Source organism: Protopterus annectens, chromosome 8.part0 (genome assembly GCF_019279795.1).
Source record: "Protopterus annectens isolate FY-2018-M chromosome 8.part0, PAN1.0, whole genome shotgun sequence".
In the NCBI taxonomy this organism is placed as follows: Eukaryota; Metazoa; Chordata; order Ceratodontiformes; family Protopteridae; genus Protopterus; species Protopterus annectens.
In genome coordinates this window covers 636,097,676-636,241,854 of record NC_056741.1, presented here as the reverse complement: position 1 = coordinate 636,241,854, position 144,179 = coordinate 636,097,676, and positions in this window count along the sequence as shown.

Below are 144,179 nucleotides of genomic sequence, written 5' to 3'. Positions count from 1 at the left end.
CTTTAATTGAGTTTTTTAAAGATCAACAGTGAATTCTGTCTAACCAAACTGTAAGACACTGTATACAAATGTAATAAGACAGTCCTTAAAGTCATTTAGCTTTAAATATAATGATTTCTTATGAGGCTGACTAGCTAAAAGCAGTAAGCTATTTAAGCAATTAGGTAGTTTTAGAAAAGCTCACCTCAAATTTTTTGATTGTACTTCCATTGAAGGGTTTGTAACCAAGTGCACAGACATATCTGGATATTTTGCAGCAGTGTCTGGGTCTAGAATTTAGTTTCATAATGAAATAAAATAAAGTCTGGATAACCTAGATATTAGCCATTGTTTTTCTGTCTAAATTATGATTTTTTTTTTATCTTAAGCCTGATTCTGCAGTGAAAAGCACATCAGTAATTTGCGTTTATGGTAGTTCAAGTGCCCTGAAAAAACGGAATCATTTCCAGTTTATTATTTTTATTTTTATTACATGAAACATTTTCTAACATACTGCCTTTGCAAACTTTCTTTACTGCATAATGTGACTAATGCAGCTCTAGAGAAAAAGGAAAGATCTCTGTACTTCATGAGCTGAACACATCACTTATGAACAAACAAGTACAGCCTAGACAGTTTTCATAGTTATCTATGACCTGTTTTTTACCTACTAAATTTGACCACTTGGTAAATGCAACAGTTTTCATTTACTCACACTGATTCATTCATTTAATATCTCTGTGTCATAATTAATTCGTACTAAAGACAAGGTATGCACATACTGTTTAGTCAAAAACTACAGTTGTTATTATTTGCCATGCAGACCTCTTGAGTATTATAAATTTAGGGGTAATCCCTTATAACTGGAATTTGAGTGCTCACAGAATATATGCTTCCCAAAGTTCCTGTATTTAAATAACTATAAAGGCTTTAGGGCCTTACCTCTCAACCTCTTAGAGCAAGAAATCTGGATAAAATCATTAAAAAATGGGGGGATAAAGGCCTACAATTAAGGACAATTTTTAAATATTGCTCTTAGACACTTAGAAAGTTGAAAGAATAAAATATTTTGCATTTTGTATTAGCGTGGAATTTCTGAAGGGTATGAGGTCAGAAACTCAAATGTGAATCATTATTTTCTGAATTCAGTCCTCAAAAATTAGTCAATGATTTGCCAGAAAACTAAAATTTTATGAGGAACAGACAAAAAATATAAGGCAAAATTCTGGGTGTTCTGCGAATATCTGTACAGTTGAGTGTTATGTTTAGGGCTGCATATAACATTTCTTACTATATAATTACTGACAATATGTGATGATTAAAAACAGAAAACAGAACACAGGCCTCAGTTCTTCTCAAAATGAACTGTTCTGCTTCAGCTGCATTTCAGATGGGATAACCTAATTATTCACAAGAAGCCAAAGGTCTGTTTCAATGATTATTATACCTGTAGTAAAACAGTACCATAATCATAAATTCAAAACCATTCACTAGTCAATAAAATACTTAAATCCAAAAAGTGTAAAATATGACCAGAAATCTGAGCTGAGGTCCTGAAATACATCTGACGAGGAAAGTAAGAATTACACAGTTGAGGCTTGCAGGATGAAGGAACCATGCAAGCCATTAAAGACAATGATGAAGGTGTCTAAGATATATGTATATATATGTATATATATATATATATATATATATATATATATATATATATATATATATATTGTGCATGTTCCTGAATGTGTGTATATGCATATGTATACATCTGTAAATATAATTATATTAAAATATATTCCTACAGTTTGCCTGAACACAATCCATTGATGAATTTACCTTGAAAACATACATCACTGATGCATTCCTTCAGGGGATTGGACTGTTAGTGCGTACGTGCATGTGTGCACATGGACACACACACACATGCACACACACACACACACACACACACACACACACACACACACACACACACATATATATATATATATATATATATTTTTTTTTTTTTTTTCTGCAGCTTGCACAAATGCAATTCATTGATGTATTTTAAACTAAACAATATCCATCAGCAACATTCCTTTGGGGGGGGTGTGGAATATGTGAAGTAGAATGGAGGGTTTGTACCTCTCATTTACATTCCTACTAAATGGCATTCATGGTATTTTGCTGATATCAGGTGGTAATGACAGTGGGTAAAGGAAGTTCCCTTCTGTAGGAGTAAATATATTAATCTTTGTGAGGGAGTATGGATGCAGTGGGCCTTGTTCCTGGAAAAAATGCTTGTTTTGCCAGTTATGGTGTCTTTTATTTCAAACATTCAATAGTTTGAGTCTGACATACTGAATCTTAGTGGCAGTTTATATTATACAGTGTGTGTTGTGCACCCATATGTGTTTGTTGTTCCTTAATTATAAAAAAAACACATACATAATATAAAGATATCATGTGTGTGTGTGTGTGTGTGTGTGTGTGTGTGTTGCTGCAAAGGTTTGTGTGATGAAGAGAGGTATTAAAGTAAAAAACTGCGCAAAAGTTAATGAACATTACCTTTTCAATTTGTTTCTAATTCCTATGTAAGTATGGGATGAGAATGATGTATCTCATAACTCAATTAACAAATCTAAATGGAAACGGATAAAGATCTGATTCAGATCAAATGGACATAATTTCCTTTGTACTAGCAATCCCTATATTAAGTAGTAACAATGTTGAAAAAATGTATATACAGCTGATTTGCTTTGCTTGATTATTATTATTCAAAACAGCATTAAAAGCAAATGACAGAAATCCTTACTGTGACACTTCATTGCTAATAAATTCTTGTTTAAGATATACCATATACTGCAAGAGTTAAAACTTGTAACTTTTACAAGGAATAAAAGAAATGTTCTTATTTTTTTTTTTTTTTGTTCTGGCATTAAATTTCAACACATTTACAAGTAATCACATTCAGAGCTGTAACAATTTACTTTACACGTTCATACTTTATCTGCTATTCATTTTTTGAAAGTACTGTTAATTCACTTGAAGTTCTAGAAATAATAAACACCACCCTGGTTCTCCGAGAAAAAGCTTAAAGACTTTGTGAGAAATATACTAAGTCAAAAGAATGAAATAAATAAACAAAGATAGGGACAACATGAAACATGAACGGGCACTGATTTGCATAACCATACAGGTACATTGTTGGGTTGGGCCAGTTGCATACTTTCAAAAAAAAAAAAAAAAAAAAAAAATATATATATATATATATATATATATATATATATATATTTCAAAACATCAACTTTCTTATGGTCAAGACCATAAGATCAAAGTTTTGAAACTTCAAAATTTTAATTAAAAAAATAAAAACAAAAAAATCTTTTTTTAACATTTTTTGCAGGGAGGCAAGCCCCCCTGCACCCCTCACACCTCCTGCTAATTAAATATACCAATTCTCAGATAGCACTACAGTGAGGAAAATGGTAAATATACTGTTTGTGATGTATGGCAATCTCCATTTAAACAGTATGACGTTTCAAAACTTCAGTCTTATAGTCTCAACCATAAGAAAGTTGACCTTTTGAAAGTTCAAAAGTTAGAAGAAACTATATATATAAAACAGGGACAGATTTTAAATGTTGCTCTAATAAAGTTATAAAGTTGCTAGAATAACAGTATTTGTGTTCGTATGCATGTTGTAAAGGATATGAAGTCTGAAACCCAAATATATGCCATTATTTAGTGACTTCATTCCTCAGTGATTTGCCACAAAAAACACAAATTGTATGAGGAAGAGACCAAAAATATGGGGCAAAAAGCTGTACAGTTGAGAGGTATGCTTAAGCTCTCATTTCTCTCAGAAGTTTTATCAGTCTTAGAACTAATCATGCCTCATTAATCATTCAAAGAAAGTAGACTGACTGCTCACAAAAGAAGAAACTGCCATTCAGACATTAAAACAGAACTCACTATCAGCCCATTATAATTAAGTCGGTTACTGAGGTACTGGCTTGTACTAATTTTTTTTTAAAATTTGTATGAGGCTGCCATTCAGCCACATACCTCTCAAATAAGAAATCTGGGCAATCCTCGGCTAAAATAACGAGGGGACAAAGGCCCCAAAATAGAGTCAAGATTTTAAATATTGCTCTTAAAACTGAGAAAGTTGTAAGAATGTTTGGTTTTCTGTTAGCATGCATTTTTCTGAAGGATATTAAGTCCGAAACTCAGCATTTTATTATTTAGTGACTTCGGTCGTCAGTGATTTGCCAGAAAATCACAAATTTTACGAGGAACAGGCGAAAAATGTGAAACAAAAATCTGGACAGTTGGGAGGTATGCCACCAGTACATGCTGCAGCTTGTTCCATAATAGAAAATGTTAGACCGCATCTTTCATCTGTTCTTTTTTTAAACCTTGTATGACATTCATCATTCCTACCACACACACACACACACACACACACACACACACACACACACATATGCACGCACACACACCTTAACTGGACTTTAAAGCAAAAATGTACAATTCATAGCAGCTGTTGAACAAAAGTAATCCTGTCATATTTAAAGTGCTCATTGGTGGTGAAGTTTAAGGGTCAGCTATCACATTTAGACTGGGAAGAGAAAGGAAAATGAAACAGTTTTAAAAGGTGACAGTCTGATGGTTCGAGAGGGTTGGATTGATATAACTTAGTGAATCATTTTGGAGCTTCATGTCTATTTACATAATATAATATGTCATACAGAGTATTTATTAGATCATGCTCTGGAACTGAGTCAGCGTCGGGTTGCCACGTTTTGAAGAGCACATAATAATATTGTTTTAACTAGGAACAGTTACGATTTTACGGGACAAGCCATATCTCACGATTTTTGGCCTTTTATTTATTCATTTTTTGTCCGGATAAAATAGAGGTGCTTCAGATACAAAACTTATTTAACGCAATCATTAGCGTAATCTTTTCTGTCAGTTAACGGAGATGAGTAAATCTATGAACAGTTAAAGAAACGTTTCGTAATCTGAGGCTGAGGGTTTAATTCCCTCAGTCTCCATTTACCCACAGTGTTCTGGGGCAAACCGATTAGATTCATCGATGGTCTTCTGAACTACGTAGCTAGTCACTACTTATGGACGTTTTTATCGTAACATGTCACATTTGTCACATAATTGTTTTTGCAGGATGTCACTTTCTAAATAGAGACAGTCCTGCATAAAAAGGGATACCTGATAACCCTAAACCAGGTATTTATAAACATAAGGGTCTGAAGCAAAGAAACAAAAGAGATGGAATGGAAGAAGAGTGAAAAGGGGAAGGGGGTCCGTAGCTCTCATCCTCTTACCTGAAAAATCAGGAACAACTACAGAATAATCAGAGAATCTGTCTCACTTCGTTTTTATTTAATGTATATATTTTATTTATTAAAATGTACGCAGATATTAGTGCTATTAACCGAAGGCCACGTCAGTGTAGGAGAATGTGAAGTAACGTGCATTTTCAAGTAGAATAAGTCTATAATTCTAATTATTATCATTGCTTATTTAATGTAACCCATCGCCTTTTCTCCCCAAATCACCAGTTTTAAGAATGATTAAGAAAGACAAAACAAAATATTGAGCAAAGAGTTATGAGAGGGATGAAAGTTAGATATTAAATATGTCTGTATGTGTGATGTCAGCAGTTACTAAGAACCATACAAATGATTCAACACAGTAAAATAAACTTTAAAGGTAAATGTCTCAAGAGGTGATGTCGGTAAGTGTCGTCTCTTTATTATCTACTTTTAATTATGTGAGAGATTACAAAAATACAGACAGCTTTACCGATTCTTCGGGCATACAAGCGGGGAAGGACTTTGGAAGACACGGACGTTTACTCCCTGTCCGATTTGGTATTCTAATTTCTGCACATCGGAAAGCAGGTCCCTGTCTGTACAGTACCTTGGACAACACCAGGTAGTCGGACGTGTTTGTCCGTCGATTGCTTGCGGACTACGGATTATTTAACTTCAGCACAATAAACAACTTTTTATTCAGCTTAATTAGGTTACTAACCTTCGAGAGAGAGAGAAAAAAACATACCACCCAACTGTTCAGATTTCTGGAGAATAACCAAATTGTTGCTTCATGTTTTTGGTCTGTTCTTCATAAATTTGTGTCTTTCTCGCAAGACACTAAAGATTTCAGACACTTAATAGTGACCTATATTTGAGTTTCAGACTTCATATTATTCATAAAAATGCATGCCAAAATAAAACGTTATTGGTTATTCTAGGAGTTTTTTAAGTTTATAAGAGCAACATTTCAAATCTGTGCCTATTTTAGGCATTTGTTCCCCCATCATTTTAGGCTCTGTCCAGATTTCTTGCTCTAAGGGTTGGCAGGTGTAACCAAAATGCATACAGATAAAGTCTGCCAAACAAATTGTGTAAGTATAAATGCAATTAAAACACAGCAAAGATTAATACAAGTGCTAAAGGAAGCATTATTGTGTTGACAATGTTTTGCAACGTTTCTTGCAGGAGGTTCCGCACATCAGAAGAAAGAAAAAGGAAAAAACAAATGTATTTCACAAACCACTTACCGCTACTGGCTAACGTCAGAACATCAAGCCTTGAGTTGTTTAATAGAAAATCACAAAAAACAAGCCCGGTTTTATAGGTGTCCCACGATTTCAGAAACCGCAGAAGGCAGGTAAATGATTTATCAGCAAAGTTCACGTGGGGTTTCAGTTTTACTTCAAATACATCAAACGGAAACTTATATGCTCTCTCTATTTTTAATCACCATTTAAAGTTATCTGAAAAATAATATTTTTGATTGCACTTAAGTGGTGACAACGATATCACCGAGATAACAATAAACCGCGTACAGGAAAGGAAAACACTGAAACACGCAAGAAAAGCGGTAAAAGAATGCACTGAGGAAATGGGTTTCAAGTAGCTGGTTGCTTACAATCACTAAATGTCCCCCCCCCCCCCCCCATATCAGTACCGGGACATGGACGCAGCAGCTCCTGGGTACTTACTGGAATCATACAGAAACTTCAGTTCATAACATCCCATTCCTGTAACTACATATCCATTGCGGTCATAAGCTAAACTGCATTTCAGTTCATAGCTGCATCTGTTTATTTATTTATATATGTATTGCATTTGATTAGCGGGGTAGTCCACTGGGCCAGAAGAACCCATTTTCAGTGGAGGCCCGGGGAGAAAAGCTCCACATGTAACACATACAGACAAGAAATATGTTACAGTGATATAGGATATATAAAACAACAGCTATTTGTATATGTTATATTAATCGAAAATGATATTTAAAATACAATGATTCATAAAATATCCCTTAATGTTTGCAAGTAGGGACCTTGGATACTGACTCGTTAAAAGACTTTTACCTCAGATTTCTTAAGAGAAGCAGAAAGTTAGCATGATATGTCCTAATATGATTTACAAAAAGAATCCATACCGAAAGACACACACACACACACACACACACACACACACACACACACATATATATATATATATATATATATAGATAGATAGATAGATAGATAGATATGTATATATTGACATTTGATTAACAGCAAAGCCCGACTGGGTAGAAGCCCATTTTCAGGGGAGGCCCGTGGAGAAACACTCCCAACTATTACAAAACATTTTAAGAACAATCATTTTACAATAATTAAAAATAAAACAAAAACATCTGCAGTTTAAATAATTATAACAAATTAAACATAATATAAAAACATTAGTTCAAAATCAGTACAAGGTATATGACAATCATTTAATATATAGATAAATTGTAGACAATTTCTAGAGAAATGAAAGGTAAGTTACTCTAATAGAAATTGGAATTGGAATTGGAATATAAAGTTTGAGAAAAACAGGCTTATGGCATATTTAGAGAGAAAGTCAAGGTAGAGCGTTAGATAGCAGTAAGGAAGTAAGTGAAGAAGGGAGAGTAAGGAAGTATAACGAATGAAGACATACATGTTCACATTTAGGGATATAGTTTATCCTGGATTTGAACAAGAACGTAGCCACATTTTAGCTAGGAAGTATTTCAGATTAGTTTTGAAACATGGGTGGAAGGGTATATACCTGATGGGTACAGGTAAGGAGTTCCAAGCCTTAGCAACCTTGTATGACTAAAGGAATTTTCCAGTAGATTTGCTAGGTTTATAGACAGACGTTTTTTTGTCACACAAAGACAGCTATAACTTCACAGTTGTTACACTGATGTGTGCTGCATTTGAGGTTTAGGACATAGCTGTAGAAGTTCTTGTGGTTATCTTTAGGCTATGAGGCTATCTTGACCTTGTAATTGGCTTTGTTGGGCTTAATTACTCCTCTTAATTTCCTGTTTGTTTAATTAGTGAGGTTCTATCATTATGGGAGTTGCTCTTCATAATTTTAGCCATGACTTTTTTCCTTTAGTTATAGACCCTATTAAGGTCAGGAATCCCAAAGTGTGGCTAGTTTTTAGAGTTTGTTTTGAGCTTACTTCCAGTAGGTATAGCAGCCTCTTTACAGCCATTTACATGGTTGTACAGGGTCTGTGTGACCAATTCCTAGTAGTTTGCTATGAACTTGAGGTTGAACAGGACACTGAATTTTGATAAGTTTTTGCTTAATGTGATGTAGTTTGCTGTGGAATAACTCCTAACTGTAACAGGATTTGCTGGGGTTAAGAGGTGATTTTTATTATGAAAGAGGCAGCTTTGTCGCCCAAACTCACAGGGGGGAGGGAGTGCTCTCATATACTGGTGAGTACCAGGTCTAGTATGTTTGAACCTCTGGTGGGTGTGCACACTATCTGGTCAAGGTTATTTGTGTTAATAAAGTACAGGAATTGTTGTGCCTGCGAGTATGAGGCAGGGTATGTTTCCCAGTCTATAGAGAGGTAATTAAAGTCTGTCATGAATAGGGTATTTAGTTTAATGGTGAGTGTCGCCAGTAGGTCTAGGTATGAGCTATGGGATTCTAGGGACATAGAGGTTGACTTATAGCTTGCTAAGATATGTTATATGGTGATCTGCACATGAATAATTTCCAGGGCATCATCCTGTTTAACTAACCTAGAGTTTTGCTTGTTACTAATATAGACTGAGAGACCTCCACCTTTAGTTCCTGTCTGTGCAGCTGATGGTCTAAATGTGTGGAAGACATTGAATTCTTGCACTACTAGAGTACTTTTTACATATTTAAACTATGTCTTGGTAATGACACAGATGTCTAGATTCTCTAGACTGAGGAGAGCTTGTAGGGTGTGGAGCTTCTTGTTTAGGCTCCTAACACTGAGCAGTAACACCTTTAGGTATATTTTGGTTTTATTTGCTATTTTGATATGTTTGTCAATTTGCCATTGCCTAAAAAAGGCTCTAAGGGGATGTATAAAGTTTTAGCCAATATTCAGAAGCCTTGGAGAGACAGGTGCAGACCATCCTTTGCATAGCAACATGGTTTGTTAACCACGTCCTCCCATGCTGACAAATATTGAATTCACCTGGAAATATGCCACAAACTAAGACAATTAGTGCCATCGATCATCCTTTGTTCATACTATGGCATCATCTTTGGTGAAGGTCGAATGCTGCTCAATGTAAGGCACTTACCTACCTGAGAAACATATTCAGAGAGATCAACAATGTCTCTCATCATGTAGTCCAGGGAAGTATGTCTCAGGTCATTAATGCCTGCATGGATATGATTGAATCATACTGGTACCTGTTGTGTTGTGATCCAAGTGCATGTGTAGTTTGGCAGATCCTGTCTCCAGATAAGCAACTAACCATTATCTTCTCCTTGTTCAGTCTGGTGAGAGGGGCATCTGTGTGTTGTACAGTGCATGACAAAGCCCTGGCTTATGTGTTTGCTTGCCTTATGGGCTTTCCTTTTGGGGTTTCACTGGGTGTAGATGTATATGTGGTGTTTGATGTTGCTTTTGGTGGGTGCATTAGAGATTGCTGAGGATAGGCATTGCCATTTATGGGCTTAAGAGGTCTTTGAGGTTTGGGAAGATTGCTTTTTAGTGCCTTAACATAAGTTGGTCTATGTGTTTGAAGGGCACTATGTGTGGTGTTTGTAGAGTGTGTGTGTGTGTGTGTGTGTGTGTGTGTGTGAACATGAAACAATTGCTATATTTCTCAGGATGCCCATATATACCAAGTTGGCTATGGAGAAATTTGGAAATTGCATATCTTTATAATGCGGGTCTGCATTTCACTGGGGAATGGTAAGTTGTGGACTGGGTTATACAGAGGTCTCCTTGGGTGGTCTCTGGGGTTTGGTACTAAACTAGGTTAGATTGTGCTAAGATTTGATAGTAATACTGTTTAATATGCAAACTAGCTGGTCTAAGCTTGACTCCACTCGTTGGCTTTGTTTTAACCACACTAAATTACAGGTTTCAGTTCTAAGGGTATTTTTATAGATAAAATTTACTTTCTGGGCATTTGTGTTTGTACAGGGCACTGTTCAACTTCTTGATGTAAAAACACCAAGAAAAATTGCTTGCAACTGTAATGCTACAACAAAACAACTTAAACAAACTACTTTGACAAAGGGTGGGAAAGTACTTAGGTTAGACAACAGACAATAGCAATGAAAGAGTGGACGGTGGGACTTTGGAATTCAGATTACCATAAGTGGCAGAAGCCAGAGGCACTGCCTTTTAACACCAGAGCAAGAGAAGGCATGGGAAGAAATTTCAAACTGGAGCTCTAGTTAGAATGCTAGAAACTTTTAGCTTAATGTCTCAGTGGGGGATGGGGTAGACTCACAGAACAGGGGGAAAGGCAGTAGCAAGGCAAACAGAAAGGCACTGGATTTACATCTTAATGTAATAAGTAAGTATTTACACCTCTAACAACTGATGTCATTGTTTGCTAGCAGCAAAGCATTATTCATAAGCATGAGGCAGTTACTAAACTGCCTCAGGGTACCAAGAACAAGCAAGCTGACCACAGAAGGTGCTAGAGTAGACTGAAACCCATGATACAAGGACAGGAAAATGGCTCTGTAACATCAGGTTAAAAGATACAACCATTACAATAACTGCGGAGGCTGACCACTCATTTAGTAATGCTAGGCAATCTAGAGCTGCAGCCAATTAAGTAATCAAACTAGTGCTGACAACTATAACAAACAATCTGTATCAAAAATAGCACAAAACCAGTGACTCGAGCTAGTTAAACAATCAGTAATTCAGCTAGCATTAATAGCACAAAGACAGCTATAACTTCAATTAAATAGTCAGTGGAACTGACGCTACAACACAGGCTTCCAGTGAATAATCTAGTCAGATAGCCAAAAGAAATACAGCATAGGCATACACATAGCAACAGCATAGTGATGTGAAACATACATGGCAAACAGAGTAAACTAGGCAACAAATTCTGCAATAGTATGAACAATACATATCAATAGCAATACTTATAATAATAGAAATGTAAGGTAGCATGAAGCCACTTGGGGTGGTGCATGAACATTGTGTTATGGCAAAAAAAAAAAAAAAAGCCTGAATATATTTCCTGGGATTCAGAAACATCTACACATGTCAGGACTGCTACCATTGCTCCCCCATGATCAGATAGTACATCCAAATATAGCAGCATTTGCTTCATATGTATGCATGCTCCCAACATGTATCTTTGGCTGTCCCCCTGATGGCTGCAATGAGTGACATCTAAGAGACCACCTCTCCTGCATCTGGGGGTACTTCCCTGGCTGGGAGCACCACTGTTCTCTGGTGGCATCGCTAGAGGATAGAATTTTGTCACATACAGGGAGCTGGTGAAGGTGATGGGAGATATGTTAGACTGTTGGCTAAAAGCCTACATTAGCCACCTAGAAAGGTTGTTCTTGTGATTAGTGGAGCCACATCACTGCCTGCCACTGGCATACCCCACCTCAGGCAGGGCCCAGTGGGAAGGGAGGCCTGAGTGTTGTCTGACTTCTTCATGGTTATCATACAGGCAGTGCAAGACAGAAGGCTGTACCCACTCTAACCTTCACCTCAGCATTACCCTACCTTGTATGCCAGTGACCTCCTATATTTGTTGTCTAACTCACCCCATCACCAATGTCCTCCCTTTGTTTCTGCATCTCTGAATCCAGCTGTCTTCCCTTACTCTGAGTGTGTCAGCACCTCCTATCAGCTTTTGTCAATGTTACATATTTGTGCTTTGGCCCCTGCTACTGACCCTCAGCCTCTTACCATATTTTCATCTTCCCTTACATCCTTCTCCAGCTTTACTTCTTCCAAATAAATAAATGAATGGTTAAGTATCCCACAAAAGTTGTACCTTTCTTCCCTCTCCCCACTCCCATCTGTACCTTCCCTGTATCCCTTGTGGATTTTTCTCTGCTTGCTGTCCCTTCCTCTTATGTCCTATAGGGTCCACTTCAAAATACTAACTTTCAAAATACCTAAACTCAAAATACTGAGACCAAAATCTCTAAAGCTGAAAATACTGAAAACTCAAAATACTGAAAATGCACAGGATACCAATACTTATTATATTCCATCACAAGTACATACTGAAACAAATAAAACACAAACCATATTGCTCTTCTCCAAGTATAAGCAGGGGCAAGCCCCCCTGCACTCCCCTGTGGGGGGCTGCATCCCCCACACTCCCTGCTACTTAAATATATCAACTCCAAGATTGCACTTTAGTGTAGTGAAGTGCAATCTCGGAGTTGATATATTTAAGTAGCAGACTCCAAGATTGCACTTTAGTGTAGTGAAGTGCAATCTCGGAGCTGATATATTTAAGTAGCAGGGGGTGTGGGGGGCATAGCCCCACACATGGAGAGTGCAGGGGGGCTTACCCCCTGCCTATACTTGTAGAAGAGTAATATACTTCTCTATCTAGTTCTGCTGCAATATAGTTGTGTTGCTGTACTGTGTTTTTTTTTTTCGATATTTTGAGTTTCAGTATTTTGAGTTTTCAGTATTTTGAGCTTTAGATATTTTGGTTTCAGTATTTTGAGTTTAGGTATTTTGAAAGCCAGTATTTTGAAGTGGACCCATCCTATAGACTAATTTCCACCCAATTTTTATGGCAACAATAAATTTAATTATTGCAGTTGTCTCTTTAAATTTGCATACTTGTTTTCCCATATTCCCACATGTTAACCCATATGATCACACTGAAGCATGTGCTTAATGGTTGCTCATCATAGTTCCTTGTTACAATTCTAGTTTTAGTACAGAGTTTTCCTCTTTCTCCACAGGACCTGTTCCTAGCATTAGTGGGTTTGCTAATTAGCAGTGAACTAAGCAATATATTTTCCGTTTCTTAACTGATAATGTGCCTTTTGCTGCAGAGCTCTATAAGCTGTACTTGCATGAGACACTCTGGTCACTCTAGGCATGTTTATGAATCTCAGATTATGTTCTTAGTAGTGCATCATGGTGCAAGGGGAGGTGCTTAGTATCAAGGCAAAGTTTCTGGTGCTGAGTTTTTACAACACCTGTCAGCAATAGTTCAGCTGCACCAAGGTTGTACATTCACATAGCAGATCTAATAATACAGATGGTAAACTGACAAGCAGTATGCTAACAGGTCATAATTTGTAAGCTGGAACAAAGATGATCAGAAAGCCAGTAATCCACAGTAGGTCATAATTTGTAGAATGGCTTGCAGCATAAACTATAAGAAAATGCAATATATCCATCCCTATTTCCAAAACAAACATCCTGCATGTACTTGTGTATAACAGAGACTGAATGTGCATATCTTGGCAATAGTATTATATAAAGATACATAGATGAAGACAGATGCACGGGTTAGTAGGTATATTGCCAAACCATCTGACTTGAATATTTAAGCTGCTGCTATCGTAACAAAATAAGAGAAAGAGAGAGCTCTGGGTATTATTTTGAAAGTGTTTTTCTAATCATTGTGATGTTGATTGTTAGCTGACTTTTTAGCCTATCACATGGTTTATTTGATGTATATATTGTGGGTCTGTGTGTTTTAAACATTTCTAGAAAAAGTACAAGTGATTTTAAGGGATGAAGGCACTAAAATAAAATACCTTTTCAATGTTCAGGGACATTGCTCATCCATGTGCATTTTTTGGTTTTTAGTTTATTTGTGATACATTTGTGAAGTTTTAGTATTTACTTTTCTATATTGGTTACATAGTCATTGTTAACATGTTGTCACTGGAGTTGTTTACAGCATTGGGAGAAGTTGGTGACATAACATCACAACAGTTTGGAAATTTAAGTGTTGTTGAACCAATTGACTCGCTTGATAATAGATCTTAATGAAAAACAAGGAACAAAATCACAAGATGTGCTCAGAGATCTATCTTTGTAGGGAAGTTATACTTCCTCTGTATTCAAAACAGATGGTATGAACATCAGCAACACCCAGAAAGCCATGTTTCCATCTTTGGACAAATGGTTAGCAAGCCTGGAACTGTTGGGTGAGTTAACTAATTGTACTAAGACTTCTTGTGGCATGTTATTCTTCCATCAAAAGTCGTTATAAAATAAACTGCTCAAACATAAAAGTCTACAACTAGACGATTCATCCATACATTGTGGTATACTATTGGGAGAATAATTATGACCTTCATTTCAGTTTTACCAACATATAGGGTTTTATGCTAGATTTCTGGATTATATTTACAGAACCGTAGCAGGCTCCATACATCTCAACTGTACTGATTTTCACAGAATGTCCACATTTTTTCCTCACATCTTGGTCTATTTCTCATAAAATTTGTGGTTTACAGGCAAATCACTGAGGATTGCAGTCATTAAATAATGACACACATTTGAGTTTCAGACTTTAAATCCTTAATAAAATGCATGTCAACACAAAATCTGTTATTCTAGCAACTTGTATATAACAGCAATATTTAAAATAAATCTGCCCTTATTTTTGGGCCTTTGTCCACCATTATTTTAGGATTTGTACAGATTTCTTGTAGAAAGGGGTTGAAAGGTATGCCTAACTCATCTAGTGCCTGGTACCCCACCCCACCCAAAAAAGGCCCACTCCCCTAGTCTGGCACTATAAGCGAAATTCCCACCCCATCACAGTAAAAAAAAATATATATATGTATTCTAATTAACAGGTTACTACAGCTTTACTACACACAAATCACTGAAGCTCTGATATGCTGGGCCTGATAAAGAAATAAGAATGCAGGAACTACACTTCCCAATTATGCAGCATAACACCTTGTGCCTGCATTGACTGTCTCCTTCGCCCCAGCCTTGTTATGTTTCTGATATTTTCAACCTGTGGAACTGAAGAAATGATGAGTTAATGGTCCTACTCACTTATTTGGAATGAATTACTGTATTTTTTAAGGCTTACCAATGCAATAGATGACAAGACAATTCATTTTCTGGATGTCAGTGTTTATAAATATCTTATACAGAACTATAACAAATCTATAAATTATGGAAAACCTGTGATTTCAAATGCATACATTCATTATACCAGTTGCCATCCTTATGAGCAAAACGTTTCTATTGTAAAAGGTTAGTAGTTTGCTTGTCACTCAATATATTAGATCAATGACTATTTATTAAGGAAAGCCAGGAAATGATAACAAAGTATGGACGTACAGGTAACAGAAGCAAAGGAATACAGACCTATGCCGATTTGGGGAGATAAGGATTTCCAGCTAAATTTTAACAACTCTTATAAAACTGATAAAACACAATTGATTGTTATACCTTTTACAGCAGATTCTGACATTTTGGAAATAATGGATAGGAACTGGAATGTAGTCTTTGACTCAGAAACAAAGATGAAACTAATGAGCAAAGCACAGTTAATTTTCAGCAAAAATAAAAACTTAAAAGAGATCCTTGAAATAGATAAAGAAAGGACAGAAAGGAAGCATAATGCACACATGCAAAAATGTGATGTGTAAATGGAGTACTTTTATTAGTCCATATGAGGTAGTACATGCTTATCCCAGAACAATCTCTTGCGGTGGCAGATTTGAATGCAATAACAAGTAAGCTGTTTATCTTGCCACATGTCTGTCTTGTGTGGCTTTCTATGTAGGAAAAGACAGAAAGAAAACTAAAAAAAGTAATTCAGTAGCATATATATGATCTAAAAGGAAAGATAGTCATAAAACAGTTTATAAATCTACCAGGAATAAATGATAGAGTAGTAATAAGTGACGTCATACAGTTAATGTTTGCAAGGTTATGCGTCTTTATATGAATCTGGTTATGTGATGATATATTTGTATGTCAGCTATATTAATTATGTTAATGTCAAGATACAACAACAGAATGAGTGGTTATACTATTGAAATTAGAGCTTTTTTACCTGTTTCCCTTTGTCCACACTGCATCAGAATTTAATGTGTATTACTGATGTATTTTAAGCAAATTAGGATGTTATAATGCTAAGATCAGCTTATATGTTTTTGTTAATTTATTTCCTTTCTTTGAATTTTTATCAAGGAGCAGGAATACATGCAACAACAGGGAATAGGGAGCAGGTTGACCTAAACTGAGTTAAATATTTTATTTATTTTTTCCTCTCTGTGATCACAGGTAGTTTCTTTCAGTTTTAACTGACACTCAGAATGGTGCTATATTCCAGAGAATGTTAACAAGGTGATGCTTTTGCTTTCTTAACAATGCTTTTGATGTGCATAGTTTAATTTAATTCCAGAGATTTATAGAATATCTATTTAATTCACTCTGGACAAAACTACTAGATAAGTTGGAATCCTCACTATATTTGTTGACTAAAACCAATAATCACTCTTCTCTGTTCTCAGAGATTTATGGATTTGAAGAAATGTAAATAAAAAAACAAGTAATCTCCATGGTATCCCCGAAGTCTCAAAACAACCCACTAAACAAGTATAGTGGGTCCAAAAAAAAAACAGTGTAAGAAACTTCTGTGTGTGGAAGGTTTTCAGTATATATATATATATATATATATATATATATATATATATATATATATATATATATATATATATATATATATATATATATTATGAAAATAGAATATGATTTTTATAATTGATTTTTTTACATGCAAAGTGTATATGTATATATTTATATATATTTTTTGATTGCCAAATGGACTAAGGTTGATTTATTTCCAGCCATGTAGTATATTGTCTTGGATAAAATCACAGACTTAATAATCTACTTAATAATCTGGTTAAATAAGGGGTACCACATCATTATACATTTTATTTAAAGTACAGAATTCATTTTATGCTCAATTTCTGATAGACTTGGTTAGCTACAATCACCTGCATTAGAAGCTGAAGTTAAGTGCAAACTTGCAGTACTGTATTTTAGTCTTCTGTTAAGTGCAAACTTGCAGTTTTAAAAGTTCAAAAGTCTGATACCTAATTGTTTCACTGAATAGTGTGCTGTGTGTCTCTCTGCTGTAAGAGGGGGTGGTGGTCTTCTCACTTCCTTGTTATCTGATATTTAACTGTTAGCCTAGAGGGTTTCCTCTGTACTTTTAAGTGCTAGCCACAAAGTTTGAGAATTCATTTTATGCTCAATTTCTGAGAAACTTGGTTGGCTACAATCACCTGCATTAGAAGCTGAAGTTAAGTGCAAACTTGCAGTACTGTATTTTAGTCTTCTGTTAAGTGCAAACTTGCAGTTTTAAAAGTAATGTATTTTATTTTTTCTGATACCTAATTGTTTCACTGAATAGTGTACTGTGTGTCTCTCTGCAGTTAGTTCCCCACCCACTCTCCCTGCTCTTGTCTTGATGTTAGTGTTGGTGGCTCTGGAATTGCCCGCCCCTCCTGTAAATCTGTATTTGAACACTCCTCCTGGGGCCATCTCATTTGCTCACTTAACCGAGTACAGTGAGATCATATTCTGAGTACAGTGTTCACTCTACTTAATACAGAGAGAAGATTTGAGAAGGCCAACCCACTTAGGTTCTTTGTTCCTCTCTCCTTGCACTTTACTAACAAAAAACAATTGCACTTTATTCATCTGCTTTTACTGTATTTGTGTTTCCTCCTACTTTATTTTGCTTTTGTTTCTTCTTAAAAGTACTCAGTTTTATTTATTCTGCTGCATTTATTACTGCTTGGTAGCAACCTGATTAAATTATAACTGTTAAGTCTTTTGGTTTAAGCACTTGGGCTTCATACCAGTTGTTTTACATTAAGAAGGTTTGTGGTCTTCACTGTTGTGGCAGGACAGGTAACTTACATCCTTCTAAGCTGGGAATTGCTGATTGAAGGCTCAGTGTCTGCTATTCTACAAGTGTATTAGTTCTGGTTTAAGCACTTGGGCTTCAGACCAGTTATTCTACATTAAGAAGGTTTGTGGTCTGCATTCTTGTGGGATGAGAGGCTGGATTCTGCCCTTCTGAGCTGGGAATTTCTGGTCACAGGCTTATTGTGCCTGCTTATTTGAACTGTTTCTTTCTGAAATTGGTGCGCCTTGTTGCTGTAGATTAGACCAGATTCAGGTCTGCTGAATCTAGCTTTGTTCGTATAACTTGAACACTGATCCAGGCCATCTTTTTTTGGAGAAGGTTCCCCTGCACCCTAGTGGCAGGAATGTGCAGTTAGAACTTATCTGATTGAAGACTGCTGGAACAGGGCTCAGTTTTGAGCTTTTTTCTGTTACTTGGGTAACTTGTTTATATCAGTTTGTTCATTTTCTATTGATATATATATATATATATATATATATATATATATATATATATATATATATATATTTGCACTTTATTCATCTGCTTTTACTGTATTTGTGATTCTTCCTATTTTATTACTAGGGGCATTGACTACAACTCTGATCTGAGACATATAACAATAAGTATCCTTTTCTGTGCACTTCAAGTATTTTTTTGATTGTATCTACTTTATTTTCTGGAAAAAAAAAACAAAAAAAAATATACATGTTTCTCACCTTTCTAAGCTAGTATAGTCCAGTTTTCAGGTTAGTGCTGAATTCAGGGTTGTGTTACAAATCTCCGTGTTTGCCCATATCTTACATGGAAAGAAGGAAGTTTCTCTGTTCACCTGTGAGAGAGAGGAGCTTTGAACAGACTATCTGTCCCTGGAGGAGTGGTTTCAACCCAGAAATTAGTAGTTTATTGGCCTTTTTGGGCTAATTTCTATCTCTTTTATTTCCCTGCTATAAAAACCACATTTGCCTGGTTTTGCGCACCGGGCTGCGCCGGTTAACTAGGGTACAACTATTCCCAGCTCCATAAAGTCTCCTCTTCAAATTTTCCCTTGGAACTAGACAAACTTTCAACTTAAGCACTCAAGCCATTCATTTCTCAGCCCGGCACTTGCTCAAAACTCATAGCAAGCACTTATAAACCCTAGCACTAGACCCCCCTATATTGTACAGAAGGACAAGGCTCTCTATTTGACCTTACCAGCCTATAAGTAAAACAGTTCACTGTACCTATCCAGGCATGTCCAAAGGGCAGTTTCAGGTGTACTCTCCAGTCTAGCTGGTGAATCTGGGCATTTTGAGGCAATGTTACAATTGCCTCATGTACACAGACAACCCTCTCCTCCTACCACCAAACACTAATACATGCGAGAGATGCAATTATACAGCCAAATTGGAGGCTAAGCTCTCTCAACCCAAGACTGGATCAGACGGTCAGGAAGAGAAGCAAAATACTTGCATCACACCACCAGTCTCACACAGACCCATTAAACCAGCACCAGCAAAAAACACACATAAATACATGAAAACATACTCGGAGGCTCTAAATATAAATCTTCAAAAGCAACAGAAACCTCCAAAGCAGACATCCAAGCAACCTCCACCCCCCAATACAAACCATGAAACACATACTTCACAAAACCAGTGTGCCATGCAATCACAGCCCTTAAGGGAAAATAACATACCCAACATACTAGTAATAGGTGACTCTATAGTCAGGCACACTGACGTCCCATTCACTAGGCTGAATAAGGAGAAGGTTACTGTTAGCTGCCTGTCGGGTGACAGGATCCACCATGTAACACAAGCACTCAGGTCACTCCAGAACAAGTACAAATATGACTCTGTCATTGTCCATGTTGGTGTGAATGACCTGAGCCATACCTCCCTGGACTACATGAAAAGAGACATGGAAGAGCTCTCTGATCATGTAGCCCAGGCCGGTATGACCCTGACTCTGAATAGCATCTTTCCCTCACCAGGAATTATATCATGGTATAAAGAAAAAAATATCAATTTCAACAATTGGCTATGTTTCTGGTGTCATTCAAAGGGGATCCAGTGTCTGTCTGCCTGGGATGACATGCTCGACAAGCCACGCTGCTTCTCTAGAGATGGCTTGCACCTGTCACCCTTAGGCTTTCAAATACTGGCCAAGGCTCTTGCCTCCCCCATAGTACCTTTTTTATGCAAAGCTCAAAAGACAAACCCACTGCAGTAAATAGCACAAGTAACAAAAAACTGAGGTTAATGCTACTCAATGCCAGTAGTCTAAACCTCAAAATGCATGTACTCAAGGCACTCCTCAGTATGGAGAAAATCGATATATGTGTAGTAATAGAAACCTGGTTTAAGGCTCAAGAGAGCACCCCAGCACTACCAGGCTACAACTCATACCATACATTTTGGCCACAGAACCCAGACCGAAATACAAAAGGCAGGGGCATATCCATATTCATCAAGGATACCCCCACCTCCAGGTTAGTGGCACAGCACAATGCTTCAGACATCATCCACATGCAACTAACAAAGGGCAAAACTGCAATTCAAATTGTAGCTTGCTACAGATCACCCACCATGTCCCAGGACCCCCATTCCACATTTCTGGAAACACTGGGAAACATAAAGGTCCTACAAAACACCCTAATATTGGGTGATTTCAATTACCCAAACATTAACTGTGAGAACTACTCAAGTACTAACTCCCTTGCCCAACATTTCCTAGAATTTATAAGCTCAAATGCCCTGGATCAAATGGTCAACACTCCCACCAGAGGTGACAACATATTGGACCTGGTCATCACTAACATGGGCAACCGGTGTTCCACACCAGAGGTCAACCCCTCGCTGGTTAGATCTGACCATAAACAAATCACTCTGGATATCCACATTCTGTCCCCCACCCCCGGACAAGGAAACCACCATGAAAAACTTTTCAAAAGCAAACTTCACATTACTTAAGACCAAGGTGGAAAGTTTCAAAGCCCCCATGCTAAAGGATAATGCTGTCCAAGCTGCAAAATCCTTTATTTATGCATTCTACGGGCACCTACAAGAATGCATGGATCATGCTATCCCAAGCAAAACCAAGACTCACTCCTCAAAGAAAAGGAAACCAGTCTGGTGGACCCTTGCCATAAACAAGCTATACAATAGAAGGAGGAAACTTGTACAGAAAAGAGTAAAATCCCAAGAAGGGAAGACATCCCTGATCAGTATCAGCAAGAAACTACGATCCCTCATAAAATCATCCAAGGCGAGCTTCGATAGAAAAATTGCCAAGAACTCCAAAGATAACCACAAGGCATTCTTTAGCTATGTCAATAATCTAAGTGGCAATGCTCAGATCTGATTGGAGTTAGTGCAGAATGGCACAAAATACACGGAACCAACTGATATCGCCAACATCCTGGCAGACAGGTTCAGTGCAAACTTCATCGCCCTCTCACCCCCAAAAGGGCCCATAACCATACCAGAAGAATGTGGAGCCCTTGAAATCACAGACACTCAGGTTAAAACAGCCCTCTCCAAAGCCAACAACACAGCATCAATGGGACTGGACAGTGTCCCAGGCTGCATCCTACATGAGCTCAAAGATGAACTAACCCCTCACCTAAACACACTGTTCAAACTCAGCCTCTCCACAGACTACATACCCATAGAGTGGCGCACAGCAACGATTATTCTGCTCCACAAAGTTGGAGCCACAACAGACCCTGGGAACTATCACCCTATAAACCTGACTAGTGTGGTTTGCAAGGCTATGGAGCGCATAATCATGGAACTCATTAACAGAGACATTGGGAACCTCCAAACACTGGAACCTACCCAGTTTGGCTTTGTTACGGGCAGTTCATGCCTCCTAAACTTGGTGGACTTCTTTGAGACAGTTAACAAAGCTATACAGGAGGGAAAGGTGGTACACACAGCCTACCTAGACCTTGCAAAGGCCTTTGACACCATTCCCCATTCTGGTATTATAGACAAACTCACCAGCCTGAACATAAACCCCTATGTCACAAGATGGGTTGCCAATGACTCACGGACAGAACCCACATGGTGAGAGTTGCAGGAGCTAGGTCTGACTCTAAACCAGTTACAAGTGGCGTTCCCCAGGATTCAGTCCTAGGACCCCTCCTGTTCAGCATATACTTCTCAGAGGTACAGGCAAGCACAGGAGGACTATGGCTGACCATGTTCACAGACAACTGCAAACTAGGGGCTATAATTGACTCTCCGACTGACACAGACATTCTTCAAAAGGGTCTCACTGAGACGGATACCTGGTGTCAAAATCATGGCCTCAAGCTAAATGTCAAAAAGTGCATAGTCATCTCCTTTGGAAAAAACAAAGTACCCACAAACTACCACATAGGTGGTAGTCCCCTAAATACAGAAGACGTAATAAGGGATCTGGGGACCCAAGTAGATAGTAATCTCTCCTTTGATAATCACATTGCTAAAGTGGTTAGAAAATCCTTCTATGTGGCCCACCTAATCACAAAAGACTTTGCATCCAGATCAAAAGAGGTCATTGTGCCCCTCTACTCATCACACATCAGAACCATCACAGAGTACAATGCCCCATTTGGGATGTACCTTACAAGACACCTGCAACAGCTGGAAAGACCACAGAAGTACCTCACCAAGAGGATCACTGGCCTCAAACAGATGCCCTAAGCAGCTCGACTGAAGAAACTCCAGCTGTACTTGGTTGCATACCGCCTACTCTAAGGTGATCTCTGCCTGACTTACAAGGCCATGTCCAACCCAGAATTGATGGACATGCTCCACCTAAAGAAAGCCATATTCCCTGGAGCCACTTGCTCTAGGGATCTAAACCTCACCACAACAATAAATAGGACATGCTGGAGGGATAGATTCCTGTCCCAGAGACTTCCCATGTTTTGGAACAAGATTCCAATCTACATTAGGCAGAGCTCCTTGCTAACACTCTTCAAGAGAAACCTTGATGAGTGGATGGGAAACAGAAAGTTTACTCCGGGGATCACTTCAGTGACTCTGCTGGACAGAGGCACAGGGAAGTAATCTAAAGGGGCAGCGAAAGCCAACACATTCTGGCTAGGCTTATAAATGCCTTTGGGCAGATAGCCTAGAACCTACCTATGAACTTATAAGGGTTATATTATTATGACAGCTACTAAGTAGGGTAGGGCCAGCTTGAATGTCACACTGATGGGGGAAGGGATGTGAATTTAACATGTGTACCAATAACACTTTGTTTTACAGCACAATAAACCACTCCCTTGCCTGATAAAAAGTATATATATATATATATATATATATATATATATATATATATATATATATACATATATAAGGTTTATATCATGAAATCGAACTTCCAAAATGTCGAACACCATAAGTTTGAACTTGGAAGATTGAATTCGGATAACATCAAAACTTCAAAACAGCGAATTTTTTCCCATGGGAATAAATTTGCTGTTCCAAAAACTACACACATAACACAATCACACCAAACACCTTCATAACCTACACTAAACCTAACATACACCACTATCCATGCACTATCCTTAACCCGGCCCTAACCCTAAAGTCTGTCACTACCACACACTTACCTGGCCCACACCCTAAGCCTAAAGTCCGTCACTATCTCACACTTACCTGACCTGCGCCCTAACCCTAAAGTCCATCACTATCGCACACTTACCTGACCCATGCCCAAACCCTAAAATCTGTCACTATTGCACACTTACCTGACCCGCGTCCTAACCCTAAAGTCCGTCACTACCCATTTGTACACTTACCTTGAACCGGTCCGAAAATGCTGAAGCCGCAGAAACAGCCAACTGAATTCTTTCCCTGGGAAGGAATTCGGGTTTCTGTGGCTTCGACATTCTCAACTTTCGAACTACCAAGTTCGTCCTTCTGATATTCGGCATTCTTAATGTTCGATTTTGTGATAGGAACCCTATATATATATATATATCTATAGTTAGAAACCTTGTGAGGAAACTATTACTCTATTTTTTGTTTTACTTGGATCGTTTGTCTGTGTACTCAATAAAGGATTTTCGACTGGAAACAGACTGCCTGCCTTGCTTGGATTACTTTCAAATACTTAGTAATTCTGTACAATTATATACTTTTTATATATTTTTTTACTTTAGACAAGTTTAAGTTCGCTACTTCTACTGCTATTGTCTGATCTGATTAATATACAGTGATTAACTAGTGATATGTTGTGTCTTTCGGCTTTTCCCGGTTAAGAGTCGCCACAGTGGAACTCCGGTCCGCTAATGATTGGCAGTAGATTTTTACGTGCTGAGTTGCCGGCCCTGATGAACAGCCTTCAACGAGGGTATGCCCATTCACACATGTCTCCACACAGAAGACGCTCTAGCTGAGAATCGAACAGGACAATGCCTTTCTGTGAGGCAACAATGCTACTGCAGCACCACCACCGCAGCCTGATTAACTAGTGATGTATGGACTGAAAATCTTCCACTCAGAGAAGTTTCTCATACTGTTCTGAAGAAATGTAAATACTGCCTCATGGCTGAATCCTTCATGGTAGCTGCCTTTCAACTTATATTGTGCCTTTGCAAGAGATCACCAACAATGCTAAATCTAAATGAGGCATGGACATGCAGCTGTGCTTGCTAATCTCCTTATGCAAGACACATGATCACAGTGCCATGTTAATGTCTTGCTGATGTGTCTGAGTGGCCTCAACATTTAAAGTATCATTATGTTACAGATGAAGAGAAACATCTTGCTGTGTCATGTTTGTGTGGAATTTACAAAGTCCAACATCACCTTGTTGATTTCACGGGGCGAGGATGACAATCTTAATTTAAAAACTATGAAGACCCGAAGGTGACAGTAATTAGTAAATGTATGCATGTAGCAAAGTTTCCAGCATTCATTTGGGTAGTTGTTCACCTCAAAAACAAAACAAATAACGAATGTTAATTTTTAATGCACTACTCTATACTTGGTCAAATGTAAAGTGAGCAAGGATTAAGCTCATTGAGTTCAACTCTGTAAAGTTTAACTTTTGCTTTTTGTTTCCTGTGCTGGTGTTGTTTCTATTTGCATGCCGCCAGTGATTCTGTTTGCATGTGCTTTTATTTTTCTTCACAGTTATGTGGTTGTAGAGGTAATCTATCTCTCTGTCTGTCTATCTATCTAGCTATACTTATGTACGTAGGTACGTACGTGTGTGTGTGTGTGTATGTGTGTGTGTGTGTGTGTGTGTGTGTGTGTGTGTGTGTGTGTGTGTGTGTGTATGTATATATGGGTCTACTATAGGAGATCGAAATATCGAAAGTACACTATTTCAAAATCCAGTAGTAGATGCCCGCTAATGCAAAAGTGCACTTCACCGAAAGTGCACTTTCGTGAACACCACTAGAATGAACAGGCAATTTCCTCCACTGTGGTGCAGTAGTCATGGACCTTACGGTTAGGGTTTAGGTCAAAGATAGTGGATAGCCCTAGTAGGTATCCACTATCCTTAACCCAAGCCCTAACTCTAAGGTCTGTGACTACCACACCACAGTGGAGAACATAGGTCCGTGACTACTGCACCGTAGAGGACATACAATTTCCTCCACTGTGGTGCGGTAGTCATGGACCTTAGGGTTAGGGCTTGGGTTATGGATAGTGGATAGCCGTACTAGCTATCCACTATCTTTAACCCAAGCCCTAACCCTAAGGTCCGTAACCATTCGCTCAAGTGGTGTTCGCGAAAGTGCACTTTTGGTGAAGTGCACTTTTGCGTTAGTGGGCATCTACTACTGGATATCGAAATAGTGTAATTTTGATCTCCGATAGTAGACCCATATATATATATATATATATATATATATATATATATATATAGGTCCACTGAATTATGTTGATACACCTCAATGTTGATGGACGATTGATCGACCACAGAAGATCGACATACATAGGTAGTTGACAGATGTGATAGATCGACAATTCACTAGTGGGGGAATATTCCCTTTCCATAGGGATTTGTGGCCTTGGAGTTAGTATACACAATTAGCAGGGGGTATGGGGGTACAAGGGGGGTTGCCCTCCTGCAAAAAGATGTGTTTTTTTTTTTTTTTTGGTTGCATGCAGTGAGGACTTTACTCACACATGCTCAGCTAACAATCAGCATTTCCATTGTTTGCCTTTTTGGTCAATGTTCTTGCCAAAGACATTGTGGAATGCTGATATAATTCAGCAATACCACACACACACACACACACATATATATATATATATATATATATATCTACAGTAGCAACCATCAAATGGCTGCTATGCTGATGTTGCTAACATTAACACATGTAGACAAAAAACTTTAATATACTACTACACATGCTCTGTGACTTATCCTTGGAACATGCAATTAATAAAACAATGTTTTTACAGGGGGGATAGCTTCCTTGTGGCCTCCATCTCCCCCCTGCTAATTATTTATTCCAACTTTGAGATTATACAATCCCTAGGGAAAGGGCATATTCCCTAACCCAAGGGAGTGTCCATTCTCACATAATTGTTGACCATCTTTCCCTCGGCAACAATACCCTAAGTACCCATGAAGTGCTAAGGGACTTGGGTTTACAAGCTGACCCCAACCTTAACTTCGACCACCATGTGTCTACTGTAGTAAGGATGGCTTTCTACATAGCACTGTGACAAAGGGAGATACTGCCAACATAGCTATCTGGAATTTTGTAAATAATTATATGTTATTGGTGAACATAGACATGATTTATATAAGATGCTTATGTTACAAATATATTAGAAGTGTATGTCATGTGCATGTCAGACTGCTCTGTACAGGTGTTTGTGCTGAGAAGATATTTTGTAGAGTGCTTGGGCTTGAAATATATCCACAGAGTGACCTGCTGGAATGTACATGCACTATTGTAACTGTTTAAATGTATATGTTAACAGAGGAAACTGGAGGGTTGACTTCAGTCCAGCAAACTTCAGACAAATAGCTAAAATTAAATTACTTTATGGCAGCAAGAGATGCAAAGTCTGTATTAGGGAGCTTTCAGTATTGTCTTTATGGTGAAATAAATGCTAGTCTTTAAATGTGGAGGAATCTAATTGTTTTTTGACTTCCAGCATCTGCCAAAAATCTGAAGTCTATGTATTGTCACAGGTAGACACTAAATACTGGCAGCTCCCTGCAGTGGGGGGTTCACCTGGGATAGAGTCAGATGACAAGACATTATGTCATTCTGCAAGCTATACCAGCAGTAATATTTGAGACATTAATTTGAGAGGTCTCTTAGAGAGACAAGTCATTCTGTATTCGGTCTTGGACCTGACAAGATCCATTCACCACATCTGCCTTGCTCCAATTAAGTAAGTTAACTAGGATATAGTAATCCTATCCACGGTGGTGGTGCTGCGGTAGCATTGTCGCCTCACAGTAAGACATTGCCCTGTTCGATTCTCACCTAAAGCGTCTTCTGTGTGGAGACATGCATGAATGGGCGTACCTTCGTTGAAGGTTGTGCGTCAGGGCTGGCAACTCGGCACGTAAAAATCTACTGTCAATCATTAGCAGACCAGAGTTCCTCTGTGGCGACCCCTAACTGGGAAAAACCGAAAGACACAGCACAGCAACTAGGATATAGTAATGCTCTTAGATACAGTCAGGAATATAGTGAAGCTAAGTTTAGATATTTTTGTTTATTTGAGAATGTCCTGCAATGTTGTTTTAAATATTTCCTGTGGTTTTGAACTCTGATGTCACTGTGGATATATATTTAGTATTTTCTTGTTGTTTTATTGTTTATTATTAAATATATTTAAACCTTTCACTGTGGCTGATAGTTTGTGTAGACCACTTCTAATAGCCTTGCTCTTGGTCAAACTACCATTTGTATTAATATTAATATTACACAGTAAGATTGGACACCCTTTGTTAAGGGCCTTAAAATATCCAATAAGGAGTTGACTGGTGGCAGTGGTAACTACCTCCTTATAGTCTGGCAGAAGGGGCCATAGTTAGTAAACCTGTTACAACCTCTCCTAGGTGTCTGTGTGTGTAAATCAAACCTCAAAGAGTGCGTGTGTGTGTGTGTGTGTGTGTGTGTGTGTGTGTGTGTGTGTGTGTGTGTGTGTGTGTGTGTGTGTGTGTGTGTGTGTCAGCTACTTGGGCAGGGATAAAAAGCACTGGTCGGACAGAGAAGGTGCTGGTAGGTCTTGGCTACATCACTCAGCTGAGATCTCAACTCTATAGCTGTACCACTGGGGAGTCTTATTGGGGATCTGGAGAAAGAGGGAGAAACCAGCCCTGGACTGAGTGTGGTCTCTGTGAGCTCTTAAGGGAAATTGCACTTAATGCAGAGAGCTGCATCTAGAAATACTTTGCATGTACCTGTTATCCAACAAGTGTCTGTCCCCCATTGTTGCCAGTGGTGAGGATTGAGGCTCCTTGATTACTGGTCCAGTGGTTGGTCATCACAAGCAAACTTGATTAATTAAGGCTGTGTCTGGAGAACAAAAGAGGTTATAACCCCTCTCTACTTGGCACTAACTGGGCCCATAATTGATTATAATGCCCCATTAGGCATGTACCGCACAAAGAATCTGCAGCAATTGGAAAGACCTCAGAGTTTTCTAACAAAGAAGATCAAGGGACTCCAGCACATGCTGTACACAGATCGACTAAAGTCCCTGTCACTTTACTATGTATCATATAGACTTCTTAGGGAAGACTTATGCCTGGCTTTCAGAACAATCTCAGACCCAAACATAATGGACTTGCTGCATATCTGTAAATCAAATAGGACTAGGGCCACCCATTCCAGGAAGCCAAATATGGCCTACAACTTAAATAGGACATGATGGAAGGACAGATTTATCTCCCAGTGACTTCTGCATCTTTGGAATAGGCTACCTATTCATGTGAAACAGAGTACCTCTATGACACTGTTCAAAAGGAACCTGGACAAGTGGATAGTACACTGTAAATTCTTACCAGGAATAGTGCCCACAATCCTCCTGGACATGGGCAGTCATTACTAAATGCAATCTTGGGTATTAACTACATTGGGATGAGATGGCTAGACTTGAAATGACTTCTGGGTTGATAGCCTAGTAATGTCCTATGATCCTATGATCAAAACAACTCTATTTCCCTCACTAAACCAAGCATTTGGTTACCTAGCTTCTAAAGAAAAAAGCAGGACATACTGATAAAATATAAAGTAAGTGTGTGTGTGTGTGTGTGTGTGTGTGTGTGTGTGTGTGTGTGTGTGTGTGTGTGGAGTTAAGTACATTATATTCAAAGAATTCCATCAGGGATTGCTAATTCCATGTTGGTGTACAATAGGAGATTGTTATAATATAGTCCTTATTGACACATGCACCACTCATTATTCTAGTATATTGGTTTACGTTTTATAGTAATATGCTACAAATGAAATACATATTATTACATGTCTAACATGGAACTGATATAAGTCTTTATCTTTGATTTTGTATTATACTTTAGTTCAGTGAAACTTAGTTTATGTCAGGAAATGTTTCTTCTTCAGAAATACAAATTATTAACTTGGGCAAATTTAAGACTGGACTTTTAAAATTATGATTTTGACAAATTTTGACAGAAAATGTGAAAATCGATTATTTCATTTTTGTGTAAAAATCAAGTATTAGTATTTTCTCTGAGTAATGGCAACATTGGGGTTAATTGTATTAAAAGCCTTTTATGACAGGGGAAGGGGAGCTTGCCTGCCACATAAACAGCTTTGGCAAATGCCCATTTACAATCTTCAAATCATAAGTTTGTGTACTGGAAATTAAATATTTGCTATTTTTGTGAGACACAATACACTAATTGCATCATTAGCTACAACAGCTGTTGCTTCCACCCTTTTTGTATCATTGAGGAATATAGCCCTTTATGAATTTGTTTGCTTGTTAAGCTTATAAAAGAAGTCAGTAGACCCTCTTCAGTAAACAGCCAGTACACAAGGACATGAGTAAAAACAATAAATATGAAAGATATAGAGAAGATAATCAACCTACATGTTTTGGAAAAAAATATCAAAGTTCTTGAATTAAAGTCATACAAACATGGGAAGAACATGTAAACTCCACACAAACAATATTCAGAGGTCTGGACTGAACTCCGGATGTTGGAGTTGTAATACAGATCCTTTAATCACAGAGTCACCATGTTGTCTATATCCATATTTTCCATTTAATTTTTCATATCAGGAACATAAGAAATGAATATATTCTGTAAAAAGACATTATTTTCTTTGATTTTTTGTGTATAATATGCATTTATACTTGCTACACTTTTTATTCCTTTATATAAGCACAGAGTTGCACTCCTGTGTACTTTAATTCCTCTTGTTACTGTATAAAGGATAATACAATATACTAATCAGAAGTTGCTTCTTGCTTGCCATGGGGAAGGCCACTATACTAAAATACAACATCACTAAAATCACTTTGAATAACTTTCAAAGCAGAGAGGGTATATCTGCCATAATAGCTTCTCTGGTAAAATGATTAACAGGATAGCTGGGTGGTTCATACTAGACCATTTAGTAAATTCAGGACAATGCAAGTATTTTTACTTAGCTATTTTGGCTCTCCTAAAGCTGACCATGAGCTGTTCCCAGTGCCTCTCCTTGATTGCAGTGTCTATCAAAACATTCCCACCTCCCCTGGACTGTCTCTAATGATGTTCAGGGCTTGCAAGGGAGATTGAAGTGAGTAAGGAAGTGATTTTACCTATAACACCCAACCCTTGCACAAGCCCAGTACTACCCAGTGGGCATTAATGCTGGATACTCCCTTATTTCTGCAAGGGGCTGACACCAGTAGAATGTCCTGTTCATCCTCAGGTAGTACCATACAGTTGTTTTCAAAGTCGCCATCAGGAAATTCAAACAATGCAGGTGTGCCCTGAGCAGGCATGCTTCCCTTCTCCCCCCAGGATGGGCAAGCCAGTCTTTCTTGCTTGTGAGTCAAGTGCCTGAACCCCTACTTGAACCTGAGTCACCTGGGTCACAAATCAAAGTTTTACGTTTCTATGCTACTGCTCTATGATTAGGGCAATGGAAGAATTGTTGAGAATGTCCAAAGTAAGTTTAATTGATTTAATGCCTGTTATCTCAGACGTTATGTGAAACAATGAAACTGTACAAAAAATTATATCAAATGTTCTTATATTAACATTTATGTTAACACTGAACTGAATTTAGATTACACACGAGGCCATTCTGTAAAGCAATCCTATGTACCCACTAAAAGTGTATTTAATTGGAAATTGTTAATGCATTATTATTTTTGCTTTTCTGATTTTATAGAGTAACTCAGGTAAATAAAGATGTTCATTTACTTTAGTGTAGTGGACGAGTCATCTGTCTCTGCTGCCTTGTCCCTTTACTGTTTTATTTAATTCTATAAAGAAATTCACAACACATCATCAGTGAAAGCAGTCAATGGCTGTATCGCTGTATAAATCTACTGACAGTATTTTGACAAAGAGCTGTAAGACTGTCTTCCTTCTTTCTCAGCTATCCAAGGTCCTCTATTTTTAGCATGTCATTATGGATAATTACAATCCTGTACCACACATGCTGGAAGATAGTAATGTTTTCCAAACAACCTTGGACAGCAGCAGCTGAGGCAGAACTCAAGTTTTATTATATGGACCAAGAAGAGCTCTTCATGCAAAGTTACTTCTTGTAAATTATAACTGTTTGCTCCAACACTGCTGTATAGTGTCTTTACTACAGTTACTGTTACCTGACTGCAACTTCATTACATTAACAGGTGAAAAAATGTCTTTTCTTGGTGCTCTGACTACAGTCATCCCTGCATTCTTACATGAGCATTAAATTAGGAAGTATTTTCATGTTTTTTATCATATGCCCTGTTTTTATAGCATTTTCTGGATGTATTTCCTTGTTAGTCAGCATATGAATACAAACCAATACAATGCAGATTTGTATTGTCCTGTAACATTCTAGTAAATAGTCCTCTACTATTTCAGGCTCAAACAAGAATTCATTAGTTGCATATGATATTGACTGCTTAATAAAAAAAGAAATGGAAACAAAGAATGCTGGATTATTACAATATGCTTTCTTCTAAGTTAATATTACAGCATAATATGCAAGATAAAATTAATATATTTATTTTATTTATTTATTTATTTCAGTTTGATTACCGGGGAGGTCCAGTGGGCTTTGGGGCCCGTTTTCAGTGGAGGTCCGGGGAGAAAAGCTCCACAAAAACAACAAACAATATTGATTACAAAAGAGTTCAGTCAACAATATAACAATAGATGAAACAGGATTTTACAAACAGCCTACAATAGAAAAGTCTAATGGCAAAATAGTAAAATTAACATTTTTAGTTAAGTTTCAGCACAGAAAGAAAAAAAAAATGAAGTAAAATATTTTAGGTTAGAGAAATGCGGAGGTAATAACTTGAGCTAGGAATATAGGAAAGAAAAGGAGAAAAAAAAGGCCAGCCTAGGGTGACTTAGCAGTTGATTCATCAAGTAAGAAATATAAAAGTGGCCTATATAGCTAGTATTTAGGAGAGACAAAAGAGAGTTTAGTAGAGAATGGAAGTTAGCCTGGGGAGAAGGAGGAGGATGGTTTGAAAGGAGAAGGTTGAAGAGTGCAGTTGTAAATTCTATTTATATAGAGGTGGGAATGAAGTAATGCTTTGAAGTTGTTTAGGTTGTGGCAGGATCTAACAGAGGTGGGTAGGGCATTCCATTTTTTTAGCAAGGGTGAAGGATAAAAGCATTTGGCCAGCTGGGCGCTTGGATTTTTGTACAGTGATCAAGTTTTGATGAGAAGATCTAAGGGATCTAGGAGGGCTATAGGGTAGAAGAATGTTGGAAAGAGCAGGACAGCTAGTTGGATGGAACAGTAGTTTATGGGCTATGGTGAGTTGGAAAAAGGTCAGTTGATTGGGGAGTTCAAGCCAATTTAGAGAGTGGAGGGGAGAGCAATGATGAGTGATGGACTTGGCATTAGTAGCACATTTGGATATTTTATTATAGCATTGTTCCAATTTGGAGGAGAGACAGGATGATAGATTAGTGAACAGAGGAGCGCCATAAAGTAGAGAGGGAAGGAGATAAGTGGAGGCGAGGGTTAGCCTAGTGGAAGGAGACAGAAAGTGGTTATTTCTGTACAATAAGCTCAGTTTTATGTGTGTTTTTTGATGTTTTGCTGGATATGATGATTGAATTTCAGCTGGTCATCAATTAATATACCGAGAAGTTTGGTGGAGGTTACTATTTCGATAGTGGAGTTGGAAAGGCTGGTAATATAAAAGGAGTTTTTGTCTAGTGGTGAGGATTTGGAGGGTGGGAAGAGGAGGATCTTAGTTTTGTTGGCATTAAGGGAGAGGTGATTTTGGAACATCCAGTTTTCGGTGGTAGAAAATGCAGTTTGGGTTAGGTCTTGGAGTTCAGTTTGATTAGTGGCATGGCAGATGAGGGTGGAATCATCAGCGTATTGAACAATTGTGGTGTTGGGGATGGCTTTATGGAAGTCATTAATAAAGATATTGAATAGTAATGGGACAAGAATGGAGCCTTGAGGTACACCGGTAGGTGAAGGAAGGAAGGTAGATGTAGCTAGGCCCCATTTCACAGCTTGGGATCTGTTTGAGAGGTAGCTAGTGAACCAGGAAAGAGCCTTTTGGCTAAGGTTAAGGTTGGAGAGATGGTTTAGAAGGAGGGAGTGGGAGATGGTGTCAAAAGCTTTAGATAGATCTAGTAGAACATTTGAGACTACTTTACCAGAGTCACGAGCAGAGGTCACAGAATGAAGGAAAGAGAGAAGGCCGGTGGTGGTACTGTGTCCAGGTTGAAAGCCGTGTTGGGTGGGGGAGAGTAGTTGATGTTCAGTAAGGAAAGGCAGGAGTTGGAGGTGTATACACTTCTCGAGTATTTTGGAAATAGGGGAGAGGATAGCAATGGGATGAAAATTAGAGACATTATAGTTCTTACCACCTTTGTGAAGTGGATGAATGAAAGCAGAACGCCAGAGTTTTGGTACATAGGATTCAAGCAGAGACCTGTTTATTAGGATGCTGATAGGTATGGCAATGGAATCAGAAGCTATGTTTAGGAAGGAGGAAGGGAGGTTATCAGGAGCATTTGAGCAAGGTTTGAGTTTATAGAGAAGTTTCCTTATTAGGTAGGTAGGAACAGGTTTGAGTTCAAAAATGGGGGGGGTGGCAAGGGAGAGTAAGATTAATGTGGGTGGGAGGGTTGTTATTAAAAGTCTTGGTTAGGTCAGCAATGGAAGAAGTGAAGAAGGAATTGAAAAGTGAGGCAATTTCAGGGTCAGATTTGCTGGTATCAGGGCAGGGGTTATTTTTAGTACCAGGTGTAAGGAGGGAGTTAATGGAGTTCCAGAATTGTTTTGGATTTCTGGTATGGTTTTCTTGTAATTTGATGTAGTAGGACTTTTTATCTCTAATGACTAGTTTTTTGGCCAGGTTTCTCAGTTGTTTTAACTGAAGGTAAATATCAGGCAGTTTGTGTTTGAGGTAAGCTTTCCAGGATTTGTCTTTTTGGTGCATAATCTTTTTTGTGTCTTTCGAGAGCCAAAGGGTGGGTTTAGATTTAATTCTTTTTCTTCTCATAGGAGCTTGGGAGTTAAGGATATTTAAAAATGTAGAATTAAAATATTCAACGGCTTCGTCTAGTGGCAGTGTTTTTAGGGGGTTCCAATTAGTTAGCCTAAGGGAGCTAGAGAAATAGTCTTGGTTAAAGTTGGTTAGTTTGCGTGTTTGAATAAAATGATGAGAGTGAGGAGAAGTGGGAGTGGCTCGAATAGAGAAGGCGGGGAGGTGGTCTCCTAAATGGTCAGGAATTACACCAGATGAAGTGATTTTGTTAGGATGGGACACAAGTATCCAGTCAAGTATGGTGCCAAGGGGGTTGTTTTTATTAGGTCTGGTAATGGAGTTAGTAAGTTGAGTGAAGTTGAATAGATTGATGGTAAGGGAGGAATTAGGATTATTGATATTGCCCCAGTCAATGTTTACATCTCCCAGAATAAAGATTTCTAGTTTAATGTTAGAGGATGACCAGACGAGGATATCTTCCAAAGTATTTACATTATTACCAGGAGGAATATAGAGGGAAATAATGCAGATGCTTTTGTGGATGTTCATTTGTAGTATGCCGATGACTAGGTCTGCATTATTGAAAGATGGGATGGAGTTAGGGTATGGGGTTATAATGAGGAGGTTAGAGTAGATTAAGGCAACTCCTCCTCCTCTTTTATTAATGTGGTCAGATCAGAGGGAATGAAATCCAGGAGGAAGGAATTCAGTGTCTTTGATGTGAGGTTTAAGCCAGGTTTCAGAGATGGCTAGTATGTCTTGAGAGTTTTGGGTGAGCCAAGCATGAAAGAGTGTGATTTTATTTTTTAAGCTTTGGGTGTTAAAGGTGAGGAATTTGAGATTTTTATTAATGTGTATATTATTGGAGGTGGGCAGATTTTTTGGAGAGAAGTTTGTAGGGGGATTTGTGGAAGAGAAGGTAGGACCTGGATTGGGGTGAATATCACCAGCTAAATGAAGGAGAGTATAATGGGGGTAAGTTTATTTGGTTTGTAGTTTGCTAGGTAATAATGGTAGGGATTTACTTTAAATCTATGGGTGTTATAAGGGACTGGAAGTAATTTTATTTTGTAGAGAAGTAGAAGGTGGGAAGTGATTAAAGAGGGTAAGATATTGTGGAAGTGGGATGTGGGTTGGTTTTGGGGTGGAAGAGGAGAAGAGAGCACATGAAAGGTAGTGAAGGAGGTTAATTGGCATAGCAATGATATAAGTAAGATGAGAGTGGAGAAGAGAAGGACCTTTGTTGGCAGGCTATGCATGATAGTAGGTGAGAATGAGCGATAAGAGAGGATAAGGTAAGTGAGAATAAAAGTGATTAGGGGTGTGTTGGAGGAAAGTGGGAGGGGAATAATGTGAAGTCTGATTGGTCAAAAGATAAGGGAGGGACTAAAGGAGAGGAGTAATGTGATTGGGAGGAAAGGGGGAGGGACTCTTAGTGAAGGTATACGTTTAGAGGTACTGGGGGCGGGTGGAAATTGGGGGCAGGGTAGGGGAGCGGAGTGAGCCCGCAGGGCGAACGGAGCAGGAAGAGCAAAGAAGGTGGGAATGGCCAGAAACAATCAGTGATCTGCTAGAAGGAGAGCTACAACAGGGGGGCAGGTAAGAGGGTTATAACCTTTAGAAGCTTAATTTCCTAAGGTTTGATGGTGAAGGAAAGCTACTCTGTTATTTGTTTTATAAAGATAGAATAAGAGTATGAATTTGTGATATATAAAAAGTACACATAGTGGAGAGATCAAACTACAGCAGTCTTAGGGAGGGGATGGACAGTGTCTAGAATAAGTGTATCTAAGTAGTGGGATGAAATTTTGAAATTACGGCTATTCTTGGTAACAGCAGAGGATGAAAAGAAGGGAGAAAAGGGATGGAATCACAGCTAAGCTAGGTGAGGGCAGGGACACTGTCTGGGAAGAGTTGGTTTGAGGGGAATTAAGAGGGAGGTTTGATTGCAGGACTTATGAATAGGAGGGTGCTGCCACCTAGTGGGAAAAGAGGGAGGTACACTAGAGGAGAAAAGGTACAACTAAGAAGGACGGGATGTGGAGATAGGATAGAGGTGGAAAAAAAAAACAAGGATTGAGTTGGGGGGGGGGGCAGTGCATTGACCAAAGGTAGGCTGCTCTCACGTGTGCCAGGTAGGGTGAATCCTGAGTAAGGTAGATACTACTATTAAAACATGTGAAACAGATAACATACACTGAGTTTCTTTGGGGAGAATAGGTCGCAGTAAACTTATATGATATCGAGCAGACTGTCCACCACTGACTTCTCTTTTGATGGCCAGGATATTCAGATTGGCAGTGAAGAAGGAGAAAAATAAACTCCTAGGGGAGAGGACTGAGTTTCTTTGGGGAGAATAGGTCGCAGTAAACTTATATGATATTGAGCAGACTGTCCACCGCTGACTTCTCTTTTGATGGCCAGGATATTCAGATTGGCAGTGAAGAAGGGGAAAAATAAACTCCTAGGGTAGAGGACTGAGTTTTTTGGGGAGAATAGGTCACAGTAAACTTATATGATATCAAGCAGACTGTCCACTGCTGACTTCTCTTTTGATGGCCAGGATATTCAGATTGGCAGTGAAGAAGGGGACAAATAAACTCCTAGGGGTGATGACTGAGTTTCTTTGGGGAGAATAGGTCACAGTAAACTTATATGATATCAAGCAGACTGTCCACCGCTGACGTCTCTTTTGATGGCCAGGATATTCAGATTGGCAGTGAAGAAGGGGAAAAATAAACTCCTAGGGGAGAGGACTGAGTTTCTTTGGGGAGAATAGGTTGTAGTAAACCTATATGATATCGAGCAGACTGTCCACCGCTGACTTCTCTTTTGATGGCCAGGATATTCAGATTGGCAGTGAAGAAGGGGAAAAATAAACTCCTAGGGGAGAGGTGGGAACGAGAGCAGCAGCCTAGATGCAGGGCCAAATGCCCTGCATCTAGGCTGCTGCAAATATTAAAATGTCATCAGTTAACCTAAAATGGTCAACATACCATTCAGGTAGTGGAAGTACTAGATATTATCTCATGGCTGTACCCCCTTTGTTAGGCCATTGCTTCTAACAATATACCAACAGGAATTTATTTATTTATTTTATTAATTAATGAAATCAGAATTCAGTCTGTTTGTAGCTCAAAATGACATGTTTGCTGAGATTTGCTGAGAGATTTGACAAGGCTGGAGTGACCTTTGAAAAGATCAGACACTTTAACTGTTGAGGCATTTGTGTGTAATGTATTATCGTGGAGCTTTTCTCCCCGGGCCTCCACTGAAAACGGGCTTTCGGGCCCAGTGGACTTCCCCGGTTATCAAACTGGAAATAAATAAATAAATAAATAAATTTGCTAGCATCATCCATAATGAAGGTTCAGCTTTCCAGAAACTGCACCAGTATGTGTACTGTTTTTATCATATTTTTGTTTGTTTTATTGTAATTGTTCATGTATAAAAAAAGAAAGAAAAATTACATTGTAGGCTAAATTTTGTATTGTTTATTCATTTAAGTATAAAAAACAAAATAATAATTACATAGTATTTTAAAAGCAGGAGTATAAAGTTAGCATAAATGGGAAATCTTGTGATATATGTTGTCATTATTGCTGTGCTCAGAGGGATTTAAATTAATTGCCTGGTAATTAAATGAAGAAATTTATATTGCTAATTGTGATTAACGAGATGACTGAACCAAAAATCTTTCAAAATGAATATCAGATGATCTGTCTGTTTATTTCAAAAAGTTTCAGCTCATATTGTTCATAAATAATTATGGGAGGATGAGAGGGACTTATGCCCTGAGCTGACTGATGTGAGTTCAGTAACTGAGAACGATCTGCTTCTGAAGTACTCCTCTCTGAACTCTTTCCCAGTGAATGCCAGGTAGCCTATAGGATGGTATTCCAGGAGTGGAGTGATGTGCACGGCAGGCAGGGTGCATTGCTTACCAGCACTGTATATATTATATTCGGATCCCTATTAAAATGTTGGCACCCAAAATGCTGAGTGCCAAAAGGCCAAAAAAAGACTGAAAACATGAAAGAAGTGTGAATCCCTAACAATCTCTTCTCTCCTTAAAACTTCTTTTTGCAGGGGAGGCATTTCAAATGGTTACTGTTATATTTAGGTGGGCTTCAGGCATTTGGGGACTTCAGTACTAATGGTAGGGAACATAGACAGGCAGCAGTGTGTACTGTTTGCCATACAACTACTGAGCACACATGGTACTATGGGAGAGCTCAACAGCTCCACACACATGCATGAAATATAAGGTGCACAGCATCTTTGTGTGTCTTATAAATAGTTATCACATACAGCATTTGAAGGGCACATCATTGTGATACTGAGGGGCACCTCACTGTGGCACACAGTATAACATCAGGGCATCTCTCTTCTGCAAATGAATAATATAGAGGGTGTTTGAGGAAGAGCAGCTAAGTGACACAAGCATACAATAGAACATTTCTCTGTGTTTTGTAAATGAATTGCACACATGATATTTGAGTGGGCAAAGCACTTTGACATAGAGTATGGAGCACAGCATCTTTGTGTGTCCTATAAATGAACAGCACATATGGTGTTAGAGAGGGCACAGTATACAAGGAACAGTATATTTGTGTGCTAAATGGAAAGGATTATATTCGTGTTATAATAGTGTTTTGCTTTAGTACATATGTGTTGCTAGTTATGGGGAGCTGGATGGTTTCTTTGTTTTGTTTGTATGATGAATCTATTTGCTGCTAGGTGGGTGTATTGGACCTGATAATATGCCTGACTGCTTAATAAATAGTATTAAACATGCCCTTGCTTACCCACTCCTTCAACTGTATAATCTATTTAGCTGTTGGTTTTGCCCCCAGTGAATAGCACACTGAAGTGGTGATGCCCCTCTATAAGGGTGGCCTTACAACCAACCTGGGCAATTAGAGACCTCTTACCCTATTAGCCTTATTGGCAAAGCCATGGAACATATTATAACTGACCTCCAAAACTACACTATCAAGAATCTTATTAGATTTGACCTCCAAAATTATGGTTTTGTGAAAGGTGTATCCTGTTCACTGAATCTGGTAAACTTCTTCCAAAGGGTTACAGAGGCTGTGCAAGGCCTTCTATATCATCCACTCTGTTGGCATCATACAGAAGCTAAATTCATGGTGATATGGACAGCAAGCTATCTGAAAAGCCAAGATCATATAGTGTGAGTTGCAGATATCTCATTAGAAAGTATGAAAATACCCAGCAGTGTCCTTCAGGGCTTGGTGCTGGGACCTGCCTTTTTTGGAATTTACTTCTCAGATCTCCAAGAAGAGTGCTAAGACCTCCGGCTAATAAGTTTTGCAGATAATTGCAAACTAGGGGTTATTGTTAAGTCAGCCTCTGTCACCCCCCCTCCCAGAATTAAATCTCCCTGGTAAACTGTTAGTTTAGTAAAACATGGGCTCAAACAAAATAGTAAAAAGTGTAGTGACATCACTTGTGGTAGACAACCCCTCCCCTCATCATACTGTATAGACAATGCACCACCACAAAATGAAAATGCAGTCCGGCATCTAAGAACCTTGATTGATAATTCCATCCTTTTTAACCATCACGTGGCAATAGTTATCACAAAATGCTTTTATTCAACATAACGAATTCCCAAAAGAATATTATCAGGATTAAAAGAGTCAGTTACTCCCTTATGTTAAGCATTAACCATATCAGTCCTTGAGTACATCTCCCCCTTCTGGATGCATCAAATTAAACATATCAAACAATTAGAAAGATCCCAAACATAATAAAAAAACTCACAGGCCTAAAGTCCATGAGTTATCAAGAGCCATTTGAGGCATCATTCCTTTATTCAATGTCTTGCAAACTTCTGAGGAGAGCTCTCTGCCATTTGAGATGTGGTGGTGTTGGAACTCCCATATCTCTACAAGAACAATGGCTCTACCAACTGGCAACCTGGACCTAACTCTTTACCAAGAGATAAATTAAGCATGATGGAGGGATAGCTTTATAACCTTGTACCTCCAAAAGCTCTGGAATTATCTCCCCCTACATGTTTAGCAGTGTGACTTACTATATTCCTTTAAATATTTATTTATTTGTTGACATTTGTTAACCAGGAAAATCTGAATGGATAATTTTATCAATTTTCAGTGGATGTCTGGGAGAAAAACTCCACAAATGTAAGAAGATAAAATGCATATACATAGGTGAAAAATGGCATCATATTACAATATACTGTTAATACATATATTTATATAAATATTAACATACATATGACATGTAGAACAATGCACATACACCATTAGTAAAACAAGATAAATACAATGTCATGTAGCAGTGAAATGTGGTGATGTGTTATAAGTGAGAGAGTTTATGACTCAAAGCAAATGTGAGAGTGGAACATTCGAATAGTGGTTAAGGAGGAGGAGAGGGAGGGAGGGAATGGCAAGTAAGAATGAATGTTTGTTAAAGATGATAAGTGCAGCATATATAGGAGACGAGAAATAATGACAGCAAGGTTAAGAAAAAGGGAAATAAAAGGAAGAGTGATAGAAATAAAACAAGGAGCAGGACAAACAGGGTATATATAGGGATTAGAGGAGCAAGAGTTAAAATAATTAGACAGGACAGCAGCATGTTCAAAGCCAGGGGTTAGAGAGGAATTCTTTTAGTTGTGGCATAAATACATGAATGTTATGTATTGCCCTGACTGGATAAGGGATTGTATTCCAGACCTTTGCTAAACAGCATGGGTACAGGCTTTGACAGCACTTTTTCTAAGGCTTGCATATGTCAAGCAGATTTTTGTCAGAAGAGTGATGTGACAATTTGGGAGGTATTGGTGGAGAACTGTACTAATTGGGCAGGAAGTTGGATTATATATAATTTTGTGTGTTGAGAAAAGTTAGGTATAATTTAGCTGATAAGATAATTCTATCCAATTTAGAGTTTTTAGAGCAGAACAGTGATGTGTTGTGTGACATGTATTAGCTGGTAATCTAGCTATCTTGTTATAACACTTTTCTAGTTTAGATTGTACGGTGGCCTAAACGTTAATCAAGATGAGAGAACTATATAATAGAGAATAGGTCTGTAGTAGCAAGAGTGACTATGTTAGATGCAGTAAGAATTTTTTTGGCTTCTGTCCAGTTTAATTTCTCTCAATCCTCATAGCTAAGCCAAAGTATGACTAAAGTTTGTGAAATTAGTATTGTTTCAATCTCTGATATTAGCTAAAAGTGCTCTTTTCAGCACTTGCGGTGTGCTCAGAACTGACTCCTTCTGCAATTCATATGGAGTTACATGTCATCATCATCAACCCCCTTTTCCCATTTTTCTACATGGGATTGGGATGTTGTGTCAACTGTAACCATCGCTCTCTGTTCAACATCACTCTCCTGCCTTCTTTGACACTCATGCCTGACTGTTGCAGATCTTCTGTCACACAACCCATCCACCTCTTTGCTGGATGCTGCCATTTCCTCTTGCCTTCTTCCTTCCTGTTCGAAATCTTCTTTACCAAATTGTCTTCTACTTATTTGCACATGTGCCTGAACCACTGTAATCTGTTCGCTTTGATCTTTACTGCAGTTGGAGCTACTTTGACCTCTGCTCTTATGTCCTCATTTCTTCATCTGCCCACAGTGTGCGCCCTACCACCTGTCTCTGGCACTTCTCTCTGCCTTTACTGCCCAGGTTTCTGTACTATACAAAAGTACTGGTTGCACCACTGTTTTGTACACCTCGCTTTTCAGCTTCCTTGGCATATGTCTGTCATTTGCTACATTTGAGACTCTATGCCAGTTGGCTCTAGCCCCTCTGACTCTAACTTGATCTCCTCATTCAGACTTGCCTTCTGCTCATCCACCTGTCCCAGATACTTGAAGCTCTTTACCTGTTCCACTATTTTCCCTTCAGTTTCAGTTCTCAGCTTCTTCCGATTTCTCCCATTTGCTGCAGTTACCACTGTCTTATCTGTACTGTTTCATCCTATGTGCCTTCAGTTTTACATTCCATTCTCCTATCCTTTGTTGAAGTTCTTGCTCAGTTTGTCTGTAATGCCACATCATCTGCATACAACAATTTTGCTGATCTGTCCCCTCCAACCTGTTTGCTACTGTAGTCTATCACCGGTATGAACAATGGTGGGCTCACAGCTGAACCCTAATGGACACCCACTTCCACTGGGAACCTCTCTGTGAGACTGAACACTGTTTGAACTTGAGTCAATGGGTCCTTGTACATAGCTTACACTAATTCTACCAGTGTTTGTGGGACTTTAAACCACTGCAGGACTGCCCAAATCAGCTTTCTTTGGACCTTGTCATATGCTTTCTCCAAGTCTAGGAATGCCCAGTTGGACTATTTCCACATCTGTATCTTCTTCTCAACTATCTGTCTTACTGCAAGCATTGGGTCAGCTGTGCTGCATCCTGATCTGAATCCAAACTGCTCATCTCCTATCTTACTTTCTACTACTCTATATATTTATCAATCACCCTTTCCAGAATTTTCATGCAATGTGTCAGGAGTTTGATACCTCTGTACTGCCAACAGTTTTGTTATGTCCCCTTTGTTCTTGAACACTGACACAAGTGTGCTTATTTTCCAGTCATATGGGATACGTCTTTCTCTCCACACTGTTCTGAGTACCCTTAGCAGCCATTTCTCCCTTATCTCACCAAGCAACTTTATCATATCTGCTGTGACCTCATCAGAGCCTACTGCTTTCCCTGACTTCATTTGGTTTACAATCACCATTGCGAACTGCATTCAATCGAGAGTGACACTGTCAAAATACATTTTTTTAATGGGCAGTTTTATGAACCCAAATATATAGACTATACCACATTGAATGGGTAGTGTAGTTCGAGTATTTGAGTTCGGAATTTTGAGTGGAGATCAAGGTTCAGTGAGGAACAGGGAATTAACCCATTGCCTCACTGTAGTACGATCTCAGAGCTAGTATATATAATTTGCAGGGGTTGTGGCGGGAACAGCAAAATAGTAAAATACATGTACTGTTGACTATGGAATATCATGGTAGGGTAAGACGCATTGCATGGGTGACTGACATCACCTCCTGCTATGTCGAATACATTGAACTATGGGTGTTGATGTATTCAGTTTTGACCTGGCCGCAATTTCACTGTTCCAGATTCAGGATGTTGGGGCTATGCAGTTTCAAGGTTTCAATAGTAAACCCTTCATTTCCTTAGTGCTGCATTTACTTCTTCTATGGTGGGTTCCTCCTCTTCTCTTATCGTATGCTGAGTCTGGGGTAGTACTGCTTCAGTAGGGTTTTGTTCATTCAGCAGCTGTTGCAAATAATCCTTCCATCTGCCTTTGATGTCCTGTGCGCTGGTGAGCAGGTTGTTCCTGGCATCTCTCACAAAAGGTGTCTGACTAGCTTCTTTACGTTTCTGTCTGTGCCTTGCAACCTAATATAGTTTCTTTGTGCCATCTACTGAGTCACTTTCCAGAAGCTGGTAGAATGCCTCTGATGCCTTGCTCTTTGCTATTGCAACTCCTTTCTTATCCTCTTTGTTAGCCAACCTGAATTCCTTCCTAGCCAGGACCTTCTCTTCTATCTCCCACTTTTTCCTGAACTACTTTCTTTTGATTACTGCCTGTACTTCTGCATTCCACCGCCATGTTTCCTTATGTACCTTATTTCCATACCTGGTTTGGCCGCATATCTATTCTGTAGTCCTCACAGATGCTGTTTTGAGGTGCTGCCATTCTTCTTCAACTGCACCTATTTCCTCTTCTTCTTGAGGTGCTAGAGCCCTGAGTAATTCCTTGAACTGTTGTGCTCTCTCTCAAGTCAACTTCCAAGTCTTCAGCCCAGTCTCTGTTAGAGTCTTCTCTGACCACTGCTTGCAGATGATTGTGGCAACTAGTCATTTATGTTGAGAGCCAACTGTTTTATTGAGGATGGCTTTCCAATCACTGATTTTATCCCAGTGTCCTTTCCTTGCTATGAAGAAGGCTATCTGACTTGCATGTTGTCTACTATTGTATGTGATCTTGTGAATGTCTCTATTTCTGAACCATATGTTGGCTACTATCAAGCCATTTTCCAGACAGAAGTCTAGAATGGCTTCTCCTTCTTTATTCCTGTTGCGTCATCCATGTGGGCCCAGACAGTCCTCATATCCTTTTCTGTCTGTCCTGATATGTGCATTCAACACCAATTCATGTTGTCCTGCTTTCTCTAGTAGGTCCTGCAACTGCTGCCTGAAAGCACTGTTTTCCTCACTATAGCAACCCTGTTATGGGACATAGGCTGAGATTATGAATACTACTCTGCCATTACAATGGAATCTGATTGCCATGGGTCTGTAATTAATTCTGATGACATCTCTTAATACCTTCTGAAGGCTCTCCCTCACCACAATTCCCACACCATTTCTAGCCTGTCCTTCTTCTGAGCAGTAGACTCTGGATGCCAAGCCAAGTGGTTTTACTGTACTGACTTTCCATCTTGTCTCCTGGATACATAGGATGTCCAGCCTCCTCTTTACCATTGTGTTATCCACTTCCAAGCTGCATCCTGTCAGTGAAACTTAACTGAGTGTAGAAATTCTTAGTTCATATTTGGCAGGTTGACTGGTTGTACTTCCAGCTTTCGCTCAACAGAGCTGTCCCAGGTAACCTAAGCTGGGCAACTGGACACTGGCCAGTCAGTAGCTTATTGAACCAGGACTGCTTGGCTTTATAGCAGGCAAACACCCTGGCCAATAGGAGCACATACACCCCTCCCACCATTAGCATGGGTTCCTGATGTACGTCGGAGTTACATGTATTGGTAGTATATGTAAATACAACTGTAAATTCTTTTTTATGAGACCCATTGCTCCTATAACTATTGGAACTGTCTGGGTATCTTTCCTCCACATTGCCCTCATTTCTGCCTGCATATCCTGTTTTTTATGACTTTGTGTCTCTCTGTATGTAAGACACTGTAATCACTGGGTGTAGCAATTTCAATGATCAATGCTACTTTTGTTTTCTTTTCATGGACTACTATATCTGGTTTTCTCGCATCTATTTTTTGAACTGTTGATAATGAGTAACCATTACCAACATAGGTTTATAGGTTCATAGAAGGTTACTAGGCTAATGGTTCTAGAGCCCTTACAAGCCTAACCATATTTATCCTGAGTTGCCCCAATTGTTGGTAGTTAGGTGAGTGAAGTTTGCAGGGGTAAGGGTTTGTAGTAATTAATAATGACTTCCTCTGTCCAGGAGGGATATAGGTGCCACCCCAGGAGTAAATTTGTGTTCACCCATCCACTGATCTAGGTTGCCTTTGAAGAAGGTCAGGGAGGGGCTCTGTTTCAAGTGAATTGGAAGCTTGTTCCAGAGAAGTGGCAGTCTCTGGGAGATATATCTAGCTCTCCAGCAAGACCTGTTCATGCCAGAGGCTGGGTAAGATCCCTGGAGTGACTGACCCTTGTGTAGTTTGATTTACAAATGTGTAGCATTTCCATCGGTGCAAGGTCAAAGACTGCCCTGTAAGCCAGGCACAGGTCACCCTTTAGCACCCTGTGGGAGACAGAATACAGTGACAGAGCTTTCAGTCTTTCTGCATAAGACTTGCTTTGTGTACCCTATAATTTATAACTTCTTAGTGAGAAACCTCTGTGGTCTCACCAATTGTTGCAGGTGTCTAGTGATGTACATGCAAAAGGGAGCATTGTGTTCAATTATTTCATAGGTTCATAGGTTCATAGGTTCATACTAGGCTATCTGCCCTAGGGCATTTATAAGCCTAGCCAGAATGTGTTTGGCTTTCGCCACCCATTTTAAATTAATTTTGCTATGCCCTTTTTCGAGGTTAGTATACTGTGCCTCTGTCTAACAGTGACACAGAAGTGATACCCGGGTTAAACCTACGATCTCCCATCCACTCATCAAGATTCCTCTTGAAGAGAGTCAATGAGGGACTCTGCCTAACCTGGACTGGGATTTTATTCCAGAGTGAAGGGATGATGAGGGATGAGTATAATGGAATTATACCATCCTTAGATCTAGATGGGATGCCTTTACTTATAAGATGTGCCACACAGAAGGATTACCTTACTACTGTGGATACATGGTGGTCAAGGTTCAGGTTGTTATCAACCTAAGTACCCAGATCATGCGGTCTACACTTAAGGGGGTGCTGTCTATAATGCAATTAGCAGTGATGTCAGCTTTCCCAAAGGGAATAATAATCTTATAAGTAAAGGCATCATTTTTTTTTGCATTTTGTTTTAATCTGTGGCTTTGGCAGCAATCGGTTGTCTGCATTAACCTTGTCTGCAGTATATTAACATCGTTGGGGGACTCGATGTTTGCTCACAATTTGCAATCATCAGTGTACTTGGCCAACCACAAGCCCTCCAAGTTTGCCTGGACTTCAGAGAAATAAATTCTGAACAGTAAGGGGCCCAGAACAGAACCCTGTGGTATGCCACTGGTGACTGCTCTTTTGCTAGAGGTGAAGTCATCCACTTTCTTGTAATGTAAGGGTTATTTCCCAGTTGGGAGAGTTTCTCTATAATACCCGAATGGGGGATTGTGCCACATGCCTTGGCCAAGTTAAGATAGGCAGTATGCACCATCTTTCCCTCGTCTAGGGCCTTGGTGACTTTCTCAAATAAGTCAACCATGTTTAACAAACATGATCTTCCTTTAATGAATCCAAACTGGGTTGGGTCCAAAGTTTAGAGATAACCTATGTCCTTGTTAATAAGGTCCATAATGATTCTTTCCATGGCCTTGTGGATGAGGTTAGTCAAACTTATTGGCCTATAATTCCCAGGGTCGGTTGATGGTCCTCCTTTGTGCAGAGGGATTACCATTGCTGCTCTCCATTCTGACGGAATATAGCCAGTTTGTAGGCTGTGGTTAAACAGGGATCCAAGTGGGTCTGCTAGGTCATGCTTTAAGTTGTTTAAAAGGCAACCTGGGATGTTGCTGGTCCCATTGATGCCGTGTTGTTTTGCCTTGGGGAGCACTGAGATGAGTTGCTTTCTTGAGATAACAGACTGAGAAATGGTGGCAGGTATACTTTAGGGGGGTGTCTGGAGGGGACAGGGAGTCAAGTTTGCTCCAAATCTGTCAGCTAGCAGGTGGTCAGTTACCTCCAGTTGAGTATGGGTGATGCCATCCACAACCAGTTCAGCTCAAAGGTGGGTATTCCCTTTTAGATTTCAGGCATAATTAAAAAAATGCCTTGTGATTATCCTTCGCTAGGGAGGCTATTTTTGCTTTGTAATTAGCTTTGGAGAACTTGACAAGATCTCTAATTTGTTTGTTTAAGCTAGAGAGGGATTTCTTCCTCTGTTGAGCCATTTCCCTCTTGTTCTTGGACATTAGTTTCTTTCTCTTGTTGTATAGCCTGTTTATATTAGGGGTGCACCAGGGTGTCTTGTTTTTTCAACAAGACCTGGTTTTAATCCAGTGAGGTGCATCCAGTTTTATACAACTGCTTAAGTGGTTATACAGGGCATTGGTGTACACCGCTGCATAGGAGTCCATGTCATCTGCATATGAGGGGGCTTTAAAACTTCTTATGCCATCACTCAGTAGGAGGTAGTTTGTCTTTGAAAAATTCTTAAGCATTTTTCAGCTTGATGGTTGCCTGGTCTTATAATTACATTGAATGAGACTTGAATTAGATTGATTTATGGTCTGATATTATCAGGGAGTACATCACATGGGGGGGGGGTGAAATGCTCTCCCATGTTAGTAAGTACTATGTCCAGGGCATTTCAGCCTCTTGTGGGTATGCTAACTAGCTGTTCTAGGGCATTTGCACTGACAAAGTCCAAGAACCTCTGAGCCAGCATGTTTGTGTTCGTGTATGTTTCCCAGCTGATGGTAGGATAATTATAATCACTCATGAGTAAGGTGTTGGGCTGCATGTTAAGTTACTCCACTAAGTCCAGGTATCTTGTATGCTTTTCCTGTTTCATGGTGGAGAATCTATAGCTAGCTATAATGTGGTAGGGAGCTTTGCCTATTGTTAATTGGACATGGAATAGCTGAAGAGAGTCATACTGTTTCACCAGTCTTGAGGTGTACTTATCCTTAATGAAGATGGATACACCTCAGTTTGTGGTCAGAACATATGGAAGGCACTGTAACCCTGCAAGGCTGAGGTGTTTTCCATATCTTTGAACCATGTCTCTGTGACTGCACAGATGTCAGCATCTTCGAAAGTGAGACGTGCTTTCAGGGAGTACAGTTTTTTGTTTAGACTCCTAGCATTAAGCAACAGTACCTGGAGTTTATCTAGAGAGGATTTTGTTACATTGGAAGGTTGGTTATTTTGACACTGCCTAAGAAAAGGCACAATAGGGGTGGCTAATGCCTTTTCCACTATTCAAAAGCCTAGAGGAGACAGGTGTAGACAATCTCTGGCAAAGCAGTGTGGCTTATCAACTATGTTTTCCTAGGTTGACAGATATTGGATCCTCTTGGACTGATACCAGAAGCTAAGCCAAAGTCAATCATTTTTTGGTTTGTATTGTGGCATCATCCTTGTAGAAGGTAGAATGCTGCTTTAAGGTTAGGCTTATACCTGCCTGTGACACATAATCTGATAGCTCAGTCATGTCTCTCTTCATATAGTCTAGTGAGGTAAGTATCACTTCATTCACCCCACATGAACTATGATGGAGTCATATCGTTACTTGTGGATGAGTGACTTGATGGATCCTGGCACCTGACAGGCAGCTAACCGCAACCTGCTCCTTATCCAGCCTGGTGAGGGGAACATCCATGTGTCTCACAATGGAGTCACCTATGGCCAATACATTGAGTTTTGTGGTGTTATGCTTTATGGGCTTATTTGTTGAGACACTGGTGTGTGTGTTATGTGTTTTTTTTTTTTTGCATTGTTATGTGTGTAAGTGGTTTCATTTGGGAGGCCTCTCATCTTTTGGTAAGTTATTAGTGAGTACCTCTGCATATGTGGGTTTATGTGTCATGTCCTTATTTAGTGTGGGAAGTGTGCTTGTGTTGACAAGTTGTTTGGCATTCGATTTGTCCTTATGTGAGAGTCTTGCTGCCAATTTCATAGTGCAACTACATCTGCCACATAAAGTATTTGTTTCAGGAGTAAGTGGTTGTCAGTATATATGAGACCATTCTTACATTGCCTTAGGATACCCATGTCTGTCATGCTGACCAGAGAGATAATGGGAATCTGCCAATCCATGATAGCAGACTTTTACTGTATGTTTTATTAGGGAAAGGAATGGGTTCATTTGACAGGATTGTGCTGGTAGTGCAGAGACTACAAGAGGGACCTATACTTTGTGTAGGCTAAGGTTGATCAATAAGGCAACACTGCTCACTGTGTGCATCTGAGTTGCTCCTAGAGCAGCAAAAATGCTTGGAAGGGTTTCAGTGACAGCTGTTTAGGGAAAAACTGAGCTTCTAGGCTTTTGTGTCTATACAGGGCACTACTAACCACTGCTGAACAAAGAGCAGCACATTGCAAATGCAGTACTTAAATATGAGCAAAGAGAAACAAGTTTTAAGCTAACTACCAATCAGGGAAGCATGCAATAAGCCTTCCACCAGCAATCCCCAACTCAGACAAGTCAGATCTGCACACTTCTGCTGCAAGGGTGCAGAAAACACATTCTTAATGTAGAATAACTAGTTTGGAGCCCAAGTGTAACAAAACTACACAAACTGCCTACAAGAGCCCTACAACTAATAGATATTATGTAATACAGTAGAATTAACTACTTAAAGCAGCAGCAGACAGTACAGTTTTTTTAAACTGTTGAAATACAGTCACAGTATATAAAAGAAGTGCAAAAAATATTTAGCACCTTTTATGTGTTTTTCAGCTCAGATAGATCAGGTAAACACCTACTGCCACTAGATGAATAATCCCAGTCCTCTTAATGTAAAAGCACAGTAAAGGAGTGTCAGGAGTGAAATGCTACCACAAACAAACTTAAAAGATATGAAATGTTACCATAAGCAAACTTAAAGATACTGATACAGCAATATACTTTAAACAGCTTATAAAAGTGTGATTAGTCAATAAAAGTACTTAACTCTGTATAAATGAGCCAAGAGCCACTCAATTGTATAGAATTTATAAAAGCACTGCAAACACGATAAGCTGATTAATAAGCCCTCCAGGCAATAAAACTACTTGCAGAAATCTCAAGTGTTTCCCCAATCTAAACAGACAAGGCTACATCCCAGTGCACTAGATGAGATATCCAGTGACCTCTTGATGTAGACCTCACTGAGACAGATTCCTGGTGTCAGAGCCATGGCCTCAAGCTTAATGCCAAAAAGTGCATTGTTATCCCCTTTGGTAAAAACTCTGTACCCATGAACTACCACATAGGCGGCAGTCTTCTTAACACCGAATGTGTGATAAGAGGCCTTGGGACCCAGGTGGACAGTAGTATCTCCTTTGATAAACACATTGCCACAGTAGTCAGGAAATACTTCTACATGGCACACCTCATCACAAAAGGGTTCTCATCCTGGAAAAAAGAGGTCATTGTTCCCCTCTACTCGACACTCATTACACCCATTATAGAGTACAATGCCCCTTTTGGAATGTACTTCACAAGACATCTGCAGCAGCTGGAAAGGCCACAGAAGTACCTCACAAAGAGGATTACTGGCCTCAAACAAATGCCCTACACTGATCATCTCAAAAAACTCCAGCTTTACTCTGTTGCATATCGCCTACTCCGAGGTGATCTCTGCCTAACATATAAAGCTTTGTCAAACCCAGAGCTGTTGGACATGCTACACCTAAATCCCAATCCCTCTGAGCTACACGCTCTAGGGACCTAAACCTTGTCACCACAATAAACAGGACTTGCTGGAGGGATAGATTCCTGTCCCAGAGACTTCCCATACTCTGGAACAAGCTACCCATCTATGTCAAACAAAGTTCCTCATTAACACTCTTCAAGAAAAATCTTGATGAGTGGATGGGAAATAGGAAATACACCCTGGGGATCACTTCTGTGGCTCTGCTCGACAGGGGCACAGGAAATTAACTTTCTTGGGTTGGCGTAAGCCAGGGAACTTTGTTGGCTAGGCTTACTTAGGTCCTTGGGCCGATAGCCTAGTACTTACCTGTGAAGCTATGAACCTATAAAAACAAGTGCGTGCTAGAGGGTAGAAATACACTACCTTATCCAACAGCTAGCTAGACAGTGAATTCACATCAAGTAAGTCAGTAGAACTGACAATGAGGGGCAAAATGCACTTTTTCAATATAAGCACAAGGAAAAAAAAATAATTCAGTATATCAACAGCAGTGTAGAAAGGGAGGAGCTTCTTAAGCTTAATTTACAGTAGGAGCGGGCAGCTTAACATCACCAGGCTTAAAAAGCAGATCATCAAACATGAGGGTGGTTGAGAAAAAATAGCAGGAAATCATCACTAGTGCTTTAGTTTGTGCAGGCTTTAATTTTTTTCAGAAAAAGACAAAGGTCCAGACATTCAGTCTTTATTTAAGTATCACTTAAGAGACAATTTAACCAATGAAAAAAACATGTGAAATATGCAGCCTGGAAAATTGTCTATCTCTCACACCGAGAAAAAACAGGTCAAGTAGATTTCTTAAAACAGAAAACAAAATAGAGCAGGTAAAACAGAAAGCAGCTCTATTAGTCACAGACAAAAAATATAGGTTTACTTTTATCACCCAGCAGGGAATCACCAGGAGTGCTTTAGTTTATGTAGGCTTGAAATCTTTTCAGGAAAAAAGACAAATGCCAAAAAAATTCACTGTGTATTTCAATATCAATGTAATATAAACTTCATCATTCTCTATAATGCTTTGTGGCTCATGTTTCCAATACTTCTCAGCTACTTCTGTATTGTAATGTTTTTACAACCCCCAATGCAGCAGTCTTGCCACTTTATTATGTTTTTCAGTATACAGGCCCTATGCCATTAGTTTATCACACCCAGCAACAAGTTGTGCAACTGCTTCCACTTCTGTTTTACAGAACCTGAATTTGTCTATTTTTCCCAAATGTTAGGTCTATGTTAAATATTCGAACATCCAAAATGTTGAACATTACATGGTCGAGACCAAATGTTCAACATTTGGATGTTCGAACATAAAAAAAAAAAAAAAAAAGAAAATACAGAAAAAAAAACACTTTAACAGTACAGTGCCATTGAAAGTCTATCTTCGAGCACTCAAAATTTCGAACGTTTGGTCTCGACCGTGTAACATTCGAAATTTTGAGCGTTCAAAGATTTGACAGGTACCCCAAATTTTCAATAGACTTTGTAAACCAACATGTATGTAGTCCACTGTCCTTGGCCACTAGTATTAATTTTTCAACTTTTGGTTTAAATCCACTTCTCCTTAGCCATTCCTTCATCACATCCTGATCAACATGAGGTTGTTCCAGGGGTTTTGTGTACTTGTAACTATATTTATGCTTTTTCCACATGTCTTGCCATCTCATCTGATCCTTCTCCGTATATTCTTTAATTTGTTTTTGGGCACATTCAGTTGCTGTCTGATTTTTGTCTGTTTCTGGTTTAATTTCCATTCCCACTTGACACAGATATGCTTCTGCTAAACTAAGCAAGGTAGTCATCTTAGACTTATTCTGCTCATGCATTAAAATTTTCACTATGTTTAAATCTGGTAAAATCAGAGGATATGTATACAGTCCTACAATTGCAAACCTATTCATGTAATCAATTTTGAAAAAACACTTACCTCCTTCAGAACAAGGAAAATATATGTATAATCTTGATATGCACTGATTTATATATATCATTTGATAAGTGGGAAACATTTTCTTGTTTTCCCGTCTGACTGGTCTAGTACCTTTTGGGGCCAGTCACCCCAAAACTGTAAGTTAGAACAGGAAGAGCAAATTGGATTTATACCTTGGACTTTCTTACTAGATGTCAGAGCTATTTCCAGTATTAATTTTAGTCTTCTAAAATATTCCTTAATGAGTTTTGTTTGCATCTGTTCATGTTTTATTGTTAATCCTTCGACTCCCAAATATTCATACACTTCCTCCTGCTCAATTTCCTTTATATCACATTCCTGTTGCAGCCAGATGTTTTCTTGGTGCTGCAGCTTTCCTGCTTTGAATGTTACTTCTGCACATTTATCAAGACCAAATGACATTCTTATATCATCTGAAAAAGTTCTGACCTCTTCCAGTTGTGCTTTCAGCTCTTCACCTGATGAACAGTTTTAAATCATCCACAAAAAGAAGGTGAAGAAGTCCTTTGCTGCTTTTTTTCTGAGAGCCAAATTGTAACTATGACCTAATCTGTTAAGTCATCAGTTTAATGGGTTAAGGGCAAGACAAAAGAGCAGCAACACTTTTTTATGACCTATCTATGCCATACTTAGATTCTTCCCATTTTTACAATTCTCCTTTAAGACTAACAAAAAATGATCCTTTGTTCCATATGACCTTCTTTTGTTGGGTCTATATTAAATTAGCGAACGCTTAGAAAAGCGAATGCTAATTCATCGACCCCTTTTAAGCAAAAGTTTAAAATCTCGAACACCCGAAACAGCACGTTTTCCCTGGGAAAAAATTTGCTGTTCCGAGAAACACACACACAACACAAGCACACCAAAAAAACAGCAATCCACACACATACACTTAAAATCCTACATCTACCCTACACTGTACATACACTACTATCTATTCACTTACCTTAACCCAAACCGTAACCCTAAGGTCAGTCATTATTGCACACTCACCTGACCTGCACCCTAACCCTAACTCACCTACCCCGCCCTAACCCTAATGTCTGTCACTATCGCACACTCACATCACCTGCGCCCTAACCCTAACTCACCTAACCCATGCCCTAACCCTAACGTCCGCACAATTGCATACTTACCTGAACCCGACCCGTACCTTTCCACCACAGTGCTGAAAATAGCAAAGCCACAGAAACAGCCAACCAAATTCATTCTCTAGGAAAAAATTCAGTGTTCTGCAGCTTTGCTATTTTCAGCGTTCACTGTTTTGGGGTTGATATTAGAACATTTGATGTTTTAAAACTTCAGTGTTCTAATATACACCCCTTTTGTTCTATTGCCATGACTATAAACTCAATTCCAGTATATAGTTTATACATTGCCAGAAGGCTAGTTGGTCTATAGTTTTTAACATAGCTTGCAGGTTTACTCTTAAAAAGGAGTATTGTTTTTCCTGTTGTTAACCAGGTTGGTGTCTGTTCAGGAAGCACAAATAAATAGTTCTTACTCAGGGCTAAATCTTCATATAAACATAGTAATACTTTTGCCCAGAAGTTAGGTACTGCATCTGGGCCTGAGATTTTCCAGTTAGGTTTTCTTAATTTTGATTTGATTTTTCTGACCATTACTTTATCCCATTCCATATCCTGTACATTTGAACTTCCTACTGTTTCTTTTACTTCTTCTATCCAATCAGCATCTTTATTATGTACTACAGGATCTTAATAGATATTTCTCCAAATGTGTCTATTTCTTCTTTTTTTGGTGGTGTTTCTATTCCTTTTGCTTTATTTCCCAATTTTCTATAAAACATTTTTGAGTTAGCAATGAATTGCTTATTTTGTACTTTTCCTTTATATTTACCTACATATATTTGAAGTTTTTCTGCCTGTGCTGATATGTTTAGTTTATTATTTGTTAGTGTACGGTAGATCCTGGTCAGTTCTGATACTGCACATTGCTTTTATCATGTATATCTTTCTGAATATTTTTGCTGATGTGTTCCCTCTTCTGTACTCTTCTTTGACACTTCTTGTCTTAATTGCTTTATAGTTTTCTCTATTCAATATTTCCATGATGGCATTTGATTTCTTCCCTTTTTTCCCTTATTGCCCTGTGTTTTTGTGGTAATACTTTATAAAAATAAAAGGTGTTTGCTTGTCTTTGGATTAAAAAAGAGTTGGTGGTTACAATAGAAGTAAAAGCATGTTGTATAATCTTTTTTAACTTTTCTAGTTTGTATGAGAGGCAGATAAACGTGGAATTTTCTGCATACTGTACAATGTATGCTTGTCATATAAAAGTGTGAAAATTGTTTATAAAGAAGTTAAACAGAAGACGATCAAGGATAGAGCCTCATAGAACACCTTTATTGATGGGTAGATAAGGGGAAAAAAAGAAACCAAGTTAAGTAGCTGGATTGGACCCACTCACAAGTAAAAATAGATGAAAGGCTCTGTTGTAGTAAACTAAATCCACTTTATTCACTTCACAAAAACACATGAATTGTTCACCAAGGATAAATACTTTCATCTAGAAGGTCTAGGCTTCATCAGATAACTTATCACAAGTGGGAACTTCCTTATATACAAGTACAACAGGAAATTACATAAGCAATAAAACAATTAAATAAGTAAATTAATTAAAAGTGATACAAGCACAATAATAGTAGTCTTGGTAGTGAATGCGTACAAGTGATAACCTGATTTCAAAAACACACACACAAACACACAAGCCCCTAATAAATACAAAATAAATGCTAAATAACAATGTCATATAAACCCCTATGTCACTAGATGGGTTGCAAACTGGCTCAAGGACAGAACCCACATGGTTAGAATTGCTGGAGCCATGTCAGACTCCAAACCAGTTGCAAGTGGCGTCCCACAAGGCTCAGTCCTGGGACCTCTCTTGTTCAGTATATATTTCTCGGAGGTACAGGCCAACACGGAAGGACTGTGGCTGACCAAGTTCACAGATGACTGCAAACTGGGCGCCATAATCGACTCTCCAGCCGACACAAGCATCCTCCAAAAGGGCCTCATAGAAACAGACAACTGGTGCCAGAGCCATGGCCTCAAGCTAAACGCCAAAAAGTGTATAGTCATCCCCTTTGGCAAAACAAAGTGCCCACAAATTACCACATAGGTGGTAATCCATTAAGTACAGAAGAAGTAATTAGGGACCTGGGGACCCAAGTTGATAGCAATCTCTCATTTGACAACCACGTGGCCAAAGTGGTTAGAAAAACATTTTATATAGCCCACCTAATCATGAAGGGATTCACATCTAGATCAGGGGAGGTCATCATGCCTCTTTACTCATCCCTCATCTGGCCCATAATTGAGTACAATGCCACTTTTGGGATGTACCTTACCAGACACCTGCAGCAACTGGAAAGACCCCAAAAGTACCTCACCAAGAGGATCAAAGGGCTCAAACAGATGCCATATGCTGCCGGTTAAAGAAACTCCAGCTCTACTCAGTGGCATACCGCCTGTTCAGAGGCGATCTGTGCCTGATGTATAAAGCCATGTCCAACCCAGAATTAATGGACATGCTGCACCTCAGAAAATCCAAATCCCATCGAGCTACATGCTCGAGAGACTTGAACCTCAGCACCAAAATAAATAGGACATGCTGGAGGGACAGATTCATAACCCAGAGGCTCCCTTCACTCTGGAATAAAATCCCAGTCCAGGTTAGGCAGAGTCCCTCATTGACTCTCTTCAAGAGGAATCTTGATGTGTGGATGGGAGATTGTAGGTTTACCCCGGGTATCACTTCTGTGTCACTGTTAGACAGAGGCACAGTATACTAACCTCAAAAAAGGGCATAGCAAAATTAATTTAAAATGGGTGGCGAAAGCCAAACACATTCTGGCTAGGCTTATAAATGCCCTAGGGCAGATAGCCTAGTATGAACCTATGAACCTATGAAATATGCATATCATAAATATATGCATAAAATATAAATATATATATTAAATATATAAAATTCTTTAAAATGGAAATGTAAAAAATGTTTTATACAATGAATACTATTAAGTTAAATACATAAATAAATACTTAAATACTGAAATAAATACTAGGGAGGTAGATTTACCTCTCTAATGCTTTTAATTTCAGAATAGGGCTAATAGTAGTGTGCTCATTAAGACTTGGCCAGTTCCCTGCATTTAAACGTAACTGCCAACATAATTCTCTTTTTTCCAAAAATAATGACCAAATCCCCACTCTTATGTCAGTGCTAATACTATCTATAATAAAAAATTGAAACTTGTGATCGATGTTCTCCATTATATGCTTACTTAGGGCATTGGTCTCTTTTTTATTTTTACTATCATATAGATGTTTATATATATATATATATATATATATATATATATATGGTTTTTAAACTTCCGGTCAGTCTTGTCAATGTAATAACAAGAACAGATAGCGCACATAGCACAATAAATAACTTTCTCCGAACCACAAATTATATTTCTGGTTAATCCTAATCTCTACATTGTTGATGTAAAATGTGTTCCCCTCTTTTATGTATCTGCAGTAGTTACATCTACCACATTTATTCATAAAACCAGATCTGTGGTTGGAATAGATATTGCTAGTCTCAAATATATTTTTCAAGTTCTTACCTCTTCTGTATACTATGGTGGGTTGTAATCCTATTAAAGGTCTAATGTTCTTCTCATGTCTAAGGTTGGACCAATTTTTTACTAAAATGTCTCTTAGCATAAAACTATCTCGTGTAAAAATAGTAATAAAGGAAGTTTTAAAATCTCTACTTTCTTCAATTGTAATATTGTCATGTTTATTAGTAGATGTAACATTTATAGTCATATCTCTTAAAAGTAGAGGCAAATAAAAACCATGCTCCTTCTTGTTACCAACCTCAATCATAATATCACTTATACATTTGAAAGGGTACCCTCTTTTCACAAACATCTGTTTCAAATTATCACATTTATCCAGGAATTCCTCCATGCCAGACACCATAGGTGCTTCCCACATGTATTGGCCTTTAACAATTGCCTTCTTTTGTTTTATAGGGTGGGTATTGGAGAAATGCAATAAAGAATTCAAGTACATACTTTTTCTAAAAATCTTTGATACAAACTTCATGTTTAAATAATCTTTCACCAAGAAAATGTCTAAAAAAAGAAATCACTTTGAGGTAACTGGTGTGAGTGAACTTTAAAAATTCTGTCGTAGTTTCAATAAAATTGTCAATAACATCAATAGGTCCATCCCATAGAACAAACATATCATCCAAAAACCTGGTATAAAACTTAATATGCTTAAAATAGCATGAGGGGAAATACATTTTTTTTCTCCCATTGCCTGACCACAATATTAGCATAGAGACCACCACATGCAGAGCCCATAGCCACTCCCTCTTGTTGCAAATATATCTCTTTGTTAAACAATATAAAATAGTTTTTAAGGACCATTTCCATCAACTGCGTATAGACTAAAACATCAAAATGTGCAATACCTTTTTCTTGGAGGTAATCTATAAACCAGTCTAACCCCGTGTCATGGGGTATGACTGATTACAAGTCCTTAATGTCAATGGTTATAAAAATATAAGCATCTTTGAAAGGTATTTTGTCCATAGCCTCTAAAAAACTCCATGAGTCCTTGCAAATGTGTGTCTCATTAAAAACATATTCCTTTAACTTGTTATCCAAATATTTTGCCAAGGGGTGGGTAATGGAGCCCTTAGAGTCTACTATGGGGTGCATGGGTGGTTGAACCAGGTTTTTGTATAATTTCGGTAAACCAAACATAACAGACAGTTTGGTGTAAGGAACCGATAAATAATTAAGAACATATATAGATATTGAACCCTCAATAAAAAGATCTTGGAGTTCATTTCTTATACAGTTATATGCACCATTAAGTTCATTTACAGAAGATTTGGTATAAGATTTTCCTTCTAGAATGAATAACATTTTCTTATTATAATTCCTGTCATTCATCAAAACTACACCTTCCCCCTTGTCTGGTTTCATGATTCTAGTGGTATGTGAAAATTTCTTTATTTCTTCAATAATCTTTTTCTCGCTAAAATTAACATTCCCATTGGTAAATTTTGAATTACATATGTCCAGTTCACAAATATTCTCAAATAATTGGACAGTAGGATGAAGTGGGGGATTGTAAGTACTAGAAATAGCCAAGGGGTTAACAAAGGAACTAGAAGGAGAGTTTTTGAAAAAGATTTTTAAATTCAATTTGCATGTGTACATTCTCAGATCCATTAAAATATTAGAAATATCTGGGGATTGTGAGGGTACAAAAGTAAACCCTTTAGCAAACAAGTCACAATGTTCAGAATTAATCTCTATACTAGAAAAATTGTATACATTAAAATCGCCTAAGGTGTTAGTAATAATGTGACAGGGTGGGAGTGGGTGGTCTAGAATATCACCTGAGGTATCAGGTAATAAATTCAAGTTATCTAAAAGAGCCACAGTTAAGTCCAGTTGTTCCATGTCTGATACTGTTTCCCCCCTCTGTTCACCATCCCTCCCCTGTTCCTGTAGTTGTTGTTGTTGTACATCAGAACTGTCTCCCAGTTGTTGTTCCCTGGTGAACCCTTGTTCCTCAGGTGCTCCGAGCGTCTTAAAGGTGGGAACTCCTATGGGTCTAAAAAAATTTGCCCCAAGTTACTAACAGAGAGATTACTCACATTGTTAATTTTATTAGTGTTCACTGAATTCAAATTTGGGTTTATAAATTTATTGCCCCATTCCTGAGAGTGTGGAGACCTAGGATATGCTGAACCATTAGTGTAGTCATTTCTATCTCTTGTTAATTTTTTTGTTTTTCTGAATTTAATAGAACTTACTAAATGATCCATGCTTTTAATTAGTGTCATGCTCATATTTATACTTATCAAAGTGCAAACGAACACAAATAATTTTATCTAATTCAGAAACAGAAGCTGACAATTCAGAAATCATACCATCATTGTGCTGTATAATCAAATGCATGTATTCTACACCATGCCTATCAAACAAAGCAGTCAACTGTTTAAATAAATCTGAATTATATTGTAAGCCACTAGGATAGCGCTACATTCTCAGACCTTTTGGTACTATATTTTCTTTTATACATTCCCTAAAATATTCATTATCAGGCTGTAAATGCTTGATTTTGGAAAGTTTATAGTCAAATAAGTCAAAAACAGATGGTAAATCATTGTTACCATTAGCCATTGTAACTCCTTCAGTCTCATCAAAGGAAATAGTTTCTGTTAGCAAGTCCTGCAGTGCTGGAACTGTAGCTGCCATTGAAATAGTATCCACTGTTTACAAAATCCGTTGCCCACAGGATATAGATAAGTTTATATTGTAAATTCCATTGGAAATATTGTTAAAAAAACTTCTGGTAGGGCGTTGAGTGTTATTATCCAAAGTTGAATCATTTAACACAGACTGCAAGCTTGTAGACGCCATATCTGCCCCACTAGATAGCTGCAAATGCGATCTGATGTCAGAAGGCACCGTGTTGACCAAAGCATTAATTTTGAGAGATAGCGACTGTACAACTGAGCTTAGAGTAAGCACAGTCTGCTGTAATGTTTCCAAATCTGTATTCTGAGTGAGGAGTGGGGCCGATGAATCCCCGTTATCTTCACTGGCCATGACAAACTAATAAAAAATGAAGAACAAGTACAAACCAAACCAGAAATAAAGAAACCAAGTGAAGTAGCTGGATTGGACCCACTCACAAGTAAAAATAGATGAAAGACTCTGTTGTAGTAAACGAAATCCACTTTATTCACTTCACAAAAACACATGAATTGTTCACCAAGGAAAAGCGTTTTCGTCTAGAAGGTCTAGACTTCATCAGATAACTTATCACAAGTAGGAACTTCCTTATATACAAGTACAACAGAAAGTGACATAAGCAATAAAACAATTAAATAAGTAAATTAATTAAAAGTGGTACAAGCACAATAATAGTAGTGCTGGTAGTGAATGCATACAAGTGATAACCTGATTTGAAAAACACACACACAAACGCACAACCCCCTAATAAATACAAAATAAATGCTAAATAACAATGTCATAAATATGTATATCATAAATATATGCATATAAATATAAATATATATAAAAATATATATAAAATTATTTAAAATGGAAATGTAAAAAACTGTTTTATACAATAGATACTATTAAGTTAAATACATAAATAAATACTTAAATAAATACTGAAATAAATACTAGGGAGGTAGATAAATATTTGTTTTATGATATACATATTTATGACATTATTTAGCATTTATTTTGTATTTATTAGGGGGCTGTGTGTTTGTGTGTGTATTTTTGAAATCAGGTTATCACTTGTATGCATTCACTACCAGGACTACTATTATTGTGCTTGTATCACTTTTAATTAATTTACTGCGGTGGTGGTGCTGCGCTAGCATTGTCGCCTCACAGTTAGACGTTGCCCGTTCGATTCTCAGTTAGACTGTCTTCTGTGTCGACATGCGTGAATGGCCGTTCCTTCATTGAAGGTTGTGCGTTAGGCCCGGCAAGCCAGAACGTAAAAATCTACTGCCAATCATTAGCAGACCAGAGTTCCACTGTGGCGACCCCTGAAAAGCCAAAAGACACACACACACACACACACACACACACACACACACACACACACACACACACACACACACACACACACACACACTTATTTAATTGTTTTATTGCTTATGTCACTTCCTGTTGTATATAAGGAAGTTCCCATTTGTGATAAGTTATCTGATGAAGTCTAGACCTTCTAGACGAAAGCGCTTATCCTTGGTGAACAATTCATGTGTTTTTGTGAAGTGAATAAAGTGGATTTTGTTTACTACAACAGAGTCTTTCATCTATTTTTACTTGTGAGTGGGTTCAATCCAGATACTTCACTTGGTTTCTTTATTTCTGTTTGGTTTGTACTTATTCTTAATTTTTTTATTAGATAATGGAAAAATGTAGAATTCCATCTGCCTGCCTGCTAATGTTCTGACAAGTAATTATTAACCCCCTGAAGAGTAGGTTGTGAGATACCCATTATAGACAGTTGTAGTAGGAGTTTTTTTATGAGGCACAGTGTTGAAAGCTTTTGGTAAATCTAGGAATAAAGATACAAAGTTATCTGTTTCCCTGGCTTTATTTATATCTGTGTAAAGTTAGGAGAGCAGTTGTGCTGTGGACATGTCTAAAACCATGTTGAGATTTGGTTAGTAGTTGTTCCTTTAAGAGATGCTGGAGTAGTTCTTCATGGACACATTTTTTTCTAACATTTTTGGGTTGGGGATTAGATGGCAGTGGATTTGAAGTAAGATATCTTGGTAGAAGTGCCATCTTTTGGAGGGGGGTGTTATAACATTTATTTTGGATTGTAGGAATATAAGATTCCTGCATTGACTTGTTTATAAAGATGGAAAGTGGATTAGCACAGTGTGAATAGGGTTCATGTTTGGATAATAATTTATGTATTTATTTGTTGGCATTTGATTACTGGAAATTCCAACTGGATAGGAGCCCATTTTCACAGTAGGCTCAAGGAGAAAAGCTCCAAAGTATTGTAAAAAATTTAAGAACAATAATTTTACAAATTTCAAAAATAATACAAAAAATCTGCAGCTTAAATAATTATACCAAATTAGACAAAATATGAAAATGATGGTTAAGAATAGATAGGAGTTATTTAATAATAATTTATTATTTAGCAAAATTTTAATCAGTTAATAGAGAAATTAAAGGTAATTTAATGTAATACAAACATGAATTGCAATATGAGGTGAGAGAAAAGCAGGCTTTTGGTATGGATAAAGAGAAAGCCAGGGGAGAGAAACTGATAGAAGTCTGGAAGTGCATGATGAGGAGAGCATAAGGAGGTATAAAGCATGAATGGGTACTTGTTCACATTTAGGGATATAATTTATCCTGATCTTCAACAAGAACAGAGCCAGCTTTTGGCTAGGAAGTCTTTCAGAATGCTTTTGAAGGATGGGAGGGAGGGTATTGACCTGATGGACACAGATAAGGAGTTCCAGTCCTTAGCAACATGGTATGAATATTGACAATGCACAGCAGATTTGATAGGTTTGTGGACAGACAGGAGTTTTTGGTCATTGAAAGTAATGATCAACTGGGAGCATAGTTGTGTAGAATGTTATTTAATGCTGGACAAGCAGATGGATGCTGGATAATTCCATAGCTGATAAGAAGCTGTGTAAATATTAGTTGGTGGGGTAGTTCTAACCAACTTAGGCTTTATAGTGCTATACAGTGGTGGATTCTGAAAGGAGTATTTGCTGTAAATTTTGCAACTTTGTTATAGCATTGTTCAAGTTTTTGATTGTTATGACTCCTAAAGGTAAGTAAGGATGAGAATGCCATAAAGAAGTGTGGGGAGGAGATAAGTAGTGGAAATTGTAGTTTTGGTTGTATTGGTGAGAATGCTTTTGACTCTCTATTTTTTTATTATTTTTAAATTTTATAAGGTAATATTATCTGATGAGTAAGGATTGTTTTCCTTCTGCCATACTAGTTGTTTAATATATGTCATTTATATTTATTTAGTTTATAATATTGTTTTTAGTATTTATTTGTTTGTATACATACATTGGAACTATTAGAAGGTTTGTTTTATTAAGGTACACTTTATAAAAGAATGGTAGGATTTTACATATATTTGTAAATTGACATAAGATGTCCTCCTGTTTAACCAAGACGAAAAAGTTGGGTTGGTTGTTCATATGAATGTTTTTATATGAATGTCTTTTGTTAATTGAAACTTGTTAATTAGGGAGGGGTTACTAGTATTTAACCTCAACCTTTCATTGAGTCTAACTGTTTTGTCTGAGGAAGAAGGGTTAGTGAACCTTCCGAAAGTTCTTGGTTAATAAAGTGCTAACACCATTGTTTTTAAAGCTATCGCCTGCTCATTGGAACATTTATTACTTCTGCACTCAGCTTCCTTCATGGCTTTCTTTTCAAAAGTTTGTTTTGCCGTTTTTGTCTTAAACTCTGTAAAGAATCCCTAGTTTTTCATGTGTTTTTCTTATGCAATTTTGGACATGCAGGTCAAATTTAAGGTTATCATCCACTATCATCCTTAATTATCAAGAGAAAGGACTATATTTTTGTTTCATGAGAGAGGGATTTGGGGAGGAAAAGTAGTATTTTTTTTTTATTAGGGTTGAGCATGAGTTATGAGTTACAAAGCCATACTTCAGTGGCTGTTAAAGCTTCCTGGGTTATTTTTTGGAGGTGTGCCATGCTATCAGATGTGCAAATGAGTGTGGAGTCATCTGTGTACTGTATTAGGGATGCTTGTTGTGTGAATGTGTGGAGATTGTTGGTGAGAATGTTAAAGAGGATGGGGCCAAGGATAAAACCTTGTGGAATAACAGTGGTGACTGGGAGGTATGGAGAGATGGTGGAATGCTATTTTACTGACTGATACCTATTGGATAGGTAGCTTTTGAACGATAGAAGAGTTGTTTGAAAGAGACCTAATGAGGACATTTGAAGTAAAGTTTTGCGGAGATAAACTGTGCTAAGGTTTTAGACAAGTCTAGAAATAAGGAGGAGACTATTTTCCCATTATCTCTAGCTTTACTGGCAGTATCTATATAGGTTAGGGGTCTATATTAGCTCGCCGAAAGGTATTTCCAGAGAACACCTCTTCATTGACACCTAATCAACAAAAAATCACTTCCGCAATTTGCAGAATTTTTCTAGGGCAATGAAGTAGTTCGCTAACTGTACAACTTTGCCCTTTTCTCCATTGTAGTGTGATCTCAGAGTTGGTGTATATAGTTGAGGGGTGTGTTGGAGTGCGAGAGGTGATGCCCCTGACTTGGGTGGGTTTGCTTTAGTGCATCGTGGCTTCTGTTGTGCTGCAGGGCAATTGTTTCATTGCCCTGGGAAAATTCCACGAATTGCGGAAGTGATTTTCACTGATTAGGTGTCGATGAAGAGGTGTTTGGTGAAAATATCTTCCTGCAAACTAATATAGACCCATAGGTTAGAAGTAAAGTGTTAGTACTATGGGAATAATAGAAGCCATGTTGTGTGGGGAATAGGAGTTCTTTCTGCAGGAGACAGTTTAGCAATTAGTTTTGAATACATTTTTCAAGTATTTTGGAGAGAGGAGTTAAGACTGCTATAGGTCTAAAGTTAGTAATGTCTGTTGAATTTCCTCCGTTGTTCAGAGGGATAATGTTGGACTTTTTTCCAGAGAGAGGGAATGTGGGATTCCTGGACTGACCTATGTAAATGGATTGAGACAGGATAGGCAATGCTATCAGCTGCTATTGAAGGTACTTGCTTGGAAGGTTATCAGCTGAAATAGAACATGGTTTGAGTTTGTTTAAGAGTAGTTTTATATAAGATGTGAGCACAGGTTTGAAGGTAAAAGTGGGTGTGGTGATATTTAACTGTTGGGAAGGGTTAGGATTGATGTTGGGGAATGTTTTTATGAAAGAAGTAGCAACTGTTTTTAGTGTGAAGGTAAGGGTATTAGTGGATGGGGGAGTCAGGAAATGATTCATTAGTGAGGATAGCTATGCTGTCAGTGAAGTATGAGTTAAACATGGTGTCTGTTTCTAAGGAGGAATTATTGAGACAAGGGTTAGAGACATTTTTAGTTCCTGGGTGTAAAATTTCTTTGATGGATGAACAGATTTTTTTTGGGGGGGGGTTATATCTACAATCGTTTTGCAAATCAGAATAGTATTGCTTCTTATCAAGGTTGACTTGCTTTTTGGTAAAGGTACAACGTTCTTTAAAGTGTTGTAGGTTTTGTGGAGTTTAAGTTTCTGCCAGTCTTTCCATGCCTCCTTTCTATTTTTTCATAAGACTTCTATTCTGATTATAAGGCTAAGAGGAAAAGTTACTTTCTATTATGATTAGAAAGCTGAGGCAAAGTTACTCTCTTCCTATGTAGTGGGGCAATGCTGTTTACGATACTTAAAAAGTTGAAATGAACCTTTTGACTGCCTCTTCTCATGACAAGGCTTTTAGAATCATCCAGTTAAATCAGTTCAGTGCAGCTAAAAATGATTCAGCATTAAAGTTTGAGAGATTATGAGTATTTTTGTATATTTGTTATTTGCCATGGTGAGTAATATTCCTGAGAGTATGTGTTCAACAGTGTTCCAAAAGGGATTCAGGAAGGGTTCCTGATGCAGTCTAGTTACAAGGATCAGAGTCCAGAATCTGGTCAAGAATGGGATTAATGTCTTGGTATTTGTTATAACAAGTAGAAGAAGCTGTTTGAAGTCACAAATGTTAAAGCTAGAAGACTGATGGCTAGAAGTGCTACTACTTCACTTAATATTGACATCTCTCAAGATGACTGTTTCATTGGTAATATTGTGCGAAATCCAGTAAAGGAGGTTTTCTTGGGTGGGTATATTATTTCCAAGGGGCATATGTAGAACAATTATACAAAGGAGTTTATGGTCATTTAATTTTATGTAGAAGATAAGTAGCTCTGCATTATTGAATTAGGGTAGAGTTTTTGTAAGTGGAGACACTTTATATGTGTTAGGACATAGGATAGCTACCCATCCAGCTTTTTTTGTTTAGCCTGTTGGCTATAATAATGCTGGATCTCAGGGAAGAATGTCTGAGTCTTTTACATGAGGTTTTAGCTATGTCTCTGTAAGGGCTTCAATTTCTTGTGCAAAATAAGAGATCTGGGCATGCAGTTCAGTGATTTTTATTAGTAAAGTTTAATTGTTTAGAATTATGACATATGTCCAGAGGGAATGTGTGTGAGGGGATTAGAGATGGAAGTAGGGCCTGAGTTAATCATTATATCACCACATAGTTTCATTTCTGAATTATGTTAGGGATACTGAAGTGGCTTTATTATGGTAATTTTTATTTTTGTTTTGTTTTGGGGTGGTAGTGAAGAGAAGTAATAATTTTGTATTTAAAGTAAACAGTATGTGAGCTGCTAAACAGATGTGAAACAATTTATGGAGAAGAAATTTGGGTGGAATGGCTTAATGGAGGCTAACTGTAGGTGAGGTAAGAGCGAATGGAAATTCTGTGCAAGTAAGAATAGAAGCAGAGTAATTAAGGAAGCGAGTTGTGATGAGATGGAGAGCCAATGAACTTATAAAGTTAGCAACAAAGATATGCAGGCGTTAAAGTGGTATTAGGTGTAGTCAACAGCAATAGTAGTAGTAGTGAGTGTGTCAGATAAGAAATGAAGTAGACAGAGCTGAGAATCAAAGACAGGAATTTGCAGTACTGAGTATGAATAAGAATAAAGTGATAAGATAGAAAAGTGGGAGGAGTTGGTGTGAACTCAGGAGTAAAAGTGATTTTATTGCAGTAAAATTGTGCAGAGGAGCTGATAGGTGGGTTGGAGAAAGAAAAGGTATTTGTTTACACAGGAAGGGGAGAGAGTGTTGTAGTTCAAAGAAAAGGAAGGTGGATGTTTACTGAGCAGTCATTGAGTGACTTGAGTGGGAAAGTGACTGTCAGAAGTACTATGTTGGATGCTGTATTAACAGAGTAGACATTGAGTAAGAGAGTGAGTGTGGAAGTGAATATTAATAGTATTGTGATAGATGTAATGGGGTGGTCGAATGCTTGGAAATTGTCCTAATATGTTGCTGCATCTATAAACAGATTTGTGATGCCATTAAAAATGGGAGACGAGCTGTGGGAATAAATGTCTAGATGTGGGAGGGGGGGGTGGCCTGGGAATTTGAGATGGGAGGAGAGCCTAGTCACCTGTAACCTAGATAATGGGATAAGTATCCACACATTTACTCTGGAATTGACTGGACTAGCTCTCCTAGAGAAATTAGATGCGGCATGAAGAAAGGTACAGGCAAGGAGTAAATGATCATAAAACTCAACCAGCTAGGAATATTCATGTATCTATGAATTTATAAGGGTGTTTGGGATGCTTTTCTGCAGATTAGATATTTGGTGCTGTTTTCAGAATGTGTTGGATGAATGTTTGATGTGGGGAATCTGTCTCTGTCAACCCACTCTATTTGATTGTCCATGTTGTTAATGGTAGTGGTACCTGATGTACTGATATAATGCCTATGCACAAACACACACTCACACAGATATATATATATATATATATATATATACATACATATATATATGTATATATATATATATATATAGACATCAATAAATATAAGTATATAAATTAGTATATATATATATATATATATATATATATATATATATATATATATATATATATATATAAACTAAGAACTGAACTTCGTGACAATAAAAGCATTCAAAAAAAATAGTAAATCACACCAACAACTCTTGTAGAACTTTAGCGCTTTCGTCTTATTTATTATCAAGACTTCTTCAGAAAGACATGTTTCATAAGTATGAGCAACCATTTTCACTTCCTTTATATACATTAGTTCTAGCAGGCCATTTAAATTAACAACAGTTCCTTTCCAATAGTAAAGTGTGAACAAGCAGGGTGCTGTGTGCATTTTCATTAACATTACAATCGCAGTTACATAAGGTAAATTACCAGAAAGTACCACAAAGACCCAGAAAGTGGACAGTTTGACTCCAACATCTACCGCAAGCCCACTTTCTGGAATAACTATCTAGAGTTCAGCAGCCAGCATCCCCATTTCATGAAAAAGAATATTGTAAAAGGACAATTCATCCGGTTATCCAGACTCATTTTTAGGGACGAGGTTTTCATCAAGGAAGGTTTTTACCTCAGAAACTTGTTCCTAGAAAGAAAATACCCAGAGTATCTAGTGGACAACCTGTTCCAAGAGATCATACAGCACAGACACTCCAGGTACCCACCAATCCTGGAAAAGGGATTCACAGCAAGGGCACAGAACGAACCGAACAAAAAGGACTGGGCGTCAAGTTTCCCCCTTCCAATTTCCACCGACATGTTTGGAATCAGAGGGTTCCTCACCAACAATTGGGACATCTTGGGAGGAGAAAAAGGTCTGACAAAGTTACTTGGGACATCCCCAAACTTCTGTTTCAAACGAACCTCTTCTTTTGGTGGTGCGTTTGAGAGGAATAAAAGCCCATCCCCACAGAGTGAAGTATCGACAGAACCTGGAATGTCTGACTGCGGCACGTGTGTTGCCTGTGTATACATACGAAAAAACAACAACGTCACCTTCCCGCACTGCAACAGAACTGTCAGTCTACATGACCACTATGACTGCAACACAAAAAATGTAGTCTACTGTGCTTTCTGCGAACACTGTTGGAATTTCTATATCGGCAAAAACGAACAGGAAGCTGAGTAGCCATATTAAAGAACACACTGCAGCAATACACAAACAGGAGTTTGAATGCCTTGGCTAAACACAGTGCTATTTGCCCAAACTTCACAGGATTCAAATTCACAGTGCTGGAAAAAATAACAGAATTTGTAGGGGACATGGACACATTCCTGCAAGTCCGGGAATTAAAATGGCAGATAGAAATGAGAGCTGATGTCTATCCAGGTCTCAACGAGACACTGAACATTAAATGTGCACTTAAATGGTATAGAGATTGAAATGTGATAGGGTTTGAAGAACTGTGCAAGAGGGTTTGAAGAATTGTGCAAGTAGATTTAATGTGTTTATGGATTTACAACTGTGCAAGTGTATACTGTGTTTCCTCTCTCTCTGACTTTTGACTCCCCCATACCCCGTACACACATGCTCCCAATCACCAGGCTAGCCCCCACTGACCGCACCAACTATACCCCCCGGTCTCACTATTTCACGTAGCCATTCAAGGGGTGACACCATCCAAACCAGCCCACAGCTGGTACCAACCGCACTGACAGTCTTCTGGGACACTCTGTCATTCATATGCTCCTTGTCATGGGCGGCCCCCTACCAGCCCCCCCTCAACTCCACACCGCATTCCTCCCACTCTCCCATCAGGTGGCATACCCACACATTACTCTACACACACACCAATACCAAAGCATAGTAGGACTCTCTACCTGACTCCTCCACCTTCCTCCGTTCCCTTCTTTACTTGAATCATCACAGCATGACTGTCATCCTTCCCGGTTCCCCCATAATTTTTTTTTTTTTTTTGCACACAATCCCTTTTTGCACACAGTCCCTTTTTGCACACAATCCCCTTTTTGCACATGATCCCTTTTTGCACACAATCCCTTTTAGTATGCACACGGCACCTCAAGGCTATTACTGTCTGACTAATTTACCTTATGTAACTGCGATTGTAATGTTAATGAAAATGCACACAGCACCCTGCTTGTTCACACTTTACTATTGCAAAGGAACTGTTGTTAATTTAAATGGCCTGCTAGAACTAATGTATATAAAGGAAGTGAAAATGGTTGCTCATACTTATGAAACATGTCTTTCTGAAGAAGTCTTGATAATAAATAAGACGAAAGCGCTAAAGTTCTACAAGAGTTGTTGGTGTGATTTACTATTTTTTTGAATGCTTTTATTGTCACGAAGTTCAGTTCTTAGTTAAAATTTCTTCTCTTCGTTCAATTTTTTTGAGTGCGGTTAATTTTATATATATATATATATATATATATATATATATATATATATATATATATATATATAAATATATCTGTATCCATATATAGACATATATTTATATTTACTCCTCTTTCTGTCTCCCCTAGCCCTCCTCAGCTGAGGAACAGTTTAAAAAAAATGTCTGTGGCCTGGTACCTTTGGCTTCTAAAATGTAGAAGCCAATCAGGTCCTGTTTTTGTGCCTTTCACCTGACACTCCTTCCTCAGATTTTATTAAAAAAATCTTGTTTTCTTTTAAACTGTTGAAAATTGTAAAAAGCAATTACTACAGTTTATACCATGCACAGATTGCTACATCACTGAGGTTCTACTTTAAAAAAAATGAAAGAAGAAAAAAATATTTTTTTCTTTTAAATAGTTGCTGCAGTTTAGACCACATACGGAGCACTACAGCACTCAGTTTGAATGCAAATGCAATATTGGCTTTTAAAAGCTGGCATACACTAAAGAATGAGTGGGATGATGCATCAGATGGCTGATTGCACCCCTTAACACTTTGCAACTGGGGCAGTTACCCCCTTCACCCTACCGTAGCTATGCTAATGATACACACACACACACACACACACACACACACACACACACACACACACACACACACACACAGTCAAGTATATGACACATCCCCCGAGATTTAATAAAATCCATGTAGGCATATTGTAGAGCCTACACAGAAGTTACCATGTCCGTGTATGTGGTTCCTCCTCAGTAGCATGCCATGCATATTAATGATGGTGCATTGCTGAGGCAGATCCATGGAACATGGTTATTGAATCAGTGTAGGGAGTGTATGATCAACTGTGTCTGCAGATGAGTAACACACCCCCTGCACTGTCCAAGTGCATTATAGCAATGTATTTAATGTATTATTTTTTTCTTTACTTTTCTTTTTTTTTTTTTTTTTTTTTACAGGTTTGCATGGTGCGGAGCACAGCAGTGCTAAGCAGCTCTGAGACACCAGACATCTAAAAATAGAAACCAGATGCATTTAATTTGTGATTCAAATGGCAAGTTTAAGCAAAGCTTAGCTTAGCTTGTTTGTGTTGGCGTAGCACAGTGCTTAGCAGTGCTTAAAGTTAGCTCAGAGATATATGTAAAAGTACAGAAGTATTCCAGGCATTCACTTAGCCAAGTAGTTAGAGTTACGGCCTTATGTGCGGTAGGTACAGGGTTTGAATATGTGGAGGGAAATTAAGTGTTTATTTTGCAAATAAAAAGTATTATGATTATTTTTCAATCCTGATCTGCTGCTCTTAGCTAAGCTTTGCTAAGACCTACTAAGCACTGCTTAAAAATCTCTGTTTAGGCACTGCTTGGCAGTCTTTGGCATTGCATGGCTGTGCTTAGCTGGTTTGCACACTACTAAACACTGTTAAGCATTTGCCAGTTTAAGCATTGGTCAGCTCAGCTCAGCTGCACTGGTTTGCATGGTGTCAAGCAATGCACTGCATTTTTAAAAATTGCCCAATGCTGTGTAAGTGCAGGAAAACAGGCTATATTAAGCTCAACAGGTGGGAATGCAGCTTAATTTGTTGGAGTACTTTCTCTGAAGAATACACTATGGCTGACAGAGAGAGTTCACACTTCCAGGTGTAGTGTTGGAGCATTCAGGAGTTCAGGGTCATGGTTTGACTCCTTGTGAAAAACCATGAGGGCCGGTTGATGCAGGGAGGTTACCAGGACTCAAAGTGCAGGACGGAGTCCTGGAACCAGCTGGCAAGGATCTCAACAGTGTAAGTGGTACCCCCCACACAGGTGAGCAGTGCTGTCACCACCATGACAACCTGAAAAGATGGAAGGGGGCTCTTTTGGACACCTGGGTCCAAGAATTCCAGATTGGGAATGTCCCATATATATGGAAGTGCCATTACCGGTCTTTCACCAATATCTAAACTTGAATGTCTGCTAAACTGGTATGCATAATGGTGTCCTTCTCTCACAACAGCTGCAGAGGAAAGGGCTCACAATGTTGAGGTGCATGCTGGCGCTTAGCCAGGTTGAGCCATGCGTGTAGTGAGTACAGTTGTATTTTGCAATCTATAGTCAGATAAGCAAGAAAGAGTAAAACATTACCTGCCATTAGGTATATACAGTAAAGATTGTATTGCAATAAATGTGGACGTAGACCTGTACTTCAATAACTGACTACTGCCAACTGAAGTTCAATAAGCAGGGAAGAGTAAAGTAATAACTATGCTAAAGTAAATGAAATAATGTTTCTACTGTAATAACTCTAGAATTACAGCTGTATTGCAACACCTGCATTACAACAACTGCTGGGCAATAAAACTGTGAAACTATAACAGTAAATGTATGAAGGTACCTCTAATAAAGCTGTGTTGTGCAATCCATGTGGATTTAGGGCTGTTTTGCATGAAATTGATTATAACAACTGTTCTGCAAATAAAAATACAAAACAATACCAGTGTCTGCCTCAAGGTATATCTAATAAAGAGTGTTGTGCAATGAGTGTAGATTCAGAGCTGTTTTTCAAGAAATGAATTATGACACCTATTCTGCAATAACATATGAACCATTAACAATAACACACAAGGTATATTGTGCATATCAGGATTGTATTGTTTTAACCATTGCATTTCAGTTATATGCATTCAGGCTCAGAGGTGGTGCTGTAGGCAAGTATAATAGTGTAATAGCTATAGACTGCAAATATACTGACTGCAAATGTATATGAGTGAGCTAGCCAATCCAATAATCTGATATGGTTTGTAGACTTCACAGATATTTCAACCCACTGACAATATATTGTGTATACCAGCATTCTATGTAGCAGTGTATAAGTTACCTAGTGCCTCTGTCATGCTTGAATTTCATGCCTGTGTGTTCAACTGTCACTGCAGTCTACTATAAAACTGTAACAATAATACCAGCTCATATATTGTTTCCAGGTGAGCTCTAGGCAAATATCAGTCAGCAATTTAGCAGCAGTAGCTCAGTCTGTTAAATTCTTTGTCTCAAGTACATTTTACCACACACAGACTAGGGTTCAAATCCAGTGTTGTGTAGCACTAGAACTTACAGTAGCAGTCACAAAATGATTATAGACTTTCTCTCCATGGGAACTAGAGGAAAATGGGTGAGGTTAGGCCATAGTCTGGATAAATAAGTGTGTGATTAGATGTCACAGACTGTTAAAATCATTACCATATACAGCATAAAATAAAGGAAATAAATGCAATACTAATAAAACGAAAGAAATAAAATGTGTAATCACTGATATGGCTGTATGCCTGATGTGTCTGTTAAAGGTTGCTGCAGTCAGTTAATACATTCAGTGCAGATGTCCTTTGCAGTCACTGCTATTAGGTTCAGTCCCCATGCCTGTCAAGTAAGGCATGATAGTAGCATAGTTTTTGTACTGTACACATGCATGTCTCTCAAGTCTCACTCTGTCACAGAATGTAATTAGTAGTGCGTAATCCCTCTGTCACACATTTACCATCAACATGAGTATCTAACAAAGAATGTAGCACTATGTCAGTCCATAATACACCTTGGTAGTTACATAGGTCCACCTGATGTGCAAATGCTCTGTGTAGTTTACTACCTGCAGTTGTTATGGCTTGGCCCTTACTGCCCCATGCTCATAGCTTGAGAGGTATGTACATGCCACAGCAGCTGTAGTCCACTTGTAAACACAAGGAAAGGACAGATCTGTAGAGTGGATAGCAGTACTTTTCCCCAGGAAATAGACTACAATAATATTAATGGACTGTTTATTTGTCTCTCTATCCATCCCTTAGCTTGATTTATTTATTATTGCTATCCATTGGTTATGGTTTACTATTAACATTTGTTGTTACATGAAACTTTATTTTGAGGCATGTGTTTTACTATTGTTATGCATTATAATGGTTGCATATTAACATATCCTGTTAAATACCTATGTTGCTGGCCTTATGCCATAACTGTTACTGGCACGCTGTTAATATACTGACTGTTATATTATTTATTGTTGTGTTCCATATGATATGCATTGAAATGTGATTGGGTAATTTCCAACTTTCTGGCATGCTGTTATTACTAACACATTTTGTTGTTCATAACTAACCTATACACATTGCTATACCTCTATCACCACAGCATGACAGGGTAGACTGATTCCTGCTGATCTGCCTATCCTACCTCAGCCAGCCATGGCACCGGGTACCAGCGCATCTGAGACCCAAGCTGGTGGTGACCCTCTGCTGGCCCTGCAGCATCTTTGGGTGGAGCAGCCTCAGGGGACATAGCCTGTCCCACCAGGGAGCGGAGGCAGAGAGGCGGTACTCACCCAGGATTGACTACTGGCCATGGTGCACAGGATTCTTCATAAGAGTTCTGAACAATGCCTGAGCTAGCTCGAGGGTAGACTGGACAACCTTGTGAGGCCTGATGGCCCTGGCACCCAGTCTCCACCATAGCCACATTCGGGGAAGTGAAGGAGCAGTGTTGACTGCTCATGAGTGGAGAGCTCAGTCACGCTGCTGCCATCTGGAGGCACATGCTTCTCAGATGCTACAACACCCTCCCCATCCAAGGTGTTTACCCCCTACAAGTGTCATGCACCACCCCTGTCTGCTGTGTTGTCTGTCTGCAATTGCATCCTCTCCTACCCAACTTGACCTCCCCACACATACCTATATCCTTTCCCCAACATTCCACTCTCTCCTTAAAAGTAAGGGCACCTGTCCCACAAATAATTCACCCCATACATTGCTCTCCATTTCACATGTGTCCACTGGACACAACTAATTTGGTCCAATTGGCTTGACAACACATTTATGTTGTCCTCACCCTTCCCTCTGGGGTTTGGGAGTCCAAATTCATCCACAAAATCTGTCAAACAGAACAGCTGTTGCTGTACAATAAATGGCAAGCTATGGTTCTTCCCTACACCCATCATGAAATCGCTGCATGCCTTTCCCCCCTGCTTGACCCCTTTTCACCACTGTCCTATCACTCACTTTTTCTTTTCTTTTTAAATTTTTAGCACAGACCCACTTAAAAGCCTTAATGATCTTATGTGTTCCTCAGAGTGTTAGGCACATGTACAAAATAATCACTCCTGCTAAGTCTCAACCCAGGGTCCATATCAACTACAGCATAGTGCATTAGCCCACTAGGCCACTCAACTCTTACTTAAAACAGGTATTTCCAGCAAAATATACTGAGTGCCACTGACAGACTGCAAGTACATGTACTGGGAAAAATGGGAGTGTCGCTGGGACTCCGATGCAAAATGTACACAAGTACACATATAAATAAATAATAATGGATGTATGTGAGGCCTGGGATAGCATGTAGATATACCCTTTTATCAGCAACATCTTTAAACACACCTGCTAAGGCAAAAATGGCAAAGTACATGTGTACAACTGGGACCCTGCTGCAGAACAACTGCCTTTGAAAGCCATGCACATAATGATGCATGCAGACAGTGTCTGACACAGACTGTTCATATGCACATATATCTTGCAAATACACCTGCTGCAGCCCTGACTCAGTAGCTCATTTTGTCAAATAGCTAGCCTGCAGTACATTTTGCAATCCCATAGTCCTGGGTTTGAATCCAGTGTGTTGCACTTCAATTACATTCTTGTAAACACAGCAAGTAATGACTGAGTCATGCAATTTTTACCTACACAGGTTGCTGCTATTAAATAACTGCTACCCATGTTGGCAAGTCAAAGGCCTGTAGGTAGGGACATGCTGTACATATTCATACAGCCTAACTATATGTCACCTACTACTCTGTGATTGGCACTGTTATATAAAAGATGTACCTTAAGCACAAGCCTGGACTGGACTGTAAAGGGTACCCTTACCCTAGCTCTGCTGTAATGACAGTGCTGAAACTACTGCCTCAGTTACACTTACAGCTTGCTGTCCTCCAATGTGTTCACAGCCCCCCGCCCCACTGTTGCAGCCTGGAACATATGCAGCTGTATGCTAAGCTGGCTGCTACAGACCTACCATACCTCACAACCCACTAGAACAAGGGATCCAGACAAAACCATACATAAATGGTGGGGGGAGGGGTTAAAGGCTAAGCGAAAAGGATATGTTTCACGGTTTGCCCCTACAAAGATAGTGAGCTGATAGAATAGCAGCTACTGCATCAGCATGCATATTCTGATGGGTGTGATGTCTGACACTCACGTCTCTCTCTCTCCTTACTGACCACAATCCATAATGTTTACCACTGATCACAATGTCATGGGACAATAGCCAAACATATCACACAAAACTGTGGACATACCTAATAAATCTCAACAATGGACAGTATTTGTACCTGCCCTCTGTAATGCTGTAGTCTCCACACCTCACTAATGTCCATCTCAAAGACTAAGAAAGGGGCCAAGGCCTACATGAAGCCCTTAAATACTGCACTGTGGTGCCATGTCATTGGCTAATGAAAGTGCAACCCAGCTGTTTTGGATGCAATTAGCAAGTCTGAGCTACAGATTGGTGCACATGCAATCACCTGTTAATGAGCATTACCAACAAAAGGCAATCAACTGCTTATGGGGAACAGGTCTGTATGTTGCTTTACTCAGACAGACAATGGTTTTGCAAGCTGTTTGCAGAGGTTCTGGTCAAAATAGGATTACTTCACTCTGGGTCTATATCATATAATCAAACACTGAGAACTTTGAATACCAATATCCCGAACTGAAAATTCTGAAGTGTAAGAAGTATGAAAACCCAAAACTTCGAATATCAGAACTCCAAACAGCAATGGTCGGCCAGCTTTACATCCATACAACGTAACAGCACACAAACACTTCACAGTATTACTAATGTGATGGGGGACTTCACCCCCCCACACCCCCCTACTTAACTATACCAACTCCGAGATCGCACCGCAGTAGAGACAAACATCAGAGTAAAGAAGGGCCAACTATGACCATTCGGAGTTCCAATCTTCGCAGTTTTGCATTTTTGTACTTCTTACACTTCAGTGTATGCAGTTCGATATTTTGGTATTTAAAGTTCTCAGTGTTCGACTTTATGATATAAACCCCTTCACTCTAGCAGGTATGTCATACATGTCCCCATATAATGGGATGCAGATGGGAGGATGGAGGTATGGGGAATAGGGATTACAACGGTAGGCTTATAGTACATCTATGGTATTGACATGTTGGTGATACTCTGCTGTCCAACAGCTACAGGCATGCCTCTCAACTGTCCCTGCTTTGAGTCAAATCACTGTTCTGCTCCTGTTACTCCCTCCTACAACAGTCAGCTATTGTAGGAAAGCTAGTGGATTGTAAGTTAGACATATTGACAGTACGTAAGGGTGTACACAGCTGTTAGATCAAATGATGTACTATAATTCATCTCCTCTCAGTATGTCAATATCACACAGAAATAGTTCCAACATTGTAAAGGTATCCCTGACTATCCCTGATGTAACCTGGCTAGGTCACTGTTATGTTGACATTCGTACCTCATTGCTTGAGAGCTATGGCTGACATACCTATCAAACCCTTACAGCAGGAATTCAGGTCATAGCCATAATTAGTGGAGGGACACAGGCCCAAACTCTGTGACAGAGTATACATATTGGCCATACAAAGTAAGAGTATGAATAGACTAACAGATATTACTGTAGCATAAGTGTTTTCTGAGGGGTCTGGCATGTGACAGCCAAATTCTCTATATTCTGACAACAACCATGAATGATTGGCCAACCATTTTGCACACATCCACATGTGTGTGCCAAATGGACAACATCTATAAGGCACTTGTTCACATTCTAGAAACATCTGTGTAGTGGAGAGGTGTGATGCCTACAGGGAATATATACTACAGCAGTTCTCACTCCTGTCTGTCATTGTGGCACATTGGTGCTGCTAGATTATCCCCATGTAGTTGTTGTAATAGCACACAGGTATTTGTCTGACAGTGGCTGTATGACATAGTAGTGGGACTTTGCCCATAGGAGACACACCACAGTAGACTGCAGTGATGTGTGTAGAGACATACAGCAGACTCTGTCACGGTACACAGGGACATAACCAGTATTGCTACTATCTTGGTGATAGCCACACATGTACTGTGTTGATAGACTGTGGGATATGACATGTGAGGGAGTGGTGGATAGTGCAGCCTGTTTTGGTTGTGCAAGGTTTGTACATGGTAGACATCCATGTATCTGATCCTGCTATGTATTCTCCTGTTGTTGTATTGCAGGTACGATGTATCAGCAGAGACATCCTCCATTCTTATCTGCAGAAAATTATGCTATAGTGGATGCTCTCAGACTTAACAATCACATCCTGATGTCAAGTGGGTCACCACAATTAAGAACAGTGGGCAGCATTGTGGGCCAACCTTGTGAGGGCTGTGAATGATATTGGCCAACAGGACAGGATCTACAAGCAGGTTCGACACCGGGCCACAGACATGGTCAATACTGCACGTCAAAGGGCAACTGCTGTTGCCAGGGATCATTCTGCCACTGATGGAGGGCCTGCAATGCAACAACCACTCTCAGCCACAGAGGAATTCCTGGTGAAACTAGGATCAGCCCACAGCTCCCAGCCAAACATCAAGCCATACATCCTGGAGCATCAAGGGAGCATCCAGGTAAGGTGACTCTGTTCACCAGTATAATACATTTGCTGTCACTGTGGCAGGCTCTACAGACCAGTAATGGGTGACAGGTCTATCTGCATTGCAGGGGGGGGGGTTGGTCTTTAACCACAGTTGTGCACACATACTCAGAATATCAGCAATATAGCCAGTATCACATTAGCTATTGTACATGTGGATATACGCACATATTACCTTGTAATACTGCAACATTTGGTGTTGCTGACAATACCTCTCCCTCACCTTTATTAAGGTACATCAGGTGTGGCTGGAGTTCATGGTCCTGTACCTGGTAAGTGTCATACTGTTGTTTTGCATAATCAGATCTACCCTATGAATGTTAAGGGCTGCCATTTTGCCTTTTGTACAAGTGTTCTGCTTAGCTAGAGTAGAATAATTGTATGTTCCATTTTGGAGCAGTTAACTACAGTGCATAGCCTAGAGAATGACAGGTGTGTATTTGTAGAAACATTAACATGTTTACACTTATAGTTATGAGCAACTATGCAGCCTGCTATACATCAAGCAATTACTCCAAGATGCCCATTCAGACACAATAGGGAGAAGGTACATACCTGAGGCAGTGGTACTACAACTGGCATATCATTGTCAAGATAGGTGTACTGGGTTTTATGTGTAGTACTGTAAGATACACAGTCATATTGCATACTCCAATGTGTATTGAACTGGCAAGGTTACCTGGATGTAGCTGATGTGCATGTTATACAGGACCTGGGTTGTCTGTGTATGTTGTTCTGGGTGTGTGTGATGTGCAGGGGATCAGAGATGAGAAGATGTAGGACATGTAATGCAGTTGTGGACCCTCATCTGTATGAGTCTGTGTGGATTACCATGCAGGTGTTAATGTAGTCCTTTTGTCTTGCTTCTCACAGGTGAACAGGGGGTTTGGAGTCTGTTCCCCTCACAACCTATCAGTGTTTTATTGGACTCTGATGATGATGGTGGCCATAATGAGGTACAGGTGGGGTTATTGGTTACTAAATCTGTCCCAGAGATTGCTATCCCTCTTCTGCCCCCATTGTCCCTGCACACAGTCAGTATGCCCACACCTACCCAGTCACCAGTGGCCACAGATATTGGACAGTCAGAGGGTGGTGACACATAGTATAGGACAGTGTGAGAACTATGGTGTCAGTGAGTGTAGACACTGGCCATAGCCAGTCAGCTGGCGAGGTCCCACACAGGCAGGTTGACAGGGGTGTTCAAAGGAGGACTGCTGCCCATCCACTTCCTGTTGCAGGTGTCACATTTCAGGTAACTTGCCACATGTTTCAGGCAGTCATGTAGGCACAGGCATGAGCTGAACACAACACTAGATGGATGCTTAGGGTTATGGATGCACCACAGTCTGGCTGTACCGCATTGGTGACACCATGGAACGTTTCACTGATGTAGTGGATAGATGTTGGGCTCAGACAGTGTCTGTCTTTGAGTGCATGTTGTCTGTGCTGGAACATGTGGTTGGGGTTGGGCGTCGGACAACTGGACATGGGCCAGCAACACCATCTGCTGGTAGTCTACGTGGCCATGCACACTCATGTTCCCGTAGTAGCAGCACTTCCAGCACTACAGAGGCAGGTGTGCTGTCCACACCACAATGTGGCAGGCCATGGGCACATGGTCCAGGGAGGTCCCGTGGGGGACACAGGCCCAGCAGACAGCAGACACCATCAGGTACTAGCACTGCATCTGACGTTGGGAATGGTGCTGCCTGTGCTACACATGGAGGAGCAGGTTCCCATGTTCATGACTGAAAATGGTGAACTGTCCACTCTACCATGTACAGTCCACAGCTGTCCACTATATGCACATGTAGGGCTAGCATTGAGCTTGATTGTGTACATGCACACACTCCAACACCACTGTCACATGCAGGTCACCTACAGACATACACGGCACCACTCCATGACCCATGTCACCAGCACCTCTTCCTGACTCACACACATGCTGTCAACTGTTTGGCACAGCCTAGGCCTCCACACCACTCCCTGTGCATGTGATGATACCTATGCCACATTTCTGCCATCCATGCCATTGATGCGAGGACCTGCATATATGTGTCTGATGCACAGGGTGACCATATAACTTTATATGTCTTTGTGTAGTGCAGTAGTGTCATGCCATGGCAGTTACTATGGGCCACGACAAGTACTTTATGCTGGCATGTGTCAGGAGTACACATCAAACATTGTGTATCTTTGTTACCTGATGGTACACTGGCAGAATGAGAGGTGTGTCACGGAGCTGTGTATGTTTTTGTCCCAGGAGTCTGAGTGGTACAACTATGGACATCTGGCAGACATACAGCAGCAAAGGATGGCAAGACAGCACAGCAGAGATACAATGTCAACAGGGTATGCCAGTATATGTGCATGGCTCCCTAGGTGCATATGTGTTAAACATTATGTTAGGCACAATGGGGATAGTCAGCGGCATCATGCTTTCATACTCTGTGACACACTATACTACCTTTGATACATGTCACATGGATAGTCTGCATATAGAACTGTAGATGGTGATGGACATCAAATATGCTTATGTAGAGGAGGGCAATTTAGTGCCAGTGTCTAGTCACAGGGCCATAAAATGCATAACCAATGCACAGGGTTAGGCCACATGGGCATGTTTCTAGTGCTGTTAGGGGACATATTTACACACACAGAGTTGGATGCTGTGGGATTAGAACTCCTACCTACCTAGTGTTACATGCTATAGCTCACAGTACTTATTACATGTACCACACTATCTGCTACTACACTCTCAGCCAGTGCTCTTAAGTTGGATGGCATCAGCAGGCCTTGCAAGAGAGGCTACTGTTGAGGCCAGCAGCTAGTTAGTGGGAGTAAAATGCATAACCATTCCACAGAAGTAGACCATAGGGGCTTGTGTGAAGTGCTGCCAGGGGATATATTCACACACACACATACACACACGCACACACACACACACACACACACACACACACACACACACACACACACACACTTGGATGGTGTGATTAGAATTCCTACCTATCTAGTATTACACACCTAGCTCACAGCATGTATTGCATGCGCCATGCTGCTTATCTGTTTCTGCACTGTCAGCCAGTGCTCTTAAGGTGGATGATAGCAGTAGGCCTTGTAGAGGAGGGAATATAGAGGCCATCAGGCAGTCACAGGGCCAAAAATGCATACCATTGCATGGAGACAGTGCATATGAGCATATCCATAGCTCTGGGAGGGTATATGTTGATACACAGAAACACACAGAGTTGGAAGATGTGTGATTAGAACCCCTAACTGACTAGTATTACACACTACAGCTGACAGTACCTATTGCATGTGCCACAGGTTATATCTGTTGCATATGTTGTTGCAGGCACAGTACTTGTGGAATATGCTAAGTGGCCTTGTGTTAGACAGCATGTATGGCCTGCAGAGTGATGCTTCTTGGTACTGTTCTTGTATCCAGTGTCCTAGGGGTGAGATACCTGGTCATATCCCTGCTATGTGTGTATACCTACCAGTCTGGCCATATGTGGCTGTTTGCAGTATGATAGGCAGACATGTGAGTGGAACAATATTGCCTGTCCAAGGAGTGCATTGCTCCCATTGTACATTATACCACTTGCATACCTATGTCTGTCTGGAGGGTGACAGGCCGCAGGCTCAGGGGCCTGTGGGCGAGTGCACTATGTACTATTGCTGCCTTGGTCCGGTGCCATCGGATGGCTGTTGTGATGTGCATGTGTACATAACTCCAGCACTCAGGGGTATGTGGAAACATTCATACATCCCTGCTCATATCTATCACAATCTGTGTAACAGAGTTGTCTCCTTAAATGTAGTTGTGTGTGTCAGTAATGTAAATGTGTTCTGTAGATGTATGTGTGGAGTCTATGTATCATTGTACTTTATATACCTATATATACATCTTGTTTTATATATATATATATATATATATATATATATATATATATATATATATATATATAGGTTCATAGATTCATAGATTAGTACTAGGCTATTGGCCCTAAGGCCTATACAAGCCTAGCCATAACAATTCCCTGGCTATTTCTTCCCACAGTATTTACTTCCCTAGACCCCTGTCTAGCAGGGTGCCTGACGTGATCCCAGGGGTGAATTTCCTATCTCCCATCCAATCATCAAGGTTCCTTATGAAGAGGGCCAAAGAGGTGCTCTGCTTGACATGTATGGACGGTCTATTCCAGAGTCTGGGGAGTCCCTGGGTCAGGAACCTATCCCTCCAGCATGTTTTGTTCATTGTGATGACAAGGTTTAAATCCCTGGAGCGTGTGTCTCTGAGGGATTGGGATTTCTTTAAGTGTAGCATGTCCAAAAGCTCTGGGTTTGACATGGCCTTGTATGTTAAGCAGAGATCACCTCTGAGTACACGATATGTGACAGAGTATAGGTGGAGTTTTTTTAGACAGTCAGCATAGGGTATCTGCTTTAGGTCTGTGATTCTTTTAGTGAGGTATTTTTGCGGCCTTTCCAGTTGTTGCAGATGTCTTCAGAGGTACATACCAAATGGGGCGTTGTATTCTATAATGGGTCTAATGAGGAATGAGTACAGTGGGACAATGACCTCCTGTACTCATCCCTCATTAGACCCATTATAGAATACAACGCCTCGTTTGGTATGTACCTCTCAAGACATCTGCAACAACTGGAAAGGCCGCAGAAAGTGAGAGGTATGAATATATGTATATATATATATATATATATATATATATATATATATATATATATATATATATAAAAACAAACCCCCCCCCCAAAAATCTTGCTTTTTTCCCACTTTCTGAAAGTTAAGAAAGTTCAGTTACAGATTTGCTGTTCTGAACTGTTTGGAAGTTTCTAGAAGGCCAGTGCTTGCTTGGGCTAAAGGGAAGTCTCTGTGTTCACCAGTGGGAGTGGTTAACACTGAACAGCCTGCCTGTCCCTGGAGGAGTGGTTACTACCTAGAAGCTATAGTTTTATTGGCCATTTTGGGTCAATTCTAAACTCCTTGATCTGTCTCTCTTAAAACCCGGCTGCCTCATGGTTTTGGCATCTTTTTCAGGCTTGCTAGTTGTTGCTGAAGCACCTACCAAGGGGAGAAAATGCTGAGAGAAGAAAAGGAGCCACTTTTGTGATTTTAAGTATTTTCTTCTGATTTCTTGTTAAGTTTTACTGCTTTGCCGCCTACTTTTGCGCATTTTCCGGCTTGCTAAAGTTTATATCTGTAACAGTAACAGTACTTGGTACACATCTAGAGCCTGTTTACGGCATTTCCTGTGTTGCACTTAATTTAAAATCGTTTTTTTTCTCTAAAAACTGCATTTTACCTGATTTTGGCCTAGCACTCAAGTGTGGGGTCATTTATTGCACTGTTGTGATATTTTGCTGCTTGTGTAGCTCTGCTACCTTTAAACTACAACAAAAAGAAAAAAAAAAACAAAAAAAATCTTGCTTTTTTCCCACTTTCTGAAAGTTAAGAAAGTTCAGTTACAGATTTGTTGTTCTGAACTGTTTGGAAGTTTCTAGAAGGCCAGTGCTTGCCTGGGCTAATGGGAAGTCTCTGTGTTCACCAGTGGGAGTGGTTAACAATGAACAGCCTGCCTGTCCCTGGAGGAGTGGTTACTACTTAGAAGCTGTAGTTTTATTGGCCTTTTTGGGTCAATTCTAAACTCCTTGATCTCTCTCTCTTAAAACCCTACAACTCTCTTTGCGCGGTTTTGCGCACTGAGCAGCATCGGGCAGCGCCGCCTAAACAGGTTTAAACTATTCCAGGCTCCACAAAGTCTGCTCTTCACTTTTTCCCTTAGAACTGTTCAAACTCTCAAAGTAATCACACTATTCTCTTTCTAAAGCCCTGCACTTACTCAGCTCTTATAAGGAAACACTAACTAACTAAAGCACGACATCCTCCTTGACTTCTCATAAGTATTAGGCTCCCGATTGGTCCTTCCTGATCAAGTGAAAAATCAGTTCCCTTCCCTAATCTGATCAGTAAAAAAACAGTTCCCTATACTAATCTGGTATGTCCTAGGGTCACTTTCAAGGTTACTCTCCAGTCCAGCTGGTGAATCTGGGAATTTTGAGGCAATGTTACAATTGCCTTATGTACCTGAACAACCCTCTCCTCCTTCCAACAAACTCTAATACATGTGAGAGATGGAGTTACACAGCCAAACTGGAGGCAGAGCTCTCAACCCAAGACTGGCACAGTCGGGTCAGGAGGAAAAGGTAACCACCCACACCACAAATCCAGTCTCACGCAGACCTATTGCATCTGCATACCCAACACATAAACACACAAAAACATACTCGGAGGCTCTAAATAAAAATCTGCCTAAACAGCAAAGACCTCCTAAGCAGATATCCAAGCAACAGCCACCCCTCAACAATACCCACGAATCACATATATCACAAAATCAGTGTGCCTCACAGTCACAGCCCTTAAGGCCAAACAACACACCAAATACACTTGTTATAGGGGACTCTATTGTCCGGCACACTGACGCCCCGCTCACCAGACTGAACAAGGAGAAGGTCACTGTAAGCTGCCTGTTGGGTGCCAGGATCCGCCACATAATGCAAGCACTCAGGTCACTCCAAAGCAAGTACAAGTATGACTCCGTCATTGTCCATGCTGGTGTGAATGACCTGAGACGTACCTCCCTGGACTACATGAAAAGAGACATAGAGGAGCTCTCTGGCCATGTAGCCCAGGCTGGAATGACCCTGACCTTGAGTAGCATCTTGCCCTCACCAAGAATGATGCCACAGTATAAAGACAAAATGATCAGTTTCAACAATTGGCTAAAGTATTGGTGTCATTCAAAGGGGATCCAGTGTCTGTCAGCCTGGGATAACATGCTCGACAAGCCACGATGCTTTGCTAGGGACAGCTTGCACCTGTCACCCTTAGGCTTTCGTATACTGGCCAAGGCTCTTGCCACCCCCATAGTGCCTTTTTTAGGCAAGGCTCAAAGGACAAACCCACCTCCATAGACAACCCAAGGATAAAAAAACTAAAGGTAATGCTACTCAATGCCAGAAGTCTAAACCTCAAGATGCATGCACTCGAAGCAGTCCTCAGTATGGAGAAAATCAATGTCTGTGCAGTAACAGAAACCTGGTTCAAAGCTCCTGAGAGCACCCCAGCACTACCAGGTTATAACTCATACCATGCATTTCGGCCCCAAAACTCGAACCGAAGCACAAAAGGAGGGGGAGTATCTATATTCATCAAAGATACCTACACCTCCAGGTTAGTGCCACTGCACGAAGCATCGGAAACCATCCATGTGCAACTAACAGTGGGCAAAACTGCCTTTCAGTTTGTAGCCTGCTACAGAACACCCTCCCTATTACAGGAACCCCACTTGGCATTCCTGAGAACACTGGAGAATATGAAGGTCTCTCCAAACACTATGTTATTGAGTGACTTCAACTACCCAAACATTGACTGGGAAAACTACTCAAGCCCAAACACCCTCGCCCAACGGTTTCTTGAATTTATAAACTCTAATGCAATGGAACAACTGTTCATCACTCCCACAAGAGGGAACAACATATACTACCTTTGATACATGTCACATGGATAGTCTGCACATAGAACTGTAGATGGTGATGGACATCAAATATGCTTATGTAGAGGAGGGCAATTTAGTGCCAGTGTCTAGTCACAGGGCCATAAAATGCATAACCAATGCACAGGGTTAGGCCACATGGGCATGTTTCTAGTGCTGTTAGGAGACATATTTACACACACAGAGTTGGCTGCTGTGGGATTAGAACTCCTACCTACCTAGTATTACACACTATAGCTCACAGTACTTATTACATGTACCACACTATCTGCTACTACACTCTCAGCCAGTGCTCTTAAGTTGGATGGCATCAGCAGGCCTTGTAAGAGAGGCTACTGTTGAGGCCAGCAGCTAGTTAGTGGGAGTAAAATGCATAATCATTGCACAGAAGTAGACCATAGGGGCTTGTGTGAAGTGCTGCCAGGGGATATATTCACACACACACACACACACACACACACACACACACACACACACACACACACACACACACACGCACACACACACTTGGATGGTGTGATTAGAATTCCTACCTATCTAGTATTACACACTGTAGCTCACAGCACATATTGCATGCGCCATGCTGCTTATCTGTTACTGCACTGTCAGCCAGTGCTCTTAAGGTGGATGATAGCAGCAGGCCTTGTAGAGGAGGGAATATAGAGGCCATTAGGCAGTCACAGGACCAAAAATTCATACCATTGCATGGAGACAGTGCATATGAGCATATCCATAGCTCTGTGAGGGTATATGTTGATACACAGAAACACATAGAATTGGAGGATGTGTGATTAGAACCCCTAACTAACTAGTATTACACACTACAGCTCACAGTACCTATTGCTTGTGCCACAGGTTATATTTGTTACATATGTTGCTGCAGGCACAGTACTTGTGGAGTATGCTAAGTGGCCTTGTGTTAGACAGCATGTGTGGCCTGCAGAGTGATGCTTCTTGGTACTGTTCTTGTATCCAGTGTCCTAGGGGTGAGATACCTGGTCATGTCCCTGCTATGTGTGTATACCTACCAGTCTGGCCATATGTGGCTGTTTGCAGTATGATAGGCAGACATGTGGGCGGAACAATATCGCCTATCCAAGGAGTGCATTGCTCCCATTGTACATTATACCACCTGCATACCTATGTCTGTCTGGAGGGTGACAGGCCGCAGGCTCAGGGGACTGTGGGTGAGTGCACTATGTACTATTGCTGCCTTGGTCCGGTGCCATCGGATGGCTGTTGTGATGTGTATGTGTAGATAACTCCAGCAGTCAGGGGTATGTGGAAACATTCATACATCCCTGCTCATATCTATCACAATCTGTGTAACAGGGTTGTCTCCTTAAATGTAGTTGTGTGTGTCAGTAATGTAAATGTGTTCTGTAGATGTATGTGTGGAGTCTATGTATCATTGTACTTTATATACCTATATATACATCTTGTTTTATATATATATATATATATATATATATATATATATATATATATTAGGTTCATAGATTCATAGGTTAGTACTAGGCTATTGGCCCTAAGGCCTATACAAGCCTAGCCATAACAATTCCCTGGCTATTTCTTCCCACAGTATTTACTTCCCTAGACCCCTGCCTAGCAGGGTGCCTGACCTGATCCCCGGGGTGAATTTCCTATCTCCCATCCAATCATCAAGGTTCCTTTTGAAGAGGGCCTAAGAGGTGCTCTGCTTGACATGTATGGGCAGTCTATTCCAGAGTCTGGGGAGTCCCTGGGTCAGGAACCTATCCCTCCAGCATGTTTTGTTCATTGTGATGACAAGGTTTAGATCCCTGGAGCATGTGTCTCTGAGGGATTGGGATTTCTTTAAGTGTAGCATGTCCAAAAGCTCTGGGTTTGACATGGCCTTGTATGTTAAGCAGAGATCACCTCTGAGTAGACGATATGTGACAGAGTATAGGTGGAGTTTTTTTAAACAGTCAGCATAGGGCATCTGCTTTAGGTCTGTGATTCTTTTAGTGAAGTATTTCTGCAGCCTTTCCAGTTGTTGCAGATGTCTTGAGAGGTACATACCAAATGGGGCGTTGTATTCTATAATGGGTCTAATGAGAAATGAGTACAGTGGGACAATGACCTCCTGTACTCATCCCTCATTAGACCCATTATAGAATACAATGCCCCATTTGATATGTACCTCTCAAGACATCTGCAAAAACTGGAAAGGCCGCAGAAAGTGAGAGGTATGAATATATGTATACATATATATATAAAAAAAAAAAAAAAATCTTGTTTTTTTCCCACTTTCTGAAAGTTAAGAAAGTTCAGTTACAGATTTGCTGTTCTGAACTGTTTGGAAGTTTCTAGAAGGCCAGTGCTTGCTTGGGCTAAAGGGAAGTCTCTGTGTTCACCAGTGGGAGTGGTTAACACTGAACAGCCTGCCTGTCCCTAGAGGAGTGGTTACTACCTAGAAGCTGTAGTTTTATTGGCCTTTTTGGGTCAATTCTAAACTCCTTGATCTCTCTCACTTAAAACCCTACAACTCTCTCTTTGCGTGGTTTTGCGCACTGAGCAGCGTCAGGCAGTGCCACCTAAACAGGTTTAAACTATTCCAGGCTCCACAAAGTCTGCTCTTCACTTTTTCCCTTAGAACTGTTCAAACTCTCAAAGTAATCACTCTATTCTCTTTCTAAAGCCCTGCACTTGCTCAGCTCTTATAAGGAAACACTAACTAACTAAAGCACTACACCCTCTTTGACTTCTCATAAGTATTAGGCTCCCGATTGGTCCTTCCTGATCAAGTGAAAAATCAGTTCCTTTCCCTAATCTGATCATTAAAAATCAGTTCCCTATACTAATCTGGTATGTCCAAGGGTCAGTTTCAAGGTTACTCTCCAGTCCAGCTGGTGAATCTGGGAATTTTGAGGCAATGTTACACTTGCTTTATGTACACAGACAACCCTCTCTTCCTTCCAACAAACTCTAATACATGTGAGAGATGCAGTTACACAGCCAAACTGGAGGGAGAGCTCTCTCAGTCCAAGACTGGCACAGTCAGTCAGGAGGAAAAGGTAACCACCCACACCACAAATCTAGTCTCACACAGACCTATTGCATCTGCATACCCAACACATAAACACACAAAAACATACTCGGAGGCTCTAAATAAAAATCTGCCTAAACAGCAAAGACGTCCTAAGCAGATATCCAAGCAACAGCCACCCCTCAACAATACCCATGAATCACATATATCACAAAATCAGTGTGCCTCACAGTCACAACCCTTAAGGCCAAACAACACACCAAATACACTTGTTATAGGGGACTCTATTGTCCGGCACACTGACGTCCCGCTCATCAGACTGAACAAGGAGAAGATCACTGTAAGCTGCCTGTCGGGTGCCAGGATCCGCCACATGACGCAAGCACTCAGGTCACTCTAAAGCAAGTACAAGTATGACTCCGTCATTGTCCATGATGGTGTGAATGACCTGAGACGTACCTCCCTGGACTACATGAAAAGAGATATAGAGGAGCTCTCTGACCATGTAGCCCAGGCTGGTATGACCCTGACCTTGACTAGCATCTTGCCCTCACCAAGAATGATGCCACAGTATAAAGACAAAATGATCCGTTTCAAAAATTGGCTAAAGTATTGGTGTCATTCAAAGGGGATCCAGTGTCTGTCAGCCTGAGATGACATGCTCGACAAGCCACGTTGCTTTGCTAGGGATGGCTTGCACCTGTCACCCTTAGGCTTTCGATACTGGCCAAGGCTCTTGCCACCCCATAGTGCCTTTTTAGGCAAGGCTCAAAGGACAAACCCACCTCCATAGACAACCCAAGGATAAAAAAACTAAAGGTAATGCTACTCAATGCCAGAAGTCTAAACCTCAAGATGCACGCACTCGAGGCTCTCCTCAGTATGGAGAAAATCAATGTCTGTGCAGTAACAGAAACCTGGTTCAAGGCTCCTGAGAGCACCCCAGCACTACCAGGTTATAACACATACCATGCCCCAAAACTCGACTGAAGCACAAAGGAGGGGGAGTATCTATATTCATCAAAGATACCTACACCTCCAGGTTAGTGGCACTGCAGCATCGGAAACCATCCATGTGCAACTAACAGCAGGCAAAACTGCCTTTCAGTTTGTAGCCTACTACAGAACACCCTCCCTATTACAGGAACCCCATTTGGCATTCCTGAGAACACTGGAGAATATGAAGGTCTCTCCAAACACTATGTTATTGGGTGACTTCAACTACCCAAACATTGACTGGGAAAACTACTCAAGCCCAAACACCCTGCCCAGGTTCCTTGAATTTATAAACTCTAATGCAATGGAACAACTGTTCACCACTCCCACAAGAGGGAACAACATATTGGACCTGGTCATCACCAACATGGGGACTCTATGTTCCACACCAGAGGTAAACCCTCATTGGTAAGATCAGACCATAAACAAATTTCCCTGGACATCCATATCCCGTCCCCACCCCCAGCCAAGGAAATCACTGTAAAGAATTTCTCAAAAGCCAACTTTGCACTTCTCAAGACTGAGGTGGAATCCTTCAAAGCCCCTGGGCCAGAGGATAATACAGCCCAATCTGCAGAATCCTTTACAAATGCATTCTATGAGCATCTGCAGGAATGCACGGATTAGGCTATCCCAAATAAAACCAAGACTCACTCCTCCAAAAACAGGAGACTGGTCTGGTGGACCCCAGCCATAAATAAGCTATACAACAGAAGGAGGAAGCTACTACATGACAGAGCAAAATCCCAAAAAGGGAAGGCATCTCTGATCAGTATTAGCAAGAAACTTCAATCCCTCATAAAATCATCAAAGGCCAGTTTTGAAAGAAAAATTGCCCTAGACACTAAAGATAATCACAAGGCCTTCTTTAGTTATGTCAGGAACATGGGCGGAAACTCCCAGATATGCTCTGAATTGTTGCATAACAGTACAAAATATACCAAACCTACAGATATAGCCAACATCCTGGCAGACAGATTCAGCGCAAACTCCCCCCCCCCTTCCCCCCAAAATGAGCAAATGCTTATCCCAACTGAATGTAACCTCCCTGACATCACAGATGCACAGGTGAAAGCTGCCCTCTCCAAAGCAAAAAACACAGCATCTATGGGACCGGACGGTTTCCCAGGCTGTGTCTTACACTAGCTCCAAGAAGAACTGAACCCTCACATTAAGTCACTGTTCAAACTTAGCCTTACTACAGGATATGTACCCAAAGAATGGCATACAGCTACAGTGGTCCCACTCCACAAAGGTGGTGCCACAACGGACCCCAGAAACTATCGCCCTATAAGCCTGACTAGTCTGGTCTGTAAAGCTATGGAGTGTATTGTCATGGAACTCATAAACAAAGACATTGGAATCCTCCAGACACTGGACCCTACCCAATTCGGCTTTAAGGGAAGATCTTGCCTCTTAAACCTAGTTGATTTCTTTGAAACAGTTACCAAAGCCATGGATGAGGGCAAGGTAGTCCACACAGCCTACCTGGACCTGTAAGCCTCGACACAATACCCCACTCGGGCATCATAAATAAGCTTACCAGCTTAAATATCAACCCCTATATCACAAGATGGGTTGCAAACTGGCTCAGAGATAGAACCCATATGGTCAGAATCGCAGGTGCCATATCCGAATCCAAACCGGTTACAAGTGGCGTCCCACAGGGCTCAGTTCTGGGACCTCTCTTGTTCGGTATATACTTCTCTGAGGTTCAGGCTAACACGGGGGGATTATGGCTGACAAAGTTCACAGATGACTGCAAACTAAGGGCCATAATCGAATCTCCAACTGACACAAGCATCCTCCAAAAGGGTCTCACAGAGACGGATGCTTATGCCTACTCAGAGGCGATCTATGCCTGATGTACAAAGCCATGTCGAACCCAGAATTAATGGACATGCTCCACCTCAAAAAATCCAAGTCCCTTAGAGCTACACACTCCAGGGACCGAAACCTCAGCACAAAAATAAATAGGACATGCTGGAGGGACAGATTCATTTCCCAGAGGATCCCCTCACTCTGGAATAGAATCCCAATTCATGTTAGACATAACCCCTCGCTGACCCTCTTCAAGCTAAATCTGGACGCATGGATGGCAAATCGCAAATTCACACCTGGGATCTCTTCTGTGTCCCTGCTAGACAGAGGCACAGTAAACTAATCTTAAAAGGGTACCTTCTGTGACCTACTTTACAGAGGCACAGTAGGCTAATCTAATAGGGAGGTGGAAGCCAAATACACTCTGGCTAGGCTTATAAATGCCCTAGGGCAGATAGCCTAGTATCTACCTATGAACCTATGAACCTATATATATATATATATATATATATATATATATATGCAACATAGTGATAGAGACAATAATCAAGCGTGAGGAGGATAGGGTGAGAGATATTTATACTTAGCTGTATGTCTGTACAGGCATATGTCTACATAGCAGGTCTTTGGGTAGATGATCAACAGACATAGGCTGTAGTTAGCTGAGTGTAGGAGCATGCTCAGTGTGACTGTCAGCAATTACAAGGTGACTCCAGGCCAGACCTACCTGTACTCCATCCCGGGATTTTGTGTGCTGCAGCCAGTTGGCTGCTGGACCTGTTTCCACAGTCCAGCAACTCCCTGATATTTTCTTCAAGCCATTCCTTGGCTTTCTGCTGACCGTAACATGTGACCCATACCTATCAACTGTACAGATTGTAATGGAATGTGTACAGCTTTGCATCATATTTTTGGTACATTTTACATAGCATTGTGATTTTCTGCCACATTAGGGGCAAAACATTATAGACTGATGTTAGGATATGATGAGAGACATTTGAGTTACTGACTCCATGCACATCAGAGGATTTATGCTAATGTAAGACCTGTTATTCTACCAACTTTCCACATTTGTCTGGCCAATCGTTAATTCTTCTCCTTATAATTGAGCCTTTGTCCCACTATTGTTTATGGCTTTGTCCAGATTCCCTGCTGTAAGAAGTTAAGAGGTATTATGTGACTAGGGCACATGCTGTGACACCACACACAGGGTCACAGTCTTCATACCTCTCGCTGTACATAGTGTTGCAGAATGTCCAGCATTCTGCCCTATATGTCTGCTCTGTTCCTCATACAGTTGTGTTTATCTGGTAATATACTATAAAATGCAGTTCACTGAATTTTTGTAAGTACTAACACAGTTATGTGATGGCCTTTACATACTGCAGCTAATCTGATCTGTTGCAACCTGCTGTTCTACTAGCCACCTTCTAGGTTACTCAGAGCATGTATAATGTCCGTAGGTTTGGACCTCTGTCCCCCATTTCCTCTGGCTGTGTCAGGCTTCCTTGCAGTAACAGGTAATGGTGTTAAGACAGTCTGTGGGACCCCACCATATGAGTAACTCACATGCAAAAGTTGTAGGTGCAGCCAGCTTCGAACCATCAACACTATCAGTCGTCCTAATGTTCTTAGCCCAGTGAGCCACACAAGCCTCCAGAAAGTGAGGTTTAATTCCTCACACTATCTAAAGCATACAGACATACACTGTGACCCCTGCGTTTTGTGGAAAATACAACATGTGGCCAGATTCTTTGTGACAGCCCAGGAATTGTGTGGTCTGCTGATAAACATACTATTACTGCAGTTGTATGGGAACATTGATGTGTTGGTGGTAGGGGACTCTGACATTGACAGTTGTGCATCTGTCCTATGACCCCACTGTTTGACTTTTCCCTTGCATAATGCAGTGGGGTTTCCAGCCATGTGGCCTAATGCATATTATGGGACCTCTCTTGTTCGGTATATACTTCTCTGAGGTTCAGGCTAACACGGGGGGATTATGGCTGACAAAGTTCACAGATGACTGCAAACTAAGGGCCATAATCGAATCTCCAACTGACACAAGCATCCCCCAAAAGGGTCTCACAGAGACGGATGCTTATGCCTACTCAGAGGCGATCTATGCCTGATGTACAAAGCCATGTCGAACCCAGAATTAATGGACATGCTCCACCTCAAAAAATCTAAGTCCCTTAGAGCTACACACTCCAGGGACCGAAACCTCAGCACAAAAATAAATAGGACATGCTGGAGGGACAGATTCATTTCCCAGAGGATCCCCTCACTCTGGAATAGAATCCCAATTCATGTTAGACATAACCCCTCGCTGACCCTCTTCAAGCTAAATCTGGACGCATGGATGGCAAATCGCAAATTCACCCCTGGGATCTCTTCTGTGTCCCTGCTAGACAGAGGCACAGTAAACTAATCTTAAAAGGGTACCTTCTGTGACCTACTTTACAGAGGCACAGTAGGCTAATCTAATAGGGAGGTGGAAGCCAAATACACTCTGGCTAGGCTTATAAATGCCCTAGGGCAGATAGCCTAGTATCTACCTATGAACCTATGAACCTATGAACCTATAGATATATATATATATATATATATATATATATATATATATATATATATATATATATATATATGCAACATAGTGATAGAGACAATAATCAAGCGTGAGGAGGATAGGGTGAGAGATATTTATACATAGCTGTATGTCTGTACAGGCATATGTCTCCATAGCAGGTCTTTGGGTAGATGATCAACAGACATAGGCTGAAGTTAGCTGAGTGTAGGAGCATGCTCAGTGTGACTGTCAGTAATTACAAGGTGACTCCAGGCCAGACCTACCCGTACTCCATTCCGGGATTTTGTGTGCTGCAGCCAGTTGGCTGCTGGACCTGTTTCCACAGTCCAGCAACTCCCTGATATTTTCTTCAAGCCATTCCTTGGCTTTCTGCTGACCGTAACATGTGACCCATACCTATCAACTGTACAGATTGTAATGGAATGTGTACAGCTTTGCATCATATTTTTAGTACATTTTACATAGCATTGTGATTTTCTGCCACATTAGGGGCAAAACATTATAGACTGATGTTAGGATATGATGAGAGGCATTTGAGTTACTGACTCCATGCACATCAGAGGATTTATGCTAATGTAAGACCTGTTATTCTACCAACTTTCCACATTTGTCTGGCCAATCGTTAATTCTTCTCCTTATAATTGAGCCTTTGTCCCACTATTGTTTATGGCTTTGTCCAGATTCCCTGCTGTAAGAAGTTAAGAGGTATTATGTGACTAGGGCACATGCTGTGACACCACACACAGGGTCACAGTCTTCATACCTCTCGCTGTACATAGTGTTGCAGAATGTCCAGCATTCTGCCCTATATGTCTGCTCTGTTCCTCATACAGTTGTGTTTATCTGGTAATATACTATAAAATGCAGTTCACTGAATTTTTGTAAGTACTAACACAGTTATGTGATGGCCTTTACATACTGCAGCTAATCTGATCTGTTGCAACCTGCTGTTCTACTAGCCACCTTCTAGGTTACTCAGAGCGTGTATAATGTCCGTAGGTTTGGACCTCTGTCCCCCATTTCCTCTGGCTGTGTCTGGCTTCCTTGCAGTAATAGATTATGGTGTTAAGACAGTCTGTGGGACCCCACCATATCAGTAACTCACATGCAAAAGTTGTAGGTGCAGCCAGCTTCGAACCATCAACACTATCAGTCATCCTAATATTCTTAGCCCTGTGAGCCACACAAGCCTCCAGAAAGTGAGGTTTAATTCCTCACACTATCTACAGCATACAGACATACACTGTGACCCCTGCGTTTTGTGGAAAATACAACATGTGGCCAGATTCTTTGTGACAGCCCAGGAATTGTGTGGTCTGCTGATAAACATACTGTTACTGCAGTTGTATGGAAACACTGATGTGTTAGGGGTAGGGGACTCTGGCATTGACAGTTGTGCATCTGTCCTATGACCCCACTGTTTGACTTTTCCCTTGCATAATGCAGTGGGGTTTCCAGCCATGTGGCCTAATGCATATTATGGGGCACCCAGTTTTAGACAGAGTACTTGTTGTCCCAAGTAGCTGTTAGTTCTGTGTAAGGAGCCCAGTAGCCCACTCTATTCCTTTGCATACATGCAGCAGGTCCATACATATGCTACCATAGTATAGTACCCTGTACATTTGTTGTATAGGATAGTGACTTACCTTGCGAATGCAACAGTTGAGAGACCTGTGTTTCAGAGCTGACTCTGTCTGATGCACACAGTACATGGCCATGGTTACATGGTTAGGTACAGGTTGTGTGGTCTGGCTGGCATCCTTTTTACTGCACATGTGAGTTGGAGTAAGGTCTCAGGCCCTAGGACCCTAGGTTGTCAGTGCATTTGATATGCGTTGTCTCTTGGCCAAGGCCAGGGCATACTGGGCACTCCTACATCTGCCTACAGGGACAGCCTCAGGAGGTTCCTCCACCAAGTCCCCCCGTGGGTGAGGCTGTGAGGACCTAGGCACTGGTGGAGGGCTGTGTATCCCTTCCATCTGATGATCCTTCTGCAGCTGTTTCTGCAGGATCATATTCTGTAGCATGGCACATACTGTGAACATCTGTGAACATGTGGTTGGAGAGTACTGCATGGCTCCACCAGATATAACTAGGCACGGGAACTGTGACTTGAGCACCCCAAACACACTCTATGATGTTCTTAGTTTGTGTGTGTGCCTCATTATGACATTCTTTGGTGGGTGTGTGTGCATTTCTGATAGGTGTCATCATCCACAGTTCCAGCACATATTCATCGTCCCTCAGAATATATCTGTATGGGATGTCACCCCTGGAATACATCTGGTACAGCTGTGATGCATGCCAGATATGGGAGTTGTGATAACTGCCAGGGCTGCCAGCACACACATTCATGATAATGCCCTGGGCATTGCACACAACCTGGTAGTTGATGGAGTGGTACCCCTTGAGGTTGACGTAGACTCTACCCTCCTCACCGGGCGGTGGTTTGATGTGTACATAAGTGCAGTCTATGGCACCCAGTATCTCAGGGTAGTGTGCTACATGGTAGAAGAGTCATATACTACTCACTTTCTCCTCAGGGGTGTGAGGTAAATAAATGTGCTCACTGGCATGTGTTAGCATGGCATCCAGGAACTGGTGGAGTACCCTGGATCTAATGCCTGTGAGACCCCCCCATCATGTCCTCAGTTGGTACCTGTAGCTAGTATCCTAAAGGCTACACATGCATTTGTTTCCAGTGGTATGGGTTCCCCTCTGTTGGCTCTGGGACTGAGTTGAGGGCGGCAGAGCCCAGTGACTTCTTGTAGTATGTCCCTGTCCACTCTGTAGTGCTCTATAATCTCCATCTCATGCAGCTCCTGGGAGGTTACCCTGGGTCTGAACACTCTTCTCCTTCTTAGTCTAGGCCTATTGTCAGCAGCAGCACTTACCTTGGCATCTAGCATATACAGATATAGCAGAGCTGCAGCAGCCCCAAGCATTGCTTTAGTTAAAAATCCCATGTTTGTACTCCACTGGTGCAGAGTATGGAGGTGAAATCACATTGTAGGGTGTATGCATCTTTTCTAGTCCTCTGCTGTAGGTACAGCCTGTGTGATTGGCTACCTATGATGCATTCCTCTTGCAAAGTACATCACTATCAGTGTTTTAATGGCACAGTTTAAGTGGTACAGGAGTCATCAGTAGTTTATGTCTGATCAGCTTTCCCAGGCAAGTTTCTATTTTTTTTTTTTTTCAACAGCCTTCCCTGCTAAGCATTGTGGCATGGCATGCAAACCAGCGCTGCAGATGTAAACACTGCTCAGCACTCAGTGGATATACCCCCATAGACGAGCACACTCAGCACAGTGGCATGCTGCACAAGCATGCTCAAACTAGCTAAAACACGCAACCTGAATATAAACAAAACTTAGTAGGCACTGGACACACCCCCTTGCTCACCTCAGTGGCACGGCATGCAAACAGACACCTCTGAGCTCCAATATGGTTAAAGAAATACAGACATACCCCCATTTGATGTCAGCTATCTCTTCTGTGGACACCAACACAGTTCTGGGGCTACATGGATGTGATCTGCAGCCACGGATACCCATTTTTGCTATTCAGTAACCCCCAGCTCATTTGCATACAGATCCATGCACACAACCAGGAAACTACACTATTCCAGACCCTGCCTCCTTAGCAACAACAGAGATGTACCATTGTACATACTCCATGCAAGGCCCTGCAATGCATCCTTGTCACATATTTAATTTTTTATGTTTGTACACTTTTAAATATTTTCTTTTTGCATAATGGCATGTTTGCGCACTGCTGCATGCCATGCAAACATAATATGGGTATTAAAAAATTATTTTACCTTATTTTCCATTACTTTCTGGACACACAGGGCATAGTTTTGCATATATCTCTGTCTGCTATGCTATTTCTATCCTTTTAACTGGGCATTTACAGCCCCTGTTCACTTTTTTATCTCATGTACACAGAATTTTTCCATGTACACTTTGGACACAACACCCGGTCTGCAGGATTGCCTATATGCTATCTGGATCACTCCAACACCTTCATTTTATGTAACTCACCCGCTTATGTTGTGATTTGCATGACACGGACACTTCCGTGTTCACACACTCATGCACGCCCCTCATCTCCGTTTACTAGATTGCATGGCTGCTTACTTCCGTGTAAGCTCCATGCCACTATGCTTACAAGGAAAATTGATCTGTGTAAGCTTTATTAAATTCCCCCTATCATCTAATACTTACCACATTGAATCATAAAACATCAGGCAAAATTTCTCGAAACAAATGATTGACAAAAAATAAAACATGAATTCCACCATGGTTTGGATAATTGAAAGTTTTGTTTTTTTGTTTTGTTTTGTTTTATTACAACATCCAGAATATATTAGATGCAGTATTAAATCTGGGCTGTCAAAAAAGCAAAGTTATTCTATATTGAAATGCATAACACAAAAACCACAAGGACTGAATGGAGAAATTAAATGGATTTGATTTATTTAATTCACTGTACCTTTAAGTAGTTGAAATAGTGGAATTAGATCAATTATATATAATGAGCACATAGTTTGTAAGATTTATCCCCATGAAAGCTAGGAAGCCAAAGTGCCATGGATTTTTAATGTGAACAGTAATAAAATGTAAGTTTTAGAGATTATCAGGACAATGTTTTTGTGAAAAATAAAATCACATTCAACATTCATTATTTTTTGCAGGAAGCAAGTCCCTTTATGCCCCCAAGGCTCCCTGCTAAATCTGTATATCAACTCCAAGATTCCACTACAGCGAGGAAATGGTAAATTCCCCAATTCCCACTGTTTTGGGATCTCACACAGAAAAAAAAGCTGGGAATGTGTGAAAGCTGATTTTCAATCAGCTGTATCAACCTTTTTTCTTTGTGAATGTTTCAGTCATATATGATATGAACATAGACACACACACACACACACACACACACACACACACACACACACATGCACAAAGGCATATATTTATTGTGTGTGTGTGCTATATATATATATATATATATATATATATATATATATATATATATATATATATATGTATATATATATATATATATATATATATATATATATATATATATATATACGTATGTGTGTGTGTGTGTCACTAAAAGAATACAGAGCATAAGTAATATGTCCTATGCAGACTGCCTGAAGGCCTTATCCCTGTATTTTGTCTCCTACAGGCTTTTGAGGGGAGATCTATGCCTGGCATACAAGGCATTGTCAGACCCCACTCTGATGGACTTCCTGCATATCCACAAAACAAACAGCACCAGAATTACCCATTCTAAAGACTTAAACAGAGACTACCCCTTCTATGGAACAGGCTCCCCATCCATGTGAAGCAGAATTTCTCCCTAACCCAATTCAAGTGCAACTTGGACAACTAGATGGGAAACCGGAAATTCATCCTTTGTTTGGCACCTATGTCTCTAATGGACACAGGTAGCCTGTAAATGGTTCATCTCACATGCCCATGCTTACACTTATCAATGGTATGAGAACATGTCAGAGATTTGGGATGTATGGCTAGGCTTAAAAAGGCCCTTGTAGACATTAACCTAATAAACACCTACAAACCTATATAAAGTTGTTAGTCTGTAAGATTTGAGACAGCAGTTTTATTCTTGATATTTTCTTATATACTCCATGTGAAGATAGGTGAAGGCTGACAGCCTAGCCAGATAGAATTTTGTAGATAATTCTGTCATTTGTAAATATTAATGTAGGCCACAGGCTTGTTCTCTTAAATGTGAAAATACCACATTGGATACTGAACTTCAAAAATGTAACAACAGTGCACTCTGCTGTAATAAAGCTAAGCCAAGCATTTTATGACTGTTTTTGATGTCAAAATTCGGAGCCGATATGTCTAGAGGGAGGCATCCTGCCTATTGTTTTAAGACCAGAGTTAATGGCTAGAATTTGCATGTATAAATCTCCTTTATTGCTCTGGTTTCTGACCAGGAGTAAATAATGTAAATGTAGTTTTTGTTACCATGGGAACACCAGAGAAGTGTGAAGAATGATGTCATGTGAAGCAGCTCTGTGTTATCATTTTAAAGAGAGAGACTCAGAGAGCTCTGAGCATTTGTCTGGAGAACATCCAACATCACCAGCACTGTCTTGGTCTAGATGTAAGTTATTTTAGAATTGTGTTTTCTCTTAGAAATAGCTAGGAATTAGGAAGATTAGACTAAGTGTTTTTCTGTGTTGATGTCAGAACTTTTCTACAGTATTATTTTAAGTATTTCTCTGTGATCTCTGAACTCTTGACTAGCGCTGTGTAATAAGAAGTATTGTCTTGTGTTTTATTTATTATTAAATATTTTTAAACTTTTCAACTGTGGCTGTTTTATGTAGAGATAATTTAAGCTCTAGAGTACATCACATGTATATAGTGATACTGTACCAAGTCACTCTAATAAGCCTTGACTGTTCAGTCACACATCATTTGGATAATAATATTGCACGTAATAATTGGACACCCTTTCAGAAGGGTTTTTGAGTAGCTGATAGTGGGTGGTGGCAGCTGGTACTACCTTTTAGACTGGGCAGAAAAGGGGCACAGCTGGAGAACCTGTGCCAGCCATCCCCAGGAGTGTCTGTGTGGTTGTATATAACTCTTCTCTCAAAGTGTGTGTGTGTGTGTGTGTGTGTGTGTGTGTGTGTGTGTGTGTGTGTGTGTGTGTGTATGTGTCAGCTACTTGGGCAGGGACATGAAGCATTGGTTGGACAGAGAGGGTGCTGGAGGTTTTAGCTTGCCCACTAGGCCGAGATCTGGACCCTATAGCTGTGCCAGTGGGGAGTCTTATTGGGGACCTAGAGAGAAAGGGAGAGACCAGCCCCAGACTGACTGTGATCTCTGTGAGCTCTTAAGGGAAATTGCACTTTACTGTGTGTGTATTTATTATCCTTTCCCTATATGGATGCCCCTCATTGGTGTTAGTGGTGAGGATTGAGGCTCCTTGATTGCTGGGCCAGTGCATGGGCATCACACTCCACATCATCTGCTGTCATGGTGAATAGAAAACTACTGCTTATGAAACACTAACATGCACTCCTTCGATAAATCTGTTTACCATGTAAATGGTAGTGGCATTAACCGGTGCAGTGGTTAACACTGTCACCTCACAGCAAGAGGTTCTCTGGTTTGATTCTCGGCTGGGCTGCCTTCTGTGTGGAGTTTGCATGTTCTCCCTGCATTCGTGTGGGTTTCCTCCCACATTCTAAAGACATGCTTCTGGAGCATTTCTCCCCGGGCCTCTGCTGAAAACAGGATCTGTGGAACCTAGTTGGACTTTCCTGGTCAACAAATTTTAAACAAATAAATAAATAAATAAAATATTTTATAGTACACTGGTCCAAAAGTGAAGAACATTGATGGTTTCAGGATATTCACTGGGAAAGGTGGCATTATCTGTGTCAAACTGCCTGATTTCTTTTTAACTATATTTTCTGATTTCAAAAGAGAGCTTTAAATGAGGGTCTCATGTAACATTATAGCTGAGTGTGTTGTGTCCCTCCCTCAATGCAGCATCCTCATAGTGACATGATATGGCATTGACATCAAGATGGGGGAATTTTTACACCTGATTAGTTTGACATATGACTGGGAAAGCAAAGTACCAGTTATACCTGCATGCAGACTAAATTTACTGTTCTGTGACATTTTGGAGTTTAGCAAACCAGGTACATCTTCTACATTTAGCTGACGATGTTTTACTGCCTTCTCTTCAGATTGCTAGTTAATTTATTGAGCTGATATTCTGAGCAGTCTTTTTAACTATGAGTTGTAATTACTTGCAGGCATACTGTATTGAAGTACAATCCAACCACCCTGCCCTTTGTCACCAGAATCTGCAGACAGTTGAAGAGAGAGGCTGCAGTTTTACCAGCAGTGTATAAAAATCAAATATCATTGTATTGTGTTTAGTTTAGCAAGAAGTTGGAGTTCACAGGTTGGTAGATATACATAGTTTTTAACTGCATTTTATAGTCATTTACACATGACAGATCATACTTTTTATGGTAGACCATAAATTTAGTCAGAAGTTATTTTTAGAACAGAAAGGGTTAGCTATGTGCCCTAAAAGCATATGTGTTATATTGTTAAAATGTAAAGTTTTCCTGGGTTTTAAAATTCAGCCTTCTGTCTTTTTCAGAATGTGTGTTTTCAGTGTTAAGTGAAAAGTAGCAGTTTCAAAACTAGTTCTCTCAGTCCACATGGATGAAAGAAGCTGCAACAGTCTGGCTATGAAGTTATACTTCACTTTATATTAAACATTAATATGGTGGGTCTATATCATAAACACAAATGCTTACCTTATCGAATCCCTAAACATCAACCCATCCTCATCGAACCGCAAAAACACCCAACTCCCTAAACCGTGAAATTCAAAACATCGAACTATCATACTTGTCCCACCCCACCACTCGCTACATACTACCTACACAAACAAACTAAATAAACCACATGCATACACTAACCAAATCCCTACATCTAACCCTACACTAAATCTTACATATACCACCAAGTGTACACTTAACTTAACCCGCACCCTAACCCTAAGGTCCGTAACTATCACACACTTACCTTAAAAAGCTAAACCCAAACAAACTAAATAATCGACACACATACACTTAACAAAACCCTACACTAAATCTAACATACATTACGATCCATGCACTTACCTTAACCCGCACCCTAACTCTAAGTTCCATAACTATTGCACACTTGCCATACGGAGCTATACCGCAGAAGGCCAACCATGACGATTCAACGTTTCCGGTTTTGCTCTTTTGGGCGTTCGATGATTTTGCGTTTCGATAAGGATGGGTTGACGTTTAGGGATTCGATAAGGTAAGTGTTCGACTTACTAATAGAGAACCAATATGGTATATATATATATATATATATATATATATATATATATATATATATATATATATATATATATATATATATATATATATATATATATATATATATATATATATATATATATATATATATATATATATATATATATATATATATATATATATATATATATATATATATATATATATATATATATATATATATATATATATCTATATATATATACACACACAGATATATATATATACATATATATATATATATATATATATATATATATATATATATATACATATATATATCTATATGGGTCCCCTACAGAAGAACAACAGCTGAGAAGACCGAAACCCACATAACTGACACCACATGGTCGACAATCATAATGCTGTCAATGGAGAAACGGTATGTCTCCATAGTGCGGAATGTAAAGATTTCCATTCCTGCACTGTAGTGCGATCTCGGAGTTGGTATATTAAAGTTACGGATGGGGGTGTGTGGGGGGGGCAGACCCCCCCCCTGCTAGCACAAAAAAGGACATTTTATTTTCCTTTTTTTGTGCAGTAATTGTGTTGTTGGTGTTTCGATTGTCGACCATGTGGTGTCGGCTATGTGAGTGTAGGTGTTTTGTGCTGTCGTTCTTGTGTAGGCAATCCATATATATATATATATATATATATATATATATATATATATATATATATATATAGGTTTACCATCAAAAGGTCGACAGTAACATGCTCAACAGCCACATCCTCGACCATGGTAGGAGCGACTGTCGGAATGTCGACGTTCATTTGTATGTCCATTTAGGACATACATGGGCAGGGAGTTACAGCATGTATGTCAATGGGAGAGTTCCACCTTAAGGTCAACAGAATTTGTCGACGTTGCTGCGTCGATCATACATCCTACTTCATATTCATGAGTCAACATTATTTGCCGAGGAAATCACCGTTCGTGGATGCGATTTTCGTCCTTTTGATATATATATATATATATATATATATATATATATATATATATATATATATATATATATACACACAAATATATTTTGTTTCACACTTTTGGAATAAACAAATCAACCTCCAACTTCTGCCACTCTCATTAATATTTTTTTCTGAAGCATTGTGGTATATGGAATGATGATTTTTTTTGTATTCTATTTTATCTTCACAGAAAAATGTTCATACAAGGAAATAAGTTCTTTGACTGCAATTATGCTTCCTTTGCTCTGAAATTGCCATTAAAGTGGATGATTGTTAGGTCAGAGCTTTATACTATACTCAGTTTGAAAGAAGTTCATTTTCTAGTACAGTTTCTAACCATACCTGTCAACTGTCCAGATTTTTGCAGAAGGTCCAGATTTTTGACTCATAATTTTGGTCTGTTCCTCATAAAATGTGTGAATTTCTGGCAAATCAGTGGGATAATCTGAGGAATGAAGTCATTAAATAATGACATACATTTGAGTTTCAGACTTCAAATCCTTGAGAAAATGTGTGTTAAAACAAATCATGTTAATCTAGCAACTTTATAAGTTTATAAGAACAATATTTAAAATATGTCCCCCTATTTTTGGACCTTTGTGTCACCATTTTATTGGGCTTTGTCCAGAATTCTTATACTAAGAGGTTGTGAGGTATGTTTCTCACTAGAAGTGCTGGTTAGAACATTCTATGTATAAACATTTTAAGAAAGATAGTTCCCGGTAGAGCATTTCTTCTCAATACATAGTACATAGTCATTTTAAAAATGTTTAAGTGATGCTGAAAAAAACCTTGGTATTTTTAACCTTCTTGCTGACATTTAGGCAATAATTACAATGTTACTCCTGCTTTCAAATGAAATTTATATGGTTATTTTAGTCAGTGAACAAATATTTTTTTCCCAAAGTGATGTCATTTTTAATTCTTTCATGGGAAAAACATATGCATATTTTGAGTGATGCATGCCCTTCTAAATAAGGGAAAGCTTACCCAGACTGCCACAACTTGCTTTGAGGGAAAGGTTAGTTTGTTTCGCTTTCTTGTATTTTGTATTACTTTACTGCCTTCTTCTATTTTATATATTGTGATTTGTTTTCTTTACACTGTGTTTTACTTGTATTCTGCTTTTAATTGCATATTTAAACTAGGAAAGAGACCACTGCTGTGTCTCTTGTGAGTCAACACAGAAATTATTTTTCCCAGGCTGGCAATGTTGTGTTCTTAAACTCAACTGTCTTTCTAGTTTCCTGCCCCTTATGTTAATGTGAACACATATATCCTTCCCTCTCCCCTTTTATTGTTGACTAAATACAAGATTATCATTTTGTGAAAGCACCCCCAGTCAACTGTTTAAATTTATTGGCTATCCCACTGTATTCTATAGAACCATAATACAAAGTGCCCACTCCCTTCCAGTCTATCTTGCTTTTTTAAAATTAGTGTCTCTCTGCTTAGATTTCTAAAGTTTAGTTACCCTCCCCCAACTTTCCTATCTAACTCCTTAGTGAACACTGTAGCTCTTAAGATATTAATCTGTTTTTCCATCTTACCTTTAAAATCTGCATCATCTGCTATAAGACCACCAATTACTGGAGAACCCACATTCTGCCTCTCCGTAGTCATCTTGGGATTAGTATTTCTGTTTTGCTCCTGGTGAGAGAAGGAGCACAGGGACATTATTTCCTGGAGACTACTGAGCATCAGAAAGTCTAATAACTGTTTCATAGGTGCCAGCTTGGAATTTGTGCTTATATTTTGCTACTGGTGAGAGAATGAGTAGCGTGCATTGATTCCTGACTGCTTCTGGTTGGGCAGTGAGTGTCTGTGCTTGATGTTCCTGATTGGTCTGGTTGCTATTCAAGGCATCTACCAGGAAAAGGCTATAAAAAGCCTACAGACCCATGCATCACCTCTGACAAGACTGTGGATCACCAAACTGGCTGTGGTCTGTTGTCATCTTGAGATTGGTGCCAATGTATTGCTTCTGGTGAGAGAAGAAGCAAAGGAGCATTGTATCCCAGCAGAGTAATGCTGTGGTGAGACCAGTACTAGTAGTAACTAGGCAGTAGCCATTCATGTAACTTCCCTCTTTTCATCATTCTTGACAAGCAATACTTTCTTTTCAGTAAGTACTGATTAATTTGTTCATAATTCATCAGGGTCTACTTATTAGATTCCCCTCAAGTGTTTGACAGTGCCCTGTATAGACACAGACACCTTGAGTGCCATTTTTCCTGTAAAAGCACAATTGAAATTTCACCAATACTTAGTTGCACATAGGACAACTAGTTTGCAATGACAAGCACTGCCCCCAGAATTGCAAACTGGATACTCCTAACACTGCTTTATATTCTCACTCCAACTGACTTATGAATAAAAAGGGTCTTTTGCCATGGATACAAACTTTCCCACTATCTCCTTTACCAGCTTGGTGGATATGGGCATCCTGAGGCAATGTAGAAATGACCTTATATTTACTGACAACCAGTTAATTCTCAAACAAACTGATATGGTATCTGATAGATGTATTTACATAATGTCACTGGAGGCAAAGCTCTTACATAAAAGCACCTTTACTGTCATTAAGGCTGTCAATAGTACACATGTTGCACCCATCACACACAATTCAAAGCAGACACATAGACTCTCATATGCTGAGGCATTTAAATGTAACTTTCTTAAGCCCCAAATGCCTCCTAGAGATGAACTACACATAACAAATACACTCAGCAGCCCGAAATGTACCCTTTCAAAACAACACCCTCATCAGTACATACAGCCATGTCTCATGGATCTTCTACTTCTAAGCCCATAAGGCAAGCCACCACACAATATGACATTCTGGTCATTGGAGACTGTTTTGTGAGACACACTGATGGCCCTCTCACCAGGCTAAGGAGAAAGTCTTAGTCAGTTGCATATCAGGGGCTAGCATCTGCCACATTACTCATGTACTCAGGGCTTTGGACCACAAGTACCAGTATGACTCCATCATAGTCCACGTGGGTGTAAATGACCTGAGACGTACCTCCCTTGACTATATGAAGAGAGACATCATGCAGCACTCTAAATGTGTCCCAGACTGGTATGAGCCTAGCACAGAGCAGCATTTTACCTTCTCCAAGGATGATGCCACAATATGAACAAAAGATGACTGACTTTAATAATTAGCTTAGTTTCTGGAGTCATTCTAAAGGGGTGTAATATTTGTAAGCATGGAAGATGGTCAATAGACCATGCTGCTTTGCCAGGGATGGTCTACACCTCTCCCATCTAGGCTTTCAAATATTAGCTAAAACAATATCTTCTCCAATACTGCCTTTTTTAGGCAATGCCAAATTGAAAGTACTTCCAACACAGCAAATCAAAATCAAAACATCAAACGGTATTACTGCTTAATGCTAGACATCTAAAAAAAAAAAAAAAAAAAAAAAAAAACTCCACTTCCTTAAAACTCTGTTTGCCCTAGTGCCCTAGAGAATGCTGACATCTGTGTGGTCACTGAGATGTGGTTTAAAGCCGTGGAGTAAACACTGACAGTGCAAGGTTATAATGCCTTCCACACATTTAGACCAGCTATTACACAGACAGGGACTAAAGGTGGAGGTGTCTCGATTTGCATCAAAAATTAATATACCTCAAGACTAGTCAAATAAGACAATACACTTGAGATTCACCATGTTCAAATCACCATAAGCAAAATCCAGTACCACCTCCTTGCAAGCTATAGGCCCCCCTGTATGACCCTGGAAGCTCATACTATGTATTTAAACTTATGGGAACCACTAACCATCCTACCCGATACCATATTCATGGGCTACTTTAATTACCCCACTATTAACTGGGAATCCTAGACAACACCAAATGTACAGGCACAGATATTTCTGGATTTTGTAAACACAAACTTCCTGGACCAAATTGTCAGTACATCAACCAGGGGTGCAACCATACTGGATCTGGTCCTCACTAATATGGGAGAGTGCTGCGTATCCCCTAGTGTAATGTCTTCTCTGGTAAAAGGTCAGACCACAAAATGGTCTCCTTTAAAGTAAAATAAAACCTGGAACCCCAGCTAACCTCAGAATATTCACAAACTACTTTAAGGCTAACTTCCTGCTATTAAGTGACAACCTAGTAACATTTCAAACCCCTATAAACCCTGAGAACACTGCTACCTATGCAGAACTATTCATAGAAACCCTATGCAAGCATGTTAATAGCTGCATGGAGGCAGTTGTACCCACCAGGAAGAAGTACAGAACTAACTCAGAAAACAAGTGACCCTGGTGGAATAACAAAATCATTAGGCTGTATAACAGTAGGAAGAAAAATCATGACAAAAATTAGGAGGTGCAGCACTCAGCAGCATAACAGTATTCTCATCAAACTAAACAAACAAGTCAGAGGACAAATGAAGTCTACCAAAGCCAAAATTGAAGTAAATGTGGCCGCCCAGGCCAAGGACAGCCACAAGACATTTTTAGCTATGTCTGCAACCTCAAAGGCAATACACAATTGTTTGCAGAGCTCATTGCAAATACAACCATCTGTATTGAGCCAGAAGACATAACAAACCTACTGGCTGACAAATTCAATTCTAACTTTGCCCCTCTCTTCCCCTCAACCTTCTCTCAGGAAATACCACCAAATATAACTATCCTTGCTGTCACTAGGGAACAGGTCCTTAATTCTTTCTCTAAGGCCAAGAACACTGCATCAATGTGCCCAGACAATATCCCAGGATGCCTCCTAAAGAACATGAAACATGACTTACCAGACCCTCTGGAATCAGTATTTAGCTGTAGCCTACAAACAGGGTTTGTGCCTCATGAATGGAGAACAGCAACAGTCATCCCTCTGCACAAAGGCGGGCCATCTATGATCCTGGAAGCTAAAGACCCATAAGTCTCACTAGTCTCATATGCAAAGCCAACAAAAGAATTATAATGGAAATGATCAATAGTGACATAGTAAACCTCCAGACACTGGACCAAACTCAGTTTGGTTTCGTCAAGGGTAGGTCATGCCTACTCAACCTGATGGGCTTCTTTGAGAAGGTCACCAAAGCAATGGATGAGGCTAAAATGGTTCACACTGCCTATCTTAACCTGGCCAAGGCATTTGAGACAATACCCTGCTCAAGCATTCTTGACAAACTCAAGAGGTTAGGTACAAACCTTTATGTCACCCTGTGGATAGCTAACTGGCTCACAGACAGGACCCAGGAAGTTAGAACTGGGGAGGCCACCTCTACAAAGAGACCAGTCACAAGCAGAGTACCTCAGGGATTGGTCCTGGGACCACTTCTTTTTGGCATTTACTTTTCTGAAGTCAAGGCCAAGTCAATAGCCTCTGGTTGACTAAATTTGCAGATGACTGCAAATTAGGAACTGTCATTGAATCCCACATGACACAAATGTTCTCCCAGAAGGGTTGGCACAGACAAACAACTGGTGTTAGAGCCATGGACTAAAACTAAATTCCAAGAAATGCATAATAGTATCCATCAGGAAATCATCCACTCCGGTAACTATCATATTGACAACACACCCCTAAGAGTTGACCCAGTAGGTAGAGACTTGGGGAGACACATAGACAGTAACCTAGTCTTTGTCCATCACATGCCTATAGTAGTGAGGAAATCATTCTATGTTGCACAACTTATAAATAAAGGTATCGCATCTAGGTCCAAGGAAGTCATTGTTCCACTGTATTTGGGATTCAAGACCTATCATTGAGTACAATGCCCTCCTTTGTATGCACCTAACTAGTCATATCCAACAATTGGAATGTTCACAGAGGTTTCGCACTAAAATAATACAGGGAGTAAGTACCATGTCCTATGCAGACCACCTCAAGGCCCTATTCCTGTATTCTGTCTCCTACAGTTGGTTGAGGAGAGATTAATGTCTGGCGTACAAGGCATTGTCAGACCCCACTCTGATGGACCTCCTGCATATCCACACAACAAGCAGCACCATAATTACCCATTCTAAAGACTTAAACCTTGCCTGTGATATAAATAGACCCTACTGGAGAAATAGCTATTTATTGTAGAGACTACCCCATCTCTGGAACAGGCTCCCCATCCACATGAAGCAGACTTCCTCCCTAACCCAATTCAAGTGTAATTTGGACAATTGGACGGGGAAGAAAAAAATCATCCCTGGCTTGGCACCTAATGAAAACAAGCATCCTGTAAAAGGTTAATCTCCCAGGCCCCTGTTTGTAAATGTTTCATCTACCAAGCCCCTGCTTACACTTATCAAGGGTACCAGAACTTGTCAGAGATTTGTGATGCATGGCTGGGCTTAAAAAGCCCTTGTAGTGAGTAGCCCACTAAACACCTATGGAACTATGAACCTAATTATCTTAACAGGTGCATGGTGATTATCCTTACCAAATATATTATTCTACTGGCTTAAGTCTTGGCCATATAGTTGGAGATAAATTATACATATATGAATTCTTCCTCATTAGGTTAGTTTCTTTTTGCAGAATTAGGAAATGTCTTTGATCTAAATGCCTGAAATCACAACATCAGTATGTACATACAATATATATATATATATATATATATATATATATATATATATATATACACACACACACACACACACACACACACATATATATATATATATATATATATATATATATATATATATATATATATATATATATATATATTTACATGTACATATTCATACATGCATATATGTATGTATGTATATTTTGATAGCTGTTAAATGTGCTGATCCTGTAACTCTGAAGAGAAAGGGTTTGGGAAGGGCTCTGCTTTACATGGATGGGAAGCCTATTCCAGAGAATGAGGATTCTCTGAGAGACATATCCGTGCCTCCAACACGTCCTATTTAAGCCACAAGCAAAGTTTAAATCCTAAGATCTAGTAGTTATAGTAAGTTCTACAATTTGGTTGGCCATGTGCACTGGATTTATGCAATCTATTTATGGAGCTTTTTTTGCTCATGAGTATTTAAGGGTGAAGAGAAGTGCTTCATTGCTGTGTACAATAGAAGCAGCAGCCAGTGACAAAATGAGTTAAGTTTTCTTTTAACCCTGTCAGGCAGCCACAAATGACCAGTGGACACAGTTGTAAGGCAAGCAGAGCAGCTTCCTATTGCTTTGAAGTCAAGGCTAATGACAAAGGCCTCTGGCTGACTAAATTCAGAGACAATTTCAAATTAGTTACAGTCAATGAATCCACACAAACATTTTCCAAGAGGGCCTGGTACAGACTAATCACTGGTACCAAAGTCATGGTCATAAACTCAACAGCAGGAAGTGCATAATATCCTTCGGTAAGATGGCCACCCCTACAGATTACCACATTGATAATACACCGCTAAGTGTAGAATCAGTTGTCAGAGTTTTCTGAATGCATATATACAATTACTTAGCCACTGACCATCACATGTCTACAGTAGTGACAAAAATAATTCTATGTTGCACAACATATAAGCATGGATATGGCATCCAGGTCCAAAAATGTCACTGTTCCACTGTACTTTGTCCTCATAACACCTACCAAAATGCCCCCTTTGTCATGTACCTGATCAGGCATATGCAACAACTGGAGCATCCACAGAGATTCCTTACAAAAATAAGAATACATGGTGCAGAAAATAAGTCCTGTGTGTACTACCTCTAAGCATTATTTTTGTACTCTTTCTCTTACAGGCCACTGAGAGGAAGCCTTTGCCTGGCTTAAAAAGCATCCTCTGATCCAACCTTAATGGCCCTGTGGTATATCCACAAAACTAATAACAACAGAAACGCTCAATTCAGGGACCTAAAACTAGCTTGCAAGATAAATAGGACGTTGGAGAGACATGTATATGTCTCAGAGGCTGTCCCTTTTCTGAAACAGGCACCCCATCCATGTAAAGTAAAGTACTTCCCTTAATTTAATCACACAAAGCTTGGATCACTGGATGAGGAATCATAAATTTACCTCTGGTCTGGCACATATATCTCTATTAAAGAGAGGAATCTTGTAAGTGCATGACCATTTGTAATCAACTTTATATGCCCCCAACATAAATTATGGTAAAGATACTTTTCTAATATATCTGAGTAGTGTGACTAAGTTTGAAAATGTTCTTTAAGGTCATTAGCCTAGTATTCTGCTATGATCCTGCCAATGGTCTTTGATTTTAAAAAATTTCCTCTCAGTTGTCTGTGATGTTGCAGAACATCCTTGATATAACTTCATATTTTTGTCCTGTCCATTGTAAAAACTTTAACCTTTCCTATAAATTGCTGAAGATTGCAGTTAGACAATAATGCCAGACATTAGAGTTTCAAACTTCTTTTTGTTCCAGAACTACATGTTGATACAAATCCTTTTGTTCTATTAAATTTTCAAGTGAATTAGAGTAATATATTGTATAAGAATTGTCCCTGTCTTTTGTTCCTCCTTTCCCTTATTGTTGTATTTGTCTCTGATTCTTAAGCAAGTAATATGAGAGTTATGAATGCCCAGAAACTTGTTTCTACTTTTAGTTTGTCCTTCATAAAATGAGTGCTTTTCTGGTTAGTCATAGTGGGTTGCAGTCACTCAGTAACAACACATTTTGAGTTTCTGATATATAAATAATTCATTCTAGTGACTTTCCAAGTATGTAAGAGTAATAATTAAAATCTATCCCTAATTTTGGGCCTTTGTTTCCTGAATATTTTGAGTTTTCTCCAATTCTTTTGCTAAGAAATAGAGAGAATAATCTTTGTATTAATAGGCAGGCATCTGAGATGCACAATAACAATTAGATATAATTGCTGGGTCTGTCTTGGGAGAAAAACAATCACCTGCTGTTTGCTTATTTTGTTGGGTTTTCAGAATTAATACAATTTCTGTGAAGCAACTTGAGATACTTTACAGTGTTGCTTCTGCTTCTGGAGGAAAATAACTGCTGTTTGCCCCTTGGCCTAGCTTTGCAGCATTAATATGATTTGTGCAAAACAACTTGACATACTTTAATGGATAGTTACTGCTTCACAATGAGGTATCTGAAGTACACACAGAAGTGGCTATAACTGCTGACTGGGGTGGGAGCTATCTCTGAATGAAAATAGGTGATCTTTTTGTAATTTACTTAGTTTAACAAGTAAACAAAACCAGAAACGAGCGAACTACTGAAAACGGACTCTTTATTGACACTTGGTAAGCGCTTTCACTGACTGTAATATGCCAGCTTCCTCAGACCAACAAACACAATTAGAATCCATAAAAAAGTTTCAATGAAAACTTTAAATACTAATTAATTGCTTACGTCTTAATTGGCCATGTGACCAACTACTTTTGAAACCTTATAAGATCACTATCTTATAACAAAAACTGCTGAACCTAAGTATTGCGTTTCATTCACATACACCAAACATATTGGTAACAAATATTAAAACTATATTATACACAAAAACACTAAACATACATTTAACCATTAAATATACAATTTTGCAGTTGTTAACTGTGTCATTAACACTAAAATTCCAGGGACTTATGCCTATCCTACCAACCACTTATTTAAACCACCACTCTTATTAAAATATACTCGAAAATTATTTAAATATACAAATAAAATACTAGGAACATAGATTTAACTTCAATTCCTTTTTAACTCAAGCCCTAAAAAACAAATCATCTGTCACAAACATTATAAATTTACATTTATATATTTACCTTTTCAAGGCTTTAATTTTGAGGAGACATTTTATAGAAGCTTGCTCATTAAGCCAAGGTAATACATAGGCCATAGTGCGAATCTGCCACTCTAATTCCGCCTCCTCCAATTCGAGTTGCCATGCCCCTCCTCTAATATTTTGTTCTACCTTTTGCAGGACTATAAATTTAAATTGATGTTCTGGATATATCATCACATGTCTTGCAAGGGCATTAGTACCTATTTGTCTACTAATACTGTATTGGTGCTCGTAAATCCTGCATTTCACTAGCTGCCATCCCTTCCATCAGAAGAAGGCAGTGATTAAGGGTCAGGTAGTGAGAGCAGCTAGGATGGTGTCCAGGTTTGAAGACTTCCAGGATGAATGTGCTCTCCTGAAACAAATGTTTATAAGGAGAGCATATCCAGTAATTTTGATTGACCAGGTGATACAGGAAGTTCATACTAAAAGAGTATCAGGGCATTTTCAGCCCTTGTTACAAGAGAAACAAGTGCAAGTGGATTCAATGAATGTATCCCCAAATAACTGTTCTTTGATAAACAAAAAGGATTTTAAGGTTGCAAGTTTTTTGACAACTTTTTCTACAGATTCGAGTAGGATTGTTGAAATAATCCATAAAAATTGGAGTATCATTCAGCAGGACAATGAAGTTAGGAAGAAATTGGGGCCAAATGTATCTATTACATATAGAAGAGGACCCAATTTGAAGAACATAGTTGAGAGAGTTATGAAAGTGCCCCGAGGTCTACAAGGTATGAGGAAATGTGGTAGATGTGGACAATGTAAGTATATCAACATTACCAATAGTATCACTATTAGGGATAGGAATTACAAAGTTGGGGTCTATTGTTCTTGTGACTCCCAAGGAGTAGTCTATTGTGCTATTTGCACTCTGTGCAAGTGTTTCTATATTGGTAAAACTGAGCGTAAACTCAGACAAAGGATTTACGAGCACCAATATAGTATTAGTAGACAAATAGGTACTAATGCCCTCGCAAGACATGATATATCCAGAACATCAATTTAAATTTATAGTCCTGCAAAAGGTAGAACAAAATATTACAGGAGGGGCATGGCAACTCGAATTTGAGGAGGCTGAATTAGAGTGGCAGATTTGCACTATGGCATATGTATTACCTGTGCTTAATGAGCAAGTATCTATAAAATGTCTCCTCAAAATTAAAGCCTTGAAAAGGTAAATATTTAAATGTAAATTTATAATGTTTGGGAGAGATGATTTGTTTTTTAGGGCTTCAGTTAAAAAAGGAATTTAAAAAGGAATTGAAGTTACATCTATGTTCCTAGTATTTTATTTTTATATTTAAATAATTTTCGAGTATATTTTAATAAGAGTGGTGGTTTAAATAAGTAGTTGATAGGATAGGCATAAATCCCTGGAATTTTAGTGTTAATGACACAGTTAACAATTGCAAAATTGTATATTTAATGGTTAAATGTATGTTTAGTGTTTTTGTGTATAATATAGTTTTAATATTTGTTACCAATATGTTTGTTTTATGTGAATGAAACGCAATATTTAGGTTCAGCAGTTTTTGTTATAAGATAGTGATCTTATAAGGTTTCAAAAGTAGTTGGTCACATGGCCAATTAAGACGTAAGCAATTAATTAGTATTTAAAGTTTTTATTGAAACTTTTTTATGGATTCTAATTGTGTTTGTTGGTCTGAGGAAGCTGGCATATTACAGTCAGTGAAAGCGCTTACCAAGTGTCAATAAAGAGTCCGTTTTCAGTAGTTCGCTCGTTTCTGGTTTTGTTTACTAGTTTTAGCAATTTTTTCGTCGTTGAGGTTAGTTTAACAAGTCATTGAACTAACGTTGTAAGACTAGTGTGCATTTATGTGAAGGAAGAAAAAATGCTTTATCACTGTGGCAGATTATTTATTTGTTTATTTGTGTATTCATTTATTTATTTACCATAACCAGATGTCTGAGGTGTACACAATAAAGTGGATGCAACTAATAGGCATGGAAGGCATCGGTGTTTATGAATGACTGACCCCTGCTGCTGCTTGGTTACTGTTAAGAAGTAGTTACTGATCTGGGTTGGCAGGAGTCATGTCAAACAAAACATTTGATAAAATCAGTGTATAATTGTATTGCTATGGCTTATGAATGTGTGTGTTTGGGGGATGGTTGTAGTGTATTTAAGACTAGCAAGATGGACATAATGTCTTTCACTTTTCATCACAAGCGTCAGCATTGTACACAATAAGTGACTATCTTTGGTGTTCTGGCAGGCTTAGGAAGTGTCTGAAAGTAACCAATTACTGGCACAGTCGTGTACTGAGTAGCATTGATATTTCACCGTACATATCTCTGGTTGCGTTATTGGCTGTGGCTTCTTTTGTGTGGTGTCCGCATACCTTCCCTTATCTTTTTGATTTTATCCATGTACTCTGGTATCCTCTAGCACCCAAAATGTGATATAGGTGAATAGACATTTTTCTAATTTGCTTATAGGCAAATGTGTAGTGTGTGGGTTGTATGTATGTGTGTGTGCATGTGTGTTCATCTTGTAATAGACCTAGAATGTCAGGGCCAGTTTATTTATATGTATGCTTCGGTGCTTGGATGAAAAATCAGTACAGATTGTGATAGAACTGGCTTTCAGGGGCAGTGCCAGTGTGTGTGTGTGTGTGTGTGTGTGTGTGTGTGTGTGTGTGTGTGTGTGTGTGTGTGTGTGTGTGTGTGTGTGCGTGTGTACAGAAATAATACAATTGTTTAGTCAAGGGTATATATAACTCTTCTGGATTAAAAAAAAAACATTAAGTCATTATCTTTTAAAATAATGCATAAAATGCATCAAAGCAGTCAAACCCTAACAGCATCTGTGGGCCTAGTGGCTCCCACACCCAAGGCTATTAAAGCAGATTTTGACACAGGCTTAGTAGAGGTCTCTGCCCTTAACCTCAAGTAGTCTAAAACTGGCCTTTCTCAAAGCTGGGCACAAAAGGTCCCTATAGTATGTGTTGGGGGAGAAGTGGTGCGATCATTACTTCATTTTTTCTTACAACGAACCTTCTGAAGACCACAAAGAATGTCCGTGTAGCTTGTGTATTAGGCTCTGAACACTGTGGTCATTATTTATTTATCTTTCCTGACAAACCTCAGAGGTGTGCACAGAATATCACTATAGCGTGTCTAGGAGTATTGTACTGTTTAGGTGTAACAAGTTGGAATACATTACTATAATTATTTTTTCACCTTCCTCACAAGAGAACATCAGTCACATATACAGGTGGTTATATATTGGGGGTAGGGGCAAAGAGCATACTGCTTTATATATACATCTGACAGCAGGTTGAAATATGTTACTGTGTTTTATTTGTTCTTAAAATTTTGTCCTGGTCTAATATCACAGTGGCTATCTTTCAGGTACAGGGTTGAGGAGACATGCTGTATACTGTATATTTTTGGCAGCAGTCTTTTGAAATATGTAACCATGACAATTTGTGCCTTCATCCCTGTTTAACATCAAAGGGATACACAGAAACTGTCTACCTTTTTTTTGGGGGGGGGAGGTAGGCAGGCAGGCACTATTCTCAGATATGATTTATTATTATCACATGCCTTTGTCTTCTCAGTTTATTGTGAACTGCTATTTTGCCAGACATAATTTCTTCCTTGAAAGAAAAAATAAGACTGAATTGCTTTCCTTACTTATGTGTTTATTCAGACCATGATAGGATCAAAAGGCTGAAAATTAGTTTTGAAATGCATGTCAGAGTATATATAATCCATGACTTCTTGTGACATAATGGCCCCAAGATCCCTTGCTCAATTTGATTATTTATTCCACAGTTACTACACAATTCTTGGTCAGTTAGGATGTGTTGAAAGAAAGCAGTAAAGAGTGATGTTGAAGAACATAATTAGCTTTCTTTAGTCATAATATTTGTTTAGGCCATCATTGGATCAGAAGTTTAGAAACAACTCTAAAATGTGCCCCAGAACATCCCTTCTGAGGGCCTACAGGCCCCAGACCCTTGACTTAATTTAATTATTTCTACAGCAGTTATTACAGTGCAGTCTGCCCCAATTAGCATGTGTTGAAAGGATTCAAGAAAAATCTGAAGAGTAAGACAAACTGTGAGAAAAGGTAGAAAAAAGTAATCTGGATGATGGGAGGTTGTCTTGGAGCAATCTGGGAAGGGGGGCACTGAGGAATTGTGGGGTGTGGGCACCATGGATCCCTTCACCTTGAGCATAATTTCACCTAAGGCCAATCCTAATCCTTGAATCTTGGTGTAAAACTTGCACTTTTGCTGTATTAGTGATGACTTTTGAAGATGTAAAGGCCAAGAAGAAGCATAGACAGGTTTCTTAAACAAAAATTCTATCCTGAAATTCCTAAAAATATTTTTAATTATATGTTGATATTCTATAATATGCATTAGAATCACTGCAACTATTTTGTATTGTGTTTTAATTTCTTTTACTCAAAAATGTCCATTATACGGCTTGTTATACTAATGTAATTTTGTTATTCATAGGTTTTGTCTTAATCCAAGAATGCAGCTTCTTCTTCTTCTGTTGGCTTTTCCCGGTTAGGGGTCACCACAGCAGATCACCAGTCCACTCATGATTGGCAGTGAAGTTTTACGGTGTCGAATTGCCAGCCCGACACCCAACCTTCCACAGACGGCACACACACACACACACACACACACACACACACACACACACACACATACCTAGGGTCAATTTAGTGTCCAATCCACCTACAGCATGTCTTTGGGATGTGGGAGGAAACTGGAGCACCTAGAGAAAACCCACGTGACCAGAGGACATCGCACAGAAGATACCCAGCCGAGGATCAAACCGGAGAACCTTTTGCTGTGAGGTGGCAACGCTAACCGCTGCACCACCACCGGCCAGCGTACTAAGTCATTAGTAGTTTATAACCCCTTTATTTGAGTTAATGTAGACATAAGGACACTGGCAGTGCATTGTCAGTGATGCTATGTCCCTTTTTTCATTTTCAGTAAATGACCTTGACTTGAGAACAGAGTTTTCAGGATGCAAGGAGACAGGATATTCAGCATCCGAGCACTCGCCCTTTGAACAACAGGCGGCAGAGGAAGAACAACAGATGGAGGAGATAGTGTTTCAAGAGGATTCTCTCAATTCTAATGGTGTTATGAATAACTCACTGCCTAGACTACAGATTTCAACAAACTCAATAAGTGACTTTAAAATGTACAATTATTCTACGTATATTCTCTCCCCTCCACTTGTTTAACTTTTAGCTAAAGGACTCACATTTGTACCATCTAGGAGAGCTGATTTAGCAAGTACCTTATTGGACCTGAAAACTTTTACTCACAAACTTAATTTAATGTCATTATTTGGTAACAATGCTTCCATTCCACAACATTTTCGTGTTTCTAGTGTGTTTAGTCGTATTTTACATAATAATGTTGCCATATTTGAGAAAATTTGTGAGCTGGATATTAGAGATACAGTGTGTTTTGATAATAGGCATTCTGCAAGCTCTAATATTTCTACTGATGAAATGAATGCCCTGAATGAGCTTAGGAATGCTGACATTAGAATTCTAAAGCCTGATAAGGGTGGCGGCCTTGTTTTTATGAATCAGGATGATTATGTTGACAAGATTTTTGATATATTAAACTCTGATGCTTATGTTGAAGCTTCGTTGAATGAGTATAATGGGCCATGTCAACATATTAGATCACATATCAATGACCTATTTATGGATTCCAGAGTAGATATTAATGTTTTTAATTATTTGAACATTTTAACTCCTATTATCCCGACTATGTTTGGCCTCCCTAAACTTCACAAAAGTGAAATTAATCCACCTTTGCGTCCCATCGTTAAGGGGAGAAATTGTATAACATATGGTTGTGCCAAGTATGTTGATAGTTTGTTTCAAAAATATTTGAAAACTGTAACCCAGATATGTCATGACTCCTGGGACTTCCTGAAATGCTTGAACTCTCTGACCTTTGTGGCGGATTACAATTTCCTAACTATAGATGTTAGGAATTTATACACTGTGATACCTCAAACTTTGGGTATTGCTTGGGTTAGGGAGTTTTTAATGAAAAAGGGCACCCCAGGAGATGAGATAGATCTGATTGAGTACTTACTCAATATTGTTCTCTCTAATAATTTCATCTTCTTTAATTTTTGTTACTATTTTCAAAAATCAGGGTTGGCAATGGGCTCCCTATGTGGGGGGAGTTTTGCGAATAGTGTGATGGCTTTTTGGGAGGAGGAATATTTGTTCAAATGTGACACTTTTAAATAACATGTCTGGTATACAAGATTTTTGGATGACATTTTTATTATTTTCAAGGGTGATAGCAGTCAAGCCGTGATGTTTGTGGATGAAATTTCAGAATTAACTGATTTTTTAAATTTCACCTTTGAATTTGGTACTGAATTTATTTCTTATTTGGACAGTTCCCGCTCCAAAGACTTTTTGAATTTGAGGTACGTAGCCAACATTTTCAGGAAAGCTACATATTCCAGTAACCTCTTACACTATGAAAGCAGCCACCCCTTCTATCAGAAGAAGGTGGTGGTTAAGGGCCAATTAGTGAGGGCGGCCAGAATGGTCACCCTCAATGATGATTTTTTTTACTTGAGCGTGAACATTTGAGAAGGATGTTTTTAGCTGAATTTTTAACTACTAATATTGCTGAGGTGGTTACTAAGAGATTGTCAGGTTGGTTTAAACCTCTCTTGAATGGAGAACCAATGACTACTGACACCAGCCATGTAGGTATTCATGGTGGTTATGACTACTGTTGATACCAACACTAACCATACATTTAAATTCAGCACCCCTTATTCTTTAGATGCTGGACGTTTGAGGAATATGCTTGCTAAAAATTGGGTTCTATTGACAGAAGATGCTTCAGTTAGAAAGAAGTTAGCCAATGGTCTTGGTATGATTTTCAGACGTGGCCCCAACCTTAAGAAGTTATTAGAAAATGTGAATGTTTATCATAGTGCTAGATTTGGTATGTTTAAATGTGGGTGTCGTAGAATTTGCTATCTTATAAAAGTGTCAAACAGGTTTTGTATTGCTGACACCATTTATTATTTGAAAAGCAGATTTAACTGTGAGAGTGTTGGTGTTGTTTAAATTGCTTTATGCCAGTGCTGTACTGTTTATTATATTGGAAAGACTGAGAGGCATCTTAAGGAGAGAATTTATGAGCACCAGTACAGCATAGGCAGGCCTAATGCTAATAATGCCTTGGCTAGACATGCCATGGAATATGGGAGTCAATCCTTTGAATATATGGTTGTTGAGCAAGTGACAAAAAACAAAAGGGGTGGTCCATGGCAATTATTTTTAGAAAGAAGACAATTATATTGGCAACTTAAACTAAACGCTTCTGTTTTTCCTGGTCTCAATGAGCACTGCTCTTTGAAATGTATTTTAAAGTTGAAAGCACTTGAAAGGTAAAAAGTTGATTTTACTTTTTTGTTTGGGAGGTAATTTTTGTAGATATAAAGAGATTTTTTAATATTAATAATGATTTTTATATAAAAACATTTATACTAGTTTTTCACATTTTATATAAATATTGCACTTTATAAGTATTTTTTATGTGTAATTAGATTATTTGTGATATCATTTACTGTTGATGTAATTTCCTGTTGAAACACTTTAAAAGGAATGGATTGTTTGTATTTTGTGTCTGAAAAAGTTGGATTATTTTGCTCAACGAAAGCGCTAACACATAAATTATTTTGGAGATTACCACTGCCTTTGTTGTTTTTTTATTAGTCATTAGTATTGTTTTTTGTTTTTTTGTTTCATGCATTCAAACCATGTTCAAAGAGAGCTAAAGGGTATTATGGAGTAGTCGAGTATGTTGCTCTTAATTAATTGCCAGACCTTCTCCCATACTTTTCCTGTGGTGTCACATTAGTCATTTCACTCTAACAGCCATATTACTCACCTATGAAAGAACATTGTCAGTTCAAGTAAAGGTAAGGCTTGCGTAATAATTTTATTTTATTAAAAGTCTTCTTGAATTATACTTGCAAGCAAGGCAAGGCTTTACTAGTCAAAACAAGACAGCAATTATCAGTTTTTATGTAGTTTTGCAATATAACCAACTTACCTCTGTTCTTCATATAAACATTTATAGAAAAAACCTTTGGAAAACGAATTAACTATATGTGTTAATGAGCACATGAGTGGTTTACATGTGATATCCACAGGCAAAAATATTAGGGTCTGGAAGCAAAGAAATTAAGACAAAAATCAAAATACATTGAAGGTTTTTTTTGGCACTAAACATATAGGTGATAATTATATGGAAAAATATAACTGTGATATGAGGTTAACCACACTAGAGGGTGGATTTTTCCCTTAAGAGAGAGAGAGAGAGAGAGAGAGAGAGAGAGAGAGAGAGAGAGAGAGAGAGTGAACCATGATTGTTTCAGCCAATATGGGGATTGCATAATTATGTTTTATTTGCCTTGTTTTGCTTTCAATCACATTGTCTGAATAAGAGGAAGTGGTGGGAAGGCACACATCAATTTCTGAATCCAGAGAAAAGCTAATGCACCTGTTCTTCATGCTGCCTCTTGGGCCATTAAAGAGTGTATTATACTTTGCTGATTGTTTAGATATGTGGCAAATAGGTCTAGTCCTGGAATGCCCCACATATGCACTCCATCTCCTTATGGTAGAGTACACCAAAATGTGACTAGCAGAATAATTTTGAAGAGGACTGGATGTTCAGTGAAAAATGTTATCATAAAGGCATATAAATACACATACTATTTTGAATATGTTATAAAAACTTTGCCTATGTTACTGTGAACCTAGCTCTGTATTGTTAATGCATTCTGGTGCACTTGGAATGACTGCACATGTTTTATACTTATTTTTGTTGTGCTGATGTGGAACTGCAAACAATGACAATTATTTATACACAGAAAAAGTGCCATGCAGAAATATAAGCAAAACAGATACAAGACAATGAGACCCAAAAAGACATAACCAGTAAACATATGTATAGAACATGACAAATGACAACATTAAATCCAAAGATATTTGCTCACTACTCTGGACTGGAAGAGATGCCTTACTGATGGGCAATTAAACAATGGAATTACATCCTACTCCAGGCCTAATCAAGGAGCCTCAATCCTCACCACTGACACTAGTGAGGGACGGCTACTAGGAACAAAAATGGATATACACAGTATTTTCCGATACAGCTCTCCACCAAGCACAATTTCCCTTAAGAGCACACAGGAAGAACACTCCAGACCAAGGGCTGCACACACACATACTCTCTCTCTCTCTCCAGGCCCCAAACAAAAATACACACTGACCACTTTGGAGCTCTGTGTCTCTGTTCCAAGTAGCTGATACACATACTTGTATATTTGATCTTCACACACACACCTACCTGCTTGCTTCCTTTTCCACCCTCCCAGTTAAGGTGAACCCTGGCCAAAAGTATTTGGAATGGGGTCCCACCTAAAGCTCTGACTGGAGTGGACTGCCCAAGCAAGTACTGCTCCTCTTTGACCACTGCAGACTTCACAGTGATTATGTCAGAGGCTGTGTCTGTCTTAGCAGTGGTCTGTCTTCCATCCACTAAGATAGGATACAAACTCCATTGATAGTTTGGTATCCCTGTTGTCTTCAGACAACTTACAACTGGTGTGCTGTTAAATCCACTTGCTGTCTCCCCTCACCTTTTGTTCCCCACCTTGCTTCAAAGGATATTTGTATGCTATATGGTCTCTCTGGTTACATTAAAAACATCTAATCCTATATCCTGGCTATGTACCTAAACAAGTGGCTTCCCTGTTAGTGGTGGACTCTGTTGTGGTGGTTTAGGCCACCCACAATGGATTCCTTTATATCCATGTGCAGCACTGGATATCCCCTTATTGTGCAGTGGTGCCCTGCTTGCTAAGTAAAGATCCCCTTTTCTCCCCAGCTCATCTGCAGAGTTACACTCCCGGTCTGCCAACCAGATTCTCATGTCCTCAGGAAAAGTGCAAAGGGCTTGTTTCCTCATCAAAAGGTCTGCCATCCTTTCAAAAGTGGTGAACTGACACCCACCCACTCACCCACCTAAAAAAATGATTGCTTAACTCATCAGTATAATCACATGTACTTTCATCTGCCTTGCATCTAGGCTCACAGAACTTTTTTCTGTAAACTTCAGGTGTTAACTTAAAACATTCCAATAAACACTGTTTAACTTTATCATAGTTTAAACAGTCAGTATCAGATAATTTAGAAGCAGTAGTTACAGATTTACCATGAAATAAGGGGGTCAGGAGCCGTATCCAGGGCCCTTGGTCAGCATTATTCTGTTTACATGCTCTTTCAAATATATGAAAAAAATATCAAAATTATCACACTCTTAAACAACGGAAGAAATGTACTGACCTTTATTGCTTCTGGGGTTCAGTTATTCCCTTCCCCATTACCTCCATGACCCTAATGAAGAGTCAACATCTCCCTCTCGCATTGAGTTGTTTCTACTTTTCTTTGGCCTCCAAATGCCACAGTCTCTCATTCTCTTCAGCCACCAAATGCCAGATTCTCTCTGATAATTCTAATTTCAAACATTTGGCCTCCAGTTCAAGTCTCTAACTCCAGGCAGATTTTTAAGTCCTCTGAAGAAAAGATGAACTGTCCTGTTTCTGAAGGCTGCACATCCCCATAGATTGGTTGTCTTCCTGGTTGCTGCAGCTGCAATTAAGGCTGAAACTATTTCCTCTTTAGTTGGGTTGGCATGTACCAGTCATTTGGCTTTGCACACCTTGGCCAACTGGTTCTTTGTCAGCTTGCCATAATCCTCTGATGACATCTTTGCCTGCTTTTCCTGACTAAACTAAACTGGCAAAAATAAATAAAACTGTTGTGAAAATTAAACTCTGTATCTTTACCTTGTGGCTGCTGAGAGTACACACACCTTCAGTGATACAGGTGAGGGATGGCCACTAGGAACAAAAATGGGATACAAATAGTATTTTCAGATACAGGTTTCGGCACCAAGCACAATTTCCCTTAAGAGCACACAGGGAGCACACTCCAGACCTGGGGCTGGACTCTCTCTCTCTCTCTCTCTCTCCAGGCCCCAAACAAGATTCCACACTGAATACTTTAGAGCTCTGTGTCCCTGTTACAAATAGCTGACACACACACACACTTGGATATTTGATTTTCACACACACACACACACACACACACACACACACACACACACACACACACACACACACACACACACACACACACAACTGGGAAAGGCTGGCACAGATTTGCCAACTGTGTCCCCTCTGCTCAGACTATAAGGTAATTACGCTGCCACCAGTCAGCTACTCTTACAATGGTACCCAGTTATGCTGAGTAAAATTAATACTGATACAAATGGTAGAGTTTGACCAATGCAACAAGGCTTTCAGGAGCAGCCACAGTGTCACTAAAATGGGCATAAGTATTCTTAAGATGCTGAAAGTATTCTGTAAAAGACCAGCCACAATGAAAGGTATAGAATTATTTAATAATAAATAATAAAATAGAAAACATGAGAATACTGAATATCTACTTACAATAAACATCAATCACAGGAGGTATATAAAATAACACACTTAGATTCACACAGATGCAGAAAAATAATGTTTAACTAATCTCACTATATTTTCCTGACTGATTAAAGAATTATTGTTCCCTAATTAAGTTATGTACTACAGCAAGGCAAGATGATGAGTGTTGTTACTTACTACAGCAAGGCAAGATGAGGTGTGTGGTTGTGTGAGATATCTGTGAGAGATCTTTCCTGTTAGGTGCTGAAAAACATGCTACTGTGAGAGTTCCATCATCTTGCTCACTAATATCTAAAAATCATTTCAGAGCTAGTTATAGAATGACATTACATCTGGTCACCTGACTGCACACCCAGAGCTTTGCTAAAATCTGTTGCAGCATCTGAAACTTCCACCCTCCCAGAGTAGCAATTAATTCACCCCTAAAGACAATACGGTAAGATTCCTAGTCCTGTTTTTTCCATACATTTTTGTTTCTGGTTGTAATCAGATCTGTAAGATAAAATCTTTATGGCCTAAACCAACCCATTTAATTTTCAACCTATTTTTCAAAATTAGCTGGACTGAGATTAACCTTTTCCCTTCCAGAATTTTCTGTTAAAACATATACATTAAATCAGTTATAATAATACTGTCTGACATGCATGTATATCTCTTTTCTGTCCAGCAGGACCCACTGTTGATGCATTTTAACACAAACATCTGCACAAATCAGTGTGATAGTCAAATGACATAAAATTCTTTACAAAACTCCAGCTTGCTATATTGGCATATGTTACACATGCACTGCCCCACTTTCCCTGGCACAGATGGCATTACCTCATATCATCACATTTCTCCCCTCTTTGAAGACTCAAGCTAGGTTTTCAAGTAACCCTGGAAAATGTTGCTTCAAAGAAATGGGCATGTCCAGGAGCACTCTAACCTACACCCTGTATTGAGAGCCCATCTGCATTGACATTGCTGACCCCACTACAGTGCTGCATTGTCATGTCATATGCCTGGAACCCTAGGCTCCACCTTAATAACGTGGTATTTTGCTGGCTGGCATGATGTAGCCATGTTAAGGAATTGTGGTCTGTAGCCACAGTGAATTTCCTTCCATACAGATAGGGTTGAAGTTTCAGCAGTGTCCATACTATGGCATTGTTTTTCTACAGCTGCATAACATTCCTCCCTGGGTTGGAGTCTATGGCTGATATATACAACTGGGTGCTCTTCTTCATCTGTGGAAACCTGTCTGAGTACAGCCCCCACTCCATGGTTTGAAGCATCTACCTGCACAAAAAATTTTATGCTGTAATCTGGACTGGCTAACACAGGTGTCCACCCAACTCCTCTTTAAGTTTTTGGAATGCCTGCTCGCAGGCTTGGGTCTATACTACCCTATCTGGCCTGTTTTTCCTCATCAGGTCTGTGAGGGGAGCAGCTATTGCACTATAATTTGGAACAAACTTTCTATAGTACCCCGCTGTCCCCAAGAATGCCCTCACCTGCTTTTTGGTAACAGGCGTAGGCCATGCCTGAATAGCTTCCACTTTGTCAGCTTCTGACCTGATCGTACCACTCTCTACTCTAGGGCCTAGGTAGAAGACCGCTCCCATACCCACCTGACACTTACTGAGCTTAATGGGAACCCTGCCCTTTGCAGTTTACCCAAGACCTCCCTGACATGCTGAAGATGCTCTTGCCTGGAATGGCTGTAGATAGCAAGATTATCCAGGTAAGTAAGGGCATAATCTCCTGCTCCTGCTAGGATATGATCTACCAGCCTCTGGAAGGTTGCTAGGGCACTTTTCATCCCAAAGGGCATCTTCATGAACTTGTATAATCCGAAAGGGGTCACAAAGGCTGACCTCTCTCTACTGGTGGGAGTCAAGGGTACTTGCCAGTAGCCCTTGGTCAGATCAGTAATGGTTACATACTTAGCCCCACCCAGCTGTTCTAAGTCTTCTTCTGTCCTAGGCATGGGGTAAGCATCTGACTCTGTGTGACTGTTTGGTTTTCTGTAGTCTACACTGAACCTGATGCTGCCATCTTTCTTTGGTACCAGCACCACTGGGGAGGCCCAGGGACTGCTGGACTCCTGAATTACCCCCAGTTCCAACATTTGCTGTATCTTCTCCCTCAGAGTCTGTCTGACTTACTCAGGCACCCTGTAAGGGTCCTGCTTGATAGACAATTGAGGCCCTGTATCCACATGGTGGTGCACCAGGTGTGTGCACCCAGTGAATATGCCCAAAACCCTGTAACACTGCTCAGATTTCTCAAACCTGAGTAGGGGATAGCTGCAGGGACATTGCTACCCCTTCCATTGAGGTGTCAGTCCGAGCCTCACTGAGGAGATCAGTCATCAGATTCCCCTCAGACTCCTCCTGCAAATACTCAGCACCAGGGCCTCCCTATTGTGGTAAGGCTTCATCATGTCAACATGGTAAAATTTGTGCCCCTGTCTCCTGCCTAGCAGGTTTACCATGTAATTAACATCACTGACCTTCCTTACCTCTTTGAAGGGTCCCTCTCAAGCTGCCTGCAGCTTATTGTGTCCGACAGGAATGATCATCATAACCTGCTGTCCTACAGCATATTCACGGGCTCTAGCATTCCTGTCATACCAGACTTTTTTCTGCTGTTGGGCTCCTCCTAGGTTCTCCTCGGCCAAGGTCATGAGCTCCCTAAGCCTTGTCCTGAGGTTTAGGACATATGCCACAACAGATTCCATGTGGGATTCACACTCACCCTCCCACTCATCATGAATCAAATCTAAAGGCCTCCTCATCCTATGTCTATACAGCAGCTCAACAGGTGAAAAAATGTGGATTCCTTGGGAATCTCTCTGTATGCAAACAACAGACTGGGTAAATATTTGCCCCACTTTCTTTTAAACTGGTCTGCAAATGCTTGTGGCATGGTGTTTACTGTAGAGTGTAACCTCTCCACAAGACCATTAGTCTGGGGATGGTAGTGGGTGGTCATTAGGTGCTTCACGCAATAGCACTCCCATAGACAAGCCAGCAGGTCTGACATGAAATTGGTACCTTAGTCAGTCAGTATTTCTCTCAAGAAACCTGTCCTGCTGTAAATCTCTAAAAAAGCATTTGATGGAGGACAGAGCCACCACCTCAGGATATCTAGTAGCATAATCTACTACCACCAGGATATACTTCTTCCCTGGAGAGCTTGGGGTACTCATAGGCCCCACAATATCCATAGCTACCCTCTGAAATGGCTCTTCAATCACAGGCAAAGGCATCAAAGGAACTTTGACCTTGTCTCCTGCCTTGCCTATCTTTTGGCACTGCTCACAGGTCCTGCAGTACCTTGTTACTGACAGGAATGATCATCATAACCTGCAATTCCGGGCCAATAAAAGTTCTGCATAATATGTTTCATGGTACACGTTATGCCCATATAACCTGCAAAAGAAATGTCATAGGCTATGGCTAGAAGTGCCAGATGGTAGGCTCTGGGCACTACCAACTACTGTATTACTTCACCCTCTAGCCCTCCTTCAGGGGTCCACTCTCTATACAGTAACCCTTTGTTCCAGTATACAGTCTCCCCTCTTCCTTGAGAATCAGGTGCCTCCTTAGCTACCTCCCTCGAGCTTTGTAAGGTAGGGTCCGAAAGCTGAGCCTGTCTCAACTCTACCTTTGTGACCCTTTCCAGCTCCTTTCCACAGGAAGCCTGGTATTTTCTGACATTTCTGACATCGGTGCCTTACTTTCAGCCTGGGTACTACCACTCACCTCTTTCCTTGCAGTCACCCTGCCCACGGGAACATCAGTACCTACCAGCTGCTGTAGCTCACTTTCAGGCTCACTGCTACAGAGTAGCTCCCTCCCTAAAACAGCCACATCACCAGCCCCAGCTTCAGGTGTGGGGTCTGTCTGGGTGAATTTTCAAAAATGTACAGGGGGTGCAGTGGGGATATACAGGCTTCTGCCTCAAGAAAACTTCACCACTTCCTCAATGCAATGCTTCAACATGTGGTGGAGCATATGTGGTTTCCACTGACTCCAGGGGAGAGTCCTAGCACAATGTAAAAGTTTTATGACATAGCTCATGTACATATTGTATTAGGGGCCAGTGCCTATACCCACATTGAAGTAAAGGCCACACTCGGTGAACTGTGAAAGAAATATATGAATCAAAAGGGGTATCACTCCATAAATGGTTAGGTAGTCCGTAAAGAAGGTATTACCTACAATGTGTGTGTAAGCCAGCCATGCAGTTCCTTTTACATGACTCCCACATATGGCACACCTTGACCTCTACCTAAGGTTTGCAAGGGGTGACTTCACCCAAGAACATCTAGTAGAGATGCTGGATATGCCCTAGAACCTTGGCTTATGACTCCTGGATATGCCCAAGAACCTTGGCTTAAGATTCCTGTCAGAAATTCACATAACCCCACTGAGCAAGGTTACATCACTACACATGCACAGACTGAAAACATCATAGAGCATATGTCTGGGCTCAGCTGTGTGGTGCCCTGCAATATTACCCTGCAATCTCTGCAAAAATAATGACTACTTGTGTCATCTTACATAATATTATACTTAGAAAACAGTTGCAGCAGGGTGGCCCAGTAGGGGGACCACAGTTCCCAGACCATAGGTAGTGACAGATGATGAGGGGTCAGGTAAAGAATCATCACTAGGAGGCAAGCACGAAAGACAGAGGTGGGCACAATATACCATGGCACTGGCTAAGAGGCAGGGAGTTGTGCATACTCACATCACTTACTTATTATAAGAGCTCAGCATATAGAAATAGTAACATTTATGCATACAAACAAACAAGACTTTCCTTACTTATGCACTGTCTGGCATACTGTAAGCATCAGACATAGATAACTCTAGGTGTTACAATAATATTAAAAAATCCATATGTGTGAATGCGTGTGTCGACTGACCCCATGAATAGCATTTAAGATTGCTTGAACAGATTTCAGTGAATCACTGCAGGCAGATAGTACATGACAAATATTTATCAACGCAGTAAAAATTAGCAGTTTTATGGAAGACATACCTTACAATATTTTCTGAGAGCAACCTCCACACTCCTTTACCGAAAATACTGAGAGTAAGTTTGGTAGCAACAAGGAAGCAAGCAATCTTACCTAGCATGATGGACGATCTATAGCACACATTGTACTTATAAGGTGTAGCTAAAACCCACTGGGAATGTGGAATATGTTAATTTGCTCCCAGTTGATTGCCCTTTCTGAATCACTCAATTTGCACAATGTGCTGTGGAGATAAACATCAAGATACTTTCTACACAATCACGTGCACATGCCTAAGCAGCACAAGACAGGGGATTGAGACCTTTGCCTAGCTAATACTTTGCAAATGTGCCTTATTAACAGTACTGGTTAGTCAGTGATACGTTAAAGATGCATGCCAATTGAAATCACACTTTGAAAGGTATGGCAAACAGGTAACACTTACAAATACAATTATGTTATACTGAAGTTGAAATATGACTGAACTTTGATCCACATATATTGTCCAGATAATCAAATATTTATGCAAGGTGCGTGTGCACATATTGAGGTAAAGATGCCTACTAATGTGAATTATACCCACAGTAATGTTGAATGTGGCTTAAATGTAAAGTATATATACACACCCTAAAAATGGATTATATATTTATGCCATGATTTAAGACAGTCCTTGAACAAAAGTAATGCAATTAAGAAATGCATAACAATGTTATGAGTGGGTGGCCGCGGTGGTGCAGCGGTTAGTGTTGCCACCTCACAGCAAGAGGTTCTCAGGTTTGATCCTCAGCTGGGGTGCCTTCTGTGCAGAGTCTGCATGTCCTCCCTGTGGTTGCGTGGGTTTCCTCCCACATCCCAAAGACATGCTGTAGGTGGATTGGATACTCTAAATTCACCCTAGGCATGAGTGTGTGCATGTGTGTGTGTGCCTTCTGAGGAAGGTTGGGTGCCAGGCTAGCAATTCGACACCATAAAACTCTACTGCCAATCATGAGCAGACAGGTGATCTGCTGTGGCAGCCCCTAACCAGGAAAAGCCAGAAGAAGATAACAATGTTATGAGTAAGTATGCCCAGCAGGACGAGGCTGCTGTCACATTCAAAATCATCCTCATATCTTTAATAATTCTAATAACATAGTTGTGCTATATAAGCTAAAACAAAACTCTGACAGCAGTACTATAATGAAACATATAATTTCCCATTTAAGAAGTACAATGATCTGAACATGTAGCTAACTTTTTCTTTTTATTTCTGTTCATGTGTTGCAACATGCCACTGATATCAATGTTCCATTGGAATGCCATAGCTGCAGTGTTCCAGTCTTGTGAAGGTGTTGTCAAACGTAAATTGCAATTAGTGTACACATTTTACCTGTTGAAACCTACAATATTGACAAATCAATACAGTGACTTTTATCCAAATATCTTTTTCCTACATAGTTTGTACGATGTTTTCCATTGTGCATTGGTGCCAGGCATCAATGCTCCTTAAAAACTTAGTCTGCATGTGCAAAGATGTAGCCATCAGTTGTGCAAATGAGGCTGCTGTCAGTGCACCCTACTCAGCATACTGGACATAAGTGAATTAAGAAAATTACTTTATCTATAGCTGTCTTAATGACTCCACATGTTTATTAAGTCTGTACTGAAGGACAGCACAATAGGGGTAGGATTTGAGTACATGTATATATTTATACAGATATGCACATATGGCCAGCTGTTTCTGCCATGTTTCTCATCTAAAATGGACAGTGCAGAAATAATACTTACATTTAATTCTAGGTAATTTCTGTGCCATCTGTTACACAAATGTGTTTCTCTATAGTGTCTGTCATTGTGTTCCAGCCTGTAATTGCATGCAAGAACTGGTTTAGGCACCAAATCTCCTGCCATTTTTCCTGAGATCTTTGAAGGGAAGATATGGCAGGTGATGGTGAAGGTAGTGCTCCATTTAGAGCTTAGAGGTGATGTAATGAGGACTCTCACATTTTTGTGCATTTCTTGTTAGAAACTGCAGTCAGAGACTTCTGCAGCGTGGTTAAACTGGGTCTCAGTGCAAGGCTGAGGCTTAGAATAGTTTAGTCAAGACTATCACCTGTTTTACTGGAATCCCACAAATGGATGAACAGTGCTGTTACCATTACATTGAGCTAAAAATCTAAATCTAAAAAGGTGAAAACAGGATATCCTTAGCCGATGGGAGGATCTTTTTAGGTCTCACTCACTACCTCAATACTGTGAGTATATCCCACAATAACCATTTAATAGAGTACCATGACATAGTAACATACAAAAGCCTTCATTACTGTTTTTTCTCTTATACATAGCTCCTGAAGTGGTTGTCAGATAAATACCTCAGTATGCATATTGTACATTTGCAAGCCCTGATGACCTGTGCAGTTAGCTTGTGTAGTTTTGAACCAGTCAGTTGTTAGCTAAAGATAGATGGATGTGGGTTCAGTCCCAGACAGCAGAAAATATGCCTGATATGAACTTTGCATTTCAGTATGTACGAGCTATACTCATATCTTAGAATAACATGTAGTAATGCCTGACACACGTATAACTAACTGTTATCTTTTATCCAGTTGTAAAATAATTACACTTGTAGTAAAATGTTTTTAATTGTGAGCACCAGGAATATAATTTTTTTTTAAACTCTATATACCTATGACCACTTATATTGTCTTCGTAATGATGAATGTAATTGCATCTGATATATGTACTTCTGTAGATGTGTACTTTAGTGAATCTGTTTGGAGCTTATCTCCCCGGGCCTCTACTGAAAATGGACATATATCCAGCTAGACTAGCCCGGTTAACAAATGTAAAATAAAAATAAATAAAATTTATAAATAGCATTACTGTACCAGTAATTTATGGCCTGACATATTCATATCTGGATATCAATAATTTTAACAATGTATGTGGCCTTTGTAATGACTGAAATTAACATTACAGAGTAGTTATATTTTTTCTTTGTGTCTCTCCCTACCCCCTTTCTCATTATCATTTCTAATATCTATCTATCCATCTATCTATCTATCTATCTATCTATCTATCTATCTATCTATCTATCTATCTATACACACACCCACATATATCTTTCATTGCAATGCAATATTCATTTAGCAGCACCGCTACTCATACTTAAGTAACAGTAACTGATAATTCGCATAATATGGCAAAAAATGATCAGAATTTGCCTTCGGCTGCATTCATATAGCGATTATTGCACTAAAATGGTTAGCTCCATTGTGTGGCAGAAAGTAATGGTGATATTGGTATGAGGAGACAATGATATTATAACAGGTTCGATCATTTAATGAACTCCTGATATGATGCTGAAATTATCACTATATTATGTTATGGATGCTGATTCACATATTGTTGGTGTCTGTTTCATATACACCACTGCCCATTCTTTCATACATGTGTCACACTCCCTTCAAGTATGTGCTTTCGGACAATTATGATATATTCTGTGGCATCAGCAATTAGTGCACAAGCCTAGCAACTGCTGAGTGAGGTAGGCAGGTGTTCAAATCCAGTAGTGTGTACCTAATATAAGTGTGTGCAAAAATATCTGGTAACAGGTAGGACTGGCTTACTCAACAAATGTGATGTGCACAATTCAGCTTAGTGGTAACATTTACACTGTTAGAGGATTTAGATCCCCCAAGTGCTGTATACCCTTTTAGGGAAATCAGATGCACTCAAACACTATTTCAGTTGACCCTTCAACTGTGAACATTCTGACAGCTGTGATATGACTTCTTCTGTGGTTTCAATGGTTAGCACATAGCTGAAGGGAATGTGAAGTTACATAGGCAGGTATTCATATCTGACAGTGCATACCTTGTATGAATCTGTAACAAAAAATAGTTAAAACATATCTAACATGCAGGAATGGCTTACTCAGATGTGTTGTGAGATATTTTATTGTTTTCTGATGCCTGGGAGATTTTGATCCCCAAAGTATTGTACATCCTTGCAAACATGACCTGTTTAACAATATACATTTTGTATATTTCATTGTGTGAGTGTTAGCAAAAAGCAGCATTACTATTCAATAGTGGATATAGGAACACTCATTTCATGTTCTGTGGCAAAAAACTGCTGAGAATTTCCCTTTAGCCACATGGTTCTGATGACAATTGCATGATGGAGGTTAGAGTCAATAAAGATATAGGCCTGCGTTAATATTTATTATGTCAACAGTCACTTCTTCCATAGTTCACTGTAACCCTGATATGATGTTTCCATTGTCTGTAAGGTATGTTGAGGCTTATGATCCACTGATTATTAATGTCTGCTGCACAATACCACTTTCCTTTGTCAATTTTCAATAATGTTGTCATATGCCCTTTAAATGTGTAGTTTCTCACAACTGTTGTACAAATAGTTGTGTGGTATCATTAGGTAATACATGTCATCTGACTGTGATGTAGGTAAATGGAGTTTCCAATCCCATCTGCTATACATCGTAGTAGTGTATGAAGCAATTATTGCCAGACCATAATGAATTATTCCACAGATGAGATGTAATAAATTCTGCTTGGATATGACCCTTTCATAGGAGTGTTGAGTTTACTTTTAACTATGGCCATATTCATTCACATGCATACCACTAACAATCTTACCCCATATGTGTAATTTGTGATGATAGTTGCAGAATTTGTTTTGTGTTATGGGTGAATACCAGGCTAACTGCCTTGAAGGACCATTTTAAGTCTGACTAATATGCTGAGGTCAGAATCAAACTCTGAACTTTGTGTCTATAAGGTGAAGTCTTAAACCATTATGCCAAACCCACTTCATTAGGTAGTGCACAGCTAATAGGAACTTAAGCTGGCAGGTTTCACATTTTTGCAGATCTCATCTGCTGAATACTGGCAGCTGCATTATCACATGGTAGTAAAGCATAAAACTGTGGTAGTGTGCTATGTCCACCTGACAGATTCCATGCCTCACTGTCATCATGTAGTGATTCGTACATTGTTTCTGGGTTTCACACCCACTTATCTTATACACATTTTCCCCATGCATTTTACATTCACTTGCATGAATTCTAACTGTACAACTGTGTATTTATACCTTTTCAGAACACCCACTTTTGTGGCTTATAATAGTTATGCACTTGGTTTTCCATTATCAGTGTCAAGAGCAATGCTTGTAGAAACAGTTAAGTGCATTTTTTTGCCTAATATCATGTTTTCTATGGCCCTGAAATATGTTTGACATCTACCTCTCTCTTAAGTACTCTGTTTGCATGCCTTGTTAATATCATATCTTTGCAAACGTATCTTCCACAAACCCAGCTATTTTCAATTTTATCAATTAATTTCAAGTATCCTTTTCTCCTGGCATGTATTTAGCTCTCACATCTGTCCTGTGCACTCTCTTAGCATGCTTTACTAATATGCTACACTGGGGAGTATATTAATTAACAGAGCTCTGGGTTCAAACACAGGTATGTGCATTTTGATTGCCTGATAGCGATTGCTCACTATGCTAACAATATGCTATTCTTCTCACCTGTACTCTCACTACTTCAACAGTAAGCCCTGCTACTGCAATGGTCTGCAACCTGTCAGTGACATCAGCAGGAAATGCCATGTGCCAAAAAGCCAAAAAAAAAAGGCTGAAAACACAGAAGAAGAGCAAATCTCGGAAATCTCTCTTCTCCTTAAAAATTCTTTTTGCAGGGGGGCAAGCCCCCATGTACCCCCTCATGTGGGTGGCAACCCCCCCCACAAACTTATATATAGCATCTCCAAGATCACCATACATCAGAGAAAAGGGAATATTCCACAAAATTTCATCTCAGACTTATTATATGTAAGTCTGTTCTATTGGCCATTCAGCCCCTGTACTCCGTGACTCATGCTAGTGGGTCCCGACATTTCAAATGGTTACTATTTAGAAACCATGGTCTGAACTAAGATTGTGTTAATGGAGTTGACTTTGTTTTTATGGATCATGTTACTGAGAATTTGAGGGATGTATAACAATATGCAGAAGATGCCAAAGGGCTAACACTTAACCTTCATGTATAAATTACTATATTTGTATAGCTGTCACCTCATTAAGTAATGCTATCACCTGATTAAATATTACTGTGTCTTTGCAAAGCATTAGATAAAATACAGCTTTTTTTACTTTCAGATTAAATGAATTTACAGGCATTTTCCATCAGGAAGAGTACTGTAGATAGTGTGAAAATTGTCAAGTTTAAAGACACTGACATTTCAAATAGTGTTCAAATGTGTTGCATGCTATCTTTTTAATGCATTATCAAGGTTACCAAAACTTTGAAGCATAATTTTATGCTTTCATTTTGCTTATTTTGTGAAGACTGTTCTTTTAGACTTGGCTAGGGTGAGATATAATCCTGTTGCTCTTATAAAGAAAGTGCTGTAATGTTTTAAAATGTATCCTAGAGGTGTTGCTGCTGACCCAAGTAAAATGACTCACGATCTTTTGTTAATAGAAAGCAAATTGCCTTAAGATAAAATAAAAGCAAACTGGAAGCCTTTGCATGTCTCAGAGGATTTAACTGACAAAGACTTCCTGAGAGGCTATAGTAGGAAGGGAAGCTCAAGATCACTTCTGAAAGGTTTCTTTATTTTATTTTTATCCAAAAGCACACATGAAGGAACTTCATTGGTAGAAAGTGCAGATGTTAGACCTTCATTGACTGTAGTTACAAACCAGGAAAAAAAAACAGGAAGTAAGCCTATGATTAATGGAAGATACTCGTTATGCATCTTTCTCTGATTGGTCCAGGGGTCATTGTTATGTTATTCACTAGAAAAGTGGACTACTTCAGACTCTTTTGTAGTTTATTTATTTATTTTTATTTATTTATTTATTTTGTGGTGGTGCTGTGGGCTGCACTGCTGTATATCTCATTTAATAAAGAGGTTTATGACCTGTTAAAAAATATCGGACCTCCAGAGTTTTAATTCATGCACAGAAAAAGCTTGCCTTTTCTTTGTGATCTCCTACTGTATCATTGGCCACTTTTACTGTCATACATGTACATTGTTAGATGGCAATCTATCAATGAAGGACTCCTTTAACTTTCACCTTCTCAGAATATCTCTTGGGCTCAAACTATGGACGCAGCATTTCCAGTTTCAGTATTGTCACTTGCCCAGGCTACTGCCTCTAGAGTGCTTGCATAGTGCTTAACCTAGTCGTAGCAGACCCCAGGGACAGGACCATGTACATTCATCCATACCCGAATAAAGTTTTCAATCACACTCCTTTGGAACTTGATAGTCTTGGGGTGATCATTTAATTTCTGGGCTCTCTAAGACTAATGATAAAAATAAAGCAATATAGAAAGTGCTATTAATTGGCACTTGCTTAGTGCTAATTAACAGCATTAAGCAAGCTCTGTTGTCTTGTAACTCCTATGATCCTACGTCCTTGTTTCAGGGAAGATATCCCAAAACAATGTGTCATTGAGGAGTGTACTGATTAGACCCATCATTGAGTACATTACCCCTTTGAGATATACTCTAATAAGCTTATCAGTTAATTGGTGAAACCCCAGAGGTTTTTAACTAAAACAATCGCCGGCTTAAAAGAATTTTACCACTAGGAAAGACTGAAAGCTTTGTCCCTGTACTCAGTTTCATACAGACTCATGCCTTGTTTATAGGGATATAAGGGATCCAGTAGTCCAAGACCTCTTATACCTCCATAAGTCAAAGAGTCTAGCTAACACTTGGGCCAGAGATCTAAATCTACTCCAACAAGTAAATAAGATTAGGAAGAGGGATAGATTTTTCAAACAGTGCTTACCCTTTCCCTGCAATAAGCACCCACTTCATATTAAGCAGGGTGGTACGTGTGACTTTAAAAAATAGCTAGACAACTGGAAAGATATTCACAAATTCACCCCTAGTATGGCTGGTCTGGCCGTCCTTGAAAAGAGAGGCATGTCCTAAGAGTGGGTATTAGTGAGGTGGGAATGGCCTCATGGTTATGGTGTCTTGTAACTCTGGTGATCCCACAATTGTAAGTCCTTGTTTCAGGGAAGATATCCCAGAACAAAGTGTCACTGAGGAGTGTCTAACACTGCTAGCTGCTATATCCAACAGCACAATAATGATTCAGCACATCAGCATTAGATGATACATTTGTGCATCCTGTAAGGACATAGCTATTGAACCAATTAACCCTTTGATTCCACCATTGAAACATTATCTATCTATCTATCTATCTATTTGCTTTGTTCTAATGGAAAACCAAAACAATGGTGCATATGCCACATATGTGGCCATTGACTAGTGTTGGTCTTTGCCAGCAGCTAATCTGAAGTTTTACCATAGTACATGTGATGACCCACCACTGGACCAGTAATCAAGGAGCCTCAATCCTCACCACTGGCAACAGTGGGGGACTTACAATAAGAAGATAACAGGTACACACACAGTATTTCCAGATCTCTCTGCATCAAGTGCAATTTCCCTTAAGAGCACACAGAGACCACAGTCAGCCTGGGGCTGGCTTCTCCCTCTTTCTCCAGATATCCAATAAGCCCCCCCACAGGTACAGCTATAGAGTTGAGATCTCAGCTGAGTGACCAAGCCAAGACCTACCAGCACCCTCTCTGTCCAGCCAGTGCTTTGTGTCCCTGCCCAAGTAGCTGACACACACACTCTTTGAGGTTTGATTTACACACACCCACACCTGGGAGAGTCTGGCACATGTTTACTAGCTATGCTCCCTTCTGCCCAGACTATAAGATAGTTATCACTGCCACCAGACAACTCCTTATCAGCTACTTTAAGGCCCTTAACAAAGAGTGTCCAATGTTAATGTGTAATATTAATATTAATACCCATCACCCAAAGTGATACCACAGTACAAGCAGAAAATGATTGATTTCAACAATTGGCTAAGTTTCTAGTGTCATTCTTAGGGGATCCAGTATCTGACTGCTTGGGATGATATGATTGACAGACCTTGATGTTTTGTCAGAGATAGCCTGCATCTGTCACCCCTGGGCTTCTGGATACTGGCCAAGGCTCTTGCCACCCCTATAGTGCCTTTTTAGGTGGTGTTCCAAAGACCAAATTACCACTGTAACAGCTACAAACAAATGCAATCTGAGGGTCATGCTGCTCAATGCTAGAAGTCTAAATCTCAAAATGCACTTGCTCGAAGTACTCCATAAAATGGAGAACATCAACAGTTGTGCTGTAACAGAGACCTGGTTCAAGGCAGCCGAAAGCACCCCTGCACTTCCAGGCTATAAGCCATTCCACACCTTTTGGCCCCAGAACTTGGACCAAAGCTCAAAAAGCGGTGGTGTTTTCATATTCATAAAGGATGCGCACACCTCCAGATAGCCCAACATAATGCATCAGACATACTTCAGGTGCAGCTAACACTGGATAAGACAACGATTCAGGTCGTAGCCTGCAATAGGTCCCCAACCATGTCCCATGACTCACACTCCATGTTCCTTAGCACCCTGGAGAATATTAGGGTCCAACTTAACACTCTTATACTGGGTGACTTCAACTACTCCTCCAAACTACTCATGTACCAATACATTTGCCATCGTTTCCTGGAATTCATTAATTCCAATGCCCTGGACCAGCTCATTCTTACCCCACTAGAGGTAGCAACATCCTTGACCTCGTCATTACTAACATGGGTAACCATTGCTATACACCAATAGTCAGCTTCTCCCTGGTTAAATCCGACCACAAACTAATCACTTTGGAAATCCACATCCCTCCCACCCCCACCCCTTGCAAAGTTAACCACCCTGAAAAACTTCTCCAAAGCTAACTTTGGGCTCCTAAAAACAGAGGTGGCTAACTTCACGGCACCCATACGAATGGAGAATAGCTGCATGACTGCCGAATCATACACCAATGCACTGTGCAAACACGTACACAAATACATGGATGTTGCCATACCTAATAGAACCAAGATGCTCTCCTCCAAAAAATGGAATCCAATCTGGTGGTCCCCTACCATAAACAAACTCTACAACAGAAGGAGGAAACTGATGTGGAATAAGGTGAAGTCCCAAGACTGGAAAAACTCCCTTATCAGCCTCAACAAAAAGTTGAGATCCCTCATCAAATCCTCTAAAGCTAGCCATGAAAACAGAATTGCAGCAGATAGTAAAGACAACCACAAGGCCTTCTTTAGTTATGCAAAGAATCTCCATGGCAATACCCAGATTTGCTCTGAGCTACTGCACAATGGTACCTCCTATACCGAGTCAACAGATATTGCCAATATACTGACCGACAGATTCAGTGCCAACTTTACCCCTCTCTCCCCTCAAAGGACCAATCACAATACCAGTAGATTGCCAGGCACCCAGTATTACTGCTGCACAGGTTAAAACAGCACTGTCCAAGGCCAAGAATACAACTTCTATGGGACCTGACAATATCCCTGGCTGTGTTCTACATGAACTACAGAGTCAACTGACAACTCACCTGTGTGTCCTGTTCAGTCACAGCCTTACCTCAGGCTCTGTCCCTACCAAATGGCGCACTGCTTTAGTCATCCCTCTCCACAAAGGAGGAGTGACTACAGATCCTGGGAACTATCGCCCCATTAGCCTGATGAGTCTGATATGCAAAGCTATGGAATGCATCATCATGGACCTAATAAACAAGGATATAGGGAATCTCCAAACTCTGTATCCCACACAGTTTGGTTTTGTGAAGGGTAGATCATGCCTGCTCAGCTTAGTTGACTTATTCAAATCAGTCATCAATGCTGTGGAAGAAGGCAAGGTGGTTCATACAGCCTACCTTGATCTGGCCAAGACCTTTGATACCATTCCCCACTCAGGAATCATAGAAAAACTCACTAAGCTAGGAATCAACTCCTATGTCACTAGGTGGGTTGCAAACTGGCTCACAGATAGAATTCACAATGAGAAAGTAGCTGACTCCAAGTCAGACTGCCGACTAGTCAGGAGTGGAGTCCCACAGCATTCGGTCCTGGGTCCTCTCCTGTTTGGTATGTACACCTCTGAAGTCCAGGCCAACATGAAGGGAGTCTGGCTGACAAAGTTCACAGACAATTGCAATTTTGGAGCTATTATTAACTCCCCAAGTGATGTTGACATCCTACAGAATGGCTTCACTGAGACTAACGACTGGTGTCAAAACCATGGCCTTAAGCTCAATGCCAAAAAATGTGACATCATCCCCTTTGGGAAAAACCTTTTCACATAAATTATCATCAATGTTAGTCCACTGAACACAGAAGGTGTTATAAGAGATCTGGGAACACAGACTGACAGCAACCTCTCTTTTGATCACCACATTGCCACTGTGGTCAGAAAGTCCTTCTATGTGGCACATCTCATTACTAAGGGTTTTGCATCCAGGAAGAAACAGGTCATTGTCTCCCTCTACTCTTCCCTCATTAGGTCAATCATCGAGTACAATTCCCCATTTGGCATGTACCTCACTAGACATCTGCAACAACTGGAGAAGCCGCAAATGTACCTCACAAAGAGGACCCTAGGCCTTAAACACTTGTCTCATACGGACAGACTCAAAAAGCACCAACTATTCTCTGTCTCATATCACCTACTTAGAGGAGATCTCTGCTTGATTTACAAAGCCATGTCTGACCCAGCTCTGTTAGAAATGCTGCATCTAAAGAAATCCCAATCCCTCCGCACCACACGCTTCAGAGACCTCGACCTCATTACCTCAATCAACAGAACGTACTGGAGGGACAGGTTCATAACCCAGAGATTGCCCATGCTATGGAATAGACTTCCCATATATGTCAAGCAGGGTACCTCGCTGACCCTCTTCAAGAAAATCTTGATGAGTGGATAGGAAATAGAAAATTCATCATGGGGATAACTCCAGTGGCTCTACTAGACAGAGGCACTGGGAACTAAGGTCGGGTGGCATGATGCCAGGGTAATCCTATGGCTAGGCCTGTAAAGGCCCCAGGGCCATTAGCCTAGTACACACCTATGAAACCTATGAACCTGTTAATACAAATGGTAGTTTGACCAAGAGCAAGGCTATCAGGAGTGGCCAACACAGTGTCACCAATATATATAAACTTCATTACTTTCTATAATGCTTTGTGGCTCATGTTTCCAATGTTTTTCAACTACTTCACTATTATAAAATGTGCACAATCCACAATGCAACAGTCTTACCATATTATTATTATGTCTTTCATCATACAGTCCTTCTGCCATTAGTATATTACAACCAGCAAAAAGATTTGTGA